Genomic DNA, 115,890 nt, shown 5'->3' on the forward strand with positions numbered 1-115,890 from the left:
CGTCACTTCTTATCTTTTAATATTTTGCCTGCTGTTAATTGTCCCCCCGATACGTAGATGGCGGCGGTTGCAACGAGCTGTTATTTTCTTGACGTGTGGGCTTCTATGGAAGCTTCGCATCAAGCTTACATGTACCTTGCATACTCTTGGAAGGCTCAATTTAGGATTGTGCTTCGGAGTGCACAGTCGGGCTTGAGATTTTCGGTCTCGCCAGACAACTCTGAGCTTAGGAGATGCAAATCCACTGCTACTCGCTCACTGGCAATAGCGCGGCGAATTTTCCGACGTGCAGAGCTTATGCGGGTACATCTGCTAAGCTGTGTCGAGATTGCGCACAGTCTTATTTACCAAGCAATCACTTTTCTTTTTCAGAAATGTTCAGTGGAAGTGCACACCGAAGAACAAGAGGCGCAGCGGCGATGTTCCGGCCACTCTGCACAGTGAGTCAGTTGGTTGGTTGGTAACAACTTTATTTATAGTCCTGCAGAGCTTCCGCCGACGGGGCTTTAGGTCTCCCACGTGGGGACGTCGAGGTGTTCCCTCGCCGCCGCCTCGCGGGCCTGCTGGACGGCCGAGAGTTGGTCACCGAGGCTGGGGCTGCGCAAGGCAGCGGCCCACCGCGGCGGAAGGGTTCCGCAGTTAGCACCATGCGGGTTTTTGTTACAGTCCCAGAGTATGTGAGTTAAAGTGGCTATATCGGTGTGGCAGACCTCGCATATATTGGTCGGGTATGTGCCAGGGTAGAGACTGTAGTATTGTGCCGGATTAGGGTACGTGAGCGTCTGCAGCTGTCTGAGGGCCACCGCCAGCTTGTCGCTGGGCGGAGGGAAGGTTCGGCGGGCCAGTCAGTGGCAGAGAAAATTAATCAAGCAATACCACGGCAGCTAATGAGTTGCCGTTTGTGATATCAGCGGGTGGGGAAGAGCACCTCCACTGGAAAGACTGGCGCTGCAGTCGGCCTGACATGGCATGAAGGATCACACGGGCAAAGCTGCTGCGTCGGAATTAGGGGTGTAGGCTGAGAAGGAAAGCTTTAGTAGCTCCAGAGAAGCCTTAGCGGCGCTCTTGTTAGCAGCTCACCTGTGATAAATAACAATACATCAAAAAAGAATTCAGTACAAAAAAAAAGATTCAATTGTTGCGAAGGGCTATCGCATGCCTTCGTGTGCGTCAAAGTCTCTATAGCTTCCTAGAGAAATGTTTTTCAACAGTTCCGGAAGCTTTCTAACAGCCATGTTAGCTTTTTTTCCTGTCAAATCCGCATGGGGTGCTGCAACATAAAACCACGACACTGGGTCAGATACGTGCGTTACTTACAGGTATAGCGCGTTGATGACAAAAGAGAAAGTACTGCCCGAAAAACGGGACAGGAGCGGACTGAACACCGCATTTGTCCTGACCGCTTATTTATTGTCGCGCTTTTCGCATTGTTTTTCGGTCATGAAGCGGTATACCAAGCTTAAAATAAGACGCCTTTGCAATATATGGTGTTTTGTTTAGTTATTTGTTGTTATTAGTGCATAAACTTCTAAAATATACCTTGGAAGCGCAGTTCGGACTCTTTAAATGCGTTATCTGAATGTGCGGGCATTACTTGCACGGCAAATTGTCATTTCCAGGTAAACATAATTGAAAAGATTCGCTAACTCTTCAAATGCGCATTTTATGTTAAACGTTAGGACTATGAAATCGAGCAGCTGCGTAAAGTCATGCCTGCAGGTTAGTGTAAATCTTAATACTATCACCAATTTCTACATCTGCGTATCCAAAATGCTGTACGAAATATATTGGCGTTCGTGTTAATAGTTTCACAAGAACCTCCCTCTGAGAGTTCGCAACTATAACTGCAACGCCAACGCGTACATTAGCTTATTTTGGTGAGGGACATATCAAAAGTGATGCTAGTTTCGGCATTTCTGCTGTGCACATATTGCTTCCCTGGGTTTCGGTTTTAATTTCACAATTTCAAGAAAAGCGAATAATTAAAACGTTTATTAGTGTATATTTTTTTTAAATTGACTACACGGCCACTTTAATTTGTTGCGCATATAATGTCCGCCTTTTCATATGCACCGCCTGAACAGACATAATTGCATTAGCTTTCACAAACAGTCTTGAAGAAATTACTTCCCATCTAAAAAACAAAAAGAAACCACACATACAAGTGCTACCACACGTGCAGCGAAATTAAAATACTGAGCGATAAATGGAAACTGAGACATCGCGCGAAAGCATACACGCGCATGTGCAAACGATCGTTGAGAGTCCGTGCGATCGCTGCACTGAAACGACATTGGCTGCTGCTTCACAAACAGCGTACCGCACTGATATACCGTTTTTTTATTTTTCGATCATACAGAACTTTTAAAAATTGCCTCTGTAAATAGCATAATTCAAATCATTCAGTTGGTACATTCAGACAGGCGGGCATTACTTGCCCGAGAAACCGAAATACAGAATCGACTGATTAACAAAAGTTCACTAATTAACATGTAACTGAATTACTTTACGGCACATATTGCAATTCATAAATTGCGGCCGGTGAGTTCGCAAGGCGCATCCACGTGGAACGAATTTTCCCGATGACGGCAGTTTCGAAGTATTTTTTATTATTATTAAAGGTATTTAAGAAGAGGGCGGTACCTATGCGTGGCGCCGGCCACTCCTCTTCTCTTAAATGATAGTTATCGTCGCAAAGCTGTCAACAACCCCCAAACTGTACAAATAAACACGACGTATTCATTCCCAGAATGTGTGACGAACTACATGCGCTTTCCACTTACTTTCGCGCTGCAACGCGTAAAACAGCGGTCGGTAAAAAGTGAGGGGAACAGCAGTGCATTTTTACCGCAAGTTTCACGCGCGTATCTCGAAACATGCGCGATCTTTCCAAGCAGATATGTTTTGAAAACTCGCCCACTACAATTCGTAAGTTACAATATGTGCCGTAAAGTAGTTAATTTAAAAGCTGAATCGGGATTTTCTTTTTATTTACTGTACTATGCATTTCAGTCACTCGTCCGTCGCTTCGAGTAATCCAGCTCAAAAACTACATTTACGCTATCTGCCACCGGTGATTTTTTAAAAATTACGTATAGTCCAAAAAAGTACACCATGTATATTTGATTGGTCCTTTCACGTAAAAAGCCGGCTCGACGGACTCCATTGCAACGACCGCACACAGTGGCAGTGCATTGCATTTTGTGAAGATACGGCGGGTGTGAAATGTTCTGCGTTCACAATTGGCCCTTGACAACTCACTTCTTTCGTTTTCAAGACAATCACACAAGTATCCAGGAGGTTGCCTGCTCGATGCTTCAATCGAGCACCGGCAGACAGCGCTATGAAGAGCGTGCGGTCTAATCCCTTATACCGCATCAACGGCGCGCCGCGCTACCGGAATATGGAGCCACTGCATGTACTCGCGCCAATAAAGGGCCGTTTTTGTTTTTTTCTGCCAGCTTTGCTCCTGAACGCACCAACGCTAGAAATGGGAAATGGTGACAATCTTCAGGTCCTCATTTGAATCAGCTGTGTCCGTTTCAGACTCGAAACCACTATTCTGAGGCGTGAAGAAGCTTGTAAAAAAAAATTTTGGGAAATGTTCAAAAGGCTCGGAATTCACCACTTTGCGAGCAAGAACGAAGCAAGGTGCTTGCAGGCGCTGAAATAGAAGACAAAAGAAAACGAGCCTATTGGTATCATGAACTTCTCGGAAAATTATACATGTATTGCCCAAGATGGCGCCACAGTCGTACCACTGGGTGAACACGCAGGCCACTGTGCACCCATTCGTGGTGTATTGCCGATCTCGAGACAGCGGTGCTTTATCGGTCAAATCATTTGCTGTCATTTTAGATGGCTTAGAACACACCACTGTGGCTGCGGCTGCTTTTCAAATTGCAGTTCTCAATATTTTTAATCAATCAGAAATAAAAAAAACTGTTTTTCCTATGGTGCTTCATCCCAGTATAAAAATAACAAAACCTTGTTAAACCTCAGCTGCCACGAAATTAATTTGAATTTCGAAGCCAAGGGGAATCTTTTGGCACTTCTCATGGGAAGAGCGCATGTGGTGAAGTTAGGGGAGCCATCAAGCGTTTGACAGCAAGGGCTAGTCTGCGAAGACCCTGTGAAGGTCATATACTCACACCCTCGCTTGGGCTCAAGTAATAGGTATAATAGAATTCAGTTGGGCTAAAAATAATATGAAGGCAATCATTCTGTGGATACAGAGGAGGACAGTTGAGGAAAGAACATTGCAACCCTCTGTAGCGTTTGAAGCTGCCGTCTCTGGAAAACAACATTTAATCATTTAAAGCCGTGTACGCCTTCGACTGTTTTTGCGGGGCTCATATCATACTAATCCACAAAGGAGTTTCAGGAATCAGGGACGGCACACCAATCGCCTTCTTGAGAAACGCCTAGATATTATCTGTAGCTTGCGACCACTTCATTAGATAGACGCAACAGATAGCTCCTTCCCAGTTTACCATACATGTTCGAAATATTCCGACATCGCGGCTAATTTTCATCCACCCACAATTGTACACTGAGACTTCCCAACACTCACTATAAGCATGTAGAGCATTAAATAAATTATGGCTCTTCCGTGATTGCTGCAGAGTAGATGTAAGCATGAAATGGCAACCAGCCAAGCAGATTTGTTAGAGATGATACTAGCCACAATATTAAAATGGGTGTAGCGCATGTTCGCAATGACACACCCCACCCCACCACACCGCACTACACCGCACCACGCCATACTGTGCACTGGTCCACATGAACGCTGCCCAGCTAGAAGAAGAAAATCGGCTCAAGGCCGTACGACAGGCAGCGAAAGACGCCAGGGAGACAGAGCGCACTCCCCAGGTGGAAGAATTAATTGAATTCTGGGGTTTTACGTGCCAAAACCACGATTTGATTACGAGGCACGCCGCACTGGGTGACCCCAGTTCAATTTTGACCACCAGGGGATCTTTAGCGTGGCCCCAGGGCTCAGGACCACGGGCGTTTTTGCATATCATAATAATCATCATCATCATCACCATCATCATCATCATCAGCCTGGTTACGCCCACTGCAGGGAAAAGGCCTCTCCCATACTTCTCCAACTACCCCGGTCATGTACTAATTGTGGCCATGTTGTCCCTCCAAACTTCCTAATCTCATCCGCCCACCTTACTTTCTGTCGCCCCCTGCTACGCTTCCCTTCCCTTGGAATCCAGTCCGTAACCCTTAATGACCATCGGTTATCTTCCCTCCTCATTACATGTCCTGCCCATGCCTATTTCTTTTTCTTGATTTCAGCTAAGATGTCCTTAACGCGCGTTTGTTCCCTCACCCAATCTGCTCTTTTCTTATCCTTCAACGTTACACCTATCATTCTCCTTTCCATAGCTCGTTGCGTCGTCCTCAATTTAAGTTCAACCCTTTTCGTAAGTTTTTGCATTTCGCCTCCGTTGAAATGCGGCCGTGGCGGCAGGGATTCTTTCCCGCGGCCGCGTGCTCAGCAGCGCAAGCTCGCCAGCGCGGCGGGTAGAAGCGCCTGAAAGAGGCGCTACGCGGTGTGGCGCCATCTCTCGAGGCGGCGCAAAACGAGCGCTCAGCGGCAAAAAATGGCATTGAGGCGTATGGTGCCCTGTATCTGCCTTTTAAACCGTTGCTAGCAATAAGACAAATAAAACTTCAGCGTACTAATATGTTAGAGCTTGAATATTGTGTCCAAACATCAGGAAGAACTCGGAAGCAATATTTTTGTGACTTGTTTGGGCAGTAACTAGCGTATGTAATGCAGTCCAGTGCGAAGGATTGAGGGCCAGAGACCGTATTGTCATAAGTTGTGACTGGTTGCCCGTATGTTCTCGTTTGAGTGCCCGGATAATGGCTCTGGCTTTTGGCCCAAGGTCACTTGAAGGTCACCGACAATGGGAGCTAAAGGATTTTCATGCTTAAAGATCATGCAGACTAGTGCACATCTAGGAATCTATGAGAAGCGAAGCCTTCGTCAAGCGATTAATAAAGTGGTATAGGTTTGCCCATTTAATTCGTGCGTCTTCGGCCTAAAGGAAACTGACGCGCGCGCATGCGCTCTCGCGCACTCGTGATACGCAATGAGATACACTCGGCGATCATCTCAAACAGCAAATGGGTTTTGCATGGTAGAAGTACGCGTGTGTTTGCTGTCTATTGGTTAGAGCCTCGGGTTGCTGACCTGGGGGGACCGAGGTTTGACCCCATCATCAGGCACGTATTTCAATCTTTGATGCGAAAGCGTCAAATGGTTCATTGAACGAAGAAAAACCGGCGTCTGTCATCTGTAGGATCGAAACGGCACCGAATTTACCATTGGCTGCGCCGCCACGTCGAGAGCGTGCCTCGACGGAGCACAGAGGGCGAAAGGGAACCTCTGCTGCCGCTTTAGCGCTCCAGGTGCTGCGTGAGGGGAGAGGGCATCGCCGCGACGCCACGTCACCCTCACTCTCGGAAGCCTGTGTTATCCGCGCGTTCCTTGTCCGCGTAAGCGCTCGCCTGCGTTCTAACTGCGCCTCGGTAACGCCAACACACACAACTCCTAAGGATTGCATAGGTGTCCTCGAATTTTTCTTTTTTCTTGTATGAGTACTTGTTAGTTTGGGACCACTTTTATTTCTATTATTTATTAATGACATAGTCGCAGAACTTTCAGTTTCCGTGAAACTTTATGCAGATGACTGTATTTTCTATGAAAAGATATCTTCTGTTAAAGATCAGATGCGTCTAAATAATGACCTGGCAAAGGTAATTGCTTGGTGCCAACAATGGCAAATGTCTATTAATTTTGAAAAAACTGTTTTCATGAGAATCACACATAAGAAGAAAAAGCTCTTCAATTTGCATATAGTATTGACAACGTATCTCTATTAGAGGTAACAGAGTACAAATATTTGGGCCTATGGATAACCAAGGAGCTTTCCTGGACGAAGCACATAGATACTGTTATTGCAAATTCTTCGCGTAAACTGTTTTTCTTGAGGCGCTCATTGAAATAATTTACGCCTAGTGTTAGTTGATTGTCGTACAATTCCTACATTCGTCCGCTGTTGGAATATGCCGTAATTATTTGGGACCCATTCACTTTAACCAATATTGGTGAGCTCGTAAGACGCAGTGGATTACCCCCGGTGACTGGGCGCAACCGTATCTGCCTATTAAAGTTCCTCTTTCAACTTGTAAACGGCCATTACAAGGTTAACATTACCAAGTTCTTTACTTACTCATCAGGTTATAACACGAGACGAATGCATACTTTATCAATAACCCCCTTGAATGCACAGAATAACTGTTTCAAATCTTCTTTTTTTTCCTAGGACGGCAACAGACTGGAATAATCTTGATTCTGAGATTGTTACCCGGAATTCCTTATCAATGTTTGAAAAATGCTTGCAAATGCTATGAATCCATGTGCCTTATTTGCTTATATGTTTTTATGTATTCTTCAGCAATGTTTGAAAAATGCCTGCATATTTGATGAATTTTGTATGGTTTACATGCCTTGCATATTTCTATGTATACCCACCCTGCTATGATCTGATTACAGATCGCAGTATATATAAATAAATAAATAAAAATTAATGAGGCAAGAATGCAGCAGCACCCGGAAGCCAGGGTCAGGAAAATCCGTGAGGGTTCGCAAAGCAATATTCGCTTTAGGAAGGCGTTCCCGGCGGGCGCTCAACTTCAAAAATTAATTTCTCGCTACAACAAAAAGTGTTTTGATTAAGCGCTCAGAAATAAATGCTGATTATGTTAGCTAACAGAGGCGTTAAATTATATATATTCTTCTTGGACCACCTCACCATGTGATTTGCGGCGGAACATGAAGGACTGCGCTATTCTTTCGGGAAATTATAAATTATGCTTGTGGACTTTTATTTATTCTCAAGCAACAAAATATTTTGCCACTTGTTTTGATTCTAACGGTAAAATGTAATGGATTGACTATGACTGTGAGAGAAAATTTTAATTAAAAATTCCTAACTGTTCATTTTCCCATTTTTTTAGCCGGTGTGAACACACAAAAATTTAACAAAACTCACAGAGCGAATGCCATCTCAGCAAACGATGCTTTATAAATCATCCGCGAAAACTTTAGAACAATGAAAAATCATTTTCTAAGAGTTTTCTTTTCTCAAGCAACGTCTTCGCCGCATCCGCGAAAACAAAATGGCGGTCAGAAACCGAATTTTTTTTTTCTTTTTTAGCCGGAAGTACGCTACGGAAGCACTCGTCACTGTAAGCGAGATCAATCACACCTTTTCAGCAAGAAATCCCAGATGGCCGAGCTCAGTGTCTGGGGCGTTTGGCGTGAGTTGACCGAGCCCTGAACTGCTAGACACATCGTAATGTAGGGTACCATTTTTTTTTTCAATTGAGCTACTGTGCTCTTACGTTGCGCTAAATGTAGGTAAATTTAAGGGACTTTGAATTTGTAGGCGATCTACCTACATTTACCAAGACCAATTGACCCAACCAACCAGCCCGACTTTCCGTTTCGTGCTAAATCTCGGCAAATTCAGTGAAGCGTCATTGCTGCGCTAGTACTTTGCAGTCACTGAAATGTCGACACCGCCAGAAAAAAAAATCATATCCCAGTGTGTGCAGCGGGAACCTCGCGCGGGCCTTTCCGTAGGGAGGTGGTCGCGCGCATCTTGACGGCCCGCTGATGCATGGCCGCCATCGGCCAGTGCGGGCACGCGTCAATGCGTGGCCGGAACAACAGGTAGACGGCCGCATACGTGCCCCCTCCTAGCAACTGGGCCGTGTTGCGCGTCCCGCCAAGGCCATGCTCCAGGGAACACGGGCCGCGCTTCGCTCTCCTGAGCAGGCTGCAGGGACGCACGCTCCTCGCACCGCCCGCGCAGCGACGCAGCAGGCCGCGTCTCCATGGGAACGAAACGTGGCCGGTAAGCGCCCATACACTGGCCCCGAGCACACGCGCGGCGAGCGCGTACGGACACGCGTTTCCCTTACTGCCTTTAGCAGTGCTCCGCATTCATCCCCTGCCTCCTCCCGCAATACCACAACAGCACTCCTCCTTGCTCCGTCGCATCCAAGCGTGCTCGTCCCTAAAAAAACGAAAGAGAGAGAGAGAGAGAGAGAGAGAGAGAGAGAGAGAGAGAACAACAACGCGGAAATGGGCGAACGTGGCTTCGGTGGAAGCTCTGCTGCTGGCCCGACGATGATGGCCGCATGTTGTGCTATCAACTTGTTGGTCCGCTAGTTGCTGAGCTACGTGCTCACGGGAAAGGCGGCTGTGCGCACTGCTGCACTGTTTTGTTCGTTGTCTGAGTGGTGAAGTCAGAGTTACAAGCGAGCGCGCCCCAGGTTGGCGGCACGCCGCTGATAAGGGAACCCGTGCTCTGACCTAAGCAATGCGCGCCCGGTGCGCGTATGACTTGCGCCGAAGCAGTAGCCCTGTGGGTGTAGCGTAGGCTGACAAGTGTGGGAGGTTGGGACCGCCTTCTATTCGCAGTGACTTAAATTGTGTACGTACGTATATGACGCATATGCCGTAAATGCATCGAAAGATTCTTCCTTGTAGTTTGGCCTTTTCACTGAAGTGCAGGCCAATGGGTACTTTGCTGTCCTACAGCGTCTGTCCTACAGCGTCAGCACTCTAACCTGCGAATACCTTGCACTGTGAACCACGACTAACAGGTGTAAAGTCAAAAGTTTGAGCCTTTTGGGGACAAGGACATTGCATGGGAGCATGCTGTCACCAGCTGGTTCTGTCAGGCGGGCCTAAGTATCATTTCAACACTGCATGTAACACGTCTGCAAAAACATAATGTTAAAAGAAAATCAAAAACCAATGCGGGGCATAGTGCTTAATTCAAAAAGTAGTTTTGAGAAAATAACAGTTTCAACCATACACAGCCAATAATAAGTTTATACTTATAACACTCAGTGCTTATGGTTCTAACTACTGTCAACTGCCTTTCATGGCACAGGGTACTTCTCTGAGTCCTTCAGCAATGAGTGTAGCCAAGCATCGTTGACAGTGCCGACAGAAACGAGCCGTCTTTGCGTGCGTTCATACTCGAGGGCTCCGTGAAGCCTCGGAAATCCCAACAGACTTAGCGGTCGCATCTGTCGTTGAACCACGCTGGAGGTACCGTGCATGTGAAGTGCGTTGGCAGCAGTCTTTCTAATCCTATATTGCGCCGGCATAGCGCAAGCTTCAGACGCCTCGACTTCCTGTTGCTGCAGCCGTCCATACGGCCCGGAATTTCCGCTCGTTGCCGTCGGCCAGTGCGCACCGACAGGAACATGCCGGTAATCGTGACGCATGGCCTACATAAACCCGAAGTGATGGCGAGCCCCGGCTCACGTTGAATTACATCATCTGCAGGGGCGACTCCGATGATCGTTTCTGGGAGGACCTCTTGCGGGGTTGCCCATAAATGTATGGCTGCTCAGTTTTTATGGGCCATCCTCGAATTCCGCCTCGCGAAGCGGACACCTGATAACGTTAGAGAGCGAACGCGGCGGCGCGTCGCTGCCGATCATCCCATCTACAAAATGGCATTAAGGCCGATAGCCTCAATGAGGTCAGATCGCGGTCATGCTTAAGCGAGCGACGGCGCCCGGTCGAGACCTTGGCGTTGCTGCGCCATGACCGGCAGCCCCCGACGGCTGCTCACTTCGAGACAGTATGCAAACACTGAAGGTGCTGTTCGCGTGACTTGCGTGCACGTGTCCCAAATGTGCGCTGCGGTGGCATAGATGCAGTAGGGGCGCTGTAAGTGGACGCCCACCACGGTATACCTTAGTCGCCATGGCACTGCGCTGCTGTGCTCGGGTTTCGAATGTTCGGCCGCGGCATCTGTATTCGGATGCGGGCAAAAGGCAAGAACGCTCGTGTACTTAGATTTAGGTGCATGTTAACAGAACTTATCCTGGAATTCCTGACTACCGTGTGCTTCTTAATCAGATCGTGGCTTTTGCACGTAAAATCCCAGAATTTGATTCTCTTTATTATTATTATTATTATTATTATTATTATTATTATTATTATTATTATTATTATTATTATTATTATTATTATTATTATTATTATTATTATTATTATTATTATTATTATTATTATTATTATTATTATTGCAAGTGTGCTCTTCTGCGGTACCACACAAGCGGCATATGTCAACGTTCCTTTGTGCCGGTGGGCCCTTTCGCAATAGCTTGCTAATTAAGAACACCACAACACTATCGAAGTAAAGTTCGGGCAATGTGCGCTACAACGTTCTCGGCCAGCAGTTGCCAGCAACGAATCCGGGCTTCAACAATCTGAAAGGTCAATTATGATGTAATGGGCAGTAGTTTCCTCAATCCAACAGCGGCGATGACCTTCATAGAAAGCATCGATAGGCTCAATCCATATAAGGTGCAAGTAAACCACAACCTACTGACAATTTCAATCAAAGCTCATAATGCCGGCGGCAAAGCATGCGTCCCCAAGGTTTCCTCTACTAAAAATAGTGCATTAATGCTTCACAAATATGAACGGCTCTTTTAAACGTGCCTAGAATGAGATTTACGGTAACTGCTGTGCGAACTCTTACTGTGGCTGTATCGAGTACAACGTCCTGCTGACCGCGACAAGTCCTTCATTTGTCGGGGTCCCTCACGTGTCTTTGTTAAGTTGCGTTTCGCGCTATTGTGTTTGTTCTTTTTTTGATTTTTTTTACTTTGTTTTACTTAGCTTGCTGTTCTTCTCATATGTCTCTACATTTGTATTATTAACCGAGGGTCCCATTGTAGTCTTTGACTGTGGGACCTTCATTTGTATATCGTCTGTAACCTGCTCATTGTATGTTACCGAATAATAAACTGAAACTGAAATTTGTCTAAGAGGCAAGGACAGGAACGCGCTATTTCCGCCCCTTCTTTGTACATACGTTAAGCGTAAGCCTGAGATTTTCAAGTGCCGACATGGTTATGACTGGCACTTTGCTCTCTCTTTCTCTCTCTCTGTCACACACGAGAGACCTTACGTGTCCCTGCACAAGACATGAATGCTGCTAAATCGGTTGCTCTTATTGCCACACTGCTTTTTACCCAGTGTCATGTTGTTTGAGTTGATGGCGTTGACCTAACATTCTCCCGAGACGTTTACCTCCACCATAAGAGTCATACGTGTACGGCTGGCCTTCAACGCAAACGCCTCCCGTAATACTCCATTTGTCATCCATCATTTCCTCGGCAAAAGTATGTGACAAACACTTCACATGCATAATACATTGAATTTCAACGAGTCGTAAGTACCAGAACTTTCGCTCCATGTTTTTCTTTTTTTTTTTTCCTGTCATTGGTAGCATAGGCTGTTTATACATGCTGAATATATTCAGCTGCCAAAGTTACTCGTCTTGCGGAGCGTGGAATATCGACTAGTGCGGTTTTGTTTAGGCTAGGCGAGCGGTCTGGGTGGGCTTAAAAAGGGGAGTGTGGAAGAGGGAGAGGGGCGGGAGCGCTACCATCCCAAAGCATGACGTTTGGCGCCGTCCGGAGTGGTCCCGCGCTTCGCGCTTTCGTAAACTCTTAAACGCATACCTGCAGGATGAGCTCTATGAAACAGCCCCACCGAATGAGCTTGCTGCTGCATTACGACGTCACTCCATAAGAGATGGACGCCGTTGTCATGCAACCTGAATGAGTATTTTGAATACCCATGAAACGCAAGTTGCCACATCAGGCAATGTCGGGCAACGCGCTACAAAACTATCTTATCAAAGGAAGCTTCACTAACACAACACCTGACGGTTTGTTGTATCGTCGAGCGGACAACCGCTGAGCCACCATCTGACCTTAATATTGGATTAGGTGTGCGTAACTGCCGCATGCTGTTTGCACAAAAACACATCATACCGAGTTCAGATAGGGCTCCACCAAATGAGCCGTTCTTCTGGATATCCAAGATTATTTTCCTGTGCTCCACGCTAATCTAAATTCATCACGTGTACTGAGTGCCGATTATCTTCTGTTAATCGATGTAAGAGTTAAAAAGCGTTCGATTGCTGGCGAATCAGAATGGACGCAAGGAAAATGTATTTCTTTACTCCATAATACCAACCTCATTTAGGGTTGCCAACCGACCCGAATTTAGTGGGACAGTCCCGACTTTTGAGTAAATCTCCCATGTGCTGACTTGACCCAGTCTGAATGGCCAAATTTCCTGAGTTTTCCATTTTTTACTACTGGATTAATAGACCAGATTTCCACTTTATAATGCCTGACAGCTCGTTCGCACCATTCTTGTTTCTTCTGCTCTCTTGCATCATCATGAACATAAAGAGGGTTTAGTTATTGTGGTGGTTGCAGTTCTGTTGCAGGCCCTCACCACTCACAGTACCTCTATTCGTATTAGTAGCCGTGTTAGGCTACCAATACTGCCATTTTCTTGTTGTATATCGCGACACGGGAGGACTAGAAAAAATTGTTCAACATTGTTGCACGTACAGACTGGCGGCCCCTGGCACTGACAGGGTCGGTCGCCGCCAGCCGCCTCCCTCCCCTTCCTCACTCCCCACTCTGTACCTACTTCGTCCACTCGATAGTTGGCAACCCTAACCTATTTCCTTCTCCTGCCTAAATAAGGCTCGAGAAGCCTGTGGCTAGAGTGTCCAGGGTGCTTCGGTGTCCTCCTCGCCCACTGCTGGGCGAGGTGGAAATAAAGGCCCCCTAAGTTTGACTAGGTTGCCTAATACCCCGTTTCTCCTTTAGGTAGGGAGACACTGCCGCTGGCGCCACCATCTTGATTCAAATGCGGAAGGCTTAGCCTGGGCGCGCTTTCTCATTGTAGCTTTGCCAAAAGCAACGTTCAAATTTGGATGAGTACTGAATTTTAGTACTTACGTGTGAACTAGAGCGTGTGTTCCTACACTTACGCGGAACAAAAACATAGCACACACATGTCAGAAAAAATATCTTGACCAAATGTCACAGAGCAGAAATATCATGGTAAGTAAACCAACAGGCGTAAAAATTGAAGAGATGCATGCCAGTGACAACTTGGAGAACATATTTATTCAACCATCTCCGACTCATTCTAGGTACTATTCCTAGCTTGCATTACCTTGCAACACAACCTTCTTTCGTTATAGCACTAGAAATACAGGCAGCTGACACAGTAAAGAAATCGACCTTAGAAAAACCATGCATCTTAAATTGGACTGAGGGCTTTTTTTTTCTCATTCTTTCTTTCTGCAGGCTGTTAAAAAGAAATTTTCAGTTGCATTTACAAACACATCAGTCTGCGAAATGTATTATGCATGCATTAGCTCAACTCCTACTGAATAGAGTTAGCACAAATGTTACCGGTTGTCATGCAAGCCAAAATTATTTTTTAAGTTAGTTCACGCAGACTTTTTACCCCAGGCAGTCATGAATGCTGTTCACTCAAATATGCAGCAGATCTTCGAAAAATAAATTCAAACTGCCTTTTCATGCAGCCATTTACAACACCTTCTATTAACCCTACCAACCACCTCCTGACTTAGGATGCTTTTTTTTTTCAAAATCTCAAAATGTTTTAGTAAAGTGTGAATGCAATTTCATGCAGCTTGAGCATGTACAGAAACACAATGGTGCGGTTTTTATTACAAACAAGGTACAGCATTCAGTAGAAGTGCGAGATAACCAGAAACAGATGGACTCGTAGACCAAATCAAATCAATCTTTATTTTATCTCCAAGGGTGAAAGACGGGTAAAAGCTGTTCGAGAACAGCTTAACAAAGCTCGGTCCCCCTATGTATAAAGTTGAACTGCGTTCAACAACCACATATTAAGAGCAACAACAAAAAATCACATATGTCGATAGCAAAGTACTGCGCTCGCACATATAGCATAAATAAAAACGCACTGCATTTAGTACATTAAACCATAAGGTGCTCTTGGTAGAAAGAGAAGAAAAAAGAACACAGGGCAAAAAATGGCAACATGAGAAGAAACGCAAAGCACACGTATATAAATTTGTGGTTACAAAATTCAAGGAAACACGTACACACACCGACAGTCACTCATTCTCAGATTACAATACGCATAGGAAAGGAAACGCGCACTCACCCTGTATTACCTAGTTGTCATAGCAGAAAACACAGTCAAAACACTTTCAGGGCAAGTCCTACATATACCGTGTGATAAACACGCATGCCCGGTAGAAAAAAAATGCAGCGTATATATAGTGTACTTCCTTTCCTAGTTCCTGACAACTATATACGGCCTGATTTGGCAGAGAAACAGCAATAATGCAATAAAAGAACGAAAAGAAAAGGGGAGGGGACTCGCAGGAAAGAGAAACCAGAAAAACACGCGCTCGAAATTTGCACAAGCGGAACAAAATGACAAATCTATAAAGAGGCTATACCGCTCTAGCCCGGCCTCGGAAGCTCCGCCGCTTCCGTGGCAGAGGTAATTGGCGCCATCCATCGGGAGGGCGGGAAAGCAACTCTACTTCCCTTGCACGGCCTCTTAGATCGGCCTGTCCTCTCTTTCGCCTCTACTCTCAGCTACTCTCCCTTGCCATCCCTCGTAACTGCCTCACCTTCCACTGGCTTCGCGCGCGCCCACCGGCCCGGCACATGAAGTTTCATGTTTAGTTATCTCCTGTTATCGGGAAGCGTGCGCTGCTGTGCTTTGACAGGCGGGGCTAGTTTCGTCAGTTACGGGGTCCTCGATAGCTGTGTGCTTGTGCTCCGCGATGTTTCACCTATTACACGACTCGCACCGCTCGTGCATCGTGCAGTGGTGCACGAATACCTCAAAAACAAGCCCTGCAAGGTTGTTCCGGGTGCCTAAAGGCAACAGGTGAGCGCGCAGACCCAAGGACATCAGAAGGCGCATGTACACGAACACGGCCCTGTGCATGTGTGTGCTCGATAAGACTCCGGACGTCGTTGCGCTTTGACTGTGCTACACGTCCCTCTTACCGGTAGACAAAGCTGACAAACAGATGTTCCTTCTCACTGTCACCTAGTCTATGACTTGTTTTCCTGTGCCAAGTCTCATTCTGCAACTTCACTAACTCGCCCAGCTTTCCATTCCGCCCTCAGTGCATTTTTTGTGTCACCGTTCTACAAACGTACTAACAGCTGAAAAATTACCGGTCGTGTCTATTTATTATCTCAGTAATCGCCGATGGGAAATTTGCGCGAACAACCTTCATGTGTAGGCATGATGCGACTTTTTTTTTTCTGGAAAGCATGAGCATTGCAAGTGTCCTATATGCAGACTTTTGCAGCTCGTGTTTATTACACAAAGGAGTGCCCGGTAGGTATGACTTAGTGCCGTAAGTGACGTAATTTTACTGCTAAGCACTGCATTCGTGGTAAAAGAAAAGTGTTGTTGGCTTATTTCACCTGGTCTTTGATTGAAGAATAGGCCTTTCTGCGAATGTTTTGTATGTGCTGCTGCAAAAGCTGACTACCTTCTGCTCCCCCTTGCTACCGTTACAATATTTGTGGCCAAGGACAAAATAGTGTGATAATGTGTATTGCCGTTTTCAGTGCAATGTTATTTTTGTTCTGTCATGTCTGCGTTTTCATTTTGTGTTCAGTAGTACTGAACATGTCGCGCATTTCGTATGCTTTTGCGCAGGTATATAAGTAATTAATTTCCTGTTTTCTTTTTTTGTATGACTGTCAATAAAACAATCTGCTTTTCGTTGTATGTTTTTAGGTATCTTGCGTGCCATTGTTTTTGCCATGGCCAGTGAATTTTCGCTTTCTTTGATTGTCATGACTGTCATACACGTTGTCCAGTATTGTGTAATATCTTATTGCATATATCAGAAGCTCGTCTACACTTTGGTCTTTAGGGCGTTATATAAAAATCTTGTTTTTTTTATGTTTATGTGTGCGCGAAACGGCCTTCGCGTTTTCTAGCGTTTTTTTATTGTTCGTGTTGTTATTTCACCGTCTGTGAACTTTTGTGTTTATTACTCATCTATATATCATGCACCTTTCACTTTTGCTCATTTTTTGAGCGGGTATCACACCACATTATAAGAGAAATCTTTTTCCGAAAACGATGTCAATAAAGCGAGACCAAAGATTTGTTGTGTTTGAAATGCAATTTTTCATCTCCCGGCACATGCTGGTATAAGTATGGGCAAGACTGCGTGCTTGCCATCACACAGCCCACGGCGCACCACGCGCCATCTCGCAAGCAATGCCAATGCGCAGCTTAGCGGGCGCGCGATAAAAAAGAAAGGAAACACGAGAACGCGCCGCGTGCAGGCAAGCACAAAAGAAAAGTAAGCGGTGCGCGCTGCATGGGGGGAAGTGGAGCGGGTCGACATAATAAAAACAAAAAGAAATAAATACGCCAGGAGGAGGAGCAGCCGCGCGGCTGCTGTTCATGTTGCCATGACAACGTAAACAATCGTGTGCGCCGCCATTTTGCTAAAGCATCGCCCTCCTGTTAGGGCCGTAACTGAAGGGCACCTTGGCGCTGGCGTTTAAAGAGCGTCTGCTTCAAAACAGCCAATGGCAGCCATGCGGAGTTTCAACCCTGGGCTCGAGTGGCCACGCTTGAAATTGGCATTCCCACTTTCTCCGTGCCGGCTCGCGTGGAATATGGATACATCGCAGTCCTTTTCCCGTGGATCCGGCGCAAAGCGGGACACAACACCCCATCATACGAATAGATGTTATTCCTCGGGTTCTAGTGGTTCGATCAAGCCAGCGGCAACGAATATCCACGCGCCGGCAGCTACCTGAATAGGTGTGTGGACGACACGACAACGCCGAAAAATACGAAGCGCACAGCCGTTCTGGCCCCATGCAGGTGAAGTCGGTACGGGGAGTCGTTGGCGCGGGGCGGGTCAAAGGGTGCCTCCACCCTGAGCGGCGGCTTTGGAATCGATTTACCCTTAGGTGCCTCGCTGCCGCCGTTCAGGTTCAGATGCACGTTAAAGGACCCCAGGTGATAAAAATTAATCCGAAGCCCTTCACAGCAGCGTCCCTCATAACCCACTATGCAGATTCGCGAGATTAAATCCCGCAATTTATTGTAGTTTTTTTAGGTTTAAAGTTTATAAATTCCTTATAAATCTCTATACATCTATATCGCGCTTGACGAGCTTAGCAAGCTACGCAAGGACGCGCAACGCGGCGCTTATATAGCAGCTAACGTAGCGCGACCTCTATAAGTACCCGATATTTAAGCTGGGCATTCTCGATTCCTGATAGCGCTATCAGAATATCAGTTACTAGCATGCACTTTAGTTACATCTGTCTAAACTACGCACGTCGCACGCTAATGGCGACACCAATGTCCAAAAACTGGGATAGTAGTGCCGAAAACTGTACGCAGGATGCAGTGAAAAACCACACCAGAAAACACACCGAGCTATACCGCATTTAACAATTCGGTGTTGCAAGTCACGGCAACGTTCCCGGAATTTTCATACGATACTGCGAAACTGGTGTCATCTCGGCTCATTTGCAAACAGAAGACGTGTATTTCAAAATCATCAGCTTTACTTTTTACAGGCTAAAATCCAAGTTGGGCGCAGAACCTATCGCGGCGCGAGGCGATCATCAGCTAGGTCTCGTGACAGCCACAACCCTCCGCTTCTTGATCGCCAGATGTATCTCGATGGCCAGGTAGCCCAACATGCCGCTGACCAAGAATGTCGCTAGGACGGTAATCTTGTGGGGAATTGGAAGCAACTTCTGAATGACGAACGCAATGATGAACCCAAAAGACTCCCACAGCCGGTAATTGGCGAAGGCAGCTTCCTCGTCCTCCATGAACACCGTGCCATAGAAGGCTAGAATTAAGAAAGGCAAAATCACGTTTTGGGAACTGAAAACACAAATTGCTGCTTTAGATAATACGCCACTCGTTGAGCAAAACAGTATACAATTGAGACGAACAAAATGAAGCTATAAACGCAGCATATTCCAAACGACGAATAAAAAAAAACCCTTAATGTCGTAACGCTGAGCAAGCGTGAATTAGGGGAACTTCTCGCACGCATCTTTTACACGCTTAGCTTTCGTCACACACAGCAAACAGGCTTCCTTGCGTTAATTTTGCCGCGCCTAGAGCTCGGAAAGCGTGATATGGAGACACTTCTTGCACGCCTACTTCATGCATGCTTTTTCATCGACCAAACTAGTTTCATCACGCTTCCCAAGTGTGAGTAGCGATGTGATTCCACGCTTGCGAAGCTTGACGTTATTTGCGAGCTTCTCGTCTCGTGTGCGTCATGCGCATTACTTACTTTTACTGTGACCATGATGACCATGATGTGGGCAAGAACCCACATCAAAATACAGTATTGCTCAGCGCTGTCTTTATTTCTGGCTCTAAATAACAGACACGTTAAAACAGAGCCTATTAGGTCGAATGGCATGTCCAAGCTAGCTGAAGCGTAATGAAGTAAATTTTTGCATAAGCACACTGTGATTATGGGTTGTTTGAAGGTCTTGTAGTTGTCAATTGCAATTGCAGGATGATCAACACAAAACGACTGCGACCTCAGAGAATGTCCTTCGCTGCAGTAAGGCATCACGCTGAACGTTACGATTCGATTGTTCTAGAGCACAGACCTAATCTAAAATTGTTCGCCTCCTGTCATCCCGTTTAAAATAACGGTCGTTGACACTTTCACTTAAGAATAGAACGGCTAAGCAGAAACTACTTAGGATGGACGGTACCTCCGTTCTTATCTCCGGGATCATTAATTACAATGCACGTATATTTTATCAGCCGCAATTAGCTAATATTATTCCACAAATGTTGAATCTATTGTCCGTTGGGATGTTTAGACAGCAAATAGAGAGCAAGAAAGTAGCCACGTCATCAAGTGCTAGGAGTAACACAACCTCGTTGCATTGTAAACGAACAGCTCTTTTTTTTTTTCGTATTGACATGCAGTTCAGCTCACCATTGACTTGCGTTTGCCAGACAGCGTCACCTAGGCCCCAACAGCCGGCAATGAGAAAGAAAACGTAGAACTCGTTCGGCGTGGGTTTCCACACACAAAGAACAACTATTACAGCGCCGTTAACAGCAGCACCGAGAAGAAATATGGGTATCCTGCCGACGAGATTTATGATGGTGCCAAACGCCATCGAAAAGACAGCATCAGCCAGACCAAAAGTGATCATGATGAAGCCCACGTAATGAATACCAAGAGCGCAGCTCACGTATGCCTGAAATGAGAGAAAAGCACAAATTAATAGGCATACCCGTGCTCTAGGACGTGGGGCACGCAAAGACCGCAATATTGTCCTGTCAGCAACGGTATTTGTAGTAACTGAAAAGTTGGTGGTTTAATTTACGACCCGCAAAAGGTAAAGGCTTGTCTGGGGCCCATTAATTGGATACTTGTCTTACATGTACAGCTCAAGTGAGATGTAATTTACTCCGGTGATTCATTTTGGATAATTCAAAGCATTCAGTTCTTTTGTTACTCTGGAACGTCGAACAACGAATGTTTACATGGCTTTCTTGGATCAATTTCACGAAAACTGGAAAATGTCACGCGACCTGTAAACAATGAGATGCTAAATACACAAGCACGCACTCCGCCTATTCCGAGTATGTTTTGATGGAACGTCACCTGCGTGAAGTCAGCGATGAGAAAAGCCTGCTGGATGCCGCTGTAGACAGTGAGCGGCAAGATGGCCCACTGGTATGGCTTGCGCAGGTGCCTCAGCGTCTCCACGAGCAGCGATGCCGGCTTCTTTGAGGCAAGCCTGGACGGTGGCGCAAGCGGGTCCAACAGAATCAGCACGCTGAGCCCCGAGAGCAGCGAGCACGCCGTGTAGATGCCCATGAGTGTGTAAATTTTGGCACTGTCCGGCGGTTGCAGGTTCTCGTTGTCTGCGTCATCCTCGGCCGTCACGAAACGAATCCCGCAGCTATCGATGTTCACGCTAACGTTGGCCGGTCTGCTGGCCGGCCTGAGCACGTAGTATGAGATGAGGTTCCCCCAAATTTGGGCCGTCTGGAAGATCATGAAGAAGAGCCCGAAGAAGCGGGTCACTACGTCGACCGGTTTCTGGCGAGTCTGGGCCGCATAGTCGTTGGCCATGGTAGTCAGATACGCGCACTTGGCGGTCCAAAGGGGTGCGCCTCCCAGACCCATCACGATGGAGGCCGGGATAAGGGTCGCCCAGGTCGGGTAGAAGTTGGCAATGAAGTAGAATACGTACATGGACATAGACACGACCAGCGTGGTCTTAAGGCTCAGCTTGCGAATCATGAGCGTCGGCACAAACATGCATGAAATCACGAGCGCGACGTAGATGGTCGCCATCGTGTATGTTCCCAGGCCCTGAACCGAGTTTATGCTGCTCTGCAGGTTGGACACCGACTGGAACGCTGTGAAGAGCAACAAGAAGCCGAAGCTCACGGTAACCACGTTTTTTATTATGTTCCTCGGAGTCCTCGCGGCGGCTTCCTCGCAGCACACAAGCTCGGGCACCGAAACCACGCCCTTCTCTTGGACCTTCGCCATAACGTCCGTGTTGTGGGATGCGTGCAGCCTTGCCGAGGGAGAGACAACTAGGACGAACCGCCTTTTCCGCTGTAACAAAAAAGAAGACAAGAACAAGAGAATCGTCTGTTATTCTGTCATGGCCACGGCTCTTTTCACGAACGACAATAAGGTTGCATTATTTCCCCTGCATGTGCGCGTCCCACCTGTAGATTGTCTACTACCGGACATGCGCCACGTTCCGGTAGAATACCGAAATTTTGTCGATGTTACCTTCAGAAATGGGGTGAATGGTACTGGGCATGGCACATCGTGCTTTTCCGTGGGACGGCGCCGCGGGCGCTGGCTGAGCTTAGTTCTTAATGATCACTTGCAGGCGCAGCAGCAGACGGCATCCCGATCAGAGGCAGGGGCGTGCTCCTTTTATCACTCTTTTTCGTCGTTGCAACTCTTCACAGGCGTGTGAAGCAAATAGTTTCGAATTCTGTCATGTTATCATCTCTTTGCAAATCGACTCGCAAGCATCTCTACAGCAAAACAAGCACTAGGGAAGAACCTTAGCATACTGTAATAATGGTAATAATCTGCGATAGTTGGTCATATATCTTCTTTCACAGCCGACTGATACCATTCATAACGCAGGCCGAGCGTCGCTCTGGCCAATGACGAAGTGCGAAAAGTACAAAAAGGAAAAAGTAAAGCCACACGCAGTGAAAGCTGGTAGTCATTTTCTCAAGTTTGAACTCGCGTTTAGCGCGATTTTCATAAACGTATTTTGTCTTGTCGTTTTGGTAGATTCAATCTTCGGGTCCGGATTGCGCACACTCTTCAGTTGCGTGAGGTTGGGATCAAACCAGTCACACACCTTGCAGCAGTGGCCACACTCACGGTCGACGAATTCTCTCTTGAACCGTCCATCGGTACCGTCCGTGGGAGGAATCTCTGCGTTCACGTCTCTGCTCGGACTCCTACTCTCGAAGTTTGGGGTTACCTTGCCTCTGCTGGCGCTTGGCTTGGGTTGCCTTCTTTTGAAAGAGGGGGTTGGATTGCCTCCACCGGCGTTTGGCTTGCGCTTCCCGTTCTCGATCCTTGGCGGTAGCGGCCGGCTTCACTTCGCTGGCGCTTTGCTTGCGCTACTCGCTCTCGAAGCTGACGATTTGCACGACGTCGGCGCTGCCGCTCTTGTGCGAGCTTCTGCGGCCGCTCGCGCCGAGCGGAATCCATGGCGCGAAAGGGCACGTGCTCTGCCCCCCTGCGTGACACCGGACGGCGAAGGCTCGACTTGGAACAGCTCCGCTGTTAAAGGGGTTGGGACACCAAATTTTGAGGCTATAAGAAGTATGTTGTAGGCTGCTTCCGTATGCAAGGACACCCACAACGAGGTATTGGACGCTGCAAACATTTCAAAATAATTTTAATTCAGCTCCAAAAAGTCATTAAAATCTCCTTCTCGTGGTCGAGACTCATCGCTAGAGCGGCAGTTAAGACGTCACAGCGGAGGAACGAAAATATTGACGTCATAGCACACTAGCCCAAAAAACGTGACGTATGGTGAGGAGCGATGAAATGCCGATTACGGAGCCTGCTGAGCCGAGCATAACCTCCACTATGACCGAGCTACGGGCATATAGAAATCCTTTCTTAATGCAAAGGGGTAAGGTGTGCAGACACGGACACAGGAGGAGAGAAGTGGACAACACGAACGCCGCACGGCGGCCTGCGAACGGCAAACTGCGTGCGGCGAGTTGCCGTGCGTACGGGCTTTTACACGTCGAGTGTATACACTAGCCGGCCGACTCCGAAAGGGACCAGGATATGCGGCGTTCGTGTTGTCCGCTTCTCTCCTCGCATAGTCGCATAGTTCGGCAGCTCGGAGCGGCCTCTCGTTCGCTTGGCCTTTCTCAATGTGATGGCCCGTCCACGTTACCGGCACGGAAACTCGGAGCACGCCGTTTGCCGTTCGCGGGCCCCCGTGCGACAGCGGTTTGATCGCGAACGGCGAGATTTCCTTGCCGTAGAGAGGACGGACCCGGGACCCATTTGTGCGGCAGCCGTACGGCGAAGCGGCCAATCAGCAACCGAGGAGTGGTCACTCTGGCACTGACGGCAGCCTCACCGCCTCTGATCGTTCGGCGCCGCCGATATCGTCGCTAGGGCTTTTCCGGTTCACTTCAAAGCTAAAGCCTACGGCGCTTCGGAATGAATCACCGACTCTCACAAGCCGAAATATTTTCTTACCGTTGTTGTCGCTCTTCGCAATAATTATAATAATCGCGACATGCACTTCGAATCGCCAGTTGTTTACCTCTGCTGGCTGAGCACACGTATGCGCGAGCAGACGACGCAGCATAGTTTTACGTCGCTATTTTTAGAGAGTTTTAGCTCAGCGGGTTTACGTTTCGCTCCGCTCGCGGTCTCCACCGTTGCGCCAGCGGAGCGGCTCGCGAAAAAAGAATTTTAGCCCGGCGGATCACTCACCCGCTCGAGCGGAGAGAGCGGGGCGCTCTGCTTCCCCACCTAGTGGTCCGAATAGGAATTACTGAGAAATGAATTTCAATTACGCTTGCTTTTATAATGCAAGAAATGTTGAATAAAGATATATTACATGTTCTCAGTACATTATTTGTTAATAATATAATGAGTACTAATGTACGGGTCAGCGCCGCAGTCGCCGTCGTCGATGCAGAACTGCCGGCGTTCATGTTCGCGGCTGCCATCTTGCATTTCCCATACACGCCCGCGCGCGCTTACGCACGCTCGCGCGCTGCGTATACCCTCCGCTGGGGAGTGCTTTCCAGCGGGCGTAAACGCTGCTCCGTAAAACCGCTGGCCGCCTCAGCGTTGTGCGCATGCGCAGTCGTGTCTCCGCTCGCCCGCTCCGCTCCGCTGGCCGTAAACCCGCTGGGCTAAAACTCTCTTTTGTGACCCACGTGAGCAAGCCGTGTCGCGTTTCCTCTCCTATGACGTCATAGCATCACCCGGAGCACAGAAACCAAAACCGAAATCGCTCGGTATAATAATGTTATTATTAAATTATTTATCGGGTATATATGAATTCCGCGGTGTGTATCGTGCTTCCTGAAGCAGTACGCAACGCTTGAAGAACGCATGAACGAAAATTTTCATGTCTCCACCCCTTTAATATAATCGAAAAAGGCATCGCTACAATATCGCGACCCAGCAAGCTGACACGGTCAGCAAGCAAGCGCAGCTATAGGACGAAGGATTTTAAATGCGTAAGCATATCTATGTCTACCCAACGAGAAAACCCGTCCGCGTGACACGTAGCACGAATCTCTATAAAGAAACTAATGCATAGAAAAATCTCAGTTTCTCCCGAAAAGCGAAGCATCGGTTACGATAGCAAATTAGTAAATATCAATACGAAGTAAGGATAGTAGCTTTATTGGCCATATAAATTTGGAAACACTCGCTTACTAACTGAAGTAAAAAAGATGATGTCAGCTCGCACAAGCAAACATGAACACATCGCATTCAATGATCACGGACCTTTGCTGTCAAAACGCTGTGTGATCAAGTGCAGCAGCAGCAGCGAGCACAGTGACTTTCGTGCGGTCTACCGCTTCAACGCAAGAGCAGCGAGAAAATTTGGAGGACGCTTAAGCTTCGCCTTTAAGAGTGGAACGCGATAGCATTCAAAGATCCCTGACTGCTCCTCACGCGTCCCGGCAACTGCAGCGTATGTAACCGTAATGTTTACCGGGAAACGCTGGCGGCGAACGCTATGCACGAAGGCGGGCTTTCTGGTAGAAACGCAGCATGGGCCGCGATGCGACGGAGGCGAGCGCCAGCTGGAGGTATTGCAAGGAACCAGGCGCGCTGCACCGTGGCCCCCGAGACCCCCACGCGACGGCGCGTGCAAATGTCGGACGCCGCGGCTCGTTTGTGAATGGTAGAAACGTTGGCAAATGGGTTTCTGTGAGCTTTCGCGTAACAGAATTATGTTTTCTCATATAGTCAAATAACAGTCAGACAGCTATCATGCGTGCCGGTTGTGTTTAAGTCATAGTTTACAATTTTTCCACGTATTTCAGCTTAAGAAATTCAATTAGTTCAGTACAATGCCTCCTTTACTAGATGCCAGCCGCGTTGCTCGCTTTCCCATTGCGGCGGCGGTTCCTTTAGTTGAAGTTAGTTCAGCATAAATTCCGTGAGGCGGCGCTCGTTGCCTTTTCAACTTCCGGCGGATGTGGCAGCGGCGGCTGAATGCTCCGCGGGCGCTTTATGTGCGCGGGCGTCTGTTAGCGAGCGTTATCGCGGGCCTCCGAGATGGCAACAGACGCCATGGTAATCTCGAAGGCCGCAGCACGTGATCTAGGTTGCAGAAGTCCGCCACAAGCGGCGCTCGTTGCCTTTTCGCGGAGGAGAGAAAAGGGAGAGGGCCAGGAACCGAGTTTACGTACAACGCGGCTGGCATCTAGTAAAGGAGGCATTGTTCAGTAAATCGATGCGTCACGTGGAGGGCTTGGGTATGGGTGGTTCGAAAATATTTTCGCCGACACAACGTCCGACGCCGTCACAGGATTTTCTGCGACATGGACTCCTTAAAGGGAAGTTGAAAGCTTTTCCAGAAAAAATGAGTGAGGAGCAGAACGTCGTGGTTGAATTTTACATGTGTAAGAATAAGAACCTAGTGCAAGGCCTTCAGAAATATTTTATGCTCCTTTTTTAGTAAAATACATCAACTTAAATTCATAAAGCATGCGTCACGCTAGTTTCGGCGCGTATATTGCTGCCGTCATACCGGGAAGTCGTCGCTCAAAGCCGACGCTCGCGTGGAGTTCGGCTTGCAGGCGACGAGTGAACGCGACAGCCGTCGCCTCGTTTGTCGCGCTGGCGCGTGCAAGATCACTTGTACGGGGTTTATACTTTACTCCCTACATGTACGAGCCGATTGCGAAGAGCCGGCCTCTCCAAGAAGCAAAAAATTCTGGTACAAGCACTGCTTTCCACGGGAACGAAAGCGAAGTGTTAGCATTTCCTTGTGTTAGAAATGTTCTTTGATGAGTATGTTTTTTGCAAAGCTGCATTCAGCGATCCAGTGAGTTTGTTTCCGGGAAAACAACTGTACTGTTATATTCCTGCGTGCCTCCTGGTGGAACGTAAGCGGGGATGCGATCGTCGGCATTTCTGCGCTGCCCCAAAGCTGTCGGCAATCTACACAGACGGTTTACATACGGGAAAAGTTTTCCGGCTCTTGTAGCACGTGCAGTGACCTTCATCAGCACGTCATCCGCACGCTACTCGAAACCGGAGCCGCAAACGTGGCAAATTCCGTCAGCTACGTGCGACGGCCGGTTTCTCCCTGTGTGCGAGAGAAGGGGAAGCGCAGCGTCCTGGCGTGCGCCGGCTTTCAAACACATGAAAACGTTACACTTTCACTGCGTTATGGTAGCTGCATGTAGGCTATATCACAACACACGTGCGAATAGAAAATTAACGGCGGTTTGCGACGAAATCTGCGTCAAGGGTGGGAGATAAACATGCACCTTCCGTTCAGCATGCTAACACGAAGGAACTATATCAGTATATCAAAATCCAGATTTGGACGAGTTCGTGTATTCATAAGGTCTTCCAAAACCAGTTACATTCCATCCTCCCGCGCCTATCCCGTCCTTGTGTGTTCGTTGCCCCGATCTTTTCGCCCTGCGTTTAGAAAACCTGCTAGCAGCAAGTCGTACTCTCACTCATTCGTGCATTATTGATAAACTCTGGTAGTAATCGTCGTCATGCAAGTGGTTAGCGCACAGCACTGTTGTTCTTGAGCGCTTGAAGTTATTTCGATCAAGGTCGATTCAAATAGGTCGTGAAGCTTCGGGTGAAAAGCGGTTCAGTACGGATTGTCACCGACATCAGCATGGGGGGTTATGAGAGAAGCGATTGAAGCGCGACTATGTTTGGAGGGAACAAACATTGGGAAAGAAAAACGCGTTTTTTAATTCAAAGGAGACACTGTTAGATTCATTCAACGAAAATAAAATTCCTAGTCAATTTTATATATTCGTGACGAGTTAAGAAAATATAAGTTTCATTTTATTATTATTAATAAATGCATTTCTTTTCAGCGCCTATCGCTACAGGGGGCGTTGACGCCACTATCACTCTCAATGCAATGCACGTCTTGAAATGGGCTGAAAGGCGCACTCGTAAAGGTCACCTGTTGAAATACGCCCCCCTCACAGTTTGTGCTTTCTTGCTTGTCGAAGTTTGTGTGAATTTGGTGGCACGGGTAGCTTCATCGCTTCTTAATCTGTTCAGTCAAAAGTAGTGAGTTACGACCGCCAGATAATTCTGTAGTTGTTTTCAAGCGACTGCGCTGGCCGACGGGCTTGGCATCCGACAATAGGATCAGCAATCTACACCTAAAGCTTTCGTCGGCCTTCAAAGAAAGTATGTTCTGTGCAGGGATGAGATTTCGACAATCGTATGGCTGGCCTTTTCTTGCATCGCTTTCCACTCTGAAAGTTCGGAACGCCCATCAAGTCGAATGGCGGGGCATTTGAATATAAAGCTCCAAAGGAAGGACAACATAACAAATTTCGCGCCTTCGAAAACAAAATGACGTCACTTCTGCTTTTTAACGGACATGGCGTCACATTATTTTTTCTTCCGCCGGAAGTGTTCCCACCACATACAGATGGCGCTAAGCCCCATGAACCGCACATGGACCGCCACGTTTTGAACGTATGGGCTCCTATGGAAGCTTCGCTACCAGGTATATTTACCTTGATTTCGATTCCCAGAAACCTCCCACTTAGATGAACGCTTCTTGTCTTGTGGGAAGTAATGGAACATCGGAACATCGTCGCAGCCACTGGTGTTCGTGCAACCGTAGGCTGCCCAGAACGCCAGCATGATCGGCCCACCACTTCAATTGATGCTGTGCACGTCAACTGCCACTATACAACCCGCCGTGGTTGCTCAGTGGCTATGGTGTTGGGCTGCTGAGCACGAGGTCGCGGGATCGAATCCCGGCCACGGCGGCCGCATTTCGATGGGGGCGAAATCCGAAAACACCCGTGTACTTAGTTTTAGGCGCACGTTAAAGATCCCCAGGTGGTCGAAATTTCCGGAGTCCTCCACTACGGCGTGCCTCATAATCAGAAAGTGGTTTTGGCACGTAAAACCCCATAATTTAACTGCCACTATACATACACACAAACAAAGGAATGCAGGGTCAAGCGAAGCAGATTATGACAGCACGCACGCAGAAAAAAGCACGGTCAGGCACGGTCGCGGAGACTGCGAAGGAACAGAACACCAGTGCTGACGTCACTACGCCGCGGTTTCTGGTCTCCGCTCGCATCGTCAGCGTCAGCAAGAGCGCGCGGCGCTCGACGGGGGGCAATTTAACAGCGCAATTTTAACTGACGATTACGTTGCTCCTAAGTGAAAAATCCCCCCTCCAAAAAAAAAAAAAATTACCTGCATGGTTTATAAGGTTCTCGCATCCGTATATGAGCATCTTATTGAATTGGACAGACTCTTCAGCTTTCCTCTAACGTGTATTATCCAGTGTGGGTGCCGCAGTGGATAGAGTAATGTAACCACGATGTACTTCTGCTATTTGTATTTATGTAGGCTCGAGCATTATGTGTACCACACTGAATTTCGTACGCCTCGTGTGATGAAGCCCGCTTTTGACCGTCATGTCACTGCGTGCATTATTACAGCGAAGCTACTAGCCTATAGTTGGTCGGAATTTTTCCCGGCGCGTCCTCACGGAAAAAAAAGTAGCCCTTCAGCGATTAAAAAAAAATCTTCAGCGATTGAAGCGAGAAGTTTATATATTAGTTGCTATCACACATGCAACATACAGCACAGCATTGGTTTCAATAAAGAACAAGTACAAAACAAGCATCCGGACCACATAACTGATAAGACGCTCCTGGTAACAATGCGATGCACGCAGCGCTTCCTGCATACGTTTTCCGGTAAAGATTGCTGTTGCGCAAGGTGCCACGGCGACGGCAACTTGCGACGTGGAGAGTGACGTCACCAGCTTTTCATGTTATATATATATATATATATATATATATATATATATATATATATATATATATATATATATATATATATATATATATATACAGTGAACTCTCACTTGAGTGAACTTCAAGGGACCGAAGGAGATAGTTCACTTAACTGAAAGTTTGCTAAAACGAATATTCACGAGACCAACATAAGACATGGCATCCATAGTGTTAGAAATGTGTGAAATGGAATTTGTACATAGCAATGAAAAACACACCACGTAGGTCGTTTGTGTGCACACGCGGAACCGACGAGACTGGAAAGAAAGAGACGACGACCATGCCACGACTAGCCGGTCGAAAAAAAAAACACACCACGTGGTTTGTGATGTAACAGATCGCCGCTTTGCTCTGGCGGCGTCGTAAGCGCCAGCAATGTTACTTTGTTCATGGCCTCCAAGATTACATGCTTGCTCGTTTTGGGCGGGCAATCTCGGATGCCATGCCTCGTTGCCGTTCGTTTTCCGCGCCGCCGCTTTGCCCCAGGGGCGCTGTAGCGCCAGTGACGTTACATTGCTGCTGGAGCGGCGGTTTGATGAGGGCGGGCATCGGTGGCGCCTGCAGTGCAGTGCAGTGCAAGCCTTGGTCCTCTGAGCGAGTTCGTTAAACTGAAATATTGACTGTTCCGAAATTCGTTTAAGTGAAACATTTTTGCATAAGATCTATAAGAAAACTGCCGGGGATTTTTAGAGTCCGTTATTCTGAAATATTCGATAAACTGACGTTCGTCCAAATGAAAGTGTACTATATATATATATATATATATATATATATATATATATATATATATATATATATATATATATATATATAGTCATATCATAAGAAGCCAACAAACACTGACACCAAGGACAACATAGGGGAAATTACTTGTGCTTAATAAATGAAATGTAGAAACGATAAGTTAATGGAAATTACAGTGGATGAAAAAACAACTTGCCGCAGGTGGGAACCGAACCCATTGTAATTTCCATTAACTTATCGTTTCTACATTTCATTTATTAAGCACAAGTAATTTCCCCTATGTTGTCCTTGGTGTCAGTGTTTGTTGGCTTCTTATGATATGACTAATAAAATAATAAAAATCGAGCTCCTCGGTTAACCCCATTTCTTCTCGTTTATATATATATATATATATATATATATATATATATATATATATATATATATATATATATATATATATATATATATATATATATATATATATAACTCGCCTAGCAATTGATTTCATAGTTGGTGCAGCACCACTATGGGTAGGCAGCGCATAGTTAGGACACCCGAGGAGCAACGTGAATGCGAGGGGCTGCAAAGAGAAAATTAACGGCAATACGACCAGCGGCGGAGTGCTGCCAAAATTACCGTTAACTCCCGTTACTACGATTACTCTAACTTGCCATTACTACCATGACGCTCAAGCAATAAATTATTGCATACCCCCCTCAGCAGTTGTAGTGGTGGTTTTCAACAGCTTCGCTGGACATCCATCCACTTTCACAAGGTCTGGATAGCGAGTCAACTTTTTCAGATGTGTACCTTCTCAACTGTTCACGTGCTCATTTCAGGCCGCATCGTGGACTCCCCGTGTTTGGAACTCTGTGTACACGTATATATATATCGAGATTGAGTGTAGTGGGCAGTGCCAACTTGTCCTCGCCTTTTATCTCTACGTTTTTGCACATGCATACAGGACTGTGTGCGAACTTCATTGACTCTTTTTAGCAAACTCTGCTCTAGATATTTCCAATCTATGACGTTGTTCCTCCTTATCTTAGAATATTTTTGCTATTGTTACTATTATGTGAAGATGACTAGTCGTCACCATTATACGACTACGATATCTTAATTTCTTGTATTTTCATTTAATTTAAAGAACGAGTAATCGTGTAAGTTCTGAGTATGGTGCACTGAGATTCGGTTTCAACGATATCAGTAATTAGGTTCACTTGTCTAATATTTTTATATGCGTTATGCACATACACCGGCTATTTCAACAAATCATTAGACTCTACAAGCCGGTTGCAACCAATGTTTCGTATGTGTGGCCACAATGTGTACCAGTTTTCTATTTCGTTGTTGATATGCGGGGCTTTATTGGAAGGGATTGTGCTCGCTTTAAGTGGAATCTGTCAAAGGCTTCAACCACTGATTCAGCCTCAAAATGGACAGGAAAATGCAGAGCTCTTTCCGACAGTTTCTCAGAACCTTTCCAAAAAGACCTTGGGCCCAACGCCCAAGATGCCACCGTATCTCAAGCGGAACCCCAAGTGTCGAGACTGATAACGCTTCACCTTCGATCAGGAGATTGTTCCGCACGCTCAAGAGCAAGCCGTTCCATATGAATGCGTTGACGCTCCTTAGAGAACCTGTCGGCTTTTGCAAAGAACTTCGATAGCATTGACTTTGTGTGCATTTCGCTCTTGCTTGCTCTGCGTTCGCTCGTGTGACATCGACGGCATTTAGCGACGCCAAAAGGCCCCACATATTAAGGGCAGAGTAAAAAAGTCTTCCACGGAAAGTGCAGAAATTGGAGCCGGGGCACTCGAAAGCTCGCGAGAGTGAGTAATGCAGATGCAACGCATGTATATGCACCGTACGTTTGATAATCGCGGACCCTGGCACACGGACACCCGTTAACTCCTTTTAACTTCACCTTTATCTCTGATCCCAACGCGTTCAGTGCATGTCACCAGTCTGCTGAAGGGGATTCGGCTATCTTCTTTACAGCTGAAGGAGGTACGGTTATTCCCACAATGCATGTGATATAACATGAAAATTAATTTTGTTGCGATAACAATTATATGAACACTCCAGGCGCATTTCTACTGCGGTCGCACGGGCCCTATCTTGAAAGGGATCTGCTGTGGGTACATAGTCTAGGCACGCCGAGGGCTGATCGTTTCGTGTGCGCTGGGTTCTCACCGCTTAGTTCGCGTTGAAGCGAGAGGACGCATGAGGGGCAATTCGTTAGCTGCTGCTGCCGCTCTTCCTCAAGCCAGCGCTTTGACAGCGAGCGTCCGCGGTCATCGAGCGTGATTTGTGCATGTCTGCCTGTGCGCGCATGACACCATACCTGTTAATTTAGTTGGTAAGCGAGCGTTTCCAAGTTTTCTAACGGTCCATAAAATTACTATCCTTACTTCGTATAGCTGTGTAATTGCTATCGCAATCGGCGCTTCGCTTTTCGGCCGAAGCTGCGACATTTATTGTTTATGCTGAACCCCATTGCTCGTGACTGTAACAATTTTTGTTGCACAATATAACAGTTCAAGCACTTGTTAACCACATCGATTCTTACAGCTGCCCCATACTTTCGAGTCAAAACACGCCCTTGATTGCACACGCCAGTGCTATTTTTCTCTCCCTTACTGATCGGCTTAGGTGCGCGCGCGTGTCCTGTCGTGGTTGAGCTCTGTCATGCTTGGCATCTGGGCAATCTGGGGGCTATAATGATCAGCACACCAATTTGCTGCAATTGCGGTCACGCCACGAGCACAGCATGAACGCCAGAATTTTTAGTACACAATCCTTGCTGGGAGTCGTTTACGGTCCACTCCTCTCCCTTTTCACGCGCTCAGGCACTGCGGAGAACTGCGTGGATGTCGCATTTCTTTCATAAGCGCGTCTTCGCGAGGGACGCGCAGTCAGCTTGGCTGCAAAACGGCAAAGTCATCGTCCCATTCCGCTGAGTCTGCTCGGCAGCGGCGCGGGGGCAGCGTTCGCTTCCTCTGCCGGCATGGGCGTTGTGCGCTTGCGCACTAATGTTGCCGCTGAGCAGCTGTGTGCAAAGCACTTAGGGCCCCAAAGCAGCTAGTAACCGCGCCGCCGCGCAACTTCGTAACAAACAAGGATAAGGAGATGGTTGCCAGCATCGCTGCCCGCATAGCTACTCTTTAGCGAAGTAGTGAATGTGTTCGTGGAATTTTGTAAAACAATTCTTTGTGGTAAAAAAACATTAAGTAAAACAGCTTTAAGGCGTCACTATAGACTTGAATTTTGTGTGCGCCTACATAAATCGAACAGCGCCCAATGCGCCAGGGGCGATTTCTGCTTAATTCTTTACTGACCGTGTGAAGCGACCGCAACTCCCTTGAGGTCGGACTCCTTTAGGAAGTCTCGATCTCCGTTTCCCCCAGTATACACAATGAGTGTGTCACTTTTACTGACCAATTCGCTACCTTTATGGCCGCTTTATCACAGGCACTTGCCAGGTTATTCTTTAAATCCTCAGTATTTGGGCAAATCAAGATCACTGCTTGTGTCTTGAAATTTTCACGATCTGTTCCATAACTTTGTTTGTCCACCGTATAAGTGTATATAGGACCAAACTGCCTTTTCAACGAAATTAGTCATTTAGAAACGCATATATGTACTTGCTTCCGATAAATAATTTCGTTATTTGGAGGTGGGCACGCCACCTAACACGCGCATGGTAATGTAAATACAGAGGTCTGTGATCTAAATGTGCTCAGTGGCGTTCGTGAGTCTGGCGCGCGGTGTCAGGTGCATACGCATAGCTGCCGCAGCGCACGCGCACGGCCTTTCAACACAGCGCATCGCAGTTGTCGACCGCGCTACGCAAATATCAGTGATACTAGTATGTGAAAGGAGCAACACGAGAACAAGGTCAAAGCGGCACCCAAGGTTTCGACAAGTGGACTTGTATTTTTCAAGGCCTTGGAAAAATGCCTTGAAAAAGACAAGCCAACTTGTCGAAGCGTTGGCTCCCGCTTTGACATAGAGTACCATGATTCCGACTGTTGTGATGTAAATCGCGTGCCTGGTGATTTCTTACTTTTCTGGCTTCTTTTTGCATATATTTCCGCTTCTTTTGAATACAAGGATTAGCTGGCAGCCAGTGATGCCCTGCTTTCCACGCCTTCTGCCTCCGTTTGTGTAGTGCCACTATATACCACCACCAACCCTGATCGTCGCCTATTATATTATTCTGGTATGCTCGTACGCCACTGCGCAATGTTCACCCAAGTCATCATGTACTCTCGCCGCCATATCACTGTCGTTACTCATTTTTAATGCGTTAGGATACTACACAGATTGTCCAGAGGCTAGCTTTATATCTATATATCTATGTGTGCTTGTATCTAACCGTTTTGCCGCCAACGTGGGTCACTCTGTACTCCATGGTCGAATGGCTGGAGCATCGGGCTTGCTATGATGAGGGAACAGGGTTCGAAACCAACCCCAGGTCCGCCTTCAATCACTGAGTATGTGGCAGCGTTTACAAATATCCTGCTCTTCAACGAACCTCTCTCTCGCCGACATGCGTCATTGCAGATGCGGTACTGGATATATGCCGCTCTTCAAAAAAACTCCTGGACTTGTAGCTCTGGATATGCGCCAAACCATCTGCACTGTTCTTCAATGAACACCTTTAATACCAATTTTTGTCGCTGGGTGCTTGCCAGTAGGGGAGTGCCGCTCTACAATTACAACTACAAAGAAAAGATCCTTCATATTTCTCCGATGCTAAGCGGAATCGAACCTACGTGCCTACGTCACGCGGTTTCCTCAAGGACAGCAGCCCTATGTTTTATCAGGTTATGCCACAAATACGCTGAGTATGTGCCGCTTAATGCTTTCCACGCCAATGCTTTAGCGACCTGCGCCATGAATGCATTGTGTATGAGCAGCTCTTCAATGAACAAACATCTCGCCAACTTGGGTCACTGCGTGTGTGGCACTCTGCAAGCGAGTGAACAATACTCGGCATTCGCAGGTACGGACGCGCCACGCTTCTCGTCTCGGAGGCCCGCTGCAGCAAACGTCTCATACGTAACTCGTGTAGATGGTGGCAACGCGTTGTGTCGCTGTATTGATTCAATGTTAAGCGCATTACCGTCGACAGTCATCGTGAAATGGGTTCTGCCGAATTTCTTTTAATGACAAGGTCTCTTTTAGAACAACTTTTTTGTCTATACTAATACGGTGCAAGCATTTAGCTGATGTCACTACTGAAGGGACAAGATGGCACTGATGCACGTGTCGAAATTCTGCCATATAATGCCAGTTTCACTTGAAGCGAGAAGTTGGACTTAAAGAAAGACAGAAATGGGAGACGCTCCCAAATAAAGTGCACACCCGGCGTGATATTTTGTATCAATCTCTCGCCACTGCGCGCTACAAAGTTAATTTCTGCAATGTAATTCGCTTATAAGCATGGAATTTTAGTGCAAAATTTTCGAAGGATGAGTCTCAATCCAAACGATTTCTATGTTGCAGTAAAACAGGGAATCTTTCACGACTTCATAGATGCGCTTTACTTACGTGTTTAACCGGAGGTAAACGAGCTTGCCTTGTTGCATAGCCTACCATAATGAGAGCGCAGTGCGGAATGTTCATTACATTTCAGTTGCTTTATTTTAACTAACACGTATACTTTCTTTCATACTGCGGCCATATATACAGTCATACATGCGCGCCTATACAGAAAAAAATATAGTTGCTGCAGGCCACTCGAAAGTTTTAAGTGCATGGCCATGAAAAAGACATTTTGCATCATTTCTTATTCCACTTTACAGTGATGGTGGGAACGCAACAATCGAAGGCTGCCGCCGATACATTTGTGGCGCATTCGTAACGGACCCGAGGGCGTACTTTCATGTCTTCCATTTTTCATTTCCCTGCGAACAACATCAATCAACGCAGGACTGCTTTCCAATGGTTTTCTGCGGCACCCGGCAACATCAATCTTTCGGCCGTACACAGAAGAGGACTCCTCAAGTCGGACACTGCGCGCCCTTTCACAAACATGTCAAGCATCGAGAAGAACGTCGGACAGTAGCGATTCTACGGAATGCGCTCAGCCTGGCAAGGCCTAAGAAAGTGCATTTTCCATAGATTTTGAGACTACTCGAATAGACTTGATGGACACAGCATGCATGATGCCGCAGCAGCCAGCCCACGAAGCCTCAACGCTGCGGCCTTGAAGAAACTTTTTTTGCTGCAAACCCGCCGCCAGAAAAAAAAACTGCACGCAAATTCAGTGTCCACAGTCCGAAGTTTCCTACAAAAATTACTACAGGGAACGCTGGCGCTGCGATCGTTGGGATAGCATGTGAATGATTGGCAGTACATCTATCTGTCTCATCTTCGGGCTTGTGGCTTCAGACGTTCTTGTGACAGTATTTGTTAGCCCGTATCTTCCTAAATTTTCAAGCACTCACAGTTTTCTAAACACAGCAGGACAATTAGTCTCTGCATACGGTTGTAACCATTGCAGATTGTTGCATGTATAATGCAACACATTGCTGAAAATAATACATCTGCAATGTCGAAAGGTCATCCGAAGTCAGAAGGGCGAAGTTTAGGCGAACTCATACACTGGCAATGATTCTTATGGTGGCTGAACCACCATGCTGGCAGATATCACAGACACTACTGGCGTCAGAGTTCAAGCTCTGGTAATTTTTCTAGGAAACGCTATGGTACGTGGTTATTTAATCTTAAAACAAGACAGTGTAATCATCATGTAATAAACGTAACAGTGTCGCCGCACCTATCCTCTCACTGCCACGAATGCGGATGCGTGCCCTTGTTCACTGAAACGATGTTAATGATCAAACACAAAGACACGCTTGAGATAATGGAGCCTGACTGTGATCAAAGTCATCGCAACGTCTCGGAGAGTCAGCTGATCAAGTGTCGCTTTATTTGTCAGCGCGTAAAATACCGCTCAATCATTTGAATCTGTTCCCGTTCTTCCTCTTGTCTTTCCTGGTTTGTATTTTACCCGTTTGCCAATGAGCCTTCAGCTCGCAAGTCCGTTGGCTTTTTTTACTTCTCTTAGGTATCTCGTTTTGCATTCTTTTACAACAGAACCGAACGTCCACCACTAGCTCAGCTTTTCGTCTTGCTACGGTGTGCACGATACTGCACGATATTTCCATCGCTTTCGACGAGCACTTCCTTTTTGTCGTTCTCAGAACTGTAGATTCGCTTTTGATTATGTTGGGGACGCATTGCTTTAAGGCATAGTTTAAGACCATAATACTAAGTGGAATTAGTGTTCTTGTTCTGTTCTCGAGAATTAAGCTGACGCTATCGTGATCTTCAATTATTCAAGAATTACAAAAGTAAGTATATATAAATTTACTTATAATTCAAACTTATATCGGTTATAATAACATAGAAACCAGAGAAAAAAGCTACTTTGTTACTTAGATTTAGCAAATACCTGGGGTTTCTTTTTAAAATTAACGTAATTTTTAAAAATCGCCTGTGATATTAGCACACATCTACTTATTGAGATATAATACATGAAAAGGTATGCGATACTTACTCTGGCAATCAGTACGCATATCTGCCTAATTAACAAGATTTCATAATAGACTTTTCAACTAATTACTTTAGCGCACATATTGCAATACACGAATTGAAGCCAGTGATTTCACAAGGCATGTCCACTTGGTACGAATTTTGTAACTAGCACCAGTTGTGAAATAAACGCCGTCAAACTTGCCGTAAAAATGCTCTGTTGTTCAACTTACTTTATTAACAAAATAACTTTTTATACGCTGATGCTCAAAAGTTATTGGAACGCCAATGCATTTCGCTGCAAACTTGGAAATGCATATCTCGAAACTGGTGTCATCCTTAGAATTTGTTCCAATTGGATATGACTTTAAAAGTTTCCCGCTGCAAATCTCAAATTGTTATATGTGACATAAGATAATTAGTTCCAAAGTTAATTAGCAAAAACTGTTAATTAGTCAAATATTCGCTTATATTTCTTATGCAAATAATGCTAATTCTTATGCAAATTCTGTTAACGATAAAAGAAAACGCCCCGCATATACGTGCTCCTACCCGCCATGGTTGCTCAGTGGCTATGGTGTTGGGCTGCTGAGCACGAGGTCGCGGGATCGAATCCCGGCCACGGCGGCCGCATTTCGATGGGGAGCGAAATGCGAAAATACCCGTGTGCTTAGATTTAGGGGCACGTTAAAGAACCCCAGGTGGTCGAAATTTCCCAAGTCCTCCACTACGGCGTGCCTCATAATCAGAAAGTGGTTTTGGCAAGTAAAACCCCACAATTTAATTTTATATGTGCTCCTGTTTCGCGCGCCTCTGGTAAATATGCAATTTAATCATTCTGGAGTTTCGAATGTCAAGTTGTATGCGCCTTACATGCATGTAGGTTTCTTTATTGAAAGGCTCACAGTTTTCTTGCGCTATTCTTATTTGTATACTAGAAAACATTTTCGAACATCCTTTGCTTCCTATTGATCTATTATATATATATATTTTTTTTCACTAAGCATAGAGATTGCTGTTGCGCGAACTGTAATCCTTAATGACGCTTTAGAAATTTCTACAATTAGTTTGGTTTCTCTGGTAATTAACTATATTAATTAAATTCTGGGCTCTTACGTGCCAAAACCAGGATTTGATTATAAGGCATGCTGTGTAGCTGGGATTAATTTCTACCATCTGGGGTTTTTCAACGTGCACCTACATGAAAGTACAAGAGCGTTATTTTTTCTTTTTTTTTTTGCATTCCGGCTCCCCATCGAAATGCGACCGCTGCGGACGAGAATCGTACCCTCGACCTCGTGCTCAGCAGCGGAACGCCATAGCCACTGAAGTACCGCGTCGGTTAGCAAGCTCGACACTTTTGTAAATATTGTCACTCGGATTACCATATAAAATAGTCGGTTATGAGTCCACACAATTACGCGCACATCTATGTGTATGTTTCGTTTTCCATCATAAGTACAGAAAAATCAATATCAAAATACGACAGAAAGGCTACTGTACTTATAGTTTTTTTAACTTTTTGTACAACATATTTGCTTGTCACGTTTTCCGGGTCAACGTCAGCTTGCCAAGAGCCGCAGCAGCCTAAAAGCAAGGAAAACATCAGTAAAACGAGTTCTTGGGCAAATTGGTCACTTATTGCAGGCATAACAGCAGCGCCAAAAAACAGACAAAGAAATTGTAGAAGAAATATACTTCAGTAAAACGATTTCTTGGGCGAGTTGGTCACTTATTGCACTTATTATTTTCATTTGTGTGTGTTTTTTGGCGCTGCTGTTATGCCTGCAACAAGGAAAACGTACCCTTTATCTGCGACCAGTAACCTTAGCACACCGCGTGAGGTTTATCGGTCACCGAACCAGAGGTTACCACATATGGGATCTTCGGACCACCGCATACGTAATTGTCTCAATGCCTTTTCAAGGTTTGCAACCATTTACAGATGTTTTAACATGGAACAAAAGCGCTCATATGAAAAAAAAGCACAGAATATTTCACGTCTTCCGATACCCTTCGCGTGATACTATTTGGCTTACTGATTTCTATTATATCTGTAATAAATTAGTAAAGTAAGACCATGACCTGTGACACCTATGTTGCCCCAGAAACAGTTTCAGGATTATGTCTATCAGTCTTGCACTGCTAGTCGTGGCACCAATATTTCTTTGTATGAATGTTTTATATTATGGTTAATGTACGTAACATGCAAACACATTCATACTTTGGCTCCAAGCCATGCAAATCACTCCACGTTTCAAATGTATTCTTACTTACATATCAGAGTGTTAAAACAAAGTGGCTGTGCCAGCTTAGACACGCTATATGTAATCTGTGTTGAAGAACCATAGGAGGGGACAGCCTTTTTAGTGGGATCCTCTTGACAAAAGCCCATAACTACAACACTTTCTGCAACTGCACTAAACTCGCTACAACACTTCCGGGGCAATGAACACAGACGTTCTTTTTTGTGACTAAGTCCAAGTACACAAATGTGTTTTAATGGTAGTGCTAAATTTATCCGCACAAAAAGAGAGAGATAGAGAAAGAGAAATGACTTCATTATATTTGTGTCCATAATTCCGCAATAACATTTTCGAGCCATTCATTTTCCGCGTAAAATCAGACAAGCGCCGCTGGCACTAACGGTGAAAACGCCGTGTTGAACAGGTTCGACGTACAGCGTGTCAAAGCGAACAAATTTCCGAAGCACAATAATTACTATGCAACGTCCGAGTGTAGCGCGCCAGCTTGCGACACGCGGACGCTGCCACGGAAGCGCGAGCAGTGATGGGCGAGAACACTGGGAACAGTACCTGCGGCTGCGTCGGACGTTTCGCATGGCGGTAGGCACAGTGGGTGGCGACGCGTCCAACAGCGTATTCGCGCGCCGCAGAAAACAGGGGAAAAAAAAAAAGAATAACGGGGCTCCCTGCGACTTGACGCGTCGTGCGCGCTGCGGCTTTTCCTTTGCCCTTATCGAGGCGATACGTGCGATAGACAGAAAAGAGAGCGCCGAACTCCTTCTCTCCTCCCTTATTTACTTTCTTTTCTTTTTCGTCGCTCAGCGTTTTGTGAAGGTGGACCTCGACCCATTCTTTGCAAGTGCCGTTCTCCGATTGCACACCCCGCTCCCCTCTTTCATCTGCTACGCTCACGCCCGATACATGAGAAGCAAGTCCTCGCGCACGTGCCAAGAAATAGCGCTGACCGCCGGTGTGCAACTTCTACACCGAAGCTCCTACTCCTCCTCTGCCTACCTTTCCTCCGAAGCACGACTACACTCGCTGTTTTTCTCCGGCGTATTTCCCCCTTTCAGTCCTGCTCAAGGTAGCAGCAGGCTTAGTTCAGAGGTCGTTTTCCGACTTCCAATATATAACTGCCATGCATGCGGCGCCGGTGAAACAGAAGATAATGCCCAGTCGATTAAAACCTGTATAAAATAACGTTTCTTGGAAGCACTTCGCCTCCAGCTGTTACCTTCCGATGGGTGGGGCGTACAGCTTTTATTGGTGGTCCTCGCGCACATCGGTACAGAAATTCGACGAAGCGTTCTTATCCATTAACAGACACAAGTGCTTAAGGTAGGCATCATCATCATAATAATCATAATAATAATCATCATCACCATCATCATCATCCTGGCTACGCCCACTGCAGGGCAAAGGCCTCTCCAATACTTGTCCAACTACCCCGGTCATGTGCTAATTGTGGCCATGTTGTCCCTGCAAACTTCCTAACCTCATCCACCCACCTAACTTTCTGCCGCCCCCTGCTACGCTTCCCTTCTCTTGGAATCCAGTCCGTAACCCTTAATGACCATTGGTTATCTTCCCTCCTCATTACATGTCCTGCCCATGCCCATTTATTTTTCTTGATTTCAGCTAAGATGTCATTAACTCGCGTTTGTTCCCTCACCAAATCTGCTCTTTTCTTATCCTTTAACGTTACACCCATCATTCTTCTTTCCATAGCTCGTTGCGTCGTCCTCAATTTAAGTAGAACCCTTTTCGTAAGCTTCCAGGTTTCTGTCCCGTAGGTGACTACTGGCAAGACGCAGCAGTTATACACTTTTATTTTGAGGGATAATGGCAACCTGCTGGTCATGATCTGAGAATTCCTGCCAAACGCACCCCAGCCCATCCTTATTCTTCTGATTATTTCAGTCTCATGATCCGGATCCGTAGACATATCAGAACGTTAAGATTGTTACACACGTTGGCTTTTTTTCTACCGAAGCACACGCAACAGTAACCCTAAGAAATTTACGAGAATAACGGAAACAGAGGTGCCCGATGCCTTTTTTTTTCTTTTTTTAATAATCACGACCGTATAACGCCAACAGGCAGTGAAGCCAACGAAAGCATAGGGGTAATTAGATGTGGTTGAAATTTAAATGTACATAATAATTAGGAAAAGAGAAATGAATTTAGACGAATAGATAACTTGTCGCCGGCGGGTTCGGTTCCCACCGGCGACAAGTTATCTTTTCGTCCATTTGACCCCCCCCCCCCCCTTCCTTATATTCTACATTTCAGCTTCAACCACAGCTAATTACCCCTATGCTTTTCTTGGCTTCACTGCCTGTTGGCTTTATATGGTCCGATAAGGAATAAAATAATTAATTTCACATGATACAGAACGTGAACTCTAATTTACTGCTTGGTGGCTGCTTTAATACGCCTTATAAGTTCGTTGGTCAGGTAATTCCCCTGCAGTGTTTTTCTCTGCGCCAAAGTGACTGTGGATCTACCTGATCTTCTCTCTCTCTCGCTTCTCTCTCTACCTGATCTTCTTCAGCTACAACAGACATTGTGCAGATTGTCTCACGAGCTCCTGATTTAAAGACGACCACGGCTTCTTTTTACGAGGCTTTGATAATCCCTTCGCTGAATTCATCACAGCCAGCATTTCACTTTGTGTCAATGGCACCTGGAAGGTCTTTAATTGCAGTGCAGTTTCATTAAATGCTCTTTACATACTATCTAAACATGAAAGAGAGGTCAAAGAGCACTTGCATGCGGTTTGAGTTTGGTATCCGCATAAGCTTCGTGTCGTCTTCGGGTGGCGTAAGCTGGCCCACTGTAAATGTAATGCATACAATGCCGAGTAAGCAAGATGTCGTGTCTATGCTTTCTGTATGAGCAAGGCTTACTCTTCTAAATGGGTGTTGATTTATAAAGAATAGGGAAGGCCGTGAGAGATTTCAAAATTTGTAGCCATTGTTTACTCTGTTCTTTCCTCTCTTTTCTGGAGTGGTAGCATTCCGCCAACAGGCCCTCCAGACTTCTCTATCTCTTTTTTTTTCTTTCTTTTTTTACAGGTTCCACATTCCAAAAACATTCATGGAAAGGTGTACCTTCTATACAATCTGGAGCCTTCAAACATATCAGGAAATTCCGAAGGTTGTATATCTTCCTTTGTCTAAAGTCAGCTTCCTTTGTATCGCTGACCCCAGTAGAAAAATAGGCACATATACCGTATATGTATGCTTTTAGACCTCCTTGTTTCCTTAAACAAGGAGTCAAAGGTAGAGGCCTCTCGATAATGTTGTTTCAGCTTCTAGGGAAACATTATCAGTTGTCAATTAAACAAGAAGCCCGAATTTTAAAGTTTATTTTCAGTACATAATTTACTAAAAATAAATTTGAAACGTCAAACACCTTGCTTGGCAAAGATATTGCGCAAGTTTTTATAAAGGAAACAAAAAAAATATACTACAGAAAGAGGTCCCAAAGCACGAAACTGCAATGAGACAGACCTTCAAATGAAATTGCAAAAGTTCGGGATGACAATGGTAATCATGATGCTTTGGTATAGCACACCATGGCTTCTTATGATCAAGTACTACGTGATACTTGTAGTTTGATGGAAGTTCCACAACCGTCGCTATGATCGTGATTCGCGTTGGCTAAGACTGCCAGGGCTGGCTTTTAAACAAATATACATAGAAAGTGGACGAAGAACAAGCCGTCACCATAACTCAACGATAGAGCACTCTGTGATTGTAGGTTCGGCTTTCACCGGCAGCAAGCTGTTTTTCCCCATTTTAGCTTCTCTTTTCCTTGATTAATAATATCAAATTTAACACAAATTTACCTTTGACTTTATTGAAGACAATCATTAGTATGCGTATACGCTGTTCCAATTTGTACCAATGTACTTCATTTTTTTTCTAGGGGGGGGGGGGGAGGCATGAAATTCTTGCGTGTGGACGCACCGCGGCGCTGACGCAGATAGAAAGGCACCGGAGCGGACGCCGCACAGTGGCTGTAGGCGTTCTGCGTCCACGCCGACTGCTGGGCAATGGTCGCTTGACATTAGCGGCGTGCGAACATGGTCGGCACAACGCGCATATTGCCGCTTCGTTTCTGTACAGTGCTGAAAAATTGAAACGCGAACAATTTTGAAACTACTCCCCTGCGTTACTTCGTTTCCACGTTCATTTGCATTTGTAACAGCTACTTCATCCAGACTGGAAAACGTACACTTGGGGCTACTCCATGCTTAGTGATTAAACGTCGCACGTCTATGTAGTTACGCATAAGGGGCGTTCGTTGCTGTTCGCGTTTTAATACCTGACCACTGTACCTATGTCTCCCCGAGTGGTGACAGCGATGGTTCATGACAGCGACAATGTGCATAGTGCTCCTGCTCGTTGATCAGGTTGCAAGGGCGCCGAAAAAAAAGTATATTTGTTTTGTATCCCTACCGACCCGAGGGACCCACAATTGTGGAAGCCGGCGAGAAACTACCCGCTTCACTTTTGACTGGAAACATGACAGCATGTGTGAAAAATAATTTGATGCCGACGACGTTATTCGTGCAGACGTGTGCAGACTGAACGGAAAGTGACGCGTCGCTGCAACGTGAGTAATCTAAGCTCAAAGTAGACGCCATTCCGAGGATTTTGGAAGGCCTCGTCCAGTGACAAGTTATCGTCCACTCACACGATAGCTGTTTGCAGTTGTCGTCCAATAAACGCTTTGAGATGGCGACCGTTGTGCTCTTTCGTTAAGAAAACAGGCTGTCTTGCAAAGGGATGCGTAGCGAGCGCAGATCACAGTTTCTACCAAAGAGATTTTGAATTCATCATTCCTACCACGACGGAGTTTCCAACACAAGAAAATGAGTCAACTAAGGTCCACTTGCTACTTCTACAGCCGTCAGCTTTGTCTGTTTTACTACTACGAAGTCCTTTACTCGCCATGGTGGCTCAGTGGATACGCTGTTTTGCCGACGAGCAGAAGGCCACGGGTTCCAAAGCCCTTTCCCAAGGCGGTCTCTCATAGCCGTATTCTAGGGTTTTAAACACCATCAGTGAGTGAACGTACAAAAGCAATTCGTCCCACTAAAAGCTGGAATGTAAGCAATGCATATACTGCTTAGAATAAAGCGCGCTCACTTTACGTTCCACTCTGACTCGTGCAAAGGTAGCTCAGTGTGCAGGGTACTTGGCATTCGCCTCCACGTGACAGCTATAATCAACGGACAGTTAGAAGGAAGGTCGTGGCGAACTGCTATCACGCGGCACGGCTGACTGGAACTTTTTCTGCGAGCAATGCGAGTTGGCGTCCCAGGTTCAATACACAGCGTTGTCTTGTATAAGTGAAGCACAAACACATCGCACGATAAATTATTTTGCCTAAGGTTTATGCTATATGTTGAGTCTCAAATACCAAATAAAAGATTTGCGTGATCGCGCAACCGCGGTCATACCAGCGCGGCATATTGGTGCCCTTCTACTTACGCGAGTGCCTGTCGTGGTAGTTTCTGTCCCTCTTTACAGCTTTCGAGGAAGTCTCCTGACCAGATGAAAAGTCTTGAAGGACCCTGATTGCACCAAGCTATTTAAAAAAAATCAGGTTTGAGGTACTTGAACGCAACTAACCCAGTATTGCTCGCTGTACTCTAGGACAACTGAAAGTAATTTTTAATGCGTTAGCATTCTTAGGGTCAACGCTGACTTCATTTCTATAAAAACACGTTGAATTGCTTGAAAGTGCAGTAAACAATACTGAGCTGGTTGCAGTCGCGTAGTGCGCATGTGTTCTTAAAGCCTGACACGAGTCAGCTGAAACAAACTCTATACATAATATGCACCGCCCGTGTTGCGCTGCAGGGCAAGTAGTCGAGTTTAATAAAGCCATCGCCTATAATTATTTCTACAATTAAAAAGAAGCTTCCCCAGTGCTTTTCGCGGTTTCATTTTTTTTCCTACCTTCATATACGGACTCTGCGTGTCACTGGATAGTTTTGCGGGATAGTGCACGCGGAAGGCAAACGCTTTTTTCTTCACATATTGGCTTCCTTTGTCACCAATGATTGCAGCTTTCCTTCCTTTTTTTTTCGATGTTCAGGAGGAGGCGCAGCGAGGTGTCGCTGTGTTTAAAGACATCGCATGTAAAGAACCGCACATTCTTTTTCTTTCTTGCTAAAGTATAAACGCGAGTCTATGGACGGGTTCTACTAAACAATCGCATGCCACCACGGCGAAAGCGGAGAGAAACGTGATAACAAGCTCATTTCACGGCGTTGCATAAGTACGCGGGTATTTCCCACGTCGCGCGCACACGCCGATTATTGCACACGCATACAGAAAGTGGTAGTCAAAGGAGGAAGCTCGCTGCGAGCGATTCCCTTTTTTTTTTTTAATTATGGGGTTTAACGTGCCGAAACCACTTTCTGACTATGAGGCACGCCGTAGTGGAGGACTCCGGAAATTTCGACCTCCTGGGGATCTTTAACGTGCACCTAAATCTAAGTACACGGGTGTTTTCGCATTTCGCCCCCATCGAAATGCGGCCGCCGCGGCCGGGATTTGATCCCGCGACCTCGTGCTCAGCAGCCCAACACCATAGCCACTGAGCAACCACGGCGGGTGCGATTCCCTTTGACGTTGATCAGCTATTTGCAAATAATTTTTAAAAAACTGCCTGAAGGCTTTCTTCGCCCGGACAAAAGAGCACCAAAAGAGCTTGTATTGCTACGGAATCCGTGTAAATTGCTGCCTCTATTTGTAACGCCAACAACGACGCGATGTCGAACGCGGTGCTCCGTGAAAACTTTTTGGTAACAAAGCCCATAGTACAGTAGTTCGTATAAGAAGAAGAACCAGCCAATTCGGATAGGGGACATACCATTAGCGAAGCCGGCCGGCCAGTTACAAACAGTGACGGCTGAAAAAAAGTCTGTGAATTCAGGACACAGATTCCATGACGAAGAGTCGTTGCACGCGGCGGCAGTGTATACGACGCGTCGCGCCTGTGCAACTGGAGGTATGACAGCCGCGAATGTCAAACACGTGTTATCCAGCTGGCACGCGCAGAACGCTAGAAATTTCGGTCAGGTGGCAAGCCTACTATCCCCCGCCGCCTGCGCCGCCGCTATACGCCCGATCTCCGAGCGCGGCCGGAACGTTCCGGCGGCAGAATAAGCGGCGCGGCTCACGCGCCGCCACTGGGCTTGGATTCACGCCACAACGGTTCTTAAAAGCAGGTTCCAACCAATCGTGATGCTGGACACATTAGCGAAAGTGGCCGGTCAGTGACAAGTCTCCTCTTCCAGACCGGACGCCTATGCTCCCGTTCGCCCGCTAGAATGCGCCATGAATACGATAGATGCGAGTAGCACGAGCCAAAAAATATTCAATAAACCTTCCCAGCAGACAGCGACCGCCTCGTCAAGCACGTTCTGTACTACAACCTAGTGCAAAAAAAAAGTAAAAAGAGCCGGGCATTGCCGGCAACGGTCTGCTGGCCTTTGGTTGTCTGCGATAGATACGGCGAAGAACATGTACGGCGTCCATCGCCATGCAGCAAGGGGCGCATGAATGTTTTTTGTTGTTTCCCAACAATGGCTCTTACCCCATAGCCCTCGTAGGAGGTAAGAACAATTGTTTTGACTTGATACATGATCGCATGTGCTAAAAGCGTTTTGACCCCGAAGACGTTATTAGTGAAGACGTGGGCGCACTGAACGAAAATGTTTAGTCGCTGCAACGTGAGCGATCTAAGCTCAAAGCAGACGCCATTCCGAGGATGTTTGAAGGCTTGCCGGCTTCAGAAAAGGTGATTTAACTGCGGCCAATCGAGAAGCCCGTGGTATTACGACTGCTTATATATATTTATATATATATATATATATATATATATATTAATGTAAATGAAAGTGGGTGAAAAAAACAACTGGCCGCCGGTGGGATACGAACCCACGTATGTGTGTGCGTGTGCGTGCGTGCGTGTGAGTGCATGTGCGTGCGTGTGCGTGCGTGCGTGCGCGCAACATTATAATGCAAATAAAACTTCAAATATCAGAATAAACCTCGAATTCATTTTCATGCAATACAATTGAAAGTAACGACATAGAAGAGAAATATGCAATTTTGGGAATTCCTTAATGTAATCTTTGCGTCCCTAGTGAAGTTGCTGATTGAAAAGTATAAAACAACAGTGGCTATGAAACCGATTCGAGCTGCAATTCATGCAGGTTATTCGGATGAGCGAATTCATCTGTTTAAGGTTCCAAAGCAACACATGTGGCCGTATATTATATTGGTGTAGTCCTACTAGTATATTAATTTCTTATCAAAAGTTCCATCCCTCCCGCACCGCGGCCGATCCTGGCGATAGTGGTGGATAACTTCGTGCGAGCCTATAACAAAAGGCAAGAAAGAATAGAAGATCAACACGATCGTTGAGCACGAGGTGGCGGGATCAAATTCCGGCCACAGCGGCGGCATTTCGATGTGTGCGAAATGCGAAAACACCCCTGTACTTAGATTTAGGTGCACGTTAAAGAACCCCAGGTGGTCGAAATTTCCCCGAGTCCCCCACTACGGCGTGCCTCATAATCAGATCGTGGTTTTGGCACGTAAAAGTCCATAATTTAATCGACTGATTTTTAACACGATCGTTACAAAACCCGGTCCCTGGGCTATGAGAGCGTCATAGCGGCAGGTCTCGAGGTCGTGCTGACTACATTTAGTTCTTTTATCTTGCACCTGAACATAAGTGCACGAGAGCTTTTGCACCCCGTCTACATCGGAATGCAGAGCCCCCCCCCCCCCCCACGGCAGGAAGTTGAGCCCGCGGCTTTGTGACAGATAGCTTCGCACCGGCAGATAACAAGGCTTCCGAGAGAAAACCTGCGATTACAGCACATGTCTTAACTGTTTGTTGAGATCAGCCTGTGCAGCGGCATTATTTAACAAACAGCTCAGTGATAACCTCCCCCCCCCCTCCTTATCTAACACTGATCCGGAAAAAGGGGGGTATAGCAACTGTTCTCAACTCAATACGTGCTACATAAAAGTGTTTTTCCGAGCGTAAAAGAAGCCCGCGAATACACGCAAAGTGCCTGGAGCGGCCAGTCGCGCGGCCATTTTGCATGCATTTGCGGGCCTATTTCACGCTCGGAAAAACACTTTTATATAGCACGCATTACGCAACAGAAAGCTTTCTCGGGGGTTTTTGATGTTGCTCTACAATTTTTTCATTGACTCATTTCATCTAATTATAATATTTGAGAAGGTTATTTATTTATTTATTTATTTATTTATTTATTTACCCTCAGAGACTTTCGGCATTAGAGAGGGGAGTGGGTTATACAAGAATTAAGGAGGAAATGTATTACGAGCTTGTACACAATATTTGCTGATTATACAATGTCAGCTGAAAGTGTAATAATACAGTAATAGAACATGGCATATATAAGTAACATTAAAAAAGAAAACAGTCAACAGTAGTTCGTACTGATGCTTGCTATTATGCAGTGTTACCTAGTGTTATGTAGTGCTTTTCAAGAATTATCATTGTTATTAATGGAAACACTAACAGAGGGAAATTCATGCCAATCTTTCGACGTTGATTAATTAATTAAGACTAATTATGTAATTAGGTGGAATGCAAAAAATATAATCCGGGTATCTCCAAGAGACGGCAAACAACATTGCCTTGGTTCTGTCCAGCTACGTGGCATTTGCATATTTTTGAATCTTGGTGCATTATAGTTGGGACACCCTGTATATGATACACTGCGGTTGTTACCGCTGCTGCTGCATCGTCGCACTACAGTGAGCGCTACTAAGTACGATACAGCTACACCACAACTATTTTTTTTCTTTCGTGCACCCTTCGGGATGCTCACTGCCCAGGGTCGATGAAATGAAATATCTTGGTGTGTACTTCGACAAAACGCCAAGTTTCTGTTTACAGGCTAAATATGCGAAACAACGTGCCCTTCGAACTCTTGGTATTGTTTGTCGAACGAGGGTTGTTCAAAAAAAAGTAAGGGCCATTTGCTGATATTTAAATACATACACATCAGAATAAATTTTTTATTTGAACAGTGCCATCTGTTAATTCTTCGATAAGATACCGAACTTATTGCTTTGTCCCAGTAGTCGTCTTCTTGTCGGGGAATGTAGACGACAATGTCGGCGAGAATCGTTGCTCCCGCCTGATTTAAGGGCGAGCTGTAATTCAATTTTTGCATGCAAAAGGATCATCAGCTTCCCAAATTAATGGGGAGTTGTGCCTAGATTGTGTAGCTACAGTGATGAGTGAAGGAAAGGTCGGAAAATGGTGTCGAGCCTTCAAAAATGGCCGCACAAGTGAGCACGATAAAGCGTGGAGTGGCAGGCCCAGCATCCAGACCAATGAAAGTGTTCAACAAGTGGACCGGTATTTGCGATTACGTCGACGACTGACAGTTAGTTGTCTGGCCGATAAATCTTCTCTTGTTGGACAAACTACAGTTTACGCTATTGTAACTGAAAAAACTCGGATACCACAAAGAATGTGCAAGGTGGGTACCAAAAATGCTTACCGACCAACTCAAACACCAAAGAATGTTAAGTGGACGAGCGTTTTTAGACCGCTACAGACAAGGCGAAGATGAGTTATTTTCGCACATTGTTAGAGGCGACGAGACTTGGATATCCTACACCACTGCAGGAACAAAACAACGATCAATGCAGTGGTGCCATTCCTCTTCACCAAAACCAAAAAAATTCAAGCAATCTCCTTACTCGAGTCGGAGAATGATGGCTACGGTTTTATGGGACAAAAAAGGGCGTTCGTTTGTTTGCTTTCATGGAGCGCGAAACCACCGTTATAGCTGACGTATGCTACGAAACGCTCACCAAACTGTGACATGCGATCAAAAATCGATGGCGCGGGAAACCATCGGCGCAGGAAACCGTCTTCTGGAAATGACCTCCTCCATGACAACGCGCGTCCTCCCACCACTTCCCGAACCAAGGACAAGATTCAATATTTTGGTTGGGAACTTTTTGATCACCGACCCTTCAGTCCGGACATTGCACCAAGTGACTATTTCATCTTCTTGAACATGAAACAGTGTCTCGGGGAACAACAGTTTGAAGATAACGAGGATTTCACTACGCATTTCACCACGCATTTCACTACGCAGGCGCCGAGGCAGTCAGCGATCACCACTCCAAGCCGTCGGTATCATCCCTTGAGGACGACTGATAGACACGTGCATCAGCTTGCAGTGACGAGTGGAAGTGGACCCTGACGTGGCGCTGCCATCGACGCCACTTAAGCGGGACCGCTCTCATCGCTCTGCACTTCGGTTGGCAGCAGCGGCTGTGGCAACAAGTTTCTGCCGCTAAGCCCACGCATTTCACTACGCAGCTTAGTTTTCATCACTTGAATCTTTCCACCCAATACATATTGCCCCACCTGCTGTTGCCAACCTGGTGTATCCTTGTGAACTATGGTCACGAATGCAGAATTGGCGCGCGAGGTTGACGTACTTCGAAGAGAAGTGGTTGAAATGTGCAAAAACCTAGAGATGTTGAACTCCCTGTACGAAAAAACGAAACAAGATCAGGAAGCGCTAGCATTTGACAACAAAGCTTTAAAGCAAGAAAACGAGCACTTAGCCAAAAGGCTCGCAGATTCGGAGTACTACTCTCGAGTCAACAACATCGAGATTAATACCATTTTGCAAAAAGTCGGAGACAAGATTGGGTGCCCTGTGACTTCTGCAGATGTTGACGTCCTTCACCGCGTACCCGCCAAGAAAGACACAAACATAATAGCCCGATTTTGCCCGAGAACAAAGAAGGCTGATTTTATCAGCAAAGCTAGAAACGCTAGGTTAACTACGACAGACCTTGATCTCTCTCAGACCCCAGCCACTCCAGTCTTTATCAATGAACACTTGACGGCCGACAACAAGCGCCTTTTTGCCCAGGAACTGGCTCTGAAGAGAGAAAAAAAATGGAAGTTTCTTTGGACCGATGGTTGCCGCATCAAGGCGAGGGAAACGGAGGTTAGCCGGGTCTGTGTCATGGGAAGCGCAAGGGACCTGTCTAAAATTTCCTAATTGGGTCTAACCATGTTTCACTTGGCTTGAGAATGGGCTATGTTCCATCTGAAATAAAACCATTGGTGTCAGTTAAAAGCCGGAATTGACATTTTTTTTTCATCGAAATGTTCGACCACTTCCAAATAAAATAAATGACTGCATTGCCAATCGAGACTTTCGGAGTACGGTTTACAGCACTAATGTTAACTGTTTCAGCCTCCTGGCTGAGACAGTTAACATGTTTCAGCCTCCTGGCTATCAATCCTTTTTCCGAAGTCGTCAGGTTAAGCGTGGGGGCGATGTCGCGCTTTTGCTCAGGGGTAATATTGTGGCTAATCCCGTAGATGAATTCCCTGATATAACTTCCGACTACGAGGTGTTGACAATGCAGAGTCACATGTTTTCCGTTGTGTACAGATGACCATCAGGTGACGCAACCCGATTTCTTGTGTTTCTTGATAAACTTTTCAGTGATACATTAGAAGAAGAAATCTAATATTAGGTGGTGACGTCAATATAAACGTGATTTCGTTTTCCCCGCTACAAAAGTATTTTCAATCTCTTATCACAACTTATGGTTTTTCAAACACAATATCTAATGCAACGCGCGTGACTATTGAAGGCTCATCCCTATTACATGTATTCATTTCAAACATTAACATTGATTAGAGGCCGAAGTTCTGTACACTGGAGAAATAAATGAATCTTGAATCTTGATATCAGTGATCATCTGGGTATTATATTACCAGCAAATCGAATTCCCTGCATGGCTAATAAAACTAAAATCCAGTCTTTATTCAGTCCATTACTTCATCAAATCTTGAAGCATTTCGCCAAGCTATTACTCATGTAGCTTGGAACAGCGTTTACCGAGCAGAAGATAGTGACTGCGCATACTGCCTTTTTGAACACTTTCAAAATTTTTTACCATAAACACTTCCCCTTGAAAAAAAAATGACACGGCCATCCAAAGCACGAAAACCTTGGCTAACACTTGAGCTTCTTGGTATGGTTAAACACAAACCTGCCCTGTATGCTCGATTTCCGAACTAGAGATCCAGCCCTGCTCAGGGAGTTTAAGAAATATAGAAATAATCTCACAAATCAGCTTAGGGCTGCTAAGCATGCTTATTTCATGGGAAGTTTTAGAGAATCAGCCAACCAAAAAAGTGATGTAATCTGGCGCTTATTGAATGCTCCCTTTTTAAAGCCCAATTCAATTTCAGCTATTCCAGATGTTTTGTGTCATAACGGGCAGAAACTTTCCGGAAATGATTTGCCAAACGTGTTTAATGAAATATTCTCATTGAAACATCAGTTAAATGACGTTGATGTCCTCAACAGCTATAGTCAGTTCCTGCCTGTAAGCGCGTTTAGTAACACTCTATTTCTTGCCCCAACTAGGTCCTTAGAAGTGTTTTCTTGCTTCAGTGATATAGGTAACAGCCGGTCCCTGGACGCCGATGGTCTCCAGATTCGGCCCATAAAGTATGTGCTTGATATTATATGCTCTGTTCTTACCCATATTTATAACTTAATATTACCTACAGGCATGTTTCCTAAACATATGCAGACTTCACGCGTTGTTCCAGTCTTCAAGCACGGTGATAAGGGGTCACTAAACAACTATCGACCTATTTCGATAACACCAGTGTTTTCGAAAGGTATTGAGAAATTATTGCATATCAGATTGCTATCATTTTTTAATCACCACAATTTGTTTTAAGATCTTCAACATGGGTTTAGGAAGCATCGCTCTACCGAAACAGCCCTCTTGACTCAAAAAGAAATAATTATAGGTGCATTTAGTCGTAATCAAATGGCATTAGGCATATACGTCGATTTTTCCTAGGCATTTGACTTCATTGATCATACCATCCTTCTTAGCAAATTAGAAAACTATTGTGTGCGTGGAACAGCGCATGCGCTTTTAGAATCCTATCTTTCAAACAGAACACAATTCGTAGATACAAACAATGAAACAACTGCAAGGAATCCGGTCGTTGTTTGTGTGCCACAGGGAAGCATACTAGGGCCACTCTTATTTTTGATTTACGTAAATGACATTGTACACTGCACTGACAACGCCACATTCGCCTCGTATGCTGATGACACGACAGTTTTTATTACAGAGAATTTGGAAACAGATATAGAGGCGATGGCTAACAAAATGCTGTCTAACCTAGATGCCTGGTCCTCGGTGAATTCTTTAAAAATAAACCCTTCAAGAACACAAGTTATTTTGTACACGCCTAAAGGAAAAACGCTGACAAAGAAGCTGAATTTATTTCTGGGCTCTCAGAAATATGGTGAATTCTGTTAAAACCCTTGGAGTACATTTTTCAAAGCACCTTGCATGGAATGTACATACTGAAAACCTCCATTCAAAGATGTCATCTGCCATTGCTGTCCTTGCACGAACGCGATGTATTCTTCCTACAAAGGCGAAGATTATGATCTACAAAGCATTAGTGTCCTCTCTGTTGCTGCACTGCAGCATAGTGTGGTGTACTACTGGTGTAACAAATTTGCGCAAGCTGTATTTGCTGCAGAAAAGAGCCATATGACATATTGCTGCTGTACATTCTGCTTCTTCTACAAAACTTCTTTTTACAAAGTACGAAATTCTTCCAATGTTCTCTTTATATGATTAAAGGCTGATGTGTTATAAAGCTTTTGTTAAGTATGGTATCAATGCCATAATTAATCTTGCTAAGTTAAAAGCAAACACAAGTGTTCATCCAACCAGGCACAAAAAATTGTGGACTGTACCCACCCCTGGAACAACTTATGATGAACAATCTTTGTCTTACAAGCTACCTTCCCTTCTAAACTTATTAAACTATGAAAATTTTGATCCTTCGCTAATCAAAGTTGTCTCATTAAACACTCCGCCCAGTCCATTTATTTTCAGGAATAGTACATCCTTTCGAATTTTTTCCCCTCTTCTTGTCGATCGCTGCTTTTCATGTTCATGTCATTTAAAACCTATGCAAATGGGTTCTATTATTTCGCGCTTTGTTACAAAATTTTGTGTTACTCGATGTTATGTAATATTCGTCGATTTATTTGAACTCTTCGCGCATGACTGACCGTCATCCTGCTGTTTTGTCAACTGTAACGGGACGGGACCTCGTCAGCTGCTCAAGCTTCTAGTCCCGTACTCCTCCTATCCAAATGAAATAAAATTGATTGATTGATTGATTGATTGATTGATTGATTGATTGATTGATTGATTGATTGATTGATTGATTGATTGATTGATTGATTGATTGATTGATTGTACGCCTCGTATATGTCTCCGCTGATGAAAAACCGTTGCAACCCCTGCATGATCCCTTCATGTGGCCAAAAGAATTCCTATTAAAGACATTCGAATGACCTCTCCGCGAAAGTCTGCTTCATGCAAGTGAGTTACATAGCATTATCAATTAATTATGAGTATAAATTTCAATGTGTACAATCAGAATGTTCGCGGTTTGTGGACAAAAGCTATTGTTAATGTCGTTGCAATTTTCTTGCATCCCTTTCTGTATAATTTTTGACAGAGACGTGGCTTTCTATCTGCATATCCTCATCAAATTATTTTCCACCTAACTATAAAGGCTGTTTCACATGCTGTGACCGGAGCGAGAAAAAAAACAGAAAATGCGGTGCAGATGCACTCGTCGCAATGCGCCTGCTGCAGCGACCATGACACCAATGGCGGAAAGAGCATCGGCGGAGGAGTGCTGATCGCTGTTCGTATTGCTCTTGCGTGCGTGTGGACTTGGAATCCATGCCTGGATGTGTATGGGTAGACCTGTCCTGCGGCGGGGTAGAGCGCTTACTATAAGGTGCATATTACATATCACTCTCTACGCATCCGTCTTGGTTCCATGAGCATTTATCATCAATTGAGGACCTCATCACTTCTCACCCTAAGCATAAATTTATAGTTCTTGGACATTTTAACGTAACTGGAATACAACAGGATAACCTGTAAATACCTCACTTTAACAACTATATTACACATAAAGAAACCAATCTCCTTGATCTCATTTCTTTTAAGGACTTTCAGCAGTTGAACTGCACGCCGAACTCTTATGGCAACATATTTGTGTTTGTCGAACAGTGAAAGTATGGGTATCTCCCATGATGACACGGAACTAGTTCGGGCGGACAAGTGTCACCCTTCTCTTTCATTTGGGGCAATAAACGGACAAGGAGGCTTCAAAAGAAATGCACCGAAAGCGTCGGCCTCTCCGCAGTATAACTTCGCCCTTGGTGATTACATCAGTTTTTATTAATATCTTTTTAATGCAGACTGGTCCCCTATATTAACGTCAGATAATGGCGAATTGTCAAGTCTAACATTTCACTGGCACCCTGCGGGAGGGAATCCGTCGGTGCGAACCGCTAAAGAGATGGCGTTCTTTAGGCTACCCATTTTAATTTTCAACTGAATTGCGCATGTCACTGAAATGCAAAGTGCGCGCCCACAAATGAGCGAAAAGCAGATCGGAGAAATGGAAAACTGAATTCGAGGAGCACTGATATCTCCATAAAAAATTATATCCATGTGATCTGATTAACAACATTAGCTCAGTCGAAAATGATATTTCTAAAAAACCCAGAAATATCTGGAAATATATGCAAATGAGGTCTACATAAAGTGAAACAGAACTGCCCTTCCTTTAACAAGCAATCATGAAATTATCGAAAACGTCTCAAATGCGTTTGCACAATACTTTCAATTAATTTTCAGCAGTAACGTTGACCCCATTTCGTTTGACCATCCGTTACCCAGTGGCTATGCGCCAAGCTCTGCGTCAACTGCAGCGAAGAACTTACATTCAAAGGCATTCGCAGTGCAAAGCCGTCGCTTTCATGTCGCCCTGATGGTATTCCTATGGCTTTATGTATATCATGCACAGCTCGGCTCACTCCAATATTAACTTGCATATACGATACCTGCATCAAAACCCGTTTTCCATACCATGGAAAATATTCGTGCCATTCCCGTCTACAAACGGCCTAGAAGAAAATTAAATTAAATTACGTACCAATACCTCGATCTGATTATGAGGCACGCCGTAGTGGGGGACCCCGGATTAATTTTGACAGCCTGGGGTTCTTTAATCTATGTATAAGGGTTTTTTTGCATTTCGCCCCCATCGAAATGTGGCCGCCGTGGCCGGGATTCGATCACGCGACCTCGTGCTTAGCGGCGCAACACTAAAGCCCAAGGGGGGGGGGGGGGGTCAAACTTCCTATAAAACAGACGCGAAACATTACAGACCGATATCTCTCCTCTTTTCTTGCTCGAAAACATTTGAGTCTATCCTGCACACATTAATCCCATGGAGTGTGCGCAGCAGTCTAATACCTAATCAACATTCGTTTAACCCAGGCTGTTCAGCAACAACAACGCCACTTTCATGAGCCGCGCATCGGAAACGATGAAGAACAGCAGGCAGCCGGACGCTGTTTACTGTAGCCTAAGCAAGGCGTTTTATGTTGTCAGTGGTCCCAAAACTCACTTAATCCGGTGTTTGTGCATCAATGATACCTTTCCTGCAAGACTACCTGCCAGATCAACAACGCTATGTTAGCTAGAACGGACAGCCCTCAAGCCAGTACATATCTACCAGTGGTGTGCCACAGACCTCTGCCCTTGGACCGCTTCTCCTTTGGCTATTCGTAAATCATATATCCAAAATCATACAGCACTCGTCTTTCTTTTTTCATGCGGACGACATAAAGATGTTCAAATAAATTCACAACCTCTGTGACTGCATTCTTTTTCAACAAGACATATCCGCCTTTGCTGACTGGTGCTAAACCATTGTTAAACGGCAAAAAGCCGAAAGTGGTGTCATATGTGCACGTAAGACAGATAAACTGCGTTTTCCTCACCACCTGGGTAAACACACACTCTCTCGGGAGGGCGACGTTACTGACCTAGGAGTCATCTTTGGTTCTAAACTCGCCTTCTCGCCCCACATGGACTGTATCACTAAGCGTGGCGTGAGCACCCTGGGCACAAGTCGGATCTCGAGGGAACTTAAAAATGCAGGTGTATTTCTTAAGCACTACACATCCTTCTGCCAAGCTTTGCTAGAATATGTCGCTGTCGTTTGTAACTGTACATTTCGTTCCAACAAAGATCGAGTAGACAGAGTTCGGTAGTAATTTGTATCTACACTGCAATACATGTTGCTCGAGGCAGGTCGGCCGTGAACAACAGCCTCGCTCTCAGTCCTAGCTCGGTGAAGAAGCTTGGAGTGCGGACACACCAAAGCTGACTAGACCTTCACATTCAAGCCTGCAAATAGCCGCATTGATTGTACAAACATATTAAATGGCGGTAGTTTAAGAATTCCACGAAAAATAACTAAGGTGTCTAAACCTTCTCATGTATCTACTTCTCGCGTCTCAACTAATCAAATGGCCAAGATTCTGCGTGCCGGCAACGAACACTCACTCGAAAGTGACATCTTTCCCAAACATCTGCACACTTTCCAAGCATCATTCGGCTCCATGTCATAACCTAATTCCAGAAATTTCAATGAATGTCTTTTATGCGGTATATTGAAACCCGTTATCGTATAAAATATGTACTTTTCATTCTTGTGTATTGATGTATATATATATATATCCGTCTCGTTCAATTTAACAAATACCATGTATGTTTGATGTTAGAACGCCCCTGCGATTACTTCTTTGTTTCATATGTATTCTTGTCGTGAATGAGCTACAGTTGCTTTGACAGGATACTCATTTCATGCATGTCCCGAACCAAATATTGTGATATGAACGCTTGACCGGCTGTGTGTTTACATTATACCCATTTTCGCATGCGCCAGGACCAAGACCGGCAGGTTGTTCCTGGACGCATCAATAAGATTTATTTATTTATTTATTTATTTATTTACTCCATTTATTTATTTATTTATTTATTCTATAATGAACATACAATACAAAGTCATTAAATTTATCTTGCTGATCTCGACATTTTTTATAAGCCGTTGTCATTGTTTTGATACAGCGTCACCCCATTGTTGTGTCAGTTATTTCCCCATATTGCACAAATCTTATTCCTCCTCTCCATCTTTTTATTATAGATTAGCTTCGCGTTCTGCTGGCCGCTATTCCTGCTCCTCTTGTTGACTGCCAACTGTTCCTTTTCATAACAGTCCTTTTACTTATATGGTGTTATCTTATTTTTATTTACAATGTCCTTTATTTTTTCTTTGTCTCTGTATGTTTTCCCTCGTCTTTACTCACGTTCTGTTGTAGTTATCTTCGACTTATTTTCTTTTTTACTATACCCGTGCACCAGTATGCAGAACTTAAGGTCGTTCCTAGGCACGCTAAGTAAACAATTGATCAATTGATTAATTACTATTTTCATACATGTATACAAATATAGACAGACAGAAAAGGAGGAAACGAGCAGGCTGTCAATGCAATGGGAAAGGGCACAAGGCCTGCCTACTGTTTAAAAAGTAGAAGATACAAACATAGACATTGAAGATAGCAAGACGGCAAGGAAAGAGGAAACGACCAACAAGATGACAGACCAGAACGACAAAAACTAGAGCACGGCAGTAGGAACAGCATTACTTCTGGTCGCAGTAACTTGAAAAAGAAGAAAGTATACTCCAAAATGAAAAAAAAGAAACGTCCGAGGTCTCGTCACTCGGAAACAAAAAAAAAATGTGCGCGCTGCAAAGCAGATCAGTTTCTCCTAGGAAAAGAAAGGAGGATGCCATGAGCACTTCTGTGTCGAGACGCACAACTACTGGCATAGTACACGCTTTCATCGAGGGTATTACACAGCAGGAAAAGACAATAGTATATCAGTGGCGACGTGCTTTGCGCGGAGAAAGCAGGAGCCTGCAATATCAAATGTTCAAGTGCCTCACAAGGACCACAAGAAGCGCTAAGCGGACTGTCCACGCTGTTCTTGTCGGTGTAAACGCTCGCACACAAGGACAAAACCAACTCTTACTCCGAGTATCAGAGCCCTAACGCCACCAAGCAATTCTCGACCATGAACGCCGGTAAGAAACGATCGGTATAGAGTGTACCATGCAGTTATCGCAAAGTAGCCCCTACACATTGACCACACCTATTGTTATATACCTACGCCCACACATACGTGGACCACGGCTGTCGCTTTATTAAGGCGAAAGCCTTAGATGGCTCATGGGTCGAAAAATCCGATGTCCGGGGTTATGGCATCCAAATTCATAAGGATTCGAACCCTAGGCCATTGCTGGGAGCTGAACCCACGACCTGTGGTGTTAGTTAATTAAGGCGTAGTTAATACCCATGACCTTTGGTGGCAGTCAAACCCTCCACCTTTGGTGATTTAAGGGCTAATTAGGCCATCAATTTCTTTATAAGAAAGCGTGAAGCCGAGGCAAAGAAAAATCGTCAGAATGACCTGTACTGTTAATTAATGCAAAATTAAAGTACAGTGAGTTAAGATAGAGTTAATTAAGGCAATCGAACCCACGACCTTTGGTAAGAGTGGAACCCACGTGGAGATATGCGCGGACCAGCCATATCTCCAAGTTGGATTCCAATTGACATCGTGAAAGTCGAGAATCGAACCCACTACCTTCGGTGTTAATTAGGACGAAGTGAATTAAGGCACAGTTAATTAAGATAGAGTTATCTAAAGCACCCGAACCTACAACATTTATTGGGAGTCGAACCCAACATGGAGATATGGGAGAACCGGGCTCTCGAAGTTGGATTTCAATTGACATCGTGAAGTTCGAGAGTCGAACGCATGAGATTTGCTCTTAAATAAGGCAAAGTTAATTAAGACACAGTTAGTTAAGGTATGGCTAATTAAGGCACTCGAACCCACGACCTTTGGTGGGAGTCGAACCCGATACCTTTGCGAAGTTAAGTAAGGCACAGCTAATTAAGGATTGACTCCAGCATTGACTATGTAAACCCTTTTCACGGCAATCCCGCGGGCGCATCCATGTTTGATCACGTGTTGACACGACCATTGCTTGCCTCAGCTTCCTCCGTTCCCTCCGTGTTTACAATGGACGTGCCTGATGCCGGTAGGGCTCAGCAAACCACTGTCTCGCTGGATAACGTAGACTGTGACTGGGTGAACGACACGAAGTTTTGGCCGCAGCTTCACAGTGCACGTATGCGCTTTCGGAGCATATTACGCCTTGTCCAAACGGCGTGAGTAGTGTACACTGTGCTTGTACTGAATGCGGCGCTAGAAATCTATTCCAAGCTGTCCAAACTTTCCACTGATGAATTAAATCCCGATCAGTGTGTTTTTCTCTTCGTCCTTTATTTGACAAACACTTTGAAGAAGCGGCTTGTCACGCTTCTGACAGTAACGTTCCTCGATGCCACTATCCGATATTTTGTTTTCCGCCTAATCGCTTACGGGTGTGCTCTGTTGCGATCACTTCTTCTTGCTGTGCACAAGGCTCGGAACATAGACATTCTGTACTTTGTACTAGCGTGTAGCAAAGGTGTATTATCGCTACTCACTGGCTCAATCTGTGTACCTTCACGAAACATTCAGCTTCGAACATTTCTGTGCTGTCGCTGTAGTCACCGTCACCCATGCTTCGGCGGATTGATTCAAGTCTGCACCCAATCACTTATTCTTGATACGTTGGTGATGGGCGTAAGTTTGCGTTTGAGTTGGGTAGATGCGTACAGACAACGTGCGAGAAACTTACTATGCCAGGAAGTGTCGCTACTTCCTTTGTCCCAGTTCTGGGGCTGAAATCCTTGCATTGGAGGTTAGCTGTACAAAGCTGGTAGATGAGTGAATTTTCTTTTATCCTTGAGGAAAGACGGGCATCGCGAAGGGTCGGCAACACAGGCAGTCCTTATGTAGCAGCAGTCCGTGAATTTTGTCACACAGATTCATTCCAATCCTTAATATGCAAGAATCCATTTTTGCAGCCAACTACAGCACATGCAGTCGCAAATACAATCAGGAACACCTTATACTTCTGTCAACCAAAGGACAAGGCAGGATTTCGTAAAGGCTACTCAACAATAGACCATATTCACGCTATCAATCAGGTGATAGAGAAATGTGCGGAATATGACCAACCCTTATATATAGCTTTCATTGATTACGAGAAAGCGTTTGATTCAGTCGAAACCTCAGCAGTCATGCAGGCATTATGGAATCAGGGTGTAGACGAGCCGTATGTAAAAATACTGAAAGATATGTGTAGCGGCTTCACAGCCACCGTAGTCCTCCATAAGGAAAGCAACAAAATCCCAATAAAGAAAGGCGTCAGGCTGGGAGATACGATCTCTCCAATGCTATTCACAGCGTGTTTACAGGAGGTATTCAGAGACCTGGATTGGGCAGAATTGGGGTTAAGATTTAATGGAGAATACCTTACTAACTCGCGATTCGCTGATGATATTGCCCTGCTTAGTAACTCAGGGGACCAATTGCAATGCATGCTCACTGACCTGGAGAGGCAAAGCGGAAGGGTGGGTCTAAAAATTAATCTGCAGAAAACTAAAGTAATGTTTAACAGTCTCGGAAGGGAACAGCAGTTTACGATAGGTAGCGAGGCACTGGAACTGGTAAGGGAATACATCTACTTAGGGCAGGTAGTGACCGCGGATCCGGATCATGAGACTGAAATAATCAGAAGAATAAGAATGCGCAGGGGTGCGTTTGACAGGCATTCTCAGATCATGAACAGCATGTTAACATTATCCCTAAAAGAAGAGTGTATAACCAGCTGTGTCTTCCCAGTACTCACCTACGGGGCAGAAACCAGGAGGCTTACGAAAAGGGTTCTACTTAAATTGAGGACGACGCAACGAGCTATGGAAAGAAGAATGATGGGTGTAACGTTAAGGGATAAGAAGAGAGCAGATTGGGTGAGGGAACAACCGCGAGTTAATGACATCTTAGTTGAAATCAAGAAAAAGAAATGGGGGGCATGGGCAGGACATATAATGAGGAGGGAAGATAACCGATGGTCATTAAGAGTTACGGACTGCATTTCAAGAGACGGGAAGCGTAGCAAGGGGAGGCAGAAAGTTAGGTGGGTGGATGAGATTAAGAAGTTTACAGGGCCAACATGGCCACAATTAGCATATTACCGGGGTAGTTGGAGAAGTTTTGGAGAGGCGTTTGCCCTGCAGTGGGTGTAGCCAGGCTGATGATGATTACAGCACATGTATTTCCTCTAGCGCTCCACCTTTTGCTGCATGAATGGAGCATAATGCACTTGCGAACACCCAGTTGCATTTCCGACAGCTGATCGCACAGTCGCAGGGCAGAAGTGGTAATGGTTTCGTATTCGTGCGCTTTCAGTGAGGCAACGTGCGGCGTGCCGCCGAAAGCGCCATCGCGTTCCTCTAGAGAAAACTGCTTCGCGAAAAGCGTCTAAGTCGGGTGGGCGTCCCTTTGTCCAGTTCTTGGGTATTTGCGTACTGGTGTTGGCCTGGTGAAGTATGACGTGATAATTTTTTAGCTACCTTACCCACCTTAAATGGACGCCGGGCAACCTCGCACAATAAAAACCGGTAGGAGAGTCAACTTGGGTCGCTGGGTATGTACTGGCTGCTGTCTTGTCGAGCAGAAGAAATGCAACGCTGGGTATGTGCCCGAACGGACAACTTCGGCACAGCGTATGTGGTATTGCTGTGCGCCCATTCTGGACCAATCCCCCAGAATGGATATGCCAAGGTGGCACAAGATGTGACACAAGGGTACTGTGATTACAACAATATATACCATGTCGTGCTATCATTCGGTATTGTGGTTGGCGGTGAGATTGCCACTACATGTGTCCGCTATAATGTGTCCTAAATTGTCGTGACTCACAGATGGCATAGGGATATGCAGCAGGTTGCACAACAAAGCTATCGCTGACTTTGGATTTTTTTTCTACAAGGCTCTTTTGTTTATTTTACGGCAAAGAAGGTTAACTGATGAAATCAAGGCCAGAGTTTCTGTCCTTCAATTGGCCGCCCTAACTGCAGCGCCAGACCGTCAGCGTCACGCCATGGATTTACACATATACTAAAGCATGTCTAGACTGTTTTTGTGTGAACAAAGTTCTCGTAACGCACTAGCGCGAGTCATTTGCGTCTCTATAATGAATATGGGCTTTGTTTACCAATAAACTATAAAACAGTCCCGAACATATGTTGCAAAAATCTATGGCATCACGGGGAAACTTCAAGCTGATGCATCGCGTCAGGCTGCTAGTTCGTAACATTAAGATGAAGTCCGCTTGCATGTTTAGTGCTTCCTTCTTCTCTGGTTCTGAATGAATTACATTATAAGTATCCCAAAACTGTGATTTAGCTCGTTATTTATCTGTTTCTTTAAAATGCACATTTCTTCATTGCACAGCAGAAACTGTGCAATGAAATTATTTGAAAGGCTGCAAAAAATAAAGTTCTTGATCTGGATTTTTAATTGAATTTATAAAGCAGCACGTTATCGCCACAAAACAGCGCAGAATGGTCAATAATGTTCATGGTATGAATTTAAAGGAACACACATGTACAAGAAAAGACGCAGGAATCTTCTGAATACTTGAAATCCCTTTTCTGTCGTCCATAGCTAAACGTACTGGGGACGGTGATGACTGCCTTTTTGGAGTAGCGCTAGCAAAGAAACCCATGAAAACACCTCGTCTTACATAGTATACATTGTGCCTTACAGGCGTTGGCAGGGGCGGACGACATCGTACGAGCTCGCGTTAGATCGGCGAGAAGCTAGCTTTGCCTAGAGAGTATACAGCTCACGTTAACGAGCGTTCGCACAATTCATGGTTACAAAAATCATATATATCGCAATGCTAGAAGGCACTATACGTACATACTACTGGGCTGCCGTATTGGTCCACAATTTATATCATTGTACGTGGCGTTTATATAAACGTAGCCTCATTGGCGCAAGCTTGTCACAAACTGGGGTAATTTGTACTGGCACGCTTAAACGCACTGCACAGAAGGCCCGTGACAAGTACGCAACTGCCAGTCTCTTGCAACAGGAAACACCCCTTCACTTCTAAACTGCTTTGGGAGCGCAACGAGGACGGTGGCCACACGGAGCGCCGCGTCGGGAATCAGCCTAAACTTGCGTCACGACCCTCTCAATCGCCGACTACAAAACATTTTAGTAATTTGAAGAGCACATAACAGCTGTTGCTGTAAAATAAGATCGGAATACACGTATATGAAGCGGAGCCGATCCTTTACTGACATTCGGCCGAACGTGAAATCACGGCTCTGTAGAGAAGACTTCTGATGACGGCGCTGTCTAGGCGACACGGTGTCGACAGAAGGTGGACAATACTGCTATGCGGCAGTTGACAAGGACTTTGCTCCTTTCTCGAAACGGGCACTGGAATATCTGATGCTTCACTTGCATGTTTTGCTGTCACATTTTACGGATGAATTTCTAAAGGGCGCCATGTACATTTGTACACGAGTTCAAAGCCAAATTTCCTGTTATCCTGCCTATTTCTGTATCATAGAGGTGGTTCAGCGCAAATACTACGTGCCCTCGTCAACATTTGAGCGGCGCAGACTTTCAAGTGCGTTCGTTACATGAACGCGATGTGGGAAGGTCGAGTCAGGCTGAAACAGCCCAACCCGAAAGCGTGTACACGTGTTTCTGCGAGGCAGAGGCGCCAGCGGCAGCCTGCATCGGAATGAGACAGCAAAGCATGCGGATCCAGCTTTTCTCCGCTAGTTAGAACCACAGACTCCACCGTATTGCGTTTACATGCATTTTTGCAAGCAGATCGCGCTGAGCCACCGTAATTCAACGTTTGCTGGGAACGTATTCTCGGACGATCACTTTCGGAGGTAGTTTCACTTTCGCGAGATTTCGCGAGGATCGGCACTGGTCGTATGCGCACAAGGATCAGACAAGCGTGAGAAAGGAGCTTTCGTTGGCTCTCACGGGCTGAGTCTCGCGAAGGTGAAACTATCACATGAAAGTGATCGTCTGAGAATAGCACCCTTGAACTACCGTTCAACTGCATAAACACAAGGCAAACTTCAGTTCGACAAGCTGACTCGGTCCACTTTTGCCCACTTTATAAACACAAACCGACTGCTTTAGATCATCGCAAGCAAACTCAAGAATGGCTATTTTTACATGATGATCACCTAATACAGTGACAGCAAGAACGCTGTTAAGCAACGAAAATGTCAACTATTTTCACAAGCTATATTATACAGGGTGTTTCAGCGAACACATTGAACATTTTTTTTTTATTGCCTGTGGTAGATGGCTCAATTCTAGCCCATGAGCTGGTCTGTTAGAAGAGGCTGACATCACTTGCACAAGAAAATGAAGTGCATAAGCGATTAATTAACAAAAATAACTAATTAAGTTTTTAACCAATGACCTTATGGCACATATTGCAATTTACAAATTCTAGCGGGTGAGACTGCAAGGCACATCCGCTTGAAAAGAATTGTGTGGATGACACCACCCTACGAGATATGCGCCGTCAAATTTGCGGTAAAAATGCACTGTTGGTCCACTCACTTTCTCAACAAAACGTCGTTTTGAGCACTGAAGCACAAAAGTAACTGGAACGCCAATGCATTTCTTCGCAAAGTTCGGGAATATATCGAAACTGGTGTCATTCTCTGAATTCGTTCCAAGTGCCTTGCGAACTCCCCGGCTAGAATTTGTAAATTGAAATGTGCGCATAAGGTAATTAGTTTGCAACTTAATTAGTGACTTTTTGTTAATTAGTCAATTATCCATTTCAATTTCTTGCGCTAGTAATGTCCACCTCTTCGAGTAGACCAGCTCACAGACTAGAATTACGATATCTGCCGCAGGCCACTTAAAAAAAGATTGGAAGTGTTCGCTGAAACACCCGGTATATAAGCCGACTTTGACACGAGGGTAAATCGTCGGCCGCCCTCTGCTATTGTAGCAACGTTAAACTTGTCAAATCTAGCGCGCACACAGATTTACTTGGGCCAAGGAGTCACGGTTTCCTTCCTGAGGGAGGGATCACGGTGTTCATCTTTAACTGAACGCATTCGGCACGCTGATTCCGATACGATGGTACAGCCGCACTACCTTGGCAACGAACGAGACATATTTAATAATCGTTTCCTTATGTCAGGCGAAACATGGCAGAGGCTCGAGGCTCAGTTTCCAAACGACAACAAGTAGGCGCAAGCACACACACACACACACACGCAGCCGCCGATGGCGGTCCACCCAGGCGGGCGAGAGAGGAGCAACACGGAGAGCGCCCCCAGTGCGGAGGAGCACGGGCCAGCATGGGGCCAGTTTACTGAGCTCATCGTGCCGCCACAGGGTTCGAGGTGAGCAGGGCGGGGATGACGACTGGAATGCCCGCGTCGAGGCTTCGGGACGCGGCTAACGGCTGCAGGCCGGCCGCGCTCACGATGGGCGTCACGGTGGCGCTGACCACGGTGGCGTGCGGCAGCGCCGCGGCAGCAGCGGCGCGCTTCACTTCGGCGTCCACGGCAAAGTACCCGGCCACTCCTACGGTGAGCACGCACAGCAGAATGTACAGCTTCATGTCGGTACACACGAGGTTGCTGTAGCTCAGCGCAGCGATGGTGCCGACGGATCGCCACAGATAGCAGCTGGCGAATGCTGCCTCCGGGTTCTGCCAGAAGGCCACGGCGTAGAAGGCTGCGCCAAAAGAAACGTTTGCAGGTGCCGAAAAAAAGCGCGCGCAATTGACGCCGCTGTACGACTTTGAATTTTGATGTTTACGGTATAAGGTGTGTAGTCTTTAAAGGCATCCATCGACTGCTACGCGCTCGCCAACCGCTTTTCAAGGTCAACCTTCTATGCATGGACATGCCGAGTGTTGAGTACGTCATACCTAAGCTTTTACACGAGCTAAGGCGATCTGACAGTGCTTTTCATGCACAATTCATGAAAGGAGTATCTTGCGTCGCCTTCTGGAAAGGATGCGCGGCGTCGATGAACTGACCCAGTGACTTACAGATGAGGTGCGTGGTCCAGGCAGCGTCGGCGATGCCCCAGACCCCGGAGGCAACAAGTAGGACCAGGAGAAGGTAGCCGGTCTCGTAGCTGAGCATGAGAATGATCATGGCCACATTCACCACGGCGCCGAGCAGCACCATCTGCGGCCGGCCAGTAAGGTGCAGCAGCCAGCCGAAGCTTAGCGAGAAGAGAGCTCCAGACACCCCGAGGCTCACCAAGAACAACCCCACGTAGTATACGCCCCATGTGCATGTGATGTACGCCTGCAACACGACGTGCAAGGCACGCGGCGCGCGAATTACTGCCAGAAGAATAAGTGCGCCATGGGTTCTGTACCCCGTAAAAAAAAAAAAATTGTTTCCCACCACGCACAAGACGCAAGCTCGTTGTGAAGGATGATATAAGGCAAATTTAATATTCCTAGTGCAAATACTCGACACAGATAGGTCTATCTCAATCCTTCTCACAAATCCATTGCTACCCAAGCCTACCTGCCTGATCAGAGGGATTTCAATTGCCCTGATAAGATCGAGTGATACCGGCATCACTGGTTACCAATGGGTAGGTGCCTCGCCACTGGGAGGAGCTACTCCTCACAAACTGCGCCACATGACAGGATAGCCAGCATACTGCACCGAATAACCAGTGCAACGTAACGATAACCAAGCACAACGTGCTATATCTGTGCTTTGATGTGAATATTATTAAATTCTTTTCAGTCTACACAGCGAGAAAACATCGGAGCAAGCGTTATGCAAGCACTGAAAAGTCGTTGCGTGCATAAAGCTAAATGACGCACTGTTTTATACAACTTATGTTAAGCTTATATGGGGCCATACGAGGCGGAACAACAGTGGGGGTTTGAGGAGGGTTGGTTTGAAAAGGGAGGATGGGAGATAGAGAATGCGCTCATTTACATTGTTGGATGGTCCAAGTGCAGTCATGGCCTTAAACCTCCTGGTAAAAATGAAATCTTTGCTCCATGCGCGCAATATAAAAAGTATATCCAAGAAATATTACCTTTCTGAGATGTGCTTAAGTTCTGCCGGTAGTGTGAAGTTATGTAATGCCTATGTTTTTGTTGTTGTAGGCATGAGCGTTTCACCACTTGATAAATGGCACGAGCTGTGCACGTTTTCATCCTCTCAATCGCGATGAATAATACTAGAAAGAGGTTAATAATTTCACGGCATGCTTCTAACTGTATCCTAATGCAGTATAGCACTCTTGTATTTCAGTCAAAAACACGCTGGGCGACAGCAACCAATGCATTGCAAGTGCGCGAATGTGCTTTCCGTGTTTCGCGACTCTGCTCAGCCCAGTCGGGCAGACTGCACGCGAATGAGTCACGGACCTTCGTGAAGTCGTCCGCAATGAACGCAATCTCCAATCCGCTGAAAATGGTCAAGGGGATGATGAATATCTGGTACGGGTTCTTCATGTGTCGCATAGTGAGCATGAGAAGTTGCAGGGATGCCCTGTCATGGCGCTGCACCTTGCGCTCAAGCGGATCGAGCAGCAGGAAGACGACCAGCGCGGCGATCCAACCAAAAGCCGTGTACACCACGCACAACTGGAAGCGGCTTGTCACTGACGGTGCTGTTATGTTGGTCGGAAGCGCCGATTGAGGGCAAAAGTTAACTCCACAACTGGAGCGCTTGTCACTGCTGGCCTCCTGGTTCCCCACAGTGCCATCCGTAGTGGCGCCACCGGCTCCGAGGACCACGTACGACAGGAGATTTCCGAACACTTGGGACAATTGGCCGAACATGAGGAAAATGCCGAAGAAGCGGCCCAGCGCCGCGTCGGCGTTCTGGCGATGTAGTCCGGCGTACTGGGTTGCCAGCTCGGCCACGTACGCACTGTTGGCCGTGCACAATGGCCCTGCTCCGAAACCCAGTACGAAAGATGTGGGCAGCACGGTCACCCAGTGCGGATAGAAGTTGGCGATGAAGTACGGCGTGTAGAGTAGAGTGCAAGCGCCAATGGTAATCTTGAGGCCCGCCACGCTGATGAAGAAGGGCGCCAGGAACATGCACGAGAGCACGAACGAGGATGAAATGGCGCTCAGCGACACTGTGCCTAGGCCGCTCTCGACGTTCAGCACGTTCGTCTGCAGGTGGCTCAGCGACAGGAAGGCCGAGTTGACGAGGAATGAACTGGCGCTCACCACGAGCAGATTTCTGCGCAGCCGCTGCTTGCGCTGCCGCGGGTCCCAGCAAGGTCCTTCCGCTTCCGCCGGGGACAGGACGCCCACGCTGCCCCTCGGCTCTGGGCGACCCTGGCCCGGGCTGCTCGCTTGCATGCCGTCACCCTGCGCCTTTACGGCACATTGCCGCCGGACGACGTGGCACGCGCTCCGCATCTATGAGGACACATCTTGCGGCAAGGTCTGTGCTCGACGCTACACGGCAGCATGGCGCTCGCCTGACTCGCTGCTGCAGACCAGGAGGCGCTCAGTGAAACCGGAAAGCCATCGCCCGCGCGAGCTTCTCCACGCCGCCTTCTGCTGAACCTCAGCTTCTCCCAACGCCCACCATGGCCTTCCGGTGGGCTACGCGGCGCACTCTATGCAAATATTCGAAGCGGAAGGGAAAAGCCATGCACGGCGAACGCGCGCCCTAGGCCAATCTTCGGCATCTTCCTCTTCCTCCTGATGTTCCATTGATTTACGCGCTCTGATTTTGATACGTGCTGCTAGAAGCACTCACCATGCACTGCTACAGCTGTAATTATTTAAAGCGATGTTTTCTTTGCCTCTTCCGCCCACTATGTAAGTGCTGGCTGCTGCATTGAACGATGAGTCGCGAAGGTTCATGGCTCCACAAAGGGCCAGGCCTCGAACTATCCTCTTTGGTGACTGACTGGTTGAACACAATACGACATTTAAATCGAAGCTTTCTTTGCTTCTTCCACACACTTTGAGTGTGCTGGCTGCTGTGTATCATGATGGACCGGTCCCAGAGATAGTGGAAATTGAACATGCCCGGGGCAACCAGGGAAATTATAAACCGAGCGCAGATGCGAGCTGTAACGCCTATAAAGTGGAGCCGAAGCACATACTGATTGCGGAGGAAACAGAGGCCCGGAAGCGTCGACTAGCAGAAACGTCCCGGGCACGCAGCAAAACATGGTTTAGAACGCGAGCGCATGCTGGCCCGTAAACCCGCAGGGGAGCAGCGTCGAGTAGCTGCGATGAGCAACGAGAAGCGCGGTGAACATGTCGCCCACAAACGTCCAAAGTGGAGCAGCGTCGATACGCATAGAAGAGCGGCTGGGAACGCGAGTGCACGCTTGCTCGAAAACGCGAAGCCGGGCGGCACCGATATGAAGTGATGAGACAGCAGCGGAACGACATCGTGTATCGTGTTTGTTTTGTTTTTTTGTTCCTGTCTTTTTACAATTCATTTACACATAGCCTTCTGTATGGTGGCATGGTGCAGCGTTCTTTTTTTAGTATCAATTGCGATTTCTTGAGACTGTTTAAGCATAATGCTGCGCCTCTGCTCTGGTACCGGAAGTGGTCGCAGGCGCTGCACGGGGTTTTGAAGTGGTCCTCGAAGAAGTGGCGTGCGAAGTGTAGGTTTGCTCCCACGTACAGACAAGGAATGGTGGTAAGGGGAGTGCCACCCATAACACATATTGCAATACAGTGCCACAAATAACCACCTCCCAAAGAATGCTAATCGCATTCTTAAATAGCAACTGGAGTTGGTTCTTTATAACATTTGCTTCTTTTTTTCTTTTTCTTTTTGTGTACGTGTGCACACAAGTACTCTGATAAGCGCTTCGTACAGGAAGAGCTCGGTTCGGTGTGTCATGTGTGTGGTAGACTCTGGTTTCCGTCAGCCGTGTCTGGCGGCGTTGGAGCGCTGCAAGTTTACGTTGAGCAAGTCGTTTTCACGGTGAAAACAGGTCCAACTTCGTCGTGTGGTTTATGCTTCGCAAATGGTCGCTAAATAAGAACAACTTTTCTCGCAAACACCAAAGAAAGCTCCTTTTAAACCAATTTCCACAGCGCGTGGTATTCGCATAATTTCTTTTTCTGCGAGAAACCCCAAAAGTAACCATTGTCCCCATTCTCTAAAACTTGTGTTGATTACACTTAAAGGAAAGGAAACAGTCTACCTCCTTCGCGTTTTACATGGGCTCAGAGAACTCTGCCAAAGCATCCCGCTTTGGCTACACTGATGCCACCGGAAAGCAACAACGCTCAACTCTTGATGCTGCTGCGCTTTGTGATCTTGCACTGACCTCCGACCTCCGTTTCCTGCTGTCCTCAGCAACAGACGATTTTCGTATTACAACGGTCGTTCAATAGAAAACCGTATGAGTAACATAATTTGTCATATGACTGGTGTTATTGTGCATCGAACACGTAATGGTGGCCACGACCGATGAACAAGATCGCGTTCAAGCGCGTGCTGCACGTAGTACTCCGGTAAAAATAATCGGGACTCTATAGCGGCATCCTTGCTTCGATACGCCAAGCAAGAGGAATACTATGTTGCGACTGTTTTGTTAAGGAAAGCCTGAAAACATGCGAACAATCTTTGCCGAATAGCAAATCAGCGTGGTGATAAGTTTATGAGCCCTCCTACAAAGGTCTGTAAATGAAGTCAGAAATACAGGAATGGTGTCACAAGCGTCAATCATTCTGCTTGGCCGAGTCTACCGAAGTCATGGCAAGAACATCGGAAAACGCTGCTACTGGGTGTGTTCCGATAAGGACAAACTAAGGGAGTTCCCGACTATATTAGTTCTCAGTGAAAGTTTTAAATGAGGTGGGAAATTCTCTCTAGGAAGGAATCAACCTTCGTTTTGCAAAACATAGCATGGATTTCTTGCAAAAAATTCTTATTTCAGTAAACGTGGAAAAGACAGTTTTAAAGACTTGCAGATTTTACAAATTCGAAGGCCTATCGCGCAAGAATTAACGCATTGTACCCCCCCCCCCACCCAAAAAAATGTTTTTCGGTAAATCTACGCCGCTACAACGCCCAAGGGAAGGTCCAATGGAAGTCAAATTTATGTCCCCCACATTATGTTTTTTCTTAATTACCTAGCTTTGTTTTTTGAGCAACTGCCTCTGACTAACCCCGAAATCAGTTTTCTTGTATTTCTTTTTTTTTGTGGGGGGGGGGGCCATTTTAGCTGAGGCGACGAAGCTGAAAAAATATTTCTGACAAAGTTTCGAAAGGTTTCACGCAAATTAATAAATGAAGTGTGCAACCACATCACGTATTTATTTCGTTGTAAACACCCAAAAATGCCACAATTGCAAAAATATCGAAAATGGAAATGTTTTCGAGACGTTTTAAAAATATATATATATCGCCAATTTTTATGAAAATAGAATACCCACGCAAGACTAGTATATCTAGTACTGTAAAAACATGTTGCATTGTTTTATTTTAGCTGAGCAAATTGAGCCTATTTTAAGACCCATGTATGGTCATTTCAACGATATGTCTTGGTCTAACAATAAAATAAAGATCAGACAAATACTGAATTCTGAACTCATTCTTTTTCTTGTAGTTAAGAACAGTGACTCAGATTGTGTCTTTTTTGGCCTCTTTCTAGCCATGAAATGAGTTGAGAATGAGTTTTCAGGGCCCCTGCATCCGTATTCTTACTATACGGTATGTTGAAGTAGCAAGCACGCGAAAGCGCATATAGCTAGTTTTGAAGACGAGTCGGGGGAACGTATTTCTGGCGTTGATCTCTCATTACATCTGCTATCTGAAATGCTCCCTGTGTACGTGAACGATGCACCAGCTAAGCGGGAAAGCGCGATGTTACCACTACAGTGGACGAGCCAGTTGGGTATGTTCGGATGAGAACAGTCGCAAAACGTATCCCGAATATTTCTCATTTTCACTTAAATTTTTACATTAGGCATAAAAATCCTTCCAGACCGCGAAAAAAAGGCTACTTTTCCAATATACATTTTTTTTTCACACACAAGAAATCTTAACTGAGACAAGGTGCAAAAATCTGGTTATCGAGTCGCAAAACGTTGCAAACTTTGAAAGCGACTGGTATAGAGTTTGCTACAAATTAACCCGCTTACTCCACATAGTAAGGATCACATTTGTGTGCGCAATGCGATTATTTGTGATGCAGGCTTAGAATCACAAGGCATCACACGCGCACAAAGCATTTGGTCGTTAACGCCTCAAACTGTGACCCGAATAACAAATCGTTCGCCATCAGTAAACGCAGGCCTACTGTGCGGCTTGAGCCTCCGTGTAGCAACTATAGATGCAGAATGACGAAAGCTGCTCATGCTGCAGACGACGTGGCTACGCCGTCGTTATATCTAAATGTTAACAGCTCCGCCGTTCGTTGCAGGTATATGGCACAACAGTTACAGGGTAGCTGCCTCAGGCCCGGAGAGTGAATACCCAATTTCTCCGTAATTCCCGACCGAGATATACACACGGCCTAGGCAGGACTCATGAAGGCGTTCTGTGTATGAGAAGTATGAGATCTGAAGTTAAAAATTACTTTTACGAACTGACAACAGCACCCGACATGCAAATTCGACTGTCTCTGCAGCGTTTTTGATTTCGAATGCAGATTTCGTTCATATTGTTGCGCCCCCTTGCTGAAAAAAATTTGACCAGACTTAACTCGATTGACGTCTGTGTAATGCGAAGTATTCACGGTTTGGTAAAGAATGATTCTTGGGAACTGTTCTGCAGCGAACGGTTAATGCTTTTGCTTGCAACGTGTTATGAACTGATGCTGAGTGGAACATGTTGTTGTTGTTGTTGTTGTTCCCAGTGACCCAAATGGGCGTCAAAGAGGTTCATATAAAAGCATAAAAGCAGCGCATAACCAATGGTACATACCTACGAGAACGACCCATACTACCCAGGGACTCAAGTTGGCGTCAAAGAAGCTCATTGAAGAGCAGCACATAATCAATGATACATCACCAGTGGCCCATGAGGCTCATACCCAGTGGCAAATGCCCCCGGGCATAGAGTTTCTCACTGCATTACCTAGAGGCAAATCTGGCGCTGCTGCGCTGTGGTATGCATGGGAATGCCGGTATATTGTGACTTCGGATTGGCATCGTTCTCGGAGAGACAGGACACCTTGAAGACGCGCTTGGCAAGCACCGTTCCGTCTGTCACAATGAGTCATTTTCTACGAAAACAGCACGTCAAAAGTTGTTTTAATTTTATTATTACGCAAAAGCATGTTTTGTTTGACTATGAAAACTTGTTATTGCGTGTACGATATATGTTACGTAAAAAGTGTCAGCGGGCCGCTAAAGTTGGAGGACAAACGACACGGTTCGCGCTCGCTTTGAAACAGTTTGTCGTCTGTTCTTGCTTTTCTTCCCTTGGTCATGCATTTTAGGTGAGTAAAGATGTAATATGCGTGAATGGAAATATGTTATGAAGATTTTACTTTGAGAACGCGTTATTTGTGTAGCCATATCCACGTTTTAGACGAAGTCTCGTACAACACCAGCCAACACGAGCCTCGCAGACACATATACCGTCATTCCCATGACGGCACGGTGCCCCCTTAAGAAACTCCCATAGACGGTGGCGCCAGATTTCCCTCTAGGTGTTATAGTAAGAAACTCTATGCCCCCGGGAACAGCCCGCATTTTTTTACTGCACATACCCATGGAAATGCCCTTCATCTTTAGACTACGCTACCTCAGAATCGACCCAGATATTTAGATTCCGCATACCCATGAGAATGGCTCCGATTTTTAGACTGCATTACCTTCTGGATCGGTCCACGATAACGGCCAGATAACCGTTACAGAAAACTGGGTTGAGTTCGCCGAAAATCCATCTTATTAAAACATTACTAGCTTGTTGCTAGCGTTGTCAAGGTTCCCTGGCTGCTAACGTTGTGAAAAGTGGCGTCAAAACGGTCTTCGGAATATTGCACTATTGCTGAGGTAACGCAGATATTACAGCTCGCGATAAGCCGCCACGCAAATGAAACAATCAGCCGTTTTCCTAGCTGTTATTTTAAAAAATTCTGAGGCTTTACGTGCCAAAACATGGGTTCTCTAGAGACAACAAGACCAGCTTTTTTAAAGATCCAAATTATTATTATAGAACATCTCTACGTAAAAAAAATTCTGAGGCTTTACGTGCCAAAACATGGTTTCTCTAGAGACAACAAGACCAGCTTTTTTAAAGATCCAAATTATTATTATAGAACATCTCTACGTATTTCGTCTTCTGAATTCATTTTAGTTTTACAATGCTGCCTATCAAAATTTTCTAGTCACTACCGCGTTCTTGACACAAACATTTAGTTCTGCCAGTACGCGAAATAGTGATACATAGTACGTCCGGCGGTTTCCCGACAACTTTATATCACACTCACTGCAGCGTAATCTTCCATACACTATAAATTAACATAAAAGTATAAATGCTTCTTCATCCAAGGAACTTCGAACGCATTTTGTAGACATGAGAGCACTGTTTGAATTTTATTATTGTGGACGCATTTAGGCTCCACACGAGGGCGCTCATAGGCGGAGGCGGGAAAGAGCAGCACCACCTGCTTTCAGTTGCACAAATTTCTCGCCGCAAAGTGTTCGGTCTCCTCATGCCTATTCAGAACACCCGCTTCAGACGCCAACATAGGCCTGTTGCATGACTAACACCGAACCGCTAAGTTCCCTTGAAATTCTGCTGGTTCAGTGCAAAGGGAGATGATCCACTTCAGCTGCCTGGTGCCTTCGTGGTAGCATACGAGGGCATATTTCCCAGCTGTTTTCTCCAAGACCACGTCCCACAAACGAGGTCTAGGAGAAGACACGTTTGCGGTTTAATGAATGTCACATAACCAGCACTATATTCGTGAAGGGCATTGAGTGAAATACCTAAGACTAGCTTCCATAAACACATACGCGGGCGCAAAGGAGGGCAGGGGGGGAGGGGGGCAAGGAGGGTTCGGCCCCCTCTGGCCTGCTTAAGGGGAGTGCAAATTGAGTGCACTATCGTTACGTCCATGTCCCATGAGAAGCTTCAATGGTTGCTTTTGCCACTTGCTGAGCAAAGCACTGCACTGTTTACCAACTATGATTCGACAACTCTATGCAGCATGCGTGGGTGAGGACAGCATGCGTAAGCGCTATAACCTACCTATACTCAGACGGCTTGCACGCTCCGTCCGACGGATGTCCGATTAAAATCCGTACCTCAGAAACCCAGGATATTAAATGCACCCAAGTGGACGTCCTTAGGCATGCCCGCTGAACGTTCATAGTACCGACGATATTGGTCTGTGTGTGGAAATCTTTATTGAAAGAGAGATATAATAACGGAAAGGAATAGGCTGCCTCAGGGTGGGGCCCTTGGTCTAGAGCTCCACTGGCGCCGGCTGCTCGCTGGGCCTGACCTAGGAAAGTTATTCGCCCCTCCAGATCGCAATCTGCGAGTCGCATCTCCCATGCCAGCGATAAGTTTTGATGTTAGTGTGAGTGCTGAGTCCACACTTTTCGGCCCACACAGTGACCCTCTCAGAGGCCCTATCTTTCTGTTCCCAATAGATGGAAACATGTTTTATGGTACAGTCGAACCTCGATATGACGAACACGGATATAACAATGTATCTTAGATAACAAAGCAAATATATAATTTGGTTGACCATGCTTTATTTCAATGGAATATCATCCTGCTATAACAATATCGAAAATACGGGATCCGACACGGTATCGGTTTGTTTTCCACGTGCCTGAAAATATATATTCTGGTTGCAAAAATGTCATACATTCGCCAACAAATTTTACAGTGAAGCTGTTTATGGGCTATGCTTCCGTGCATTTTGCTCTGCACCAACAGAAACTATCATCATTAGTAATGGCTCATACCCATACCCCCCTCAGCAAGCAAAAAATGTAATGGCTCATCGCTCTCGTAATGCGGAGGATATATATATATATATATATATATATATATATATATATATATATATATATATATATATATATATATATATATATATATATATATATATATATATTATAAAGACGTGCACGCAAATATATATAAATCAATGTGTTCGTAACCTTGTTCAAAATTCTGTGTCACCTCTGTGCCGTGTGCTGAAGAGCTTCGCTGGTCATTCACCTTCATAGAGCGGAATGACTCATTATCCTTTTTTTTTTTTTGACACCCGATTTTTCGGATTTGAACGACGCCTGTGAATCCAGCGGCTACACCTATAGCACCAATGTATAACGGATATAATCGAAATTTCGGACGCTGCACGGTGCTTCGGGCTTGAACCGCGAGTGCGATGCCCCAAACGTAACGCCCATGAACAAAGCTGCAGCCATGTCAACTGGCACGTAATCGCTACTTTGGTTGCCGACTCCCGACGAAGCGGCGCTGGTTAGGCAAGCAGTGCGGCCGGTGGAGTGGCCAAAAGGGGCTGGTGGCAGGGGTCGTGGGAACCTCCCCGCCTATATATTCGCACTCATAAATAGAGTGCGAACACATGGGCCCTATACGCGTAGCGATTATTATTATTATTACTATTATTATTATTATTATTATTATTATTATTATTATTATTATTATTATTATTATTATTATTATTATTATTATTATTATTATTATTATTATTATTATTATTATTATTATTGTCATCACTTTTGAAACGGGGTGGTTACAACTAGTCACCTAGCCTGCTTGGGTTAATCAGGTATGCCATACATGCTTTTCGTTCTAGCATCTTTGTATACGTCTCCTTAATCTTCTTTCTCTTCCTCAAAACTTCTCTGTGTACCTTGTGCCGCTACCTATGCCTGTAACGGGCACGGACGTATCAATCTCTTCACTACTTTTTTTCCACCAATACTCTAAACATTTCTTGCTTATCTCGACTGCTGACCGGCAGTGCGCGCCTATCAACACGCCACTGGTGGCGGCCTTGCTAAGTGCGCTCGGGAAAGGAGACAGCCGTCTGCCGTAGTTTTTTTTTTTTTTTTTGCGTCGTTTCTCGTGTTTCCCTGTTCGATTCACGTTTCCGGAGCAAAAATAAGCAACACATTTCACATGCGTGTGGTGGCCAAACCTTCAAGGCATGTCGAAGAATAATTATTGCTTGGTGGGGTGCTCAAACGCCGGCAAAAACGCGCCGCTGGCATGGTTCTAATCATTTCCCACGAGGCCTCAGGAGCGGGAGCAACGACAGCAAGGAATCGACGCTGCTCGGCGGGAAATTTCTTGCTCTCATATTGTCTTGTGTCATCTCGGTGTTTTTTGCACTCGATCATGTTTGCACGGGTATGCGAAAAGGTTGATCACGGCCTACCCATATTTTGTTCGGTTTGTCCGCAGTGCAGCATGCAGGTTGAAAACATTTCGCTTAGGTTCTGAATGCCGCTTGCTGCTTCTACCGTTTGCTGCTTCTTTACCGTGTTGCTCTAGCTAGGGTGCACGACTGTGCGAGTGAATCGTGTTGTATGTTAAAACTGCTGAGGCTTGCAAGGACTGATTTTGTTGGTTTTATGCGGCCCGATAAATTGTCGCACCAGCTGTGACGCAGTTCATTTTTTGTCTATTCTATGTGTGGCTTTGCGCATGTTGAAATGTTGCTAGTTGCTCCATGCAGAACTTTTTCTTTTTTTTCTGAGTGCGAGTTTCTCGACTCGCCTTGTTTGCAAGGGGCTTGTAATTGTAATCTAAGCATGCAATCACGCTGTGTTCTATCGGAATGACTATACAGGCAAATACTTCTTTAACAGCTTTATTCTTTTAGCCCGAGGACACCTTCGATATTGAGGTTTTTTTTGTAAATGTGTTAGAAGAAAGGTAGCTCAGGGCGACGATTGCTGTTAGCTGCAGCATATGATATTGTTGTTCGATTTTCGCTTAAACGTTCGCGTCACGTTTGGGAAGTCTTTACGCCTTGATGCTGTCTGTGCAGACTTGCCATGCAGAGTGCTTTGTTTATTTAACATTTGTTAGGGTTTGCGTCTGGCACCACGTGCTGAAAAGAATTTCAACCGACAATCTCACCCTGCCTCGTCGAAATGTGGCGTGACTTCGCCTGCTATTGTTGGCGTCCCGCACCGCGTGCACAAAGAACTTTCTCTCACCCGACCTTTTTCTACTAGGCCTCACCGAAATAAAGCGTGACTTCCTAATTCGCCATGCCCATTTCGAGTGCCTGCCGGAAGCCCCGCAGTGTACAAGCCTCTTTTGTGTGTGTATGTGTGTGTGGGTGTGCGAGTTTATAGAGATCCCTACCTCGAATTGGGCCTAGAGGAGAACTTCCACGAACCCGCAACGCGCAGAAGAGGCGGACAGGCGTCTACAATTCCAAGAGGCGGGACGACCTCTTCCTTGCAGCAGACTCGGTATAACCCGAGGAGGACGGGCCCTCTTTCTGTGCCGGTCACGTGACGTCGACGGAAACAAGGTCCCACCCACGATTGTAGAGAGCCTATTTAAGGGGCTCCGAAATGTACTTTTGAACACTTCATTCTCTTCTCTCCATTTTTCATCAACCTTTGAATAAACCGTGCAAGTTTCGCACTAGAAATCGTCTCGCCCTTGCTTGGTCGCATTGGTCTACCGGATGCCTGCAGCACGCCGACAACGCCACGCTACCCAATAAGTAACGTCGGTCGAGCTTCGATAGGCAAGCGCCGCTACAACTCGGCAGCAGTACGATACGCTACCCTGGAGTACGCAACAAACTGACTGGCAGCGATTGAGATACGGAACCCTGGAGACCCCAACTTGGACGACAACTACGAGATCGTAGCCTCTTCGTCCTGGTAACAACGTTCGGAAGGAAGGTGTCTGGATTCATGACTGCATATGGTGAGTGCACGGCTCTTCTTAACTATGTTATCACTTGGCTTTACGTATTTTTTAAGTACAGTGGAGTGATTTTTCTCGAACCGTTGACGGAAGTTTGAGTACGTCAAGGTTCTTATAGAGTGAAGAGATAGCCGTACTAAGGGTAGCCATGAACTTGAAGGCAGTAAAGAAGCCGGAATTGTTGAGCTTGGCCAAAGAATGGGGCCTCCAAATTCCCGCATCAAAGAGAAGGCCGGAGATCATTGAGGCGATCGAAGCGACCGGGGCAGACGACGATGAACTGACGGAATGCCTAGAGAGCATTGCAGAGAAAGAAGAAGAACGTAAGCGCTTAGGAGAAAAAGAGGAGCGCGAGCGGGCAGCACGTGAGGCCAAAGAAGAGCGCGACCGTGTTGCACGCGACGCACTTGAAATGAAGCGCCTAGAGGTTGAGCTCCTGAAAGCCCAAAACACTGGAAGACCTAGCACAGAGGCACGTGAAAGCGAGCGCAGAATGACAGACTTGATGGCACCCTACGCAGTAGGAGGGGACATAGGTCTTTTTCTGGGACAGTTTGAGCGCTAGTGTGAAAAGGCAAAATTCGCAAGAAACACGTGGCCGCAACGCTTGCTTACGTTACTGCCACGCGAGGTAGCTGATATCCGTAAGTTCTAACCGTAAGAAAAGGCTCTATCGCGCTGCTATCAAATCTCGGTCGGATAAACGTTGGTCAGCCTATAAATCTGCCACCACAACTTACTTATCTGAAATGAAACGATCTAAATTCTTGTTTTTTAATCGCACCCTTCCAGAGATGCTAAAGAATAACTCTAGACAATTTTGGAGTGTCATACGGGGCAATGAGCGCAGTGCAATAGCTTTACTAACAACGGAAGGACATCCAGTGCTTGACGTAGAATGCGCGTCCGTATTAAATGATACATTTGTAAAGGCTTTTTCTTACCCAGTAGTTACCAATGCACAACATACCTTGCCATTACGTCATTACTTGCCCATGGACGCCATCTTTATTACTTCTGAGGGTATTCGTACAATCATTAAGAAACTGAAAAACTCATCATCATGTGGCGTCGACAGCATCAGTACAAAATTCTTGAAAAATACTATTGAATACTCCTCTATCATATTGGCATGCATTTTTTCACAGTCCCTGCAGCTATCTAGCCTTCCGGAAGACTGGCTGATAGGTAAGGTTGTGCCAGTTCACAAGTCTGGGGTAACACACAATCCATCAAATTTCCGTCCAATTTCACTCACATCTGTTCCATGTAAAGTTTTTGAACACATTATCTTCACTCACCTTGTCAATTTTCTTGAGTCATACCAGTTTTTTACACCCTCACAACATGGCTTCCGCAAAACTTTTTCTTGTGAAACACAGCTTCTAGTCTTTACTAACGACCTGCATCATTTACTTGATTCTGGATTCACAATAGACTGTATTTTTTTAGATTACTCCAAAGCATTTGACAAGGTTAGTCATCATTTACTACTTTTTAAGCTCGGTCTGTTAAATCTAGATCCCAATGTTCTAAACTGGATTCGAGCTTTCCTTTTTAACCGTACTCAGTTTGTTTCCGCAAATAATGTTGATTCCCCAGTCCAGCCAGTGCTATCGGGAGTTCCCCAGGGGTCTGTATTGGGACCATTACTTTTTTTAATTTTCATGAATGACTTACCCGATAACATTTCATCAAAGATTTGCCTATTTGCGGATGACTGTGTAATTTATCGGAAAATAACTAACCAAGACGATGTTGCCTTACTTCAGACCGACTTAAATGCTGTACATTCCTGGTGTCAAACGTGGAACATGGAATTGAACATTTCGAAATGCAAATCAATGCGCGTATCCCGCACCTTATTAGCATCACCACACTATCATCTTGATAATACGCCTCTTGAGTCTGTTTCATCTTACAAATATCTCGGTGTTAACGTTTCTAGTAACCTATCATGGAACCATCATGTGGGGCACGTCGTCACCAAAGCTAACCGATCACTTGGATACTTTCGAAGAAACTTCTATATGGCACCCCCATCACTTAAAAAGCTTCTCTACACAACTTACATTCGTCCGTCACTTGAATACGCATCATCTATCTGGGATCCCGCTGGTACTACACTGATAAAAGAACTTGAAAGTGTGCAGAATCGTTCCGTTCGCTTCATCTTATCCAATTATGACCGCACAGCCAGTGTTACCATGATGAAGTCACTACTTAACCTTCCAGAACTTACAATTCGGCGTAAAATAGCCCGGATCGCTCTTTTCATAAAATTTACTATCACAACAATCATCTCCGCAATCAGTTCAATAAATCCCCTCCTTTCATTTCATCTAGAATTGACCACCTCCAAAAAGTTGATGTTCCTCGTTGTAGATTTGTAACCCATTCACATGCATTTTTACCTAGAACCACCTCCGAATGGAATCAGCTGCCACGAGTAGCTACAGCTATCATGGATACAACACGCTTTAAGGATTTCTTGAATAACATGCTTAATATTGCTTAATTATTTGTATTGAATTTGTCCTTCTGTTTTTTGCTTATTGTTGTTTTAGTTTTAGATGTTCAAATTACTCTGCTTTATCTTGAATGCGACTGTTTCAGTTCATTTTTGTATTAAGCTGGTGATTGTTCATGCTTCTTATTGTGATTGTATCAACTGTTTTTCCAATTTTCGTCTGTAATATGCCCCTCCCCTCTGTAATGTGCAAACCCTGAAGGTAAAATAAATAAATAAATCATCGCCCGCATGGGGAAAGAAGCAGAGGATTTTGATGAAGTCAAAGCGAACCTGCTTAAAAAGTATAGATTGTCAGCGGAAGCATTTAGGCGAAAATTCAGGGAAGTCGAGAAGACCAAAAGTGAGCCATACTCAGATTTTGCATACACCTTGGAGGTAAACCTGAAGGAATAGCTCAGAGAAGAGGGTGCACTCGGCGACGCCACAAAGACAATGCAGTGCGTTGATTTAGAACAGTTCTACCGCCGGCTACCAGTAAACATCAAGGGTTCAGGATAGGCCAGGCGTAGGCACTATCACGAGAGCGGCCGATCTCGCTGAGGGGTACGTAACTCACCGTGCGGACGAAGGCAACGAAGCTCCTAAGAGGGATATGAATAAACACAGACCCGACAAGCCAAAGCGATGGTCAAAGTCGAGTCCGTATAAAACAAAGGAAAGATCAAATTCAGTGAAAAGTAGTGACGAGGACAGCGCAGGAAAAGAGGAGTCGCCCGAACGGAGGGCAGAAAGGCAAGAAAAAAAGGCTTTCGAGGCAAAGAAACCAGTAGTGCTACAACTGCCAGCAAACGGGGCATATCTCCGTGGGATGCAGAAATCCCAAACTAGTATTGATGTCACTAAGTAGTAACGCAGAAAATCTGAACTTCCTAGAACCATACATTCGAGACCTCCTAGTAAACGGCAAACCGTGTAGAGTGCTTCGCGACTCGGCAGCTAAAACGGACGTGGTGCATCCGTCGTACGTAGAGGAAGGCCAGTTCACGGGAGAATGTGCTTGGATAAGGCAAGCCGTGGAAACCTCCACTATTTGTCTCCCTGTGGCCAAGATTCGTATCGAAGGCCCTTTTGTAGTACTGGACACTGAAGGCGCCGTCTCGGCACATCTCCCACCGCAGTATCCGTATTTGTTTTCTAACAAATCAGAGGATTTGCTACGACGCAAGGGAATCGGATTTAGTGAGGGAGCAGTGCAAGCCCTAACTCGCTCCAAGGCAAGGGAGCTCGCGGCCAAGGCAGTGTACGAATGTTCAGTGGTGAAGGAAACAGGTTTGACGGAGGATTCGTCACCCAGCACGAAACAGGACAGCCGTATAGGTGATCGTGCGGAAAGTGCACCAGCTAAGGAAAAAGTCAGGAAAGCAGCGAAGCCTGAATTGTCTCGCGAGGCAGAATGCAGAAAGTTACTGAACGTAAGCTCTGCCACAATGATCGTCGAGTAGGAAATGCGTAAGGCACAAAGCAATGCTAAGCATTACTATGACAGGACGACTCGCACGCGACGCTTTGAAGTGGGGGAAAAGGTAATGATCCTGAAACCCTCGTTGAAAAAAAACTAGAGGTTCAATGGCAAGGACTTCTAGTAACCTTCGCCAAAACAAAATCTACAGCATTTAAGTTGAGCTTCAAAACATTGTTCATCGGTTCAAAACGTTACGTATTTGATGAATCCTCCCAGACAGTAAAGGAACTAACGTAGCAATCACCACGATGTCAATTATCCTCAAGCACACCCCAATCAGCACCGCAAACTACCCTAAATCTTTCCGCAATTTTTACGAATATTCGCAGCTTTATTTCAAAACGTGAACTCGTCTCTAATCTTGTTTCATCCTCCAGCAGCAACTTGCTCGTATTAACAGAAACATAGCTTTATAGTGACGTCACTGATCACGAGATCCTGACTGACTAGCCGAATTTTCAATTATTCCGCAAGGACCGCGATGGCAGAAAGGGAGGAGGAGTGCTCATAGCGGTTAGCCAGGAACTACCATCCACATTGATTAATCTTTCATCCGATCTCGAGACACTATGGATAAAATGTCAAGCTACACCCCAATCCGTTTTACTGGGCGTGTGCTACAGACCCCCGCAAAGAAACCCTGAATTCCCTGGCAAACTTAATTCCGTACTAAGTGAACTTTCAACCAAGCACCCTAATACACATATAATCTTGTTGGGTGACTTTAACTTTCCAAACATTGATTGGCCTAACCTAACTGTTGACGGAGGATGCCACAGCGAGGCAATCGAGTTTATAAATGTTTGCCTTAATTTTAACCTTACTCAAATCATATCCAAACCAACCCGTGTAACCCAAGATTGTGAAAGCATTTTAGACTTAATACTAACCAGTATCCCTGAAACCATAAAATCTATCTCATACTTGCCAGAAATAAGTGACCACAAAGTAGTTCAAGCCGACTTTATAATTACTCCACTAAAACGACAAACCACCAAAAAGACCATACGACTCTACTACAAGGGAAATTACACCGCTATAAATAACGGACTAAATCATTTTCTTCCAATATTCCAAGAAAATTTTCATTTTCGCTTAGTGCATGAAAACTGGACGCTATTTAAGGATAAAATAGATATATTAGTCGACAAATTCATCCCTAAATTTAGTTTCCGTGCCTGCTCTCAAAAACCATGGTTTACTAAAACACTTAAAAGACTAGAAAACAAAAAGAAACGCCTCTTCCGCTCCGCCAAGCTGCGGGATAATGAAAACGCCTGGCTGAAATATTATACAGCTGAAAAAACATATCTAACGGCAATTCGCAACGCTAAGCATTCTTTTTTCCACGCTGACTTGCCGAAAATGCTGACTACCAACCCAAGAAAATTCTGGCAGATTATAAACCCAAACCACGCATCCACTGTCGCTCTTACGAAAGAATCAGGTGAAGTGGCTACTGACTTTGAATGTGCTAATATGTTTAACGCCGCGTTTTCATCCGTATTTAGTAAAGAAACCGACATGCCACCCCCTGTACACTCCAATGTCTTCGGAACTTTTATGCCGCCAATTTTCTTTGTCGCATCTGGAATTTCTGCCACAATCGACAAACTTAAGCTATCCTCATCAGCCGGGATCGATAACACTAACTCAAAATTTCTAAGGAAAACTCAAAACATTTGTGCATCATTTTTGTGTTTACTGTACTCACAGTCACTTTCCACAGGCCAGCTTCCTGCTGATTGGAAATACGGAAAGGTCATTCCAGTCTTCAAGTCAGGTATCAGAGAATCACCGCTAAACTACCGACCCATTTCTTTAACCAGTATCCCGTGCAAAATCATGGAGCATGTCATTTACACACATATCATGGACTTTCTCGATTCCAATAATTTCTTCAATCCTGCGCAGCATGGATTTCGCAGGGGTTTTTCGTGCGAAACACAACCATGTTTGCGCTGGTGAGCAGTGCTAATTTCATCTCTACGCTCGATTTAGCCAGAGGGTATTGGCAGGTTTCGTTGACCGAGAGAGCGAGCAGACTTGCGGCGTTTATTTCCCCGATCGGAACCTTTCGTCCGAAAGTCCAGAGCTTTGGATTGAAGAATGCGCCGTATTGCTTCTCTAGCCTTATGGACCAGGTGCTACGAGGAATGGAGGACTTTGCACTTCCGTATCTCGATCAATCTTTTCTTCATCATGGGCCGACCATATGCAACCCCTGCGAACCGTGCTGTGTCGTCTACGAGAGGCCAACTTAACTGTTAAGGCTCCCAAATGCCAATTAGGGCGCGCGGAGGTAGCTTATCTAGGTCATGTAATAGGGCAAGGTCATCGTCGGCCTTCCGAGGTTAAACTGACCGCACTAGACAACTTCCCGCAACTACGCACCAAGCGGGACATCAGATCATTCCTTGGCTTGGCAGGTTATTACCAAAGATATATCCCGCGGTATTCCCAGATTGCGAGTCCTTTAACGTATGCTCTCAGAAAAACAGAACCACAAGCGGTAGAGTGAGATGACGCAAAAGAAAAGGCTTTTAGTATGCTGAAGAACGCACTAATGAGTCAGCCAGTGTTGAACGCGCCCGACTACTCTAAGCCATTCATTCTTCAGTGTGATGCCAGCGACAGGGGTATAGGGGTGGTGCTCTGTCAAAAGAGAGATGACGAGAACGAACACCCTGTACTGTACGCCAGTAGAAAGCTTTCAGTTCGTGAGGAAGCATACAGTGCATCAGAAAAGGAATGCGCCTGCGTAGTATGGGCGGTGCAGAAGCTAGCTTGCTATATCGCTGGTTCAAGGGTCACCATAGAGACTGACCATTGTCCCCTCACATGGCTGCAGTCCATGTCTACGAAAAACGGTCGTCTTTTGCGCTGGAGCTTAGTTCTTCAACAGTACACCTTCGATATTCGCTACAAGAAGGGTAAGCTTAACGGCAATGCCGACGGTTTGAGTCGTTGCCCCTAGAGTAACGAAAGCCTCATGCTCATCCGGGTTTCCGTGGCATTTTTACGTTCGTTCATACGTTTTCCCGAAGTGTAGTCGATTGTTAGATGATCTTAATAACCACGTCTTAACGCTTTCAAGAAATGGCTGTTTTTAGTGTTCAGGGGGGAGGGACGCGCGTAAGGAATCTGAAAGGTGTAGCGAGTTTTCTTTTTTTTTTTTAAAGCCTGGTGTCTTGAAGGAGGGTGGCCTTGTGCTTGCTGCTTTGTGGTTGTGGGTACGGCACTGTTCTGGGCTGATTGCTTGCCCACGCAGGAGACGAAAAGTTGCGAGGCCTGCTTGCAAGACCAATTTCACCGGACCGGACCAGGGAGAAAAGTCACTAGAGCGCCACGAGGACTGACGACCACTCCCAGGAATCTACCAGCTACGAACTACGGGTTCGTCACCTCTAAGGTGAAGTCTGCTTCTGAAACGCCTATCCCTCGCACAGCGGCTGCTGGCCCCTACACGTCGGGATCTTCCTCCCCCGCCGGAGATGCTGTTAGGGTTGGCGTCTGGCACCACGTGCAGAAAAGAATTTCAACCGACCATCCCACCCTGCCTCGCCGAAATGAGGCGGGACTTCACCTGCTATTGTTGGCGTCCCGCACCTCGTGCACAAAGAACTTTCTCTCACCCGATCTTTTTCCAACAGGCCTCGTCGAAATGAAGCATGACTTCCTAATTCGCCATGACCATTTCTAGTGTCTGCCGGAAGCCCCGCAGTGTACAGGCTTCTTTTGTGTGCGTGGGTGTGCGAGTTTATAGAGACCCTTTCCTCGAATTGGGCCTAGAGGAGAACTTCCACGAACCCCAACGCGCAGAAGAGGCGGGCAGGCGTCTACAATTCCAAGAGGTGGGACGACCTCTTCCTTGCAGCAGACTCGGTATAACCCAAGGAGGAGGGGCCCTCTTTCTGTGCCGGTCACGTGACGTCGACGGAAGCAAGGTCCCGCCCACGATTGTAGAGATCCTATTTAAGGGGCTCCGAAATGTACCTTTGAACACTTCGTTCTCTTCTCTTCATTTTTCATCAACCTTTGAATAAACCGTGCAAGTTTCGCACTAGAAATCGTCTCGCCCTTGCTTTGGTCGCCATGGTCTACCGGATGCCTGCAGCCCGCCGACAACGCCACGCTACCCAATAAGTAGCGTCGGTCGAGGTTCGATAGGCAAACGCCGCTACAACTCGGCAGCAGTACGATACGCTACCCTGGAGTACGCAACACAGTGCACTCCCTTTTTGGGTGTGCATTTTGTACATAGTTGAATGCTTTCCTATTATACTTTGCTGCGTAAGATTACATTATACCTACACCGCAAATGAAGTGCGTGTGGCATCTCTCTTCCGTAACATTCGAACAAAAATTCGGCAGGTGTTACATTCTTGTAACAGAAGAAGGCGAAAGCCTGCTGCAGATGTGGTAATACAGGAAGTTATACAATCGGGGCTAGACTTCTCGCAAGACATAACGAGCCGCAATGGGAAGTACACGGGTGGCAATAAGGCGACCTCCTCACTAAGGCGCAGCGACGGGCGCTTTTTCCCCAGTGGCGTACTTGTGGGGCCGTCCTCGCGAGCCGCAAGAGCGTGCACGCTCCTCCATCGCTCGCCGCCAACAACCGCCGCAACCGCTACGACTGTAACGTCAATGCGCAGAGTGCACGCGCCCGCTTTTCTGCACAACACCTGGCGAGACAGCAATTACTAAACTTAAAATTCGGCAGACACTTAAGACTACTTACGTGTGGGATTGCGAAAGCATTATACCGTTTGTACACTTCGGGACGTAATCAACGCGCTCACTTTATACACTCGTGACGTGGCCCCACCTCCTCCGCACCGTCACGTGCGCCGCCCAATGACGCACGCACTATAGCCAGCGAGATGGCATGCGACGTGACGTGTGCAATGAGACGCGCACTAGGCACATCTTTAGTAAGCGAGAACCGTGGAGCAGCCGTGGCTTCAGGGAAGCGTGCGCGTCTCGCAACCCGGAGGCCCGGGCTCGGTTCCCACCCAGACCGAAACGTACCAAATTTCTTTTTCAAAGCCACTAATTTGCTTCGCTTACAGAAACCACTCTGAGAAATGTGACGTCAGTCCGAGTATTTTTACAGCGACAGCTGCATACATGACTAACCTTTGTAGTTTTGTCGGCGTTCGGCAGCAGAAACGAACTCAGTGATTTTTAACAAACTCATACGGGTGCAGTGCGGCGGCGCAGATGTAAAAATGCGGAACAGATTAGAATGCTCGCCGTGAACAAGAGCGTGACGTCGAATGTTATCGCAGTATATAAGCAGGAGAGCTATCGGAACTAAAAACAGCTGTGTTATTGATGGGGCAGCCACGTATAGTTCGTACACCCGAAGAACAGCATGTGTACGAGGAGCGCCGGAGGGAACAAGCAACGAGAATGTAAACGGCGCCGGCGCGAAACGTACACCGACGAACAACGTTCCCGCGATGCCGAAAGAAAACGGCAATCGCGAGCCCGGGCCCATCCGAACGAGCAACGACGCCAGACTCGCAACGCAAAACTATGACCACCATTCTACTCTGTCAAGATGGAATGGCAGCGAAAGCATTTCGCTTTTCGTTTGAGAGCTTTGACTGTCGTCAGCTCTCGCTGCCATTCCAACTTCACAGAGTGGAATGGTTGTCCATTTTTTGACGTGTTTTTACTCTTTGCGGTATCAGCCGTTTTTCGTCACGACGTAGTTTCGTCAAGGGCACCGCCACGTAGACACCTAAGGCTTTCGCCTTTAAAAATATGAAATGTTCGTAACGCAGTAGGTTTGTATATTTCCATGCAGGTCAGTAAAAATTCCAAATTGCGAGAACTGCCGCGGGAAGGGCAGTTCATCGGCGTATGCTCCGGAATTGCATCGGCGGTTGTTGCGTTGTCCAGGGTAGCGTACCCCCCTGCTGCCGACAGTTGTTGCGACGCCTGGTTCCTCAACCTCGACCGGCGTTACTATTGGGTAGCGTGGCGTTGTCGGCAGGCTGCAGGCGTCCGGTAGACCATGGCGATCAGGCAGGGACGAGACGACTTCTAGTGCGAATCTTGCACGGTTCATTCAATGGTTGGTGAAAGATAAGAAGAAGAGAATGAAGTCAAAGTACATTGCGGGGCCCTTTAAATAGGCCCACTAAAATCATAGGCGGGATCTTGCTCACGTCAACGTCACGTGACATGTACTGAGTCCCACGGTGCTTCGCGGCGACACCCACTTTCCCAGGACGATGTTTTTCCGAGCTTGCCTCCGCTGGTGGCAACCCGCGGGTCCTGGGGATCGTAGGCAGCTGATCCCTTCTCTTTCACGCGTCGTTGGTTCGTGAAAAGGGCGTCTGGTTGTGGAAGGGCGGCTGATCCATTCTCCCAGTTAACGTATTCACGAGCGTGGGTCAGCTGGCGGCAGCCCGGGGGTCCTGTCTGGTTCGCGGAAAGCGTTCTCCCTTAGAGTGTGACAGTTCGCAGAAAGGGTTTTCACGCACACATACAAAGGGGTCTGTGAACACCGCGGAGCGGCCACCAGACCGGCATCCACTGGAGACAACCTTAGCAAATTAGTAATCCATTCTTCGTTTCGCTTAGGCATGTACACACGAAGGGGCCTGTAAGTACTGCTGTGCACCTGCCAAACCGGTAACCATTCGAGACAACCACAGCAAATTAGGAATCCACTTTCCGTTTCGATGAGGCATGGTAGTTGGGCATCCTTTTTGCCCGGGGTGTTACACGCCAACCGTAACACGGCACAGCGTTAACTCGCCCTTTTATTCACCCGTTCATGGCGACTTCATTGACTAGAGTGCGCATTTCGATTAACTGATTCGCAGTTACTCTTCTTGAGGCGGCTTTGACCGCATTTATTCGGCGATGTCACATGTATTCCTCGGCGGATAGATCACTACAATGTGTGCAGGAATCGTGCCATGCGGAGTCGTTTGAGATTTAAGTCTGTACGAACGACGTGTCCTAGTATGGATGTACAGAAACAGTATTACGGCAAGAGTATAATTTTAAAAAGCGATCTATCCATCGCTCTAGTCAACAAAACCAAGCGGCGATTTAACGTGAGTTTCACGTCGTATAACCGTAATAATAATAATAATATTTGGGGTTTTACGTGCCAAAACCACTTTCTGATTATGAGGCACGCCGTAGTGGAGGACTCCGGAAATTTTGACCACCTGGGGTTCTTTAACGTGCGCCTAAATCAAAGCACACGGGTGTTTTCGCATTTCGCCTCCATCGAAATGCGGCCGCCGTGGCCGGGATTCGATCCCGCGACCTCGTGCTCAGCAGCCCAACACCATAGCCACTGAGCAACGACGGCGGGTTCGTATAGCCGTGTTTCGCTGCGCTTGTCACCCGGCACGTATGCGGACTGGTTTGTGCCAAACTCCGGCAGCATCGTGTACAGCCTACGTCACTCTTGTATAGAACGCAGCAACGGCGGCCGCTGGGGCAATCCGCTACGGCTGTCAGCTGGTATATCCCCCAGGTAAATGGGAATTGCATCACGAGCGCCAATTTCTCCCCTGGTGCTTGGTAGGCCAAACTTCGAGAGGAAAAAAAAAGCACGCATGCTTCCATGGCAACGGTTCTGTTGATGCGCGAGGGGGAAATGCCATCCCGCTTGTCAACTGCTATGCGCTCGACGAGCACATGGTTTCTTCTGTAGGCGCCAGCGAAAACCAACACCACTGGCATGTATTTTTACATCGAAGCTGTATACCTCTACAGTCCAAGGAAATTTTCGTGTCGTTGGCGTAGTATCAAAAAACTCCCCATACGTGGGCCGATCCCGGAGATAGTGCAATGCCAGGCTGACCCGCGGCGGAGGTGAAGCAGGCGTTAAGCACTCCCCATACGTGAGCCGATCCCGAAGTTAGTGCAATACTGGCCCGACCCGCGGCGGAGGTGAAGCAGGCGTTAGGCCCTTCGCATACGTGGGCCGATCCCGAAAATAGTGCAATGCCGGGCCGACCCGCGGCGGAGGTGAAGCAGGCATAAAGCACTCTCCATACGTGGGCCGATCCCGAAGATATAGTGCAATGCCGGGCCGACCCACGGCGGAGGTGAAGCAGGCATTAAGGGGCCCACATACACAGCTTCGCTGGTCATCCTTCTTCACAGAGTGGAAGGGCACTGACTTTTTCTTTTTCAGATTGTTTCCCACTTTGAGATCTTGTTTTCAACACCCTTGGGCTTCTAATTTTATTTTTCTACTCGCAACGTATGTGCAAACGCATCCGTGTGAAAACTTTTTTTGCTTCAAGATGCGCGAGCCAGCACGCCGTGCCGCTCCGCTATTTTGTAGTAAGTAGGCAGAAAAATGTGGTTTATTCATTGTTTTTATTAGCAACCTATCGCACAGCAAGACTTTCAATACACAACACAATATTGTAGAGCTGAGTATCTTATAAGTCAGTACAAATGACGCATTCTGTACTACGACGCTACATACATAAGACAGCACCCTACAATTTCTCATAGACAGAAAATTGCTACAGAGGCAATGTTTTTTTGCTGTGCACAACACAACTCTACCAAAGCAATTTTCGTCGCAACAATTTTCTGTGAACAATAAAAAGATTATCCAGAGCAGCAGATCCACATTGTTCGCATGCCAGTAAAAAATACTTCCTCTTTTGTTCCATACAACGGGTATACTTGCTAGTACAAAAACATGCTATACCAAGTCAATTTTTTGCATAGATCTCCTTGTGTTACTGTGCCAATAGATATTCAGTTAATTATATAGAAAATATCCATAGTTTTTTTTACATATGTGGTTTTGTTTCGCAATGCAAAATGTAAGACCACTAGAGCTTCATTCAGATTTGTAACATTGCGAACAAGGTACCAATACGAAATTTCTAGCGACCATAGTGCAGACGTTTCCTAAAATTTGTAATGAATTTCGTTTGTGCTATCGTCATCTAGGCATAAATGGCACATTTCCATGACAATAACAACAAAGAGCGCCAAGTTTTTTTTTTTTTTTTTTGAAGAACAGTAAATGCAGAAGAATCAATCGGCGGTGATCGTTAGTTGAGGCTGGGCAAGGACATAGTGATGCACGAGGGTATTATCGAACGCGTAGCTTCAAAAAATTCTAATTATGGGGTTTTACGTGCCAAAACGAAAGGTGTGTTGATATTGATGTATACTTGCTTTGTTGTCTGAGCTACTCAGGCAAAATGGATGTGAAAGAGTTGTGCCGACAACAAGAGAATTTCAAGAGGGACATGCGAACGGAACTCAGAGTGTTGAAAGACAGCGTAAATTTTTGTTCCACTGCATGCGATGGAATGCACGGCCTCACGAAAGATATAGCTGATTTGAGGGCTGAGACCAAGGAGCTAGTGAAACTTAATGTTCATAACAAGGCAGAGAACGAAAGATGGTCACAAAGAGTAAACGAACTAGAACAGTATCAAAGAGCCAATAATTTAGAAATTAAAGGCGTGCCCGGTGGAAATGACGTCATGACAGTGATAGAAAGAATTGGAGTAGCGGTTGGCGAGAGCATTTCAGAAAGTGATATTGACACGTGTCACTGGGTGTCAACTGCAAAGACTGGCGTCAAAAACATTGTTGTGCGCTTCGTGCAAAGAATGAATAGAAACCGTGTGCACATGAAGGCAAGAAAAAAGCAGCTAACTTGTAAAGATCTTGGTTTCACCTCAGACAACTCGGTGTACGTCAACAAGCATTTGACACAACAAAACAAAAAGCTTCTCACGTCTGCGCGACAGAAAAGGAAGGAAACAAAGGGGAAATATGTATGGACTGCCAATGGCGTGGTGCTGGCTCGGAGAGATGATGGCTCGCCCATTCTGCGCATCACCACTATTGAGGACTTATCTAAAATGACCTAATGATAAACTATGACACTAATATGGCCGTCTACTCATTCATCCGATCAACAAGTGACAGACGCTTATTATAACATGCAAAAGCTGAACAAAGAATATTCTGGATGCAAGACGTTATCCTGTATACATATTAATACAAGAAGCATTAGAAATAAGTGGGATGAAATTAATGAATTAATACAATCAAAAACCGAAAAGTTTGATGTTGTGCTTTTCACGGAAACATGGTTAACTGCAAATGATCCTGTTCCACAGTTTTCAGGGTATAGCTCGCATCAATTAAGAAGAGAAAATAAAGCCGGTGGAGGGGTAGCAGTTTATGTTAAAGAGCCGTTGAAGTCAGTTGTCATTGATGAATTTTCTGTTATTTCTAATGATGTGGAATGCTTGACCGTGCACCTAAATAAAACTATTGTAAGTGTCGTACATAGGCCCCCAACTGGAGACAAGGCCACATTTTGTAGTTTTTTGGAAAGGCTGCTGCTTTTGATCCGATCAACTAGTGAGACTTGTGTAATTATGGGGGATGTGAACGTCAACATGGTCACTGATAACGCATGGTTGATATAACTCAAAACATTGTTTTCTTGTTATGGCTGCAGTAATTACATTACTGCACCAACAAGGGCAACAGTCAATAGTGCTACATTGTTAGACATATGCGTTTCGAACTTCAATGAATGTGATGTCAAGTCGGAAGTACTAATCGCAGATGTAAGTGACCATTTACCTGTGTTTTGTCTTATACCTAAAGACCCTGACAAACAAAACAATGACTGCAAACAGCGATCCCGCAGAATAATCAGATCAAATACTCTAGAGCAATTCCGATGTCTCCTCCAGTGCGTAGACTGGCAAGAAATCTATAATGAAACAGATGTAAACAGAGCGTTTGCTCTATTTCAACAAAATGTGCTTGCGTGCTATGGTTTGGCTTTCAGCCAGCGGCTTCTGGAAAGAAACATAAAAAGGCGCGCAAACCTTGGGTCGACAAAGACTTGTACGAACGCATCAAAAAGAAAGACGCTATGTATCGCACCTTCACCCGCACGCGGCAGCCTGACCTATTCGCGACGTACAAGAAATTTAGGAATGAAGTACAAGGTGATTTAAAGAAAGCAAAGTGTGATTACTATGAGCGCCTTTTCTCGAATATACGAAGCAATCCGAGAAAAATATGGGATGCCGTTAATGATACAACAGGAAAAAATCCAAACACGCATCCGCAAATGACACGCTTCAACGGGCGGGATATAGAACGTGCGGAAATAGTTAGCTGAATGAATACGCATTTTATTAACGCTAGTATGAACCCTGCACACGTTGCAATCGGAAACGATCACAGATTTTCCACACCACGTGTATCAAACTCACTTTTTTTCAAACCGACATGTGTGGGTGAAGTACGTGATCTTATCAAGACATTAAAGCATGATGTTTCAGCTGGCGTAGACGGTGTCAGTCCTATTCCGGTTAAATATGTGTCACACGAAATTGGACCAGCGCTTGTGCATGTTATAAACTTGTCTCTTAGCACGGGCATTTTTCTAGACGAGCTTAAGATAGCACGTGTCACACCAATTTATAAAGAGGGAAGTGCAGACCAATTATCGAACTACAGGCCAATTTCAGTTCTCACGGTATTTTCAAAACTTTTTGAAGGTGTTATCTATGCAAGATTATCAAATTTTTTTACGAAACACAATGTTATTGCGCAATGCCAATACGGTTTTCAAAAAAATAAGTCAACTGAGCAAGCTTTACTGGATATTAAAGATCGAATAATTGCTAACATCGAACAGAAGAAGTTAACGCTTGGCCTGTTTTTGGATCTGAGAAAGGCGTTTGATTCAATTGACCACTATATCCTAACTGAAAAATTGGAAAGATACGGAGTACGAGGCGTTGCAAATGATTTGATAAAAAGTTATATATGTAATAGAAAACAGTTCATGCAGCTGGGAACTACTGCATCTGACAAGCTTACCCTACATCAAGGTGTCCCACAAGGTCCAAAGTTAGGACCGTTACTATTTCTAACTTATGTTAATAATATTACAGATTTATTAGGTTCACAAACATTGGCAATGTATGCAGATGATACAAATGTGTTCTTTACAGCTGATAACACAACAGAATTACAGCAGTGTGTAAATAAATATACAATTTTGTTATCTGACTGGTTGGCGACCAACAAACTCCAGTTGAACGCAACTAAAACAACCTACATTATATTTAGGGCGCCTAATAAAAGAATTGATGGTAGAATACAAGTAAAATTTAACAACTACCTCATTAAACAGGTCAAACAACAAAAGTTTCTGGGAATACATTTCAGTGAAGAATTGTCATGGAATACACACGTAAATTCCCTTTGCGGTGAATTGTCAAAAAACATCGGTGTAATCTATAAAATTGCACACCTGATACCTCTATTGCTAAAAAACAACTGTATATTGCACTTATTTATTCAAAGCTTTGCTACGGGATATTTGTTTGGGGTACAACCACCAGAACAAATTACACGAAATTGATTACCTTACAAAAAAGAGTTATCCGTTTATATGCAAATTACTATGGCCGTTTTTCAGATCTAAGAACCGGTTCACTATTCCAAAAATATGGTATGCTCCGTGCGGACAGGATATATTATATGAAAATTCTTCTAGAAATCCAAAAGAGAAATACAAGCGCTCAAAGTAGTCAATATAACCTCTCGGGGTACTCCTTGCGACACAGCTCACGACACACACCAAAAGCAAGGACCAATTACGGGAAACAAAGATTTCTCTATCAGTCCACAAAAATAATGAACAGTTACAGTGCATCTGTATCCTTAAACACTTCTTTACAGACATTTCAAGAAAGAATAAGAGATTGGATAGATAGGGAAGACATATACTTTAAAATTGAATAAATGCGTGTAATAAAATGAAAAAATGTTTCTGCCATGAATTACATATTTTCTCTTTTCAGGATTCACATGATTTCATTTAATATCTATTGTTGGGTTTTGTATTAACACAAATGTTTGCATCCACGTACTGTTCCCAGTGTTTTATTACTTCTGGCACACAATTATGATGTTTTTATTATGCGCATGTTGTTGCTCTATATTGCTCCATAAATTAGCTGACGTTTATTTCGTGTATATTTGTACAATTTTAGCATACCATTAGCATCTCAAATGCTTACTTGCACTTAGCCGTTGCTGTACATTGTACTATACATTTGAAGAATCGAATGACCATGGACTTTCACAGTAACCAACGCTGTTGTAACGCGCAAAATTGTGCATATATGTGTGACCTGCTGTCAAACCTGTCGTTCGTGGGGGCTCAGAACTTTGTCAGGATTTATGCCTTTAGTCTCAGTCTACCCTCGTTTGAATGAACGAGAAATTCAATTCAATTCAATTCAATTCAAAATCACGATGTGGTTATGGGATTTTACGTGCCAGTCGCACGCAAAATGGCCGCGCGACTGTCCGCTCGAGGCACTTTGCGTGTATTTGTGAGTTTATTTCACGCTCGGAAAAACACTTATGTACCACGTATTGAGCAACAGAAAGCTGTATCGGGGGGTTTTCAGGTTGCGCTACAATTTTCTCATTGATACTTCTCATGTACTGTAATATTTGAGAAGTTGATTAATTAAGACTATCTAATTAGGCGTAATGAAAAAAATAATCTGAGTATCTCCAAGCAACGGCAAACAACATTACCTTGGTTCTATCCAGCGAAGTGGCATTCGCATATTTTTAAAGTGTGGTTAAAGTTTCGTGGGACACCCTGTATGTATATATCTTTAAAGCAACGAAAGCCGGCTGCATTCAATGCATCAGGAAGACCTGCTCAAAACTTTTGAATGGTTTTCAAGACCTTCCTCGTATAGGCTGAATGTACATTATGCACTTTTTTTAACAGAGCCTATATACTCAGTTTCGTGCGACTTGTTTGAAGTGTAGGACAGGTGTTAGAGCTATGTTACGAGTTTCATCACTGGCTGGAGGTCATCCGTGATCAGAATTTTGGTGTCGACACGACAAGGAGGCGAAACCATTTCAACTTTATTAGAAAACTCGTTTCTGGCACAGCATTCTTTCTTTGCTTATTGAGATTATTCGTGACTTTTCCGAAAGGAGCCCCCCTCCACTATTGCCATATTAATGAAAGCACTGAAGTCAAGAGTGTCGAGCAACATTAGTACTTGCACAATTTTACTGAAGTAAGCTCAAGAAGATTCCGGCATCGCAAAATACATGTATGGTAGCTACGTAATAACCTTTAAAGAGGAGGATGCAATGATTGTCTGCAGAAAGAATACGCTGCACAATGTTTACGCAAGTATTGAAGTATGCTGAAATATTTTGTGAAGATAGGCTAATCAGCAGCAAGCCCTAAGAACTATCGGAATTACAAAATTAATAAAGTATGAGTAAGCAAACGTTTCCTCATTTTCAAGCTACTGGAGCTTTGTTTTGCGGCGGACTTTCTCTCACGCTGTTTTTTTGATATCCACACTGATGTCCTTTATGTGCAGCATAAGCCACGCATAGCAGAACTACTGCAGCAAGTCTATGCGATACTTAATAGAGCAAAATATTTCTTATAGTTGACTGCTCTTTAGCGTATCTTTCAGTAGAGTGGAACCACCGCACAACTGCGCGACGACGGACTCCAGAAAACATTTGCCCGTGTACTTCCATTCCTACTGAAATAACGGAGCGCCACCTGGCGTTGCAAGACTTGGCTGAACTCTGGGCTCACATGCAACTCTGACTTCGCTGACTTGCGATACCTTTGTGTATCATTCCTCAGTCGGTTGATGCCGCCTACGGTCTCTGGTGAGTATATTTTCTGCTTCTAGCCTCGTTGCGGTGGTGTTTAACCTGTAAGTACAGATACATCATCAGAACATCTCGTTGGGCTAGTTGTCAAATTTTCACCAAGTTGCACACTGTGTAAAGGAACACTACACACAGGCACATAGGACAAGCGCAGCATCCTGTCTATGCTTGAGTGTCATGTTCTACTGTAAATTGAATTCCATTGGCAACAAATGCGTGCCATATGACATCGCTTCAGTTTATGGAAACACGATATGAAAAGCCCGTTCATAATCAAATTTTTAGTGCTCGTGACAAAAAAAAAGAAACCGGGATCTCCGGGATCGGCCCACGTATGCAGAGTTTTCGTAAAATAGTACTTTTAATCCATGCAGGTTAGTTCTGAATATATTTGATTGCAGGATTTCAAGTATATATATGCCTCCAAAATTTAATCAGTTCCAAGTTTTAGTGCCGCTGCTATATATTCATTTAACATGTTAAGCATTGCTGGTTTCTCAATAGCTGGCTGAGAATACAAGGCATCAGTTTTTTAGAGCTAGTTTTCTTGATCAATCAAGTTTTTTATTCACTTTGTTGAGAATTAGGTAATTGAGCGTTTTATTTACTTTGGCTTCATTTTCGGTAAAATGCTCGTAATAGCTGCTGGGCAACCGAGCACTGGAATATTTGCTCCGAAAGAATTTCTGCTATAAAGCGGCAAACCAAGCTTAGAGATAACACGGCAGCGCCCGGCAAGAACTGTCTTCGCCGTATCGTATGCTGTATTCCCAAGCGCGGCGCGACTTTTTACAAGCGTGAATTCGCTAATTGTCAGCGAAAAATGTTCGGCTTTTTAGTTTAGCCTGTAATGGGTAACATCGCGCACCTCAGACGCGCAAGCCATAAAACGAAATTGGCAAGGGCGCAGTTTTTAGCGCACGCAGAGCAAATTTCGCTGAGTAACGCCAGAGGGCAACCGGCGCCTATCAGACTATATCACCCTATATCAGACGACGTGGCAAGGACGGCGCTCGCCGTGGTCATGGCACTTGCGCCGTGCTCTGTCGAGAGGTTTCTGTACGCAAATAATGAACTACAGGATGACAGATTCGCAACCACTAATAACTTGTTTTCCTAACCTTCATAGATCCCCCCCCCCCCCCCAGGGACCGCTTTTCCACTCCAACAGTCGGCACAGTCGACCGTGACAGTCTAGGTTTTTGGTCGGGTCGGTGAGGACCCTTTCTGTGAAGTGGTCCGAGTAGAGGCGGTAGCTGTGGTATACATCTGCTCCCATGTCAGCTCCGCCAGTACTCGCAATTTAGCTTAATTTCGCCATATATCCCGTTTGAAAAATGGGCGAAATACCGCGTGTCCATGATTAAAGAACACCTAAAAGTGAAACCAAAGTTGAGAGTGCGAAGAAGCGACGAAAAAATTTTGTCCTAGGCACAGGTTGAAAATTGGAGAACCTATGTCGTCACATAGGTAACTCGAACTTCTTGTAATTACAGGCGCAAACGGTTACTGCTATGCACAGTCTTTTTTTTTTTTTTTGCTTCTGCCGTGTTTATGAAGATTCAAAGGTGGCATAATGCTACAACAAAAACTGGTCACCGGAATGCTCTCCAGCATAATCAGTTTGTGTAGCAAGCATTCAAATACCTTCGGCAGATGTAAATTGCAAGTTTTCTACTCGTGGAAAAATGAAGAGCAATCGCTAACGTATACCGAAGTGAAATTCCGTCTGCGCGTCAGCTAGCATCAATCGGCCCATGTGCAACTGTCAACAAGTAGCTTCAGTTTCTACAACACCGCAGAAAAATGCGCCACGCCAAACCAAAAGAGATATTCACTTGAAAACAACTGCGGAAGATCTTCCGTTTCGTCCTATAGCTGCTTTGATAAGCGTAGGGCTTGTATTTTTTTTTTATAACGACTGCAGAAAAAGTCTGCTTACCTCTCGTCCGCTAGGAAACGGAAAATTTTCGGCCTGCTGTTCCTCCCCGAGTCGCCACACCCCACAGCCGCGCAGCTTGTCATGTGCCCTTTCCTTGGTTTTTCCGACATTGCCGGAACGTTCGCGGGCGCAGAAAGGAAGTTTTTAACTTCAGAGCATTACAAAAATACGTGCAACGTGCACGTGCAATGAAAGCGGCAGGAGCAGACCAAGAGAACGGCAGCCGAAGCGATAAGAGCGATAGCGCCGCCCGTTGACGCAACAAATGAAGACCAAATAAAGATATAAGACGCCGAAAAAGAAGATAGCCAAAGTACATTTTATTTCTACGCATAATTGGATTACGTCTCTTTAGTATTATGTAGGTTGAAAATATAGAGCCACATATGCAAAAGTTGTTGAATTTTCCCTCGGTTGCCAGTGTCGTGGCGACGCTTCATTGGCAATACCGAAACCGCCCCCACTGTCCATCCACTGGCTCCGCAGCGAGCCAGCGAAATCTAACGGTAGTAGCTCGGCCTGAGTGAGATAGGACGCGTCGGCCGCGCGTGCCCACGCTCTTCTTCTCTCGGGCCCAGTAGCTACCGTTAGGCGTCGCTGGTCCGGAGCGGCCCGGCGGCCGCCGCGGGCCACTGTTCCCGCGCTTTGCACAAGAATGACGCCGACTGTACATGTCCACTCTCATAGAGGCCTCCGCATTTCCTGCAGCTGTTCCCGCTGAAGTAGCGGTCTGGTAACCGAACAAAGGGGAACTGCAGCCGTGCACTCCAGCCATCGTTGCTGCAAAGCGTTGTCGTTTGCTACTGCATCCCTGGCGTACTTTTGAAAGCGTCCGCTAGGTGGCCATCAGTGACACCTCTATACGCGGTGCACTACACGCACCCATGACTACACGTATAGACCGTTCTATTGAGGGCGCCGCCATTTTGCGATGACAGCGCCGTCTATCGCCAGGTGCCATGCTGGTATGTGGGATCGCGCTGGAGGGTGCACGGCGAACGTGCTGCTGACGACGAGTTGCAAGTTTTCGCGCTTTTTCGATAAGTTTCAACAAGCTGTTTGGATTGGAAAACTTCTTAACGTCTCGTCACTAAGCTTTTAGCTTCAATATAGCCGAAATATCGAACGGCGACGGGCCTAGAGGCGCTCCCTCAGCTCTGCCCACGATCGAAGTAGGAGGCGAGTCAAGTCTGAGCATGGTCGATACGTAACGTATGCATGTAACGTGTTATTATTGTATGTCTAGCCTTGTACTCTACTAAAGGATCACTAAAGACGAAAACAATTAGAGGTGTCTCTATGTGTAATGCGCTGTGCCGCACCAGCGTATCTACAGTCGGAATCAGACTTGTCTGGAGCAGTCGAGCAGGCGTCTGACGGCTGCACGAGCGCCGCCTCTCCGTAGCTGCTGGATTAGAGATATGTTGGATACGAGCGCCAAAAACCTGCGTGCGGTATGGCTGCTCGCGGCTATTTGCGTTATCAGCCTGTAGATTTTGTCACGAGGGATGGTGGAACGGAGTCTGCACTTTTTCTTTGACTGCTTCGGCGCGCGCAGCGGCCGCCGCTGCTGATAAGAGAGCGAAAATGCAACGCGGTTTCTCTAATATATTCGTATCTTATTGAAGCCGAAAGATTGGCAGCGTTTTAAGTTATACATTTTTTGCTTATACCATACCAAAAGAGCATAGTAACTTGATGAGACACTTCAAGCCGCATATGGAATAGCCGATGAAACTCCAGAAACAGTAAAAGGAAGCTTAACCTTAGGGAACGCACATGGAAATGCTAAAATTGTTTATCTGGTTTTTACCTTACCGAATATGACATGGTTTAGTGAACTAAAATGAAGCGGAAATCCATAACTACGAAGGAGAGGTCATCAATAAAAAAATGCCGTTTTTTTTTTAGAAATTGTAGCATCTGTGCACACATATAAAGCGAATGATAGTGCATCATACGGAGCTCCCAATTACACCACTAATTTGGGGAACATAATTTTTGGATACTAAGCTCTGTAACCATTTCAAATAGGTTATTTATTGTATACATCAAATTTATCTTCTTCCGATGCTCTAAAATACGGCATTTTGCAAAACAAATAGATGAGTTATGGGGCAGTGAGAAGCTAAGCATTACACATAATTTTATATTCTTATTTATATTCTTTTATATTCTTTATATTCTTGTAGACATTGAAAATTATTTCAATGATTTCAAAGATCTTATTGGAGTAAGTTGCATCATTTTTGAAAGCATAGGGGTGTTTCAGAGCCACTGATTGTGGATGCCTAGGTTTGCCCTTAGGTTAAGATTTGTTTTAGCGCGGCATTACTCCAAACGAGCATCAATTTGCTGACTTAAAAATTTAATCGGCGGCTATTTCAACAAATGAAAGTGGATAGCCCGGCAGACATATATGAGGCCGTGTTTCAAGTGGCTATGACACACAGGATTTATTAAGTCTCTCATGAAAATAAATTAATAAAAATAAAGTAACAGATTCCCTCAACCTGATGAAGCGAAACTAAAGAATTAATATATAAGTGCACCCCTGAAATGCACGAACTCAATAAACAACCTCGCCGTTGAATCACAGACGCGATCCTTGGAGGGAGGGACTCGTAGAGCGAATTGACATCATCAGGCAGCAGTCTAATGCGCTTCTCTTGAATAGCTGCCCAGAAATGGTCAGCTGTGGCTGTCGTTAAACCCACACTGCTGCTCAAATTTTGCTTCATCAGGCCCCAAACATTCGCTATGTTCAGGTCTGGGCTTCGTGCCGGCCATTCAAATGTTGAGATGCCCAAGTTGTCCAGCAACTCTTTGACGCGCCTGGCTGAGTGCACCGACGCCCCATCTTGCTGAAGCCAAAGAAAGCCATCGGGAAGTGGTCCTTCCAGCACTGGAGGCCTCAAGGCATGTTGTAAGATTTCCACGTAGTCATCGGACGTCATTCGGCGTGTTACACGGTGAATTGGTCGAAGGCCTGCATAGCTGATGGCACTCCACACCTGGACAGATGTGCGGCCACCAGAACGAATATTCCACATGTATGGTTCGTCGAACCTGCACCACAAATGTTAAAATCCTGTATAACAAAACTTAAAGGCGAGCGCACAAAATAATTGAACCCTGTCGCCAGCGAGCGGAGTAAATGAGGCTGTTATGCTCACACTAATGAAGCGAACACAATGGGGCACTATCGGCTGCACTTCACGGGCTTTCCGTGTAGCTTGGTTGTCGCCTATAGTCGGAGGTGAACTCCTTTAAAGCTTTTACAGTGTAACGTGAGGTGATTACCTTGCTATATTCTAAGCAATCAAGTCACGCTATTTCTTACAAAGATTGCGGCTCGTGCCATGTGAATAAGCCGGACGTAATTTTGCAAACAAATTACGAGAACGGCCCGTTGGCGGACTGGTAAGAGTGTATAAAGTAAATAACTATCACGTTATGGACGCATGCAGACAAAATAAGAGGGAGTTCACGGGACAGGGTAATTGGCAATGTACCAGAGTTGTTTGGGCAAGAAAAATAATACAGCTTAAATTTATATCGCACTGGTGAATAGAAAGGCAAAATTTCATATCTGGACTTTGTATACATAACGCAAAAAAAAAACGATTTAATCAAGATAGCAGCACCTAATGCAATTTTTCTCAACTTACCGGCACCTTTCAGGCTGCCAGACTTTTCGCTGAATGCTCCACCGGGTGCAAATTGCCCCAAATTTTTTTTCAAATGGGCTCATTAATAGCCGAGATAGAAATATTTCAGTGCCGCGAACCCATGACTTCAGCAGGCAGGCTCCACTGCCAAGCAAGACGCTCTCTCCACTCGCCCCGTCTAGCCTTCGCAAGCGAAATTCCTTCCCTGAGTTCTCCCATACCAGACCTCGAGGTTCGCGTGACGCATACGTCACAGGCCCCGCCTTCATTTGTTTTTTCTCGTCGTTTTTTCCTGTGCTACGCATTTCCGCTGACCGCGCCGCGCGCGAGCTGTTGTCTCGTTCGCGCAGCGCACGATTTTGCGCGCTGTGCACAAGGAAACACGACTAGCGGTATAATTCAGTGCTACACGAATACTGAGGCAGAACAAGCGGATCGCAGAGCATGATCACGCGCTTGAACACGGTAGAAAATGGCATAGTTTCGGTACCTGCGCACGTGACCACACGACAGTGGGAACAAGCAGACGAAGCGGAAGTACATCTCTCTTGCTTCTGTGTGAAGTAAAACAAAAAACAGGCAGACATTCGGTTTGTTTGTTTTATTATTTCTTTAAACTTCAATTCGTCAATTCAAGCAACAGATCGCACAGATAACAGTAGTTGTCTTGAATAATTCTCGAAGTCACGTGTCACCCCGAGCGACGTCACACTGCGGACACTATTACGTAGGCGCAAGGGTACGATTACGTCACCGTCCGGCTTGGAGCGCGGCGGCCGCGAGTGAAGAGGGAAACAGCGTTCGAATTGAAATTTGAGATCTTTCCGCGGCGCGTAGCTATGTAATACTTCGCAGACACTATTGTTATCGCGCAATGTATGCTCTGCGCTTCTCAGCTCAAAATGGCCATACCTGGTGAGGGGCCCTATAAGTGACGTAATTCTACTGCTAAGCATTACACTCGGGGTGAAAGAAAAGTCGTGTTGTTGGCTTATTTTACCTAGTCTTCGATTGAGGAATAGGCCTTTCTGCGAATGTTTTCTATGCGCTGCTTCAAAAGTGACTACCTTCTGTTCCCCCTTGCTGCCGTTATTCAAGTTGTGGCCAAGTACAGAATAAAGTGTATTTCCGTTTTTAGTACAATGTTATTTTCGTTCTGCTATGTATTTTCCATTGTGTTCAGTAGTTATGAACATGTCACGCATTTCATATTCTTTTCTGCAGGTTTATAAGTAAGCTCTTGCTTTTTGTTTTTGGTATGGCTGTCAATCAAACAACCTTAGCATTTTGTCCTATTTTTTAGGAATTTTGCGTGTTACTGTTTATGCCATTACCAGTGAATTTTTCCCTTTCTTTAGTTGTCATGACTGTCATACATGTCGTCCGGTTTTGTGCAATATTTCAGTGCAGGCACGTACCCAAGGGGGGGGGGGGGGCGCCCCCTTCCCCCCCAAAAAAAATAAGTGGCATACCCCCCCCCCCCCCGCCCACGCCACCACTCCTCACATACATTCCTAAAGCACCGCCAAATCAGCTTGAGACTTGACAGCTATTCGGCGGTCAACATTTTGCTGCCTCTTACATTCCTATTAGATGGCGGTAGGCCGGCATCTCCTGGGGTGTGAAGGCCAGTTTTCTCATCGATTCGGCGCCCGCGCGATTAACTCGAGATGCGTTCAGTTGTCACCATCTATTGCAATGGTCACGCGCATCGCTGTTCCTTCGTTAGTTCAACCTTCTTTGTTTACACTCATCCAGGGACCAGGAAAGGGATTCAGTTCGCAGTAAGCTTGTCTGTATGCTCTTGGAACGAGTTGCGGCCGGAGAAAACACCAGCTGTGTTTAACTTTTCCTTTTCCCTCATTACTTCCTTGAGTGACGGCTCGCCGCGACGCTGGCAGATCCTCGAAACTATATACCCATGATGTGGGTTAGAAAGGTGGAAAATAAGATCATGCGAAACAGCGTGCGTCATAGAACCCTGCAATAACCGTTACATCCATAAGCAGTATGAATGTCACCCGTTACCTCGTCTGGTTTTTCCCTAATTGTACAGCACTTTTCGTGCAAATTGGTAACTGGAAACAACAGTCGCAAGGAGTTTGTAAATTACGATTTCTACTAAGGGAGAGAGCCGAGGCAACAGCCAAACAGGAAGGAGAAGCGAAAATTAACAAATGTAACCTTTGTTTGTGAAAATATGTATGGATCAACATCTTTTTATTTAAAAAGGAAGTAGAAAAAACGCCGCCGGAAGCGGAGAATGATTCCGTGAGTTTTGAATGACGCTTCTACAGTTATCAGTCGAGCCGCCTGACGCAGCCACTTCTCTGCTGTGCTTACGCGAGTGTTTTTCTAACCTTCCGCGTCCGGCGCTCTACGCGGTTGTACGGGGCCAGCGGCCTCGCATCGTTACGCAACTTCCCAATTAACAATACGAGTCGGTTTTGGAACTTGGTAGAGCAGTAAACGGGGCATTTAAAAGAACTGTGATTGTTACGCAAATATAAATTTCTCTATAATTCTTCCAGACCTAATTCAAAAAAACTATACTAGAAATTTTTTTTTTTTTTTTGTCAAGGAGAGGTTTATCTCACAAGCGTACCTGTGGGATACACCTAATTTCAGTTCTCTTTTGCGGGTTTACGCGTCGTTATAGCGAACGGTGGGCATTATTCACGTTTATACAAGTAAAAGTACCCTCCACCCCTTACTTTCATAGAAAAGTTACCTTGGCTTGACCCCCCCCCCCCCCCCCTAAAAAATATGCTGGGTACGTGCCTGTCTCAGTGAATATATCAGAAGCTCTCAGTGCGCACATCAGAAGCGCTTCTACACTTTGGTCTTTAGGGCATTATATAAAAATCTTTTTTATGTGTGCACATTTATTTTTTGTTATTTCACTGTCTGGTGAACTTATGTGTTGTTTAGTAGTCATGTACATTCACGGACAAATGAAACGCGAACAGCGGAGCGCGTGGCCGACAGTACAATCAGCGCAACCTGCTGGCTATGCTCAAGTCAGGCGGTGAGTGCGATATTACGTGTCCCACTGCGATGTGTTCGATTGCAGCTTCCTGTGTGCTAGTTTTGTCACACCGCCACACCGGCGCGCCGCCGGTGCGACGCGCCGGTGGGGCTTCAGCTGCACGTGCCACGATTTGAAGACCTTTGTCCTCTGTCGTAGCTCGCCGTCCACGAGGTAGGTTTCCAAGCCGTCCCTCCTCGCGCTAGGCCTGGAGAAGCCGATTAACAGTCGACAACTGGCGGCCTGTAATGCTGGCAATGTCACGCTGCGGCACATTGTACCGGTAAAGAGCAATAATCTGAAGTCTGCCTTCTGTCGACACACCAGTCATGGCTGAGTTGTAATAGCCTTAGGAACACCGGGTCCTGCAGTTATATACAATAGAGCCGACGCGGCAACACCGCCCCGTTAAGGTCTGGCTCTTGTGCAAGCGAACGTCTACAATTATACAATTGAGTGGCACAAGCAGTGCTGCTTTTCATCAGTCAAAGCGCCGGTTATAGCGAGGATAAGATGGTGTCAAAAATAAATACATAAATAAAAAGCCACGCTTGATAGTGAGCAAAGCAAACGCTCGTCTCGCACGTGCGGGCTGCCTTCAGGCAACACCGCGTGGCACGAACAGCTGCTTTGACGGCAATGTCAGCGGCGCGCCGGTGCTGCGGTATGAGAAAACTAGCGCACAGGAAACTGCGGTCGAACACATTGCAGTGGGACACGTACTCTCGCACTCACCGCCTGAATTGAGCATGGCCGGCAGATTGCGCTGATTGTACTATTGGCCACGCGCTCCGCTGTTCGCGTTTCATTTGTCCACGATAGTACATAACATGCCTTTCTCACTTTTCTTAATTTTCTGAGCGTGTATCATACCAAAGTATGCAAAAATACTTGTTTTCGGAAACTGAAGTCAATCAAACGAGGCCAAAGATACGTTGTGTTGGAAGTGGAATTTATATACGTTCTGGCATAAGCTGGCATACTCAAAGTATGGACACGAATGCGTGCGTGCTAACACATAAAGAACCCACGGCGCACCAGTCGCCAGTTCACAAACAATGCCTGCGGTAGCGCACACGTGCGATAACAAAAAGAAAAAAGAAAAAACGCGCCGCGAACAGGCAAAAAGAAAGGAAAAATAAAGGCGCGCGAGGCATGGGGAAGGGTGGAAAGGGAGCGGATCGGATCGGCATAATAGAAACAAAAACAAATGCTAGGGAGAGGAGGCGTCGCGCGGCTGCTGTTCCTGTTGCCATTAGAACGTAAACAATCGTGTGCGCCGCCATTTTGCTAAAGCATCGCCCTCCTGTTAGGGCCGTAACTGAAGGGGACCTTGGCGCTAGCATCGAAAGAGCGTCTGCTTCAAAACAGCCAATGGCAGCCATGCGGAGATTCACCCTTGGGGTAAGGTCGACGGACCCGGTTTAATATCACACAAAGAGAAATAAAAAAAAGTAAGTTAGGATGTCGGGCAACCGCTTGGAGCGCGCATGTTCCTTGAAAGTCAAACTAGCACTCAACTTCCGGGGGTTGGCCTCGGTTCCATACTCCTCAGGCCGTCTTCCTACAGGCACTTGTTGGTCCCTTAGATGTACGATTATGTGAGCTGCCTTCTATTGGCAGTGAGAGAATCTCCAGATTATATTTGACGATATATAGCCAGACAACGCGGAACACTTTTTTAACAATATATTAAATGGCTGTTACAAACTCACTTATTGGAGCTAAAAATAAACGCCGTCATAGCGACAGATGCATTGCAATCAGAAGAAAAATCGAGAACTTGAATTTTATCTTCCACTTTTAACTGGTCGTTCTCTTTCAGACTTCCTGACTACATACTAGTATTTTTAGCCGAGTTTCTGGCGGTTACATTGGCTTTACGAAAAGTGAGCTCCTCAATCTCGGAAGTTGTTGTAGTAACGGATTCTTTATCTCCATGTTCAGCTCTCACTGCAAATAGTGGCTCGCATATATCACATACATTGCATAGTCTAATACCCTCTCACCCAATACTAATTATGTTGTTATGGGTGCCTGGTCACGAAGGATTTGTTATTAATGAATTAGCCGACAGCTTGGTGGGAGCGACCCTTAGTGGTCTAATTGTTCCAATCCTTCCTGTATAAGCCTTCATAACTGCTGCTAGGTTCAGGAGACGTGCAGTCATGCAAGCCTCTTTGAACCTATCATTAATTTAAGTTATTACCGACACCTCCTATTTCCTTGGAGCAGAAACCTCTGCCGTAATAAAAAAATCGAAGTCCTGTTTACAAAATTTCGATGTCGAATACCTACATTAAACTATTTTCTGCATAAATCTGGTCTGGCGCCCTCCTCCTTGTGCTCATACTGTGGTGCGACGAGACAATGGAACACTTCTTGTCATGTCGCCGTTTATCACCATTAACAAAACATACTTTAGAAGGGCAATTTCATGGTTCTGGATTGAATATAACGATTCCTGGTATGTTATCTTTCGGGGCCTCTTCTCTGGGACATTATCATAGGGATGTTGGTTCAGCTGTTGTGAGATACATAATTGAATCAGGACGATTTTCTTGCTAAATTCTTAAATTTTACCTGACTTCATTTTTTCAGCTATTCAAAATTCTTCAATATTGCTTCTTTTTAGATTCATTTAATCCTTTTTCTTAAGGCAACCGATTCTTGGTAGATCCCTTATAGTGGATATGAGCCACTCTTAGAGGCAAACAAACAATACAATTAGCATTATACATCATCATGGTAACCTGCTGCGCCCTAGAAGAAATCAAGGAGATCCTGCTCAGCTGTATTAATTGTACATTGGCCAAACTGGCTACCACCAAAAGCGGCAGCGGGAGTCCAAAGAGGGAGAAGAAGACTCCATTCGGCTGAGTTACTCCTCTTCAAAATTCTAAGCTATCTCCTGCCGCCTGATTCTTGACATATCCCCCTGAGTGGGTACGCGCCAGAAAAGACGAACATCACCATCGTCATGCATGATACGTTTCGGCGGTGGCAATACGGTGTGTCGTTACATTGATTCAATGCTAATCGCATAAACGTCGACATTCACCACGAAATCGGTACTTTTTTCTCATGCCTGAAATTTTCATGTCTGTATTCACGATAGGGCACATATGATGACCTTGAAAATCGTTCCAGGCGCAGCAATATAATTTTACATGGACTTGATGATTATGTTGCTGAAAACACCCACACACTTTTGTCTAATGTACGCCAGTTTTTCACAGAGAAACTTCCAATTAAATGCCTGCCCATCGAACGCTGTCATAGAATTGGCACCAAACGTGGAGGTAGATCGTGCCTAGTTATATTACGAGTACTAGACTTCAGGAATAAGAGAAATAATGAAAATTGTCTCAAAGCTTCAAGGAACAAAATTTTACATTACTGAAAATTTCTCAGCTAATGTACGTGTCATTCGCAAAAAGCTATGGGCAGCAATTTCTTTTCGTGACCATGGCTCTGGGGTGACGTTGCGTTATGACCACGTTTTCATAAATGGTGTCCGCTACTGGTGGAATGATACAGCTAACGCCCTAGTTGACGATTCAGGTCTCGCTGCAAACGCCCCAGTGAATAATCCCAGTCTTCCTGAAGGCTTGCAAAAACTCCCTCGGCTACATCGTCTTCACATTGATGTATCCGCAACTCTTACAAGCTTACTTTCTTGAATTTGAATGCAAGAAGTCTAGTAAATAAGTTCCCGCTGTTTCTTTCCCTGGTAACCTCCTAGTACTCTCATTTTATTGGTGTCATTGAAAGCTGGGCTTCACCGATCACATATATGACTCTGAAATCATTCCACCCGGCCATGTAGCGGTCCGACCAGAGCGAAAAACTGAAAAAGGATATGAAGTCGCCTTTCTTTTTTTTTTAATCTGACTTGAAATTTTCGGTTATCTATACTCGAGCAGATCTTCAGTCTGTTTGGTGCAAACTGTACCTAGGCAAAAAAATAAATAAATAACACAATCATAGCCTCTGTTTTCTACCATCCACCTGCCTCCTCCCCCGATAACCTTTTTCTTCTCACTGATTATATCAACACGCACAGTTTTCATGTATCTAGTTTAATTCTAATGGCAGACTTTAACACGCAAGATATTCACTGGCCCTCCCTATCGCATCGCAGTTATTTAGGTAGCGAACTAATTAACTTTTCTTCATCTTTTGGGCTTACACAAGTAGTTGATGGCGCAACAAGACAGAACGCACTTCTTGGCCTGGTGTTTATTAGCTCAGACCTTGTTCATAAGCTGTCCAGTGTGAAATTACTGACGGAATTTCAGATCACAAGGCAGTGTTTATATCGCTAAACTGCACAGTCTGTAAACCGCGTCCTGATATTCAAACTTTTTTCGACTTTAATCGCTCTGACGACACACCTATTCTTGAAGTTTTATCAGAAGGTTTCGAATCATTTTGCAAGCTCAGTAAAGATTGTGACGTGAATACACTAGTTCATCAAATTTGAAAACATTACAAACCTTCGTGTTCAACGCTTTGTTCCGTTACAAACTAAGAAAAAAAATCGTGCCATCCCTTGGATGACGAGAAATTTTGCAATTATCACGCCCCGTTAGAAGACTGAGGTGTTCAAAACGCATTGAAGACCCTGATGCCATTGCTAGATTCGCATCTGCCAAAGAAGAACTAAATTTGAAAATAAATATGGGCAAAGATTTTTTTCTTACATGTAGAGCTGCCAGGATTGCTAAGAAATAATCCTCGGAAGTTCTGGCGTTATGTCATGCCTACTACTGATTCTTCATCTTCATTGACTATGAACGATGAAAACGTAAATGATCCTGCATGCATATCCAATGTTTTCAATGAATATTTCCATTCTGTGTACGCAGACGATTCTCATGTCTACCCTGCTTTTGATAATGATTCAGATTTTTCGATTTTCGACATTACAGTTAATGGTAATGGCGTCCTTAATTTTATTTTAAACTTACAACAAAATAATATATTGGCTCTGATGGTATTGCAAACACGTTTTTACTTCGTTACGTATAATCGACATCACGCTATCTTGAAATTATAGTCAATAAGTGTCCAGAAACAGGAATCGTTCCTTCATTCTGGACACTAGCAAGAGTAATACTCCAGTGTAAAACAGGCCACAAGACAGACGTAACGAATTACAGACCGATTTATTTAACTTCCCACTCGTGCAACATGCTGGAACATATTATTTACAAACACATAATAAATTTTCTTAAGTCGAACAACATTGTAACTAATGTTCAACATGGCTTTAGACGTGGTTTTAGTGCTATCACACAGTTAACCGACTTCACCCATGACATTGCTTATCAATTAGATCTCGGTAAACAAATTGACGCTGTCTTCATTGATTTTTATAAAGCTTTCGATTCATTACTTTATTCTCACTTCCTACAAAAATTAAATGCAGTACTAAAAAATTCCCATCTGGTCGATTGGATTGCTAGTTTCCTTTCTAATCGGTCTCAATACGTCGACTTTCGTTCTGCAAGGTCATCCATTCTTGAAGTAGGCTCTGGAGTTTCTCAAGGATCAGTCTATTGTTTTCCATTTATGTCAATAACCTCCGAAAAAATTTTTCTAGCAGCATTCGTCTTTATGCTGACGATTGCGTCTTATACGACGTGATTGACCCTGCGACTAGTTATAAGCGGTTGAACGATTCCTTTGTCTCTTTCGATGCTTGGTGTGAAAAATGGAAAATGAACATTAATCTTAAAAAAACTGTTTTGTCCTTCACGAAAAGAGCGGCACCTGTATTTGCAACATATTCCTTGAATGGATCATCTTTAACCAGAGTTCGACAATATAAATACCTTGGTGTAACATTTACTTACAATCACTCATGGACTACACACACTGACCAAACATTTTCGACGGCCGTAAAAAAACTTGGACACATACGTCGTACTATGCAGAAGGCTCCGAAGGCAACTCTCAATGTATAAAACTCTTGTTTGCCCCATTATCGATTATGCCGTCACAGTGGGTCACCCCATAACCAGAATAACACAATCAAACTAGAAGCAGTTCAGACAAATCCCTCCACTTCGTTTTCCACCAGTATGACCGCTATTTTTCACCTTCGTCTGCGCTCTCTACGCTGTAACTAACATTACTTTCAGTACGTCGCGATGTGGAACCATCAAAATGTTTGCACAAAATAATTAACATGTCCTATCATACTTCAAACACCGCTTGTATATCTCTCACCAAGCCTTATTGCACGCGTAACTTCCACAAGTTTAATCTTAACCTTTTCTATACCCGCACAAATACTTTCAAGCATAGCTTCTTTCCCCGCACTATAGAAGTATGGAATTCCTTACCTGGCTGCCTTCGTTCACTCCCGATAAGCGAATTCGAAAGTGCTCTCTCCGAAAACTAGTATGTGTAACTGCATGCTTAAATTAGGTTTAGTTTATGCTTTATGTTTATGCATTTCACTGTTTCGCTGCTTTTAGAATCGAAGAAAACGATATTCCAGTTCTTTGACTGTCGTACAAATACAGTTGCAAATGTTGTAAGAGACATTGTTGATTTCACTTTATTTTTTGTTCACCAGTGTATCAACCCACTTCTGCAATAGACCTCTTATGGTGATGAAGTATGTACAAATAAATAAATAAATAAATAAGTATCGCAAATCTTCTTTGAAACGCGATGAAGAGCGTGAGCAATGCAAGTGACACGTTTGAAGTTATGAAACACGCACTTGAGATGGAGGAAAACGGCTTTCATATATGAAGCTCGGTAACTCGTTACGACAATCAGTCTTTCATACGAGATCCCACCGGACCGATACCTTTGGCAAGTATCCATAAATGCACACTAAATTGTACAGCTGTTCGTTTCCTCCAAAACGCTGAGAGGATTTCAGGGCGCAAAAAAGGACCCGTTGAGTAGAGCCACAAGCACATTGATCACTAAGCGGTGGCACAGATCAATTGTTTCGTCCATTCGAAATGTACAGTCGAGACACCCACACGTCCGCGAACGTTCTCAATGTTTTCCGTTTAAATCACTTCAAGATGCGACTTCATCAGACTTGTCTTGTCAGGGCAGTTCTGTCCCATGGAAGATAAAGTTCTTAACGGCTGTGTGATCAAGTTTGTTAAATATTCGCGACACAAGGGTCCTTCCAGGATCGTTGTTAAATTCTCGCTGGCCACTGAGGCCATGTTCTACCTTTCGAAAAGCAACTTAAAGGTCATCCCGTCTTCCTTAATTCGCTGGCTTGAGACACACAGCGTTGTCACACAGCATCAACTGTTTCATACGCAACCAACCATGCAAAAAAAGAAAAGAAAAAAGAAAATAGGTCGACCAAGTGCCGGCGCTAATGAAGACAAGGTTGACGCAGAGTGCTCAGCGATTAAAAAAGAAAATGTACTAATAACAGTTCTTTCGCCACCCGATTCATGGCCGATCCCCCCAGAGTGGGTTGCGCCACATCACTAGGGAACAAGAACAAGAAATTTGACAATCACAGCGCGTGGCTGCCTCCG

At 45.5% G+C, this 115,890-nt stretch overlaps 2 protein-coding genes across 6 annotated transcripts; both read right to left on the minus strand.

Annotated features, from left to right (window-relative positions):
* Positions 1-14,604: 14,604 nt before the first annotated feature.
* On the minus strand, positions 14,605-99,761 carry LOC142564181 (protein unc-93 homolog A-like). Of its 5 annotated transcripts, none has more exons than XM_075675098.1 (4): positions 99,669-99,761; positions 20,613-21,581; positions 19,935-20,202; positions 14,605-18,812 (listed from the first exon to the last, which is right to left on the minus strand). In XM_075675098.1, the coding sequence occupies exons 2-4, from the start codon at positions 21,510-21,512 to the stop codon at positions 18,580-18,582; spliced, it is 1,401 nt and encodes a 466-aa protein (XP_075531213.1). In that variant the 5' UTR covers positions 21,513-21,581; positions 99,669-99,761; the 3' UTR covers positions 14,605-18,579. The 5 variants fall into 5 exon arrangements, with proteins under 5 accessions (XP_075531213.1, XP_075531228.1, XP_075531199.1 ...); XM_075675113.1 differs by having other exon boundaries at positions 99,602-99,683; XM_075675084.1 differs by lacking the exon at positions 99,669-99,761 and adding an exon at positions 46,960-47,058.
* On the minus strand, positions 67,246-70,458 carry LOC142566544 (protein unc-93 homolog A-like). The gene is made up of 3 exons (XM_075677420.1): positions 69,508-70,458; positions 68,152-68,416; positions 67,246-67,832 (listed from the first exon to the last, which is right to left on the minus strand). The coding sequence occupies exons 1-3, from the start codon at positions 70,456-70,458 to the stop codon at positions 67,471-67,473; spliced, it is 1,578 nt and encodes a 525-aa protein (XP_075533535.1). The 3' UTR covers positions 67,246-67,470.
* Positions 99,762-115,890: the final 16,129 nt, after the last annotated feature.

The sequence above is a fragment of the Dermacentor variabilis genome, chromosome 1, assembly GCF_050947875.1.
Source record: "Dermacentor variabilis isolate Ectoservices chromosome 1, ASM5094787v1, whole genome shotgun sequence".
NCBI lineage: Eukaryota > Metazoa > Arthropoda > Arachnida > Ixodida > Ixodidae > Dermacentor > Dermacentor variabilis.

What these genes read in the sequence shown, in the direction of transcription:
- LOC142566544 (XM_075677420.1), bottom strand. Translation starts at nt 70,458, where the DNA reads ATGCAAGCGAGCAGCCCGGGCCAGGGTCGCCCAGAGCCGAGGGGCAGC. An exon ending in TTGCGGACGACTTCACGAAG is followed by an intron (nt 68,417 to 69,507) that starts GTCCGTGACTCA and finishes GTCGTGTTGCAG; the next exon opens with GCGTACATCACATGCACATG. An exon ending in CTGGACCACGCACCTCATCT is followed by an intron (nt 67,833 to 68,151) that starts GTAAGTCACTGG and finishes CTTTTGGCGCAG; the next exon opens with CCTTCTACGCCGTGGCCTTC.
- LOC142564181 (XM_075675084.1), bottom strand. An exon ending in TCATCGCTGACTTCACGCAG is followed by an intron (nt 20,203 to 20,612) that starts GTGACGTTCCAT and finishes CTCTCATTTCAG; the next exon opens with GCATACGTGAGCTGCGCTCT. An exon ending in CTGGCAAACGCAAGTCAATG is followed by an intron (nt 18,813 to 19,934) that starts GTGAGCTGAACT and finishes TCTTAATTCTAG; the next exon opens with CCTTCTATGGCACGGTGTTC.